This window comes from Haliotis rubra, unplaced genomic scaffold (genome assembly GCF_003918875.1).
Source record: "Haliotis rubra isolate DU_JTF1 unplaced genomic scaffold, ASM391887v1 Scf12, whole genome shotgun sequence".
In the NCBI taxonomy this organism is placed as follows: domain Eukaryota; kingdom Metazoa; phylum Mollusca; class Gastropoda; order Lepetellida; family Haliotidae; genus Haliotis; species Haliotis rubra.
In genome coordinates, this window is record NW_025765114.1 from 3,987,892 (window position 1) to 4,123,255 (window position 135,364).

General features: G+C 41.0%; 3 protein-coding genes across 4 annotated transcripts; 1 reads left to right on the plus strand and 2 right to left on the minus strand.

The window, feature by feature from the left end:
- Positions 1–33,469: 33,469 nt before the first annotated feature.
- Positions 33,470–94,489, minus strand: LOC124262887 (cleavage and polyadenylation specificity factor subunit 5-like). 2 transcript variants are annotated; one of them, XM_046697484.1, is made up of 7 exons: positions 94,358–94,489; positions 87,582–87,782; positions 85,974–86,037; positions 79,028–79,117; positions 77,802–77,877; positions 72,622–72,736; positions 33,470–35,488 (listed from the first exon to the last, which is right to left on the minus strand). In XM_046697484.1, the coding sequence occupies exons 1-7, from the start codon at positions 94,483–94,485 to the stop codon at positions 35,467–35,469; spliced, it is 696 nt and encodes a 231-aa protein (XP_046553440.1). In that variant the 5' UTR covers positions 94,486–94,489; the 3' UTR covers positions 33,470–35,466. The 2 variants fall into 2 exon arrangements, with proteins under 2 accessions (XP_046553440.1, XP_046553431.1); XM_046697475.1 differs by lacking the exon at positions 77,802–77,877 and adding an exon at positions 77,943–78,018.
- Positions 94,490–94,684: 195 nt separating this feature from the next.
- LOC124262876 (kelch-like protein 13) lies at positions 94,685–99,764 on the plus strand. Its single transcript, XM_046697463.1, has 5 exons — positions 94,685–94,745; positions 95,663–96,792; positions 97,221–97,398; positions 98,121–98,335; positions 99,426–99,764. Exons 2-5 carry the CDS (start codon positions 95,668–95,670, stop codon positions 99,747–99,749), a joined length of 1,842 nt encoding a protein of 613 aa, XP_046553419.1. The 5' UTR covers positions 94,685–94,745; positions 95,663–95,667; the 3' UTR covers positions 99,750–99,764.
- Positions 99,765–105,332: 5,568 nt separating this feature from the next.
- Positions 105,333–121,546, minus strand: LOC124262043 (acid phosphatase type 7-like). Its single transcript, XM_046696469.1, has 9 exons — positions 121,300–121,546; positions 113,841–114,056; positions 113,055–113,159; positions 112,454–112,606; positions 111,026–111,101; positions 110,465–110,588; positions 109,066–109,269; positions 106,836–107,029; positions 105,333–105,721 (listed from the first exon to the last, which is right to left on the minus strand). The coding sequence occupies exons 2-9, from the start codon at positions 114,015–114,017 to the stop codon at positions 105,333–105,335; spliced, it is 1,422 nt and encodes a 473-aa protein (XP_046552425.1). The 5' UTR covers positions 114,018–114,056; positions 121,300–121,546.
- Between the last annotated feature and the right edge of the window lie 13,818 nt (positions 121,547–135,364).

Consider the following 135,364-nt stretch of genomic DNA (forward strand, 5'->3'; position numbering starts at 1 on the left):
GTCAACAAATCAATATTTAGATCAGTTTACCATTTTCCATTTAGTTTGGATGTAGTTGTCGTTAATCCTTTTCCCAATTACAATTTCAAGGAAACGTATAGCTCGAAAGAAAATACGAAGATATCGACCATGATTGAAACCTGTAGGCTAAAACCGCCCCTTGTAACACACGGAAACCGCCTCGCTTTGATTCTAGCCTGTTGCTTTCTCCGACGTCCGCGCTCTACTTTTCATCACGAGTTCTCCCTGCATTATTCCATTCTCATTTAGGAACTGAGGTCTATTTCTGACGCGTAGAAAAACATTAATCAGTATCGATTCAAGCATTCACTGACTTTGAAACAGATTACGGAAGATGTGTCTCTTTGAGGAAACAAGTTTGAAACACGGTATTAGGTCCGGCCCTTTCTCTGCAGGCTGTGTCCCCGCCTCGGTGTTTCCCCAATGTACTTCTAAGACACTGACAGCAATAATCATTTCAAAGCCTTTAGTACACTCAAACAGCCCAAATCCCTGACAAGGTCTTAGAACTCAGATCAAAGGGTACAGAATGATTTTCTCATCACAGATGTCAAACGTGAAACGCTACGAGTCCGTTGATGACTACATGTTGATTTGAAACCTGTTAAACCTAAATGGTTGAATACTGTACCGCGCAAGGGTAATCCCCTCCAGATGATAGGAAGCTGACAGACCTACCGGAACATTGGGATGCCGAGGGGAGCGCTTTGATTCTCTGACTAGGAGATGGAAAACATGTCCATTTCAGATTGACATGTATTGAATCGTCGAGAGCGTCATTATGAGAGGAGTAGGGGAAATATTATGTCAACAGACGAGAATACAGTGCTCACAATGGTAAAAAGCATCGGCGCGAGAGCATCTGTAAAGGCGGGATCTGGATGATTGGTTCTTCAAACATTTCGACAAAGTATTGTATTCCCCCAACAAGTACTTTCAATAGTTGATTATTCTCAGGTTCTCTGTCAGCTGGGCAGAATAGCCTTACAAAATGGCCTTATATGACGGATATACAACGCTTCCACAAAATCCTAGTATAGTCTATAGTTGATTCGTAGATTGCTTGTACGCTTATTACCAAGGTATGTATGTAGTTAAGATTTTGTACGGAAGAAAATAACATGCACATGTGCATAAGAACTGCCTGCAGAGCTGCACAATGTTCAGCTGCCATGTCATCTCATGTCAGAATGTCATTTACATCTACACAACGATCTGTTAACACAATGCAATGCGACCCGTAAACATACGGGTTATGGCTGGACTTCAGCAACTAATGATGTAAGAGGCGACTATCCTTGTATCTTCCATTCTCCTAACGGGATCAGGGGCGGTTGGAAAGCCTAGTGGTTAAAGCGTTCGCTCGTCACGCCGAAGACGCGGTTCGATTGTAAAAATACTTATGTTTAACTCTGTAAACTGTGGGGTATTCCGGTTATAGAACAAAGGCCGGTCTGGGTGGGGTATTCCGTGGATAGAACAAGGGCCGGTCTGGGTGGGGTATTCCGGGGATAAAACAAGGGCGGTCTTGGTGGGGTATTCCGGTTATAGAACAAGGGCCGGTCTGGGTGGGGTATTCCGGGGATAGAACAAGGGCCGGTCTGGATGGGGTATTCCGGTTATAGAACAAGGGCCGGTCTTGGTGGGGTATTTCGGGGATAGAACAAGAGCCGGTCTGGGTGGGGTATTCCGGGGATAGAACAAGGGCCGGTCTTGGTGGGGTATTCCGGGGATAGAACAAGGGCCGATCTTGGTGGGGTATTCCGGGGATAGAACAAGGGCCGGTCTTGGTGGGGTATCCAGGGGATAGAACAGGGGCCGGTCTTGGTGGGGTATTCCGGGGATAGAACAAGGGCCGGTCTTGGTGGGGTATTCCGGGGATAGAACAAGGGCCGGTCTTGGTGGGGTATCCAGGGATAGAACAGGGCCGGTCTTCGTGGGTATTCCGGGGATAGAACAAGGGCCGGTCTTGGTGGGTATCCAGGGATAGAACAGGGGCCGGTCTTGGTGGGGTATTCCGGGGATAGAACAAGGGCCGGTCTGGGTGGGGTATCCAGGGGATAGAACAGGGGCCAGTCTTGGTGGGGTATTCCGGTTATAGAACAAGGGCCGGTCTTGGTGGGGTATTCCGGGGATAGAACAAGGGCCGGTCTGGGGTATTCCGGGGATAAAACAAGGGCCGGTCTTGGTGGGGTATTCCGGGGATAGAACAAGGGCCGGTCTTGGTGGGGTATTCCGGGGATAGAACAAGAGCCGGTCTGGGTGGGGTATTCCGGGGATAAAACAAGGGCCGGTCTTGGTGGGGTATATTCCGGGGTTATAGAACAAGGGCCGGTCTTGGTGGGGTATTCCAGGGATAGAACAAGGGCCGGTCTTGGTGGGGTATTCCGGGATAAAACAAGGGCCGGTCTTGGTGGGGTATTCCGGGGATAGAATAAGGGCCGATCTTGGTGGGGTATTCCGGGGATAGAACAAGAGCCGGTCTGGGTGGGGTATTCTGGGGATAAAACAAGGGCCGGTCTTGCTGGGGTACTCCGGTTATAGAACAAGGGCCGGTCTGGGTGGGGTATTCCGGGGATAGAACAAGGGCCGGTCTGGATGGGGTATTCAGGGGATAGAACAGGGGCCGGTCTGGATGGAATATTCAGGCGATAGAACAAGGGCCGGTCTGGATGGGATATTCAGGCGATAGAATAAGGGCCGGTCTGGGTGGGATATTCTGGGGATAGAACAAGGGCCGGTCTGGATGGAATATTCAGGCGATGGAACAAGGGCCGGTCTGGATGGGATATTCAGGCGATACAACCAGGGCCGGTCTGGATGGGATATTCAGGCGATAGAACAAGGGCCGGTCTTGGTGGGATATTCAGGCGATAGAACAAGGGCCGGTCTGGGTGGGATATTCCTGGGATAGAATAAGGGCCGGTCTGGGTGGGATATTCCTGGGATAGAATAAGGGCCGGTCTGGGTCTGTTATTCAGGGGACAGAACAAGGGCCGGTCTGGGTGTCTGGGTGGGCTTACCCTGCGACATACACTGTACACCGGCCTCACTCATGCCCGACATATTTATATAAGTGTAATAATTTATAGCAACGTTAGATTCTATTTCACCCCCCGCCTCACTACGACCTCTGAACACGATTCTCGGCTCCAATCCTGCTAACACACAATGCTCTCAAATTATTGCCACGCCCACCATTTCGTTAATGTAACGTCAAGAGTTAACGTTTGGTGCCCACAGTCGCCATGGAGATCATCGCCAGTCATCAGAAACGACATGCCAAAATAACCCCTCATATATCCCAATAAACGCGTCTCCCATTGGCACTGATATGCCACGACAGATACTGTACGTAACACAACTAATGGAATTGAGAAATGACACATGTTTATGCGCGGTGTTTGACACATGACATATGACAAACACAGGATGACGTCACGTTCATTCAGTGCGACACAATTGAGCCACGGGAGCACAAAGGTATGACGCAATGGAGCTTGAAGGTCGCATCTCCAACAATCACAGACAACAATAACCGCTGACAACCAATCACATTGAAGATCGTGTTTATTTTACAAGCCCCATAGAGTCAAAGCTAAACAACGTGAAAAATATTGAAATAATGTCAAACTAATCTTGTCCTTATTGAATGAACGATCACATCGTCATTAACGCTGAAAGGTTTGTGGACCATCGAATCAAGGTCCATTTTTTCCGCATTTTGTGAAGTATGTTCCGTGTGGCGTCTTTTACAATACGCGCTCTACTGCCAAAAGCAATTTCTCATCTGTCGCCCCGAATTTAGTAATGACCTTTAGTGCCAAAATATCCCGTATATTGGTAGTCACACCTACACCCAGTCCCCAACGATTATCTTGTATCATTAATGCCTGAAAATACTTTAGGTGCTGAAGCTTATTCTAGCTAAAGACTGAAGAAATGTCGCAATGCCAAAACAAGGCAAATATTATCTGGGGAAACTATACCAGATTATAGTTATTTTCTCTAGCCCCTAGTAGCATAGATCGTCAAAATGTCGCATACCGTGTCTTATTTCAGCCTCTGTAGATATATATAGGAGGCTGATCTTTTGCGCCATTCCTCAATGACGTCATCAAACGCACGTGCTGGGAGAGAAGGAGAGATTGGCTCGGCGCCCTATATGTGATAACAGGTGTTCGCTGCTATTTTGGTGGCTCCCAGAGTCTCCGATTGCACGGTTTTTTGGATGGCCGAGACGGGACCAGCTCTAGATGCTGTTATTGATTCCAGACCTAGCCTAGATTAGCAACGGAGGGGAGCAAGCAACAGCAGCCGTACGTAGCACTTGTGGAGTGATCGGAGTGGGATTGACGACAGGTGTATTTCAGGCCATTGGTGTTAGGTTTGGCACAGAGTGAGAGACAGGCAGACAAAGAGAGATGAGAGACACCCGGAGAAAGAGAGACGTCTCTAACGAATACCTTTTGGTATTGGGCATCTACTCTATCAAGAACATTCAGGACATTCGAATTATCGTGTTTAGGGTCATTTCAAATTCAACGGTGATAAATAAACAACCGAGCGCGTATTGGCTGATGTTGAATGAGTGAGTGAGTTGGATTAATTGCAGTTTGAACAGTGTTTCACTTTAGTCATGGCGTGATAGCTTGATGAAAGCCAGAAGTACCTGTTCTATTTAACGTTACTAGTTGAGTAGTTTTTCCAGTTGTGAACAGTACAAAAGAAACAAAGCAGGAATTCACTTCAATGTTTATTCGTCAATTTGCATGTTGTTTTGTTCGTGTTTTTCTGAAGCTGTAGCTGAATAGTGAAGAAAGAATCTCAAAGTGAAAGGTTTTACAGAAAACTCTATCGTGACACCAACTATTGTGTAATAGTTTATACAGGTTATGATAAAGAATATATGTACGTTGCTGTAACGTTGTAAAATAATGTTATAAAATGACGTAATACTAACGTTGTGTCATGACGTTACCAGTCTACAACCTTCCCACAACGTTGCGAAAACGTTGTGTGTTCGCTGGGAAGACACGACATTGTCCCTTTAAATTTCTGCCCGACAATCCAGCAAGGAGAAGTCAGCGAATGAACCTGTTGCTGTCATGTACGAATATGGGCCCACTACAGACGTATCTATCACAGCCATGGCACTGCAAGCTGTAGGTAGTATAATTACTCCCGGTCGTGGAACGGACTCCCCTGGGTCATCCAATTACAGGAACCGATATACTGCAACCGGGAAGGGGCGGCCGTCTCCAAGAGATACAGGTCATCAATGACGTCATCGACCCTCTCTTTGCCGGGGAATAAAAAGACTTACACGGACTCGGTATTGTAAAACGGAAGATGACATTATGCTGCAGACGCCGACAGCATAATGTGCGTTTTTGTTCTTTAAAAAACTATTCGGATGTGTAATTCTGGGCAGCCTCCCAGCAACATGTTTCGAATATTGAATATATTCATAACCTTCGGTTGACATCGGAAATATCACGGCTGTAGTGAGTTTGTCGGGAAGGTCATATAATACGCATTAAGGAATATGTTCTGTTTGTTAAACAATTTCCACAAAAAGTAATAAATTCATTTGAAGGTATTATCACTATTATGATTTTGTACAGATTAAGAAGCAGCAGGGACAGGTCAGCTATTCCTGGTCTTTATTACCATTATTTGTATTCTTGTTATTTTAATTGTTGATGATGATTGTTGTTGTTGTTGTTGTTGTTGATGTAATTAATATTATGATCAAGGATTCGTTTGGTTAACAAGTGGATCCAAAATGTTTGTTTTTTGTGTCCGCCATGAAATTGCAGGAATATTGCTAAAAGCGACGTAAAACTATACTCACTCACTCACTCATTTGTTTTTAGTGTAATAAGACAACAAGCGATAGTGACTGGTATACAAAATTACAGAGGGCGGTGGGGTAGCCTAGTGGTTAAAGCGTTCGCTCGTCACGCCGAGAACCCGGGTTCGATTCACCACGTGGGTACAATGTGTGAAACCCATTTCTGGTGTCCCCCGCCATGATACTGCAGCAATATTGCTAAAAGCGGCGTTAAACTAAACTCACTCACTCACAAGGTTATAGGTTGGAAGCAGTCAGAGGTTAATGGTAGTATTGGATTCAGGCCACGGCATTAGAGGCCATAATGAGTGTCGGTTCTCTAAATACCAAAGATAGTAGAATCTCAAACACGTGGCACCTATTCTACTTACGGTGATGGTGTGTTATCTTTTCTACCAGGGAACCTCTTGGAGTCGCCCGGTTTCATATTGTTCTCACCGAGTTTCACCCTAATCAACATGACTGGTATCAATACAGCTGGGGCAGTGGTTAAAGCGTTTACGGGTCACGCTGAAAACCCGGGTTCGATTCCCATCATGGTTACAATGTGCAAAGCCCATATCCAACTAAAATCACTCGTTTACCAAGAATAGAATTTGGGTACATTATGTGGAGCCTGTTTTTGATAGGCCTCCACCGTGACATTGCTGAAATATGGATAAAACAACTAACATACTGACTCATCTTTCTGTCACTTTTCCGTCATAATTTTAAAGAGTCGTTCCCTTTAACGCATAAAGACCGGAACATGCTTTGAAGCATAAATGAATTATCACACTTACCATAATCACATGGGTCTCTCGAGTAGTTTTATTTCAACTCCAGATGACAAGTTGTATGCAATATTTAAATTTTAAAAACGGGTCATAAAATTCTAATAACACCAAAGTTAATGTATGCAATGTTAAAGAAAGGCCTAAAAATCGAATATTTCAGACGTGGACTTAAAATACAAGTCAAAGCAAAATAAATGCGTGCAAAAGAAAAGAAGACCCCAAGTCGAAAATTTGCGAATAGAAATCCAAATAAAAGCACAAATTCTTCCATCACCCACTCAAAACCAGTCTTCAGCTACTGTTCAAGAAAAGGCGTCCATTCAACCATTATTTCGAACCCCTCCCAATCAGCACGCACCCACCCATCACACTACCCTCCTCGGGGAAGTCACACAACACGTCCTATAATTGGCACCGTTGGTAAGGCCTTTGAGTTAGTGGTACACTCAGAGTACATGCTCCACATCATCTCCAGGCTTTGCTGTTTAATGGACGCTATGGCGACGCAAGCATCATCATCTCCAATTCATTAAGGTTTGAATGTGATCGAGTGTTTGTCATTTCCTTGTGAATAAATGATTTATAATCTGACAAAATTGGGGTTTTAAAACAATGGTTGAGCATCCCACGGGCTCACCTAGACGACTCACTCCGATGCACAGAATCCGTCTTCTTCTTTCCTTTCGCATTTTTTATTGTAATTCTGAGGAATACGCTATTTCTACATCTTCCATGTTGGTTGTCTTCTGTTGCCCAGTAGAATGACACAAAACATTTGTAGTCCTATGAATAATTGATGGGAATTTGCAATTTCAGATATGCGGGCTGAGAAGAATTACTGGAAATCTGTTTAGATTAATTCATACGTGCGTGCATTTCGGTGTCTAAATATTACACAATTATTCAAAACAAACTCCACATTTTACTGCCGTTTAATCGCTTTTTGAAATTCTAAATGTCCAATGTTTTGTTGGAGAGTTATGTGATGAGATCACGGCTTTTCAAAACGAGCCCTTAAATTATGCTATTTAGGTGATGCTTTTGTGTAGATGTTCAGGGAATATTATCAAAATGATTTGCGCTTGGCTGATTACGGTTTAAGCTTTAAAAAGTTATGGTTTCCAAAACACTATTATATTTGTTAAAATACCCAGAATCAGGCGTTCGGTATTGTGGAAATCAACACAGGGAAACGTACCAAATGTCCACAGTGCGATGACGATAACAGGGAAATAACATGGAGGAAATACAGGCATCAACTTATTTGGCGCTGCGCTGTGCCGTATCATTATGATCATAAAATGCATCTGCAAATCACCAATACGTCCTTCGTATATATTTTTTACAAACATTTTCATTAAATAGCCAAATATAACACATCCGTACCGAGCCGCTTCATGTGAAAGTCATAGATAACTAACTGTCCTCGTGAAAGGGAGATCAAACATTATTGTCAGAGTTAGACGGAGATCAACATTACTGTCAGAGTTAGACGGAATTCAAACATTACTGTCAGAGTTAGACGGAGATCAAGCATTACTGTCCGCGTCATGGAGATATCAAACATTACTGTCAGCGTCATGGAGATATCAAACATTACTGTCAGCGTCATGGAGATATCAAACATTACTGTCAGCGTCATGGAGGCATCAAACATTACTGTCAGCGTCATGGAGGCATCAAACATTACTGTCCGTGTCATGGAGATATCAAACATTACTGGCAGAGTTGGACGAAGATGAAACATTACTGTTAGCGCCATGGAGAGATCAAACATTACTGTTAGGGTTTGGAGGTATCAAACATTACTGTCAGCGTCATGGAGGCATCAAATATTACTGTCAGCGTCATGGAGACATCAAACATTACTGTCAGAGTTAGACGAAGATGAAACATTACTGTTAGCGCCATGGAGAGATCAAACATTACTGTCAGAGTTAAACGGAGATCAAACATTACTGTCCGCGTCATGGAGAGATCAAACATTACTGTCAGAGTTAGACGGAGATCAAACATTACTGTCCACGTCATGGAGAGATCAAACATTACTGTCAGAGTTAAACGGAGATCAAACATTACTGTCAGCGTCATGGAGGCATCAAACATTACTGTTAGAGTTAGACGAAGATGAAACATTACTGTTAGCGCCATGGAGAGATCAAACATTACTGTCAGAGTTAAACGGAGATCAAACATTACTGTCAGAGTTAGACGGAGATCAAACATTACTGTCCACGTCATGGAGAGATAAAACATTGCTGTCTGCGTCATGGAGAAATCAAACATTACTGTCAGCGTCATGGAGACATCAAACATTACTTTCAGTGTCATGCAGAGATCAAACATTACTGTCCGCGTCGTGGAGAGATCAATATTACTGTTAGCGTCATGGAGACATCAAACATTACTGTTAGGGTCATGGAGAGATCAAGCATTACTGTCAGCGTCATGGAGACATCAAACATTACTGTCAGCGTCATGGAGACATCAAACATTACTGTTAACGTCATGGAGACATCAGACATTACTGTTAACGTCATGGAGACATCAAACATTACTGTCAGCGTCATGGAGACATCAAACATTACTGTTAACGTCATGGGGACATCAAACATTACTGTTAGGGTTTGGAGACATCAAACATTACTGTCTGCGTCATGGAGACATCAAACATTACTGTCAGCGTCATGGAGACATCAAACATTACTGTTAGGGTCATGGAAAGGTCAAACATTACTGTTAGCGTCATGGAGAGATCAAACATTACTGTCAGCATCATGAAGAGATCAAACATTACTGCCCGTGTCATGGAGAGATCAAACATTATTGTCAGCGTCATGGAGACATCAAACATTACTGTCAGCGTCATGGAGAGATCAAACATTACTGTCAGAGTTGGACGAAGATCAAACATTACTGTCCGCGTCATGGAGACATCAAACATTACTGTCAGCGATAGACAGAGATCAAACATTACTGTCAGCGTCATGGAGACATCAAACATTACTGTCAGTGTCATGGAGACATCAAACATTACTGTCCGTGTCATGGAGAGATCAAACATTACTGTCAGCGTCATGGAGAGATCAAACATTACTGTCAGCGTCATGGAGAGATCAAACATTACGGTCAGCGTCATGGAGTGATCAAACATTACTGTCCGCGTCATGGAGAGATCAAACATTACTGTCAGCGTCATGGAGAGATCAAACATTGCTGTTCGCGTCATGGAGAGATCAAACATTGATTCCCGACTTGGGGAGATTAAACATTACTGTCAGCGTCAAGGGGAAATAATATGTATATAGCCATTCTACATTCTGATTGGTTAGTCGAGATTTCGCACTAAACATTGATCGATAGATGAACGAGTTTTCTTGCAGGTTCCGGAATGAGGCGAGTGGTGACGAATGTTACTGAATTTGCACCAACGCTTCTAACATTCTTCGTCGTACGTTCTGTCGGACAACGCACAATTTGTACACTGGACAGAGCGGTTGGCCGCAGCGACATACACGGATCTGTCAACGAACAAGATCAATGGCGGATTTATGCTCATGCTAGGCGCTCTGCAGAGAGCTGTACTTGCACTGTCCCCTTGATGCATAACCGTGACCCAGTTAATCCATATTGAAAAGGGTCGGATCTTCCAACCTTCCAGACCGGATATCCGGTTGGAGGGACTTCCTGTCAGCGAGAGTCGTGGAAGGAAGTATACGCTTCCTTATCGTTTGAGGGCGCTGTCATTACAAGATCACCCACACGTCAACAACGTGTCCATAATGATCACAGCCTATAGTTTGGGATGTGTTCGAAGATTGTCACCTCGGCGTACATCATCAGGTGGGCTTACGCTGGTCGTTATTGTGATGACAGTGTGGTGTGTGGTGATGTAAAGGCGGAAGTCTGGTGTCTAGTGGTGTAATCATGGTACAATGCTGTCTTGCAGTGTGGATGGAGTACTGTCTGCTAGTGGTAAGCTGGTCTCCGGAGACGTGAAGATGGCAGGCTGCTGTCTAATGTTGTAAATAGGGTCGCATATTTGGTAGGTGTCTGGTAGTGTTGACATGGTGAGGTGGTGTCTTGTGGTGTGGACATGGTGAGGTAGTGTCTGGTGCTGTGGTGTCTGGTGTGTTGACATGGTGAGGTGGTGTCTGGTGGTGTTGACATGATGAGGTAGTGTTGATGTGGTGACATGGTGAGGTAGTGTCTGGTGCTGTGGACATGGTGAGGTAGTGTCTGGTGCTATGGACATGGTGAGGTGGTGTCTGGTGGTGTTGACATGGCGAGGTGGTGTCTGGTGGTGTTGACATGGTGAGGTGGTGTCTGTTGGTGTTGACATGGTGAGGTGGTGCCTGGTGGTGTTGACATGGTGAGGTGGTGCCAGGTGGTGTTGAAATGGTGAGATGGTGTCTGGTGCTGCGAACATGGTAAAGTGGTGTGTGGTGGTGTTGACATGGAAAGGTGTTGTCTGGTGGTGTTGAAATGGCGAGGTGGTGCCTGGTGGTGTGGACATGGTGAGGTGGTGTCTGGTGGTCTTGGTATTGTCAGGTTGTGGTGGGTGGTGTTAACACGGTAGGCTATTAATGACTCAAGGCGTACATTCAGTGAAGACGTGTTCTGTAGTATTGACATGGTAGGCTCCTCTATCTCTACTCTATTTTCTATTCACTGTCAAGCAGACGACCGATCGATAAGTTTCTTAAAATGGTTGTGCAGAGTTGCGTCCCTTTGTCCGTCTGAGTTGTAGGTTCGAATCCCACATTCACCCAACTTAGTATCCAAGGTTGGCTTTCACCGACGTAGTATCTCTCCTCGGCCTGAATCCGACGTGAACTCCCAAATTGGGTTCATATACATTTTACAGCGATGTTAGACACTCTCGATCAGATCAACATGGTTTTATGTACAAAATGCGATTCTGAAGGATGGAACACCAATCCATAATCAGACGAAATATTTCGCCATTCTTACGCAGACCCTATCAGCTTAAGACAGGTTATTTATATTTTGCCCCTAAGGCACCAAAGACCCCTTTACAAACTCAAAACAAACAGAAGAAGTTTTCTCTAACAAACAAAAAGTTCAGTCTTTCAGAAACTCAGCATTTTTGTCCTGTTCACACTGCTCAACGGAGCGGGACACATTCGCTCACCATCGCCACCGGATCCCAGATTAGGATGGTTATCAGGCCTCCCCTCGTCTCCGACTCCGGTGTTCACCTCAGACCAGGCGTGACAACGCTACGCAGTGAGGTCAGAGGGTCGCACAACATCGTCTGTTTTCTCCTTTCATGACATCGCCATTACCAGATTTTACCGATTATAAAACTATTCAGCAGGTCCGTTAAGCCTAGTTATATGTCGTGTGTGGGTTATCTTTGTTCATCTAAATTGCAAAGTAAATTTGTTGGTGTACTTCATATGTGCATGCCCGAGGGCTCACAGTGGGTCGTCCTGGGGGAACCTGTCTTAGGTTTAATCACGCCTCACCTGGCGCTCGTTCTCGCCGCTCGGCTGTTTCCGTTAACAATCGGTAGATGAAAGTGCACTGAAGCACAGAATGTGACAAAATGGCACATTTTAGATATATTATTTGCGTTTGATAACTATTCATAATGCCGCCTTTTACACATTAATCTGTATGTTTATCTCGTAGAAAACCTAGTTCAATTTGTTTGAAGGGCTATGCCTTACGGTCTAGTAACTCATTATTTTTCTATGCCTAAAAATTGAAATTAGTTCAATGTGTGAAAATGAGACAATGCGGCTGTATAATTAAGGTGGCAATTAACTGCTGGATGGATGTACACCATCCAATCTGAGTTGGCGGAAACAAATGGGTCGGGGCGATTTGAATCCAACTTGGTTGGACTGCCCACTGGTCCGAGTCTAGTGCCACTTTATAAGAGGGGACACGGTCTAGAGACCCCTTTCTGTCCAGGTCTAGACGTTGTAATTAGTGCCATGTGTGGAACTGAGGCACTGTCTCCGTGTCGTTCTGGTCATCCGTCATTGTCAGAGAAACATATATATCATACAGATGGAATCAGGTTTGTTCGTTAAATCTCCAAATCACCATCGGGTTTGTGCGGACTTTGAAGCCTGGGCCTTCTCTTAATAGTTTGTTTCATTTTGACTCTCTTTTCGGGCATCAGTGTGAGATTCCACCAAGTCCGTGTCGTTTTGGCTTATCCCTTCATGTCAACGTAAGATCCCTCGAAAGTCTATTGGGTTTGTGGCCATCGATGTAAGATCCCTTCAACGTCTATGTCGTTTGTGGCTATCAATGCAGGATCCCTCCAACGTCTATGTCGTTTGTGGCTATCGATGTAGGATCCCTCCAACGTCTATGTCGTTTGTGGCTATCGATGTAAGATCCCTCCAACGTCTATGTCGTTTGTGGCCATCGATGTAAGATCCCTCCAACGTCTATGTCGTTTGTGGCCATCGATGTAAGATCCCTCCAACGTCTATGTCGTTTGTGGCTATCAATGTAGGACTGCTCGAACGTCTATGTCGTTTGTGGCTATCTATGTAAGATCCCTCTAACGTCTATGTCGTTTGTGGCTATCAATGTAGGACTCCTCGAACGTCTATGTCGTTTGTGGCCTTCGATGTAAGATCACTCCAACGTCTATGTCGTTTGTGGCTATCAATGTAGGACTCCTCGAACGTGTATGTCGTTTGTGGCTATCGATGTAGGATCCCTCTAACGTCTATGTCGTTTGTGGCTATCAATGTAGGACTCCTCGAACGTCTATGTCGTTTGTAGCCATCGATGTAAGATCCCTCCAACGTCTATGTCGTTTGTGGCTATCGATGTAGGATCCCTCCAACGTCTATGTCGTTTGTGGCTATCGATGTAAGATCCCTCCAACGTATATGTCGTTTGTGGCTATCGATGTTAAGATCCCTCCAACGTCTATGTCGTTTGTGGCTATCAATGTAGGACTCCTCGAACGTCTATGTCGTTTTTGGCCATCGATGTAAGATCCCTCCAACGTCTATGTCGTTTGTGGCTATCGATGTAGGACTCCTCGAACGTCTATGTCGTTTGTGGCTATCGATGTAGGACTCCTCGAACGTCTATGTCGTTTGTGGCTATCGATGTAAGATCCCCAACGGACGATCCTCGAATGTCTATGTCGTAGGATCTTCGTGTCTATGTCGTTTGTGGCTATCGATGTAAGATCCCTCCAACATCTATGTCGTTTGTGGCTATCAATGTAGGACTCCTCGAACGTCTATGTCGTTTGTGGCTATCAATGTAGGACTCCTCGAACGTCTATGTCGTTTGTGGCCATCAATGTAGGACTCCTCGAACGTCTATGTCGTTTGTGGCTATCGATGTAGGATCCCTCAAACGTCTATGTCGTTTGTGGCTATCGATGTAAGATCCCTCAAACGTCTATGTCGTTTGTGGCTATCAATGTAGGACTCCTCGAACGTCTATGTCGTTTGTGGCCATCGATGTAAGATTCCTCCAACGTCTATGTCGTTTGTGGCCATCGATGTAAGATCCCTCGAAAGTCCGTGTCATTTGGAACTGTCGATGTAAGATCCCTTCAACGTCTATGTCGTTTGTGGCTATCAATGTAGGACTCCTCGAACGTCTATGTCGTTTGTGGCTATCGATGTAAGATTCCTCCAACGTCTATGTCGTTTGTGGCCATCAATGTAGGATTCCTCGAACGTCTATGTCGTTTGTGGCCATCGATGTAAGATCCCTCCAACGTCTATGTCGTTTGTGGCCATCGATGTAAGATCCCTCGAAAGTCCGTGTCATTTGGAACTGTCGATGTAAGATCCCTTCAACGTCTATGTCGTTTGTGACTATCCATGTAAGATCACACGAAAGTCTATGTCGTTTGTGGCTATCAATGTAGGATTCCTCGAACGTCTATGTTGTGTTGGGACTATCAATGTAAGATCACACGAACGTCTATGTCGTGTTGGGACTATCAATGTAAGATCACACGAAAGTCTATGTCGTGTTGGGACTATCAATGTAAGATCACACGAAAGTCTATGTTGTGTTGGGACTATCAATGTAAGATCACACGAAAGTCTATGTCGTGTTGGGACTATCAATGTAAGATCACACGAAAGTCTATGTCGTGTTGGGACTATCAATGTAAGATCACACGAAAGTCTATGTCGTTTGGGACTGTACGATCCTTCGATGTACGACGTTTCTAGCAAGGTAACGATATGAGATCCCTCCAAAGTTCATGTCATTGTGAACTGTGAACGTAAGATCCCAACATCCCCAATTCTTTAATGAGTATCAGTGCATGATCCTTCGAAAGTCTCTGCCGTGTTGAGGCCATCGAGATAACATATGTCGAAGTCTTTGTTATTTTGGCGTATGGATGTAAGATCCTTAAAATGTATATATTATTTGAGGCTATCAATGTAAGCTCCGTGTCGTTTTGGGTATCAGTGTAAGATCCTTCGAAAGTGTTATGTCTTGTGGAGTTTTGATGAAAGACCTTTGATCGTTTGGGGCTGTTGATGTAAAATCCCTTCGAAATTGTATGTGTTAGAGCAGTTTCAAAGTAAGATACCTCCAAAGTTCATGTCTTGTAGAGTATCACTGTAGGAGCTCTCCAAACCCTATGTACGCTAATCGTTGCCTACGACGTGCATTTGGACACCCCTGTTTGCCCGTGTTAGGCGATATAAGGAAAGAGTGGATATCTCTAATTGACACAACTATGTTTAAAGGAAAATGGAAACTAATACTGTTTTCCTTTTTCAAAACTATATTTCCAGTGACCCGTTCCCATCACGTATATAGAGAGTAAACATTGAACATGTTTATCTTCATTAAAGTAGCCTTAAACATTCATCTCGAAAAGATAGTAAATATTAATATCCTATTGCATGGAAATTGATAATTTAGTCCTTAATGAGCAAGCATCTAGAACGTATTCCCCCAATAAATACGTTTGTCATTAATGTCGATGTGAGGTAATATGTACAGATGGGATTTTTAAAACGAACCTTTTTCAACAAAATGAGTATCAACACACGGGTTTGAAACGAACATTTTCTTCACAATTAAGACAGCTGATGACAACGTCTGAGCTGAAATAATTTCGCCCCACCCCCTTCGGGGCATAAATCGTAAATGATATTTAGAATTTCGTGCTCTGTTCCTCCCAGACCGGACTAAAATGCGTTGACTCATGTCTAGAGAGAGTGTTGGCCCCCATTGTCAGGAACAAAGGGCTGCGCCGGGGATCACTGTTTCTTCCCTGCGTGTTACATTTCATCCGAAGGCATAAGAGCCGCCTCAGCCGAACCAGGCTAGCTATTTCACTCTGAACCTATGGAGGGTTGAATCATGCTAGAGAAGATTTCCCATGTCCAAGTTTAACTTGGGTTGTAATTATACAAAACGATTTCCTATTAAGAGTAATATCTCAGCAACCTAATCAAGACCTGTGAATGGACAGATCCGAATTCACAGTCAAACAGAGAAAGGTAAAAGGCCAAGATTTTGTTGTCAAATCTGGATATTATTAAAAGGGTTTCTTAACGAAGACTATTATCAGCGGTAGAAAGTTTTCACGCAGATTAAGTTTTATCAATTTTACGTGAAACACGATCCGTGCACAGTGCGCGTCACTGCACCTGACTATATCAGAGCGGCTTTATATAATATGCAGCGCCGACAAATCTAATGAAATGAATCTAATGATCTCTGCAGTAATGCTTTGGCTGTGAAATCGGGTAATGTAATACCTAGACATTTGTTTTAAGAATAATGAGTTTAGGAAATAACGTGACGCCCAGGCGTTTGTCCCGAACCTTTGAAAGATAATCCAACGCTGCTTGCGTATCCGCCATCTACAATTATGAGAGTGAAAGTCGTCCATGTTGTTGCTCTCTAACACAAGTGGTTAGATGCTTGGTTTAGTTACGCAGATGGGGGAATATGTTTAGTGCGGTAAAGAATTAAGGCTGGGCCTGTCTCACCTGATGCCTTATGGATCTAACGGTTTCATCTCGGACCTATAATGACGTGATTCATGTTGATTTAGACCAGCGGGAGGATAACTGAGGCAGGTGATCTTGTAATGTATTACAACACTCGAAGGCTGGTGGGATGAATTGCGAGTATTGTAACCGGTGTCGTTGTGTTCTTAGCTGATTCCTATACAATAGTTTCGTATTGGTGAAGACACAGGGAGGTGGTTAGTTCAAGTGTCTATGTATGCGAGCTTATCCAATTGCTGCTCCAGTTGCAATGTGCCGGGAAGGTTTGCTACGTGAGTTCTAGCATACATCACAAGCTAAATGTGGCCTTGTATATATAATATAGTGTGTTGTGGTCCTGTATACATCAGAGACTCTGTTATGGTCCTGTATACATCAGAGAGTCTGTTATGGTCCTGTATACATCAGAGAGTCTGTTATGGTCCTGTATACATTAGAGAGTCTGTTATGGTCCTGTATACATTAGAGAGTCTGTTATGGTCCTGTATACATCAGAGTGTCTGTTATGGCCCTGTATACATCAGAGAGTCTGTTATGGTCCTGTATACATTAGAGAGTCTGTTATGGTCCTGTATACATTAAAGAGACTGTTATGGTCCTGTATACATTAGAGAGTCTGTTATGGTCCTGTATACATCAGAGAGTCTTTTATGGTCCTGTATACATTAGAGAGTCTGTTATGGTCCTGTATACATCAGAGAGTATGTTATGGTCCTGTATACATTAAAGAGTCTGTTATAGTCCTGTATACATTAGAGAGTCTGTTATGGTCCTGTATACATTAGAGCGTCTGTTATAGTCCTGTATACATTAGAGAGTCTGTTATGGTCCTGTATACATTAGAGAGTCTGTTATGGTCCTGTATACATCAGAGAGTCTGTTATGGTCCTGTATACATTAAAGAGTCTGTTATGGTCCTGTATACATTAGAGAGTCTGTTATGGTCCTGTATTCATCAGAGAGTCTGTTATGGTCCTGTATACATTAAAGAGTCTGTTATAGTCCTGTATACATTAGAGAGTCTGTTATGGTCCTGTATTCATTAGAGCGTCTGTTATGGTCCTGTATACATTAGAGAGTCTGTTATGGTCCTGTATTCATCATTAGATGGTCCTGTATACATGGTCTCTGTTATGGTCCTGTATACATTAGAGAGTCTGTTATGGTCTTGTATTCATCAGAGAGCTTTTTATGACCTTGTATACATTAAAGAGTCTGTTATGGTCCTGTATACATCAGAGAGTATGTTATGGTCTTGCATACACCACAGATTCTGTTATGGTCCTGTATACATCAGAGAGTCTGTTATGGTCTTGTATACATTAGACAGTCTGTTATGGTCCTGTATACATCACAGAGTCTGTTATGGTCTTGTATTCATCAAAGAGGCTTTTATGACCTTGTATACATTAGAGATGCTGTTATGGTCCTGTATACACCAGAGAGTCTGTTATGGTTTTTTAAGCATCATAGAGTCTGTTATGGTCATGTATTCACCAGAGAGTCTGTTATGGTCCTGTATACATTAGAGAGTCTGTTATGGTCCTGTATACATTAGAGAGTCTGTTATGGTCCTGTATACATTAGAGAGTCTGTTATGGTCCTGTATACATTAGAGAGTCTGATATGGTCTTGTATTCATTAGAGAGTCTTTTATGGTCCTGTATGTTATGGTCCTGTATACATTAGAGAGTCTGATATGGTCTTGTATTCATCAGAGAGTCTTTTATGGTCCTGTATACATTAGAGAGTCTGTTATGGTCCTGTATACATTAGAGAGTCTGTTATGGTCTTGTATTCATCAGAGAGTCTTTTATGACCTTGTATACATCAGAGAGTCTGATATGATCTTGTATACATCAGAGAGCCTCTTATGGCTCTGTATACACCAGAGAATCTGCTATGATCTTGTATACATCAGAGAGTCTGTTATGGTCCCCAACTTGTGTTGTAAATGTAAATATGAGGCGCATGATTTGGATCGGATGGCCAGGCTCTGTAGCCAGCCGACTGCGTTTCATCATCTCGACTGCTCCTGATGTTGCTCGTGGTAGCAGCCCTTGGTTTGTCTGATCGAGACCCAATATTTACAGACGGCCTAACATAGAAACAATGCCTACTGCACTCAAAATCCTGTGTGTGCGTGTGCGTGGTGTACATAGAGAATCTCACCGAGTGTCTTTTGATATCAAATACACCACCACGTGTTGATGAAAGTGAGTGGTGACATATTTGATAGCAAAAGACACGAGGGTGAGATTCTATTTATCATCCAGCATCATACTTAATTTGTCGTTCAAGAGAAATTAAAAACGAAACGCCACCTGTAACAAGTTCATTTGATGACTTGCGTATGAATACACCCAGGTGAACAAGAGTGGTGGAAGGGGAAATGGGTGACACCATTACGTAATAAAAAAAACCAAGCACATAAGAAAGTGGTTCACTCCCAAAAGACAGACCTCTCATAAGACAGACTCAATGAGTACACTAATTAGCTGAGCCATGCTGTCCACCCCTATTTAATTAATGAGCTGACCCAGAGTCACTACAGGGTACGTAGACATATTACTAATCCTTTTACTGAACAGAACAGAATAGAACCGAAATTTTATTCTCAAAAATCACATATAGTGACACAGAGAACATACAGCAGATTGATACATATTATAACATTGAACAAAGTCCAGTTTTTATATATTTGATGTTCAAATATGTTGATGTAATATGTCTTAATTTAAAAATCATAATTGATTACATGAATTGATAAAACTATAGTTAATGCCTAATGTTGTTGTTTTTGTCTGGGCACATACCATTATTATCAAGGGTACAGCTTAATTAAGCCTTATGCAACCAACCATAAAATGTGTTGTTTTAAGCGGTCTGTCTTTTGGGAGGTCTGTCTTATGGGAAGATACCAAGAAAGTAGTGCTAACATTTTTTGCTTTAAATTCTGCTATGCATAAGTTTCACCATTATTTGGTGGCATTTTAAGTAAACCTTTATGCCACCTTCATAGGAAATAACAGTGGCTTGGTCGGATCCATCAATTGAAACTTTGTCACCTGTCAAAAATGACTTAATTGCTGTGGCCATCTTTGTTTACAGCTAAGGGAGATGAAAGTAGTCCGAAAATATTGACAATTAGCTCAAAACTTAACAAAACGATATCTCCATGAAGATATCGCTTCATTCTCTACGAGCGACATCTCCCCGGGAAACCAGTATTGGATGATAAATGGGTGTACATTAGTTCTATCTATTATTTTACTCTATTTCTCACCACCAGCATACAGAACACACGCACGCACGCACGCACACGCGCGCACACACACACACACACACGCACACACACACACACACACACACACACACACACACATGCGCACATACACACACACACACACTACCTCTTCGCCCGAATGTGACTGGAGACGTGAGTCGTGTCTGTGTTTTCTTTAGATATGCCTAGCGTTTATTGTCTTGTTGTCTCAGTGTTTTGTTCTTACATTTGCTCCCTTTCCATCACAAAAATACAAATTCATCCAAATGTTGACTCACAATTTCAACATGTACGCAGTTGAAACAGTGACTGATAAATGTCAAGATGGAATACAGCAATTTCTTTCACACTCAAAATGAATTCGATTTACACAGCATCTTTGAGGCTGATCTGTTTGGTTGGCATTGAGAAGTTGGTGGCTAATAAGAAAGTAAGATTGTTTATGGATAAATTGTGAAAATCAGCACTATCAGACCACATCATCAACTGTCCCAATCACAACATAATTTGGGACAATGTAGAGATAGTATCGAAAAACCACCAGGACTTCACCAAAAGAAAACTTGCAGAAGCAGTTCAAATCCGGAGACACAAGCCCTCAATCAACAGAGACCAGGGATATCTCATCCCTTCTGCATACAAATGAACTGATAAAAACAACAGATTAGAAGACTCCAGCTATCATTGCTAATTTATCTCATCAGCCATGTATATTTTGTTTCTGCCTCTAGGACCATTGGCTTCCTCCTATCGTCACTACATTATTACCACCGTGCCTTGTTGTTGTTGTTAATCCCTTTGATTCATACCTACATGTTGTTATTACTTAATCCCTGTTCATGTATATAAGTCTGTTCTGTGCTGTAGAACTTCACTCTTGCTTGAGGGCGGTGGGGTAGCCTAGTGGTTAAAGCGTTGGCTCGTCACGCCGAAGACCCGGGTTCGAATCCCCACATGGGCACAATGAGTGAAGCCCATTTCTGGTGTCCCCCGCCGTGATGTTGCTGGAATATTGCTAAAAGCGGCGTAAAACCAAACTCAGTCAGTCAGTCACTCTTGCTTGACAACGGTATAAGAATCCATACCGAAACGTCGCATCATATAGAATAAAAGTTGTTATAAACAATCTTACTTTCTTATCTTTGAGGCTGTCGACTTTCCTCACCTCGCAATCACACAACATGATGTTATTTGTACATCCAAACTATAATGTTCATCACATGAAGAATCGGGTTACAATTGATGCTCAGCAACCCATGTATTTAGCAATAGGCAACTAAGGGATGGGGTAACCACCTTCACTACATTGATAATAAAGCATACTACTTCATGAGTTAACCGACAAATGAACGAGAAAAAAACACATACATCGCATAAAGCTACAGCCCCATCGTGCAACTTTCGCCAATAGTGAAAGAGTCGTACGTAAAATCCCCGGTGTCCCAAAAGTGATTCTCTCACTGCACAGCATCATAACCGGCCTCCTGTTGCTTTGCTTTGTGTCAGCGAAGTTTGGAGTTTAGTCTCGGGATCCAGTTATTGGACAAGGGAAAGAAATGAGTTGATACTGGATCTTGTCTAGCGATGAATGTACAAATCTGTCTGAATTTACCCATTTTGGATACCTTCCCCTAATGCTTGATTATATTTATTTTTTTACTTTTGTAAAAACTATGATAACGTATTTCATTCAGAATTTAGATCGATTTGGACCGGTTATCTAAACCTTAGTATACTGTTTTAAACCTTCTCTAACTGTCGCATTAAATGGACACAGTATTAGTTTGTACAGCGGAACAAGTGAAAAGAATTTCCCTGCGCTATCTCACCTTGTTGAGCCGTAAGGATCCGGGTTATGATTGGTCTTCAGCAACCCATGCAGGTCGTAATAGGCAACATACGGGATCGGGTGGTTAGGCTAGCTGACTTGATTGATGCAAAGGCGTAGATCGATGTTCATGATATCAGTCACAGGATTGTCTGGTTCAGATTGTACTATTTACAGACCGCTGTCATATAACTAGAATATCGAGTGCGGCGCTAAACAACCAGCGAGTAAGTTCTAACTTGTGCCGCTATTATCAATTATCCCGCAATGAGTGAGTGAGTGTGGTTTTACGCCATCTATTCTTTTTTATTTATTATTTTGGTCCCCTGTAGTGATATTACAATATTACAGCAATATTACGGCAGGGGACACCAGGAATGGGCTTCATACATTTAACCATGTGGGGAATCGAAACCGGGTCTGGGACGTGACGAGCGAACGCTTTAACCACTTGGCTACCCTAATCCATCAATGTCACGGCATGGGGCACAAGGAAGCTCTTCACACATAGTACCGGTGATGAGAATCGACAACGCAGCTCTGGCGAACGCTTTAACCACTTGGCTACCCTAATCCAGCAATGTCACGGCATGCGGCACAAGGAAGCTCTTCACACATAGTACCGGTGATGAGAATCGACCGCGCAGCTCTGGCGAACGCTTTAACCACTAGGCTACCCTAATCCAGCAATGTCACGGCATGCGACACAAGGAGGCTCTTCACACGTAGTACCTGTGATGAGATTCGATCCCGGATCCCCGGCGAACGCTTTAACCACTAGGCTAGCCGTCCACCCATACAGCCGAGGTGTCATAAATCAGGCTAGGGTACACCGATACATCGACACTCTGTGGGACATTACGGTTATCGTGTACCTAGCTGTTTGCAGGAAACAAGCACTGTGTCATGAATTACATATTTGAGAACCCAGGCAGATCCGGGTTAGAATTGATCTTCAGCAACCAATGCTTGTCGTAAGAGGCGACTAACGGGATCGGATGGTCAGACTCGCTGGCTTGGTTGACATCGCATCTCAACTGCGTAGAACGATGCTCATGTTGTTGATCACTGGATTGTCTGGTCCAGACTCGATTATTTACAGACGACCGTCATATAGCTGGAATATTGCTAAGTGCGGCGTAAAACAACAACCAACCAAAACATATTTGGGCTTCATTCGGTCCACTGGAATGTAAAATTTCAAACCTGCGGAAGTCTTTGAATTATTAGCATGAGAACTGTGACATATAAGCCTTTTTTACCACTTGCATATTTTAGACTTCGGACACAATCAAATATATTAGAATACCTGAAATGAGAAGTGTCTAAGAAAATCTAAGAAAGCCACCCAATATTATGTTTATCCGTATGTCTGTACTGTTTTATCTCAGAACATCTTATTGGCCTCATCCACTGCCATAAACGTCTCGAACGTTGAGGTTTCATGTCTGGTATCGAGAAGCATCTCATATCTTTAATACCAAAAACAATATCAGTCTCCATTGTCATATGACGTCCTGTGAAGCAGTAACTGAGGAATGTGATATTCTGTAAAAAGATGGTGAAACGAGCATCGATCATAACAACATTCTCTGCACTCACATATCCATAAAAACGCGTCTGATTTGGCAGAATTTCTGCAGTTGGAATTGGAAACTGGAATTGATAAGAAGGATTGTGTTATTGATGCCATATACAATTCCGGTATACTCAGTGTGCGAAATAGATTTCGGGATAGCTCTGCCAGAAAGTTACAAGCCCACAAAATAATTCACAAGCCCGAACTTTGTGTGTAGACACGGGTTTCATCGTTAAGCTGCTAATAGGATCGACATTATTAATCGGCCATAATCGTGCATGATTTAAAAGTGTGTTATAACTTAACAAGTCGGAGAGATTGATATATTTACAAAATGACCACATGAACATTCACTAACCAGTCGGACCAGTGACTGTGGAGATTTACTGGCCCGAATAGATTTTTACTAGACACGGGCTATAGGGCCAGTGACTATTTCGCACAGTGGGTATACTTGATATACAAAATAATATCACTAATCATAAACTGTATTTGACATAGGTTCCGTGCGTTGTTATTATGTTTATCAGCTTAAAAACATATATTGCTCAAAGTTCAATAACTTGATATGTTGCGGTCTTACATTTTAGCAAACAGATTGGCACAGTCGGGGTGATTTACTAACGCACCATCCACAGACGGCTTCTCACGTTGAGGGAGGGAGGTGAAGTAGTCTAGTGGTTAAAGCGTTCGCTAGTCACACTAACGAAGGCCGGGTTCGATTCCCTCATTACCTTTCTTGTGTCTCTGCCGAAATATTGTTAGAAGTGGCCTAAACATAATCCTCACTTCAAGGAGTAAAAATGCCTCTTAAACCTAATTTATCTTACGAATGGCATAATATGCAAAAGAGATCGTTACTCGTGCATGTTTTCTGACCAGAAACACTATAAAGTATAAGTAAGAAGTATCCGCGCCAATTTACACTACGGGAAATCACTCTCAGCTTATAATGTCTATTTGCGTTGATTTCACTCATCTGACATCACAATACATGTATGCCAACCCTTGATTCAATGCTATAGCACCATCCACTACGAAACATTTTGGAAACCGTTTGCACCGAGACAACCTTTTTTGGCATGAATATAGACTATCATTCTAAACTGGGGTTCTCATGTTTAGGAATGGATTTAAAATACATATACTTCAACATATCTGTTCATTTTTCTGTTCTTTTAAAGTGATCGTGAAGAATTTGTTTTATGGCTTTCATGTGGTTTCAATTGCAACACTTCCTTTCCACAGATATTTCATTTGTAAAACAAATTTACTCTCAAATATCAATGTGGCGATATTTGTATAATATTCAATCATTTTCCATTCGCCTATATCATCAACCATCTGTGTTGAACATTGACCGCCGTTTCCCTTTGATTTAAAATGCATGTGAGGCGGTCAAGTAATAAATATTCCGTGCGTTGTCTCACTTTGAAAAATGGGGTCTTCGGGAAAAAAATATTAAAAAAGCGTCGAAAGACGTAAAACTTTTTTTATCCATTATTGTGGACTTTGTAGTGACGTAACAACAGTGGTATGTGAGCGCCCGGCATGTTGTCAAGAGCCAGAGAAAGAAGGGGGCAGCACCTCGCCCTGTCGCCGACCCCACTGGCTCCCTAAGGAACGTGATAAATTATTTTTACGCTTCACGGCTTTCAAAGACACATTTTTCAAATTTATTGTTTGTCGCGATTTTTTCTCTGCAAGAACTTAATGAAGATGTCCCCATAGTGTCACATAACCATAGCAGGAGGGCTTGTCGCTCCCACCTCTCAACTTTACCCAACACATTAACTTGACAAAATGTTTTTAACTTCAAAATCGCAATCAAATTTTTTGCTCCCTTGAGAGGAGAGGAGGGCGAGTTTGACGACCTTTGACAGCTTTTAGTGTATATTGGTTGGATGCAGTTCCGTGCCAGCTCCGCGTAAAAACCCTAACGGTGACTAGGAGTGAGAGGCCTTTATAAGAATAGGTAGGTGGCGCGATAATGTGTGTTAACGACTGGCGACCAAATAGTATTTCAACGCGCAAGGCCTCGTTTCGCAGTAGGGAGCCCATTTGTATTATCTGATTTCGAAATCACCGTCTGTTAGGCGATTACAGATGCATTTAGTAATCATATTCCCGCAATTACAGACAAATGTATGATAACTGATACTGACAAGACTTAAGCGACTGGAAATATGTATTACTAACTGCCTTGAGGTCTGTTTGTGGAACAACATAATCACCATCAGATTATACATGCTTAAAGAGCAATACTGCATGAGTTAACTCTCAAACATACAAGCTACTCACAAGAACTTATAGACCCCCAGATTCTATCATATTAATTGCGTTCATCTGTCATAGCATGGCCATCAGCCCAAACTCTTTACATCGGTATGAAGGCCCTTGGGCCTCAAAATATACAAATAAGACATAAAGGTTGGTTACAGTTCCGTAGTTATACGTACACAGTACTGTAGTCGATGAAATAGATTAATAACAAGTTTTCTCTTAGGGTTTTACATCTCTTTTTCATGAGGATGGTTAATATACAGGCAATACATTTTCAAATTACGGGTGTTATTTTTAAGACGCTTGTTAAAATAAGTATATTAACATATAGATTTTAACCATACGCTGCCCATATAAACTTGCAGTTAAAGTTTCCTTTCTTACTGATTTTACCTAAAGGACATGTTCTAAGAGGCATGTCAGTTCTTTGCCACCTACCATCATGTATATTTTGAGACGCAATAGCACTTCTCTGAATTAAACTGATCATAGGGTTCAAAGTCAACTATACCATTAAAGATTTTCTTGTGACCACCTTTAAGAACCAAGAAAGATAAATGTCCAGTTTAAGAACAGATAAATCTGAAGGTACGCTATGTTTCTCTTATGGTCTCAGAAAAAGTAATATAATAAGCGGAAAACATGGTGCGGATTTATTTAAAATGATGTGTTTAGAAAAGAGGTTTAAAGAAGGATCCACAATGCCGATGCGACAGCCGAAGCGAAATTTCATAATATATGTATGTCTGGGATTTTCCCCCCTTTTTAACATCAACTGGAAACAAATTGATGTGATAAATATTATAATTGTTAAAGACTTTTGACATGTAAAATGGCAATGTTGGTTGATTTGTTGTTTAACGCCGCACTCAGCAATATTACAGCTATATGGCGGCGGTCTGTAAAGTAAATAATCGCGTCTGGGCCAGACAATCCAGTGATCGACATCAAGAGCATCGGTTTACGCAATTGGGATGCGATGACATATATGTCAACCATGTCAGCGAGCCTGACCACCCGATCCCGTTAGTCGCTTCCAACGCCTCTTACGACAAGCATGATTTACCGAAGACCAATTCTAACCCGTATCTTCACGGTTCTAAATGCCAATGTACTTTTATCAAATCATGTGAACGAAAACAGTTTCTTGAAGATCTACATCTATTTATATCAAGAAAACGCACAGGTTTCAATTATTAATTCTAATACGTTTCTATTTTTTTCTATTTTTCTATTTTTTCTTGTGTTTTATAAAGGGGTGTCATTCAGTGTAAAAACTGCAATTAAGCATATATGTAAACCAATGAAAAATGGCATTCTAATTTGTGTCCAATCATGTCATGAGATTAAAATACGTTAAACGTAAAACTATTTTAAAATGAAAGAATCGGATGTTCTCATAGCAGTAGAGATTAAATATATAAACACATATGGCTCGGATGTTCGTCATCTTCTTCATTTAAGTAATATATCTCTCCAAAAAACAATCATTTTATGTACTGGGGTTTGTTTTGGCGTGGGATATTAATTGAAAAATATATATTGTTCGAGAAAATTATAGATAAAAATATTTGGCCTCGGGTTTTACAAAGGAAAACAAAAGAGTTATTGTTCCCTGGTCTAGCCGGATGTCCTGAGTAAAGAATTGTATGTATTGACGCAGTGACCGAAAAGTAACTCGATCACCAACAAAATGATGTGGTCGACCCCTCGAAAGACGCCCTGGGCATTCAACTCCGAAATTATTGTTTTAACAGGGAAGGAAGGGAAAAATGAATGTATACGAGAGTTTTACAACCACTCCATTGAACATTGATTGACGACTTAGACTGAATGCGAATTAAATAGAGAGTGCCATTCACCTCAGTATAAGAATTAAATAGAGAGTGCCATTCACCTCAGTATAAGAATTAAACAGAGAGTGCCATTCACCTCAGTATAAGAATTAAACAGAGAGTGCCATTCACCTCAGTATAAGAATTAAACAGAGAGTGCCATTCACCTCAGTATAAGAAAGTCAATCCGTTTACTTTTGTACAAGTGGAGCAAAACAGAAATACGAGTGGTTGGACGACCGTTTAACAGAAAAATATTTTCGGAAATGATTTCGACGATTGTCCACAAAAGGATATCAATTGTGGTTTGGCAACTGTTTACCCGAAAAATAAAATTGCCAATTGATTGGACGACGATTCACATTTTCATTTTTATGCATCAAGCTATACACGTTGCATAGCGCTCTTGAACATTATGCCCAAATATGCCCGAATGTGTCATTTATGTTACTGCAATATACGCTGTAGTTCACGGGCGAAGAATGGGAGATTTCTTTCAAAGCTGTGAATCTATGCTTTATCACACAGCTCGTGTTTGTGCTTACAATACACTGCGAGCTTGTAATTGACGTAAACATTTCAGAAAGTAAGTTTTCTTCGTGATGCGTAACAGTTAGTATACTACAATATGACGGTGTGGAGTGGGCCATTTAGTTTTAACGCCGTTTGAAAAGCATTACAGTTCTATTACTAGGTGTTATCTTATAATTGTTAGAGAAAAGCTTAAGGTGATGCAGATCTAATACGTTTACCACATATTTTTGTATGCTACTGGCAAACAAAGAATCTGGTCAAGCCCGCCAACGTTGGATTCTGAAACGACTAAGGGACGCAACTCTCCACATCAAATATCAGCGCCTCAGACGACAGTGCTAACAGTGTCTATACAACATTGGTTATGCAACGAGTGATCGATAATATGAACATCTGAGACGAGTGAGCGCGCACGCGACCGAGGATTATGTACAATATATGTATAACCAATGAAAAACCGCTTCATAGGGGTGAATGTAAAATGTCGTTACATCATTTTAGTGTAAATCTCACACGTAGATATGTATATAGTAAAGTGGACATTAGCATGTGTACAATCTCTTTATAAGAAGAGATTTATGGATAACTTTTAGATGGTTTTAGCTTGTGATAAGTATGAACATCTTTGAGAAAGTATATTCTGGGGTTTAACAGCATAATTTCAACAACTCTGATAGAATATACCGTTAAAACATATTCTCAGTAAGATGTATATAATATATATCACGTGACTAAACATAAATTGTCACACTAATTATACTATAGAAATTGTCACACTAATTATACTATAGAAATTGACACATTAATTAATTACTTCTGTCTGTGTATCCGATAATGGGACAGTCTGATTTAGCGTGAAGTTCCTCGCCAGAATATTTTCCGTGGTTTGTTTTGTCCCTTCAGTACAGTGGCATATATGATTATGTCTCTCTTTCTCTCACACACACAAAAAGTCTTAGTAGGGTGTTGCAGTCTGTCACCCACATGTATGACAGACGATCGGTGAACACTAACCAGGAGACACACCAAGTACGTGCGTCTATCTCATAACGCCTCGTCGTTTAGCGTGAGTGAGGCTAGTTCTAAGCCGTTTTTAGCAATATTCGCAGCGGGGAACACAAGTTATGGACTTTAAACATTGTATCATTTAAATTGGGGCAACGCAAAAAAAATCTTCAATGTGGTCTTAAGTCATTTTCAAGGGGTCGAACCCCTTGAAAAAAATTCTCTTCCTCCCCAAATGTCTCTCTCTCTCTCTGATCCGCCAATGTATTCCCCTACCACACCCCTTTATAAACCACAACTCATTGCACGACATTACCGAGTACAGAGATAAACATATACTGGTGTTTGTGATGTTTCATGCTCAGTTCTTGTATGTGATGGAAGCATACCAAGAAACATACTGTCTAGCATATTATAGTCCGTTTGGCTCAAAATCGGACCGATGAATTGCAATCTAACTCGAAAACTACTCAACATATACTTATACTTGGACGGTGCTCGTTGAAGAAAAATGTGCAATAGCGTAACTGACAGAGTGGATCCCTGAAAGGTATTTCAATAATTGTTAATATGAACTTCGCTCAAGATATCTAATTTGATGTCTTCACCTGTACAATTTACTGGAGAACCGGCTTTTCTTAACTAAAACAGCTAAAGTCAAAGACATTCTGCTTGCTTAGGGTTTTCTGTCATTTTAAAAATTGTATTGTAGTCGTACTTCATAAATTTAGAGTCCAAACTCTGGCAAACGGTAAACGGAAGGTAAACGGAAAACGAGCTAAAGTTTTCAAACAAATGGTTAAAAAATGAGGTGTTTAACACAATTTTTATAACTAATTGATAGCGATCCATAAACACATGTTCGGATATAGTCCGATTTGATATGGACTCTATTTTTGGCAGCTATTACGGAGGGGTTTAACTACGAGTTTCGAGTATGCTGTTCTTATACTACCCATTGTCAGTTTACAAAAAGTACATATTCCAGCAATATCACGGGAGGGGGACTAGCGTTGTTGTATACACATCGTAACCCTGTACGTCGTTACATCATCCTCAGCGATTTGGCAATGTGACGTCATATCCGTTAACCCCATCCTCCCCAAAGATCGGTACCCAACCTACTGAAAAAACAATAAATAATAATTTATACACCAGACATTTGCCCTTAGCAAAGTTACATTTGTTCCAGTTGAGCATAAAATGAGGAATTTGACAAACTAGCTTTACTGTGGTGAGAGAGATGGGTTTGAACAAAGACGTATATACGTCTTTGGTTTGAACAATATTTCAGTGATGCCACATTATGAAGACCAAATTTATGAAAATTAAGGATGTTTGACCTATGTGGTCACATGGATATGGCTTAAACTAACCAAGGATCTATGCAAATCCAAGATTCAAACACATCTAAAGAACCCAGTGTGCTGTTAAATGTAGAACATGGCCATTGTGGCTAACCCTAAGTAGTGAGTGTCATGACACTTTTAGATGCTATAAGTCCAAAACAACTACTTCTCTCACACTATACCCATTGAGGAATGGACCTGGGACTGGGGCTGGAAACTCATCACCTGTTTCTTAAAGCTGTATGTTTTCCAAGAACTGTGTAGCATCACTCTTGGTTTGTGTACAAATAACACATGTAAAAAGGTAAAACAAGTACCGGTAAACAACAATTTGTCTTGTACAACAGTACCATGTCCATCACGGGCGGGGGACTAGCGTTGTTACACATCGTAACCCTGTACTTCGTTACATCATCCTCAGCGATTTGGCGTCATATCCGTCCACTGACCAGACTTGTCTGTCTTCCTAGCCTAAAGGTGTTATATTGCAACAGAAGGAATAACGCAAGAAATATCATATGTTTCATATAATGATCAATCTGTAAACCAGTTATCGGACTAACTACAAGCTATTGGTTAAAAAACATAAGGACATCTCACATAATAGCGATCATTCATGTTCGTTTTAAAACGTTTTATCAAAGATAATATTTTATGTTCTTTAAAAACACCCGTGACTGCAACAAAGCATGCGCAATAAATACATAGTTTATGGTAATGGTAACCTCGGATCTCTTTCCCACAAAATGTTCACCTCGTGCACCAACGGCTATTGTGTGGTACGTTTGCATTACAGCATTAAATCAAGGATTTAAGATTAAAAATATGAAAAATCACAGTAAAGCAGGTCCCCTGTTTTAAAAAAACGCATCAGGAAAAAATCGCAGGCATTAAAACGTTTTATCACTTTTTTGCCAAAATCCGTTTCCACACGATTATGCTAATTCTAATTTTACAATTATCCAGTCGAGTGTGTAGACGGGGGGACCTTAGGTCGGGGGAGAATGAGTAGTGTTTTGAGAGTGCTAGTTATGCCTCCGGTTCGAAGCATTCAGTAGGCTGATTAACGTTTTATTAATGAAGCTTCGTCGGTCTCTCGACTCCAAGTAGCGTTCCCCTGGCGGGAGAGTCTATGTACTTTGTTCCTGGTAATCACAAGCTAGAACTAAGTTTGCCTTGGGCGTTGAAGCTGTACGAAATTTGGGTAATGGAAATTCTGAAAATCCAATCAAAGTCCCTTCGCGGAGGAGTTTTGTCTAATAAAATTTTCTTAAATATTTTAATTCAATATTTGCAAGGGCAATGGTTATTTAAGATAAATTATTTACAGGAAATGTTTAAAGTTTGGGCGACGTGATAAATGGTTGCGTTTATAATTCACGCCTCAAAACCTGGACGTGTTTGGAAAAGTATGACGAGATGTCCGGTCTACTCATGATGGTGACGGACCATGTAATCAAATATGGATTCTGGACATGAATAATCACTAATTACATTGCAGCCATTAAACCAAACATTCTGTTTTATCCTAATCATTGGACATGACTGTTTGCTGCAATTCTCTCACTTACCTGAGATGATATTGGCTTGCTTGTGACTGTCATTTATGAGAGGCAAAATAGGTTGTGAGTTTGTTTTTTTTATTTAACACTGCACTTAGCAATATTCCAGCTATTTGACAGCGGTCTGCACATACAGTGACCAACGTCAGGAGCATAGATCTACGCAACTGTGATACAATAACATGCATCAACTAACTCAGCAAGCCTGACCACCCGATCCCTTTAGTCGCATCTAACGACAAGCATGGCTTGCTGAAGACCAATTCCAACCGGAATCTACACAGGTGCACAGTTTGAGAACACAGGCAAACCAGGTTGGTCAGGTGAGTGAGTGAGTATGGAGTATGTTTTTAGCAATATTCCAACAACATCATGGCAGGGGACACCAGAAATGGACTTCACACAGTGTAATTTGTACCGATGTGGAGAATCGAACCCAGGCACGATGAGCGAACGCTTTAACCACTAGGCTACCCACCGCCCCTGGTTGGTTGAGTCCTCAGAAATGGAATGGCGACTTGATTTATCACAAGCCTCTCAACATTATAGATTACATGTTACAACTGAAATGTTTATGCAAGTTATAACCATGACGATCAGGGTTCAAATTGGTCTTCAGCAATCTGTGTTTGTATGATGGTATGGATGGTTACCTTTCTTCCACCTAACATCGAAATCCTCATCTAAAATATGCTACTTGCTTCTGAACATTCGGACTAAAATGAGGGTGGTATATTTGATATCAGTTGAGGTTGGCACTTGTTCAACCTGGGCTACTATGTTTACACTCAGGTCTCGACATTGACCCAGGTATATCCCACTATTGCATAAAACAGCATTCATTTACTCCAGTTGCCATAACAATGAATGGGGTTCTTAACCCCATCCACCCTACAGATCGGTGCCCAACCTACTGAAAAAACAATAAATAATAATTTATACACCAGAAATTTGCCCTTAGCAAAATTACATTTGTTCCAGTTGAGCATAAAATGAGGAATTTGACAAACTGGTATTACTGTGGTGAGTGAGATGGGTTTGAACAATATTACATTGATGCCACATTAGGAAAGACCAAGTTTATGAAAATTGAGGATGTTTGACCTATTTGGTCACATGGATATGGCTTAAACTAACCAAGGATCTATGCAAATCCAAGATTTAAACACATCTAAAGAACCCAGTGTGCTGTTAAATTTAGAACATGGCCATTGTGGCTAACCCTAAGTAGTGAGTGTCATGACACTTTTAGATGCTTTAAGTCCAAAACAACTACTTCTCTCACACTCTACCCATTGAGGAATGGACCTGGGACTGGGGCTAAAACAAACATTTTAACAAGTTGGCTAACACATTGCCTGTTTCTTAAAGCTGTATGTTTTCCAAGAACTGTGTAGCATCACTCTTGGTTTGTGTACAAATAACACATGTATAAAGGTAAAACAAGTACCGGTAAACAACAATTTGTCTTGTACAACAGTACCATATCCATCCTTCCCAAGAGATAAATGGTCCATCTCTCAACAACAATACAACAAGAGATTGAATTAGTTAATCAGTTTTTAATGTGTAAAACTCAAATGGTAGTGTACATGATCATTTAAAATGAAGAGGCATGAGAAATGCTTGGACAAAATGACATCCAGATATATACAAAGTCCACTGTGGACAGATTCCCATGGCAAACATATAAGTGTAATACAAGCGTGTGATACAGACAGGAATCGGCAAAACGTAAAGCCAACCCAGGGAGGTTCTTAATGAAATATAATAAGATGTTTTAGAATTCTGAAATCTGCTAAAAAGTTAACCATTTCACATCAATTTGTTTCCAAAGAAATGAGATATAAAAGAAGAAGAAAATCGTTCCAAAAATAGAATGGTTTTGAACTATTTCAGACAATAAGTCTATCCATAATTACAAAATATATGTTTTGATACTGGATTGCTTGAAACTTGTGAGCTTCCAGCATGAGACACACATTTCCTCCTTTACCTGACAGTATCACAGGTATTGCACCACCGGACTCAGAGAACTTCTCAGACTTAATGAAATACTAATGTGTTTCATGATTAATGTATGATGTCCTTTTTTTCACTGAAGAGAAACAAACAAAACCAATAACCACTTGTGGGTACTGCCCTACATTACGGTATGTCATCATTACAAAGAGGATAATGTAGATGCATGTCTACCCTTGGATTTCAGCCACATAGTTTCTCAGATGTGGATGGCATGAGTGAGTGAGTGGATTGTATCTGAACATTGAATGCTTCATATACATGAATAAGATGGTGTGTAATGCTTATAACATTCAAGTTTGGGTAGGCCACTCAAATTCCACAACTAGTCGCTGTGGTGTCACCCATCTAGGCAAGGCTGGTTTCATATTTATAATTCATTTAATATGACTAGTTTCCCTGGCGTGTTCAATCTAGGCACAGCTAGACTTATGTCATCCATCAAAGCTAATTTTCCAGATTTAACCCATCAGGACACAACTAGTCTCCCAGAGGAATTAACCTAGGCATGACTTGTCTCATAGGTGTCATTCATCTTAGCATAACTAATCTGCCAGGTGTCATTCATCTTAGCATAACTAATCTGCCAGGTGTCATTCATCTTAGCATAACTAATCTGCCTGGTGTCATTCATCTTAGCATAACTAATCTGCCAGGTGTCATTCATCTTAGCATAACTAATCTGCCAGGTGTCATTCATCTTAGCATGACACGTCTGCCAGGTGTTATTCATCTAGGCATGACACATCTCCCATATATCCAGACTGATCCCTTCTAATACTCTGTCCCCCATGAATACTGTATAGATGGAGCAGGACCTGTCTGGTACATGGAAGAATCTACAGTGAACACAGCTATACACGTGGGGCTGAACATCCACCCTTGCACATCATCACCCTCACATATTTCATCTTTATCAACATTTTCCCATACCACTAAACATTACACTAAGATTCTAAAATTTTTAAAAACTATACACATAGTTACCTTAAAACAACTTGTTGTTAAATGAAGATCATACTGATATTTTTCAAATACATTTTATTTGAACTTAAAGCCATCCTACTGAAGTCAATGATTCATAGGACTGTAAGCATGCATAAAAATATAGTTTGATTAATGCTCTGATCGTAAATCAAACAAAAATCAAACTAACAGTTCAGAAAACATACAGACAACATTTCAAACATACATCCATGGCTAACTTTGTTTAAAAGGACTTTTTACAAACAGAATCATCGACCATACCAGCCAAGAAGCTGGTTATGAGATACCAAAATCATTACATGAAAACTGAGTCCAAGACGAGATTGCAATGACATTCCCTTTCAGCTTCATCTTTACTTGTATCGTAAGTCAAGAAAAAGTAAAGCATGCTTGTAGCAAAAAGCCACGCTGAATGCTTTCTCCATTTACAAACACCTGAGCCTCAACAGTGGCAGTGTCGTTTTTTTGTTGCCATGGTAACCACTGATCCACAGCTGTATGTGCAAAGATGATTCTCTCAGATTATGTTCAAAGATCAGTTGTAGATGAAATTGAATCTGAAAATAAATAGAAAAAATATTTAACATGAGAGGCAGAAAATATACAAACTTGAAAAACAGTTGAAAATTAATGAAATAACACACAATATGTAACATATAATTTCAGATAAAAATATAACAAACCAAAAATATTATACAGCAAAAGATAGAAATAAATGCATGAAAATACTGATCACAAAATATACTTCTAATTTCAATATTCATCAAATGGTTCACCAGGTCAGGGGGCTTCTTTCACAATGTAAGATTGAGTGAGTGAGTTGGGTACAATACTGCATTGAAACCCAAGATTTATAACCGCATGTCTGATTAAAGAGGAAGGAGTGACTGAGTTTGGTTTTACGCTGCTTTTAGCAATATTCCACCAACATCACTGCGGGGGACACCAGAAACAGGCTTCACACAATGTACCCATGTGGGGATTCGAACCCGGGGTCTTCGGCGTGACAAGCCAACGTAAAGTGCAAGGAAAGCTCCTTTATCAGTCAGACTACTATCACTGTACTGAAACAAACAAGCATGGGTGTGGTGCTCAAAACCCTACACACACAATCACAGTGAACCAGGATCCAAAGCAATGATCAGCGGTTTATGGCATCTCAAAGGGACTCAACTCTGCACGAAAAACTGTGGGCACCGGAGAGTGAGTTTAGTTTTACGCCACACTCAGCGATTCAAGCTATATGGCGGTGATCTGTAAATAATTGAGTCTGGACCAGACAGGGCACCGGAGAGCCACTGGTGAGGTGAAATGGGATTTAACGTTGTACTTAAAAATACTTTTGCTCATATGACGATGTGCATGCGTGTGTATGTGTGGCTACTTGTACTAGTTCAGACTTAAGCTGGTTTTATAGTGCAACTCACTGAGATACCATGCCGCAGTGAAGCATGAATACCTCACTCAGACACATTATACTGACTCCGAGCCGACCAGTCCTTGTTGTACCCATTAATGCCGAGTGCCAGGCAGGGACCAACAAGTACCATATTTTAACGTGTTTTGGTATGACGGGGCTGGAGATCGGACCTGTGACTCACTACCCACTTCGCCTACCATCCACACACACATTAACCAAAGAAATAATGTACAACTTCTTTAAAATCACACTAAGCGTGTTAAGTCCAGATAAATATATGTTGATTTTTGCACAACCATACTCAAAATTTGATAAAAGTGATGGTAAACATGTATCAGAAATAAATATATTTTCTCTTTTTCCGTTTATTCAATTTGTCTGTTTTCTATCCACCAATTATCAATATTCATGTAATATCAAGGTAACCCAGAGATACAGATAAGTTGCATATCTGCGTAAATTACGCAAATATTTATGTGAAAACTCAATTCCTATTAAGTCTATTGCGTACATGTACGCTTGAATTTTTGTAAGTACTCAATGAACTTGGCAACTTGCAGTCTTTCTGATTATTTCTCATATTACAGATCAAATATAAATAACAAAGACGTAAACCAACATTATAACTTTATTATATTTTTTACAATTAATGGAAAACGGGAAAATACCCAACTGAGTTTGAGTGAGATGAGTACAATATCTGCTTACTCAAAGGAAAGCTAGCATACCCAATTGAGCTGAACACAAGTAAGGACATAACTCAATGCCCCAAAATGTTATCTGTAGCTCTGCAACCTGTAAATCACTAAGCATGGACCAGAAAAACCTGTGATGGATATAATGAGCAATTTCCCACTTGTATTATTGTTAAAACTTCAAGGTGTAGTTTCTAAATGGCCTCAAAACCTCAAGTCAAAACTTCAAAATTCATTTCAATTTGCATCCAGTCTCTTGGCATATTAGCCAAGATCGAAAAGAAGAAACAAAATTGGTCTTGTCAACCACTGTTTCATTTTCCTTGTCACTACAAAAGAACCCTGTACTACAAGATTACAAAAGCTTTCATTTGCTGAATTTGTGTCATAAATTTGTTCTCTTTAATTCAAGGCAGATAATCTTCCATTTCTGTCTAAATCTGATGCTTAAACTCTGAACAGAATATGGGGTCAAAATAATCCCCATCACGGCACTAAAAGAATCTGACCAAAAATTATGGACAATAGCTGTCAGTGGAGAAGGAAATAATTACAAGAGGGCATTTACTACGACTTTTACAACAACCAGTCATCTGAAGATCCTATACTAACACCATTTATGAAGAAAGGGCCACAACAAAGCACAGCTGGCTAAAGGTCCAGCCTTGATTAATTCCATTTAATGCATGCATGCCCACATTATTTATTTAGATCAATATACATCTGTTCCACCTTCCCCTTTGCTGTGAATCATGCCATAAGAGCAGATTTAGTAACAGTAAAGATACAATATCATAAAGAAGCTCCTGCCCGAGCATCAATCACCCATCTGCAAGATCACACAACAAAAGTCTTAATCACTGAACCCAACAATACACGCCAAATGAGCAGAAAATGGCAATCCCCCTCTGTACTATCATGAATACTGAAACAAGTGAGATCAAAGCCCACCGGAACAATCTCTCATATACCGGCAAACAATAAATATCAATACCAATATCTCTTCCTCAAACAGACAGAGATGGTTGACCAGGCAGACCTGAAACAAGTCTAGGTGCTATCAGTGAAATCAAAGCCGGGCCGTGGCGTGAAACTCCATGTGCAGGGGCTAATACCCTGCTGACAATGTGCTAGCCAATAGGGGGTGTTTAAATCTACCAGGCTGGGACTACCCGTTCAAGAATAAGCCTGCCATCTGTCTTTCCCTCTACAACTACCCTGCAACCACCTGTTCAGTTTCTCCAACCTGTTAACAGAGGTTAATGTCCTTTAACAGACAGATTTGTCCTTTAACGGATAGATTTCACCCAATGTCTTAGGGATCTTGAACAAGGTATTGTTTGGCAAATGCAGTTTGTGTTTTGAAATTTAAGGTCAAATCAAAGTTTAGCAGAGGACAGTGCACGACATGGCAGCAAAACATAGTCCTCTTTCAAAAGCCATGAGGGGTCTTTCTCCTTGTGCTCAGACCTTAACAATGGCCTGTTTAATTCCTATAATACAATGTTCCTTCCTTTTACAATGACCCATGACATTATCACAATGCATTGACAAAAAATAACCACTAACCATTAAACAAAAAAATGTCAGGTTTTAGAAAAAAAACTATTTCACTAACATCCTGGAACATTTTTTGCAATCACATACTTCTGTTCAGCCTTTTTTTCAGGTTGTTCACATGTGACTAGAAAAAAAAATGTTTTTCAAGGAAAAGATACACTGCATACAAAAATGTTTAGTAAAGCATATTTTAGAATATTTATATTTAAAATATCTAAGCATATTTTTAACATGCTTCATTATTATTTTTTTTATCAATGAATGTTAGGAACACAATTATAATTATGTCTTTGTTCTCATATCTAGTGTCAATTAAATAAACAACTTTCTTCATTGAGCATGAGTTGCAAGTGAATATTCATAACTGCCCCAAAATTACATGTAATCATTCAAAAAAAAGAAAAGACAATGCTATGAATAACTGAAAACACTTGTCATTCATTAAACTTTTTAAACGGAAAACAATTTGGATATCTACATTTTTTATTCTTTTCATACCGAAAATAGAATGTTATGTTAATTGCCTCAGACAAGAAATTTGCAGTTGTGACATTTTACACAAAAGCACTCTATCTTATGGTCCTGTAAAAAGGGCAGACATCTACATAATTCTGTAAAAGCAATGGTCCATTGTGAGTGAAATGACTAAACAGTGGCCAGACCATCCCAGTCAAAGGTTCTGTCCCACCATGATGATCAATCAACGCAATGACTAGGGAAGGCTCATCTCAATCCACTAATGGTGATTCCAGTGATCCCCTTGCCTCCTAGCAAGGCGTTCTCGATGATCTCACGATCTCCCACAATCTGTCAACACTCGAACTTCTTCAGCCACAGGTCTTGACCTTGTTAGTGCCCATCAAATGATCTAAGATCGCCTCAAATCATCAAAGTCCATCAAGCAATCTCCCTTCCCATAGACTGAGCCGAGTGTCATGCAGATGGAGATGGAAACGCCATAAATAAACCCTCTGGGGGAGGGCACCAAGCAAGACCCCCTCAGCAACAATCAAAATCCCCGAACTTGTAGCTAGCCAAAATTAGATGCTATTTGTGAAACAATAGCATAATCCAATCACAGTGACCACTGACTGACCAAAGAGGGACCAGCCACCTGTCAGGACATTTGCGGCACATTTAACAGTTAACTGAATTAGTGAAGCAATTTATTAGCAGGACTGGTCAACAAAGTCATGAGCAAGGGGAGACTGATTCAATTGAGCAACATCTGACAAGAAAAGATTAAAGGCACCGCCACCGAGCACTTTGTAATCTCTGGGAAATGGCCATGAAATTGACACTGAAAATCACCCAAATCTAGCACTACTCACGAAAGACTGGGCTTTGTCACAATTAGCCTCATTTAGTCATGAATCAAAATTAATCAAAACTATTAAGTTTTGAATAAATATTATTCAGAATATACATTAAGAATTCAACAAATCACACTTAGGTGATCCTCTACATTTTCATTGATAAAAAAACTGGCTAGTAACAGATATTACAAAGGAAAAAACACCAACATAATTTTCTTATATCCCCAGGCATGTTCAGAGTCTTAATTGCTTGACATTTTATCAGATTTCTTTAACCTTTTCTTAAAATCAAATGAAAATAGCATTTAATGAAAGTAGAACATTTTGGTGTGAAAAAGAAGTCAATGAAAATAATATTAAAAATGCAAATTTCCAACCAGAAATCAAGATAACCAAGAGTTTCCAGTACATGGCAACTGTTTCATGAAGACAGAAAAAAATATAATTGTTCTGGGTTGACTAAATCAAGGCATATCTCTCACGCTCCACAATAGAAAAAAGAGTTCTTTGTGTTAGTTAGCGCCCATGGCAATAACCTTTTAGGGTGTACATCAATATCAGCCTGTAAATTCATAAACCAGATGCCATAAACACATCCCTATTAAAACAGAATATGATTTGCATGATAAAAATCCAAAAGCATTCATGTGAAAAACACATAATTATGCGATCATCTTTCAACCAACGATTCCCTCCTCTGAGCATCCACTTGGCTGCCTCTTCTGCATCGGATTCATAAACAAACGAAAATTCAAATTCAAATTCAAATTTCAATCAGTAACAGTTTTCCAGTTCAGAACTCTAATGACCTCACGATAAGGTCTCTTCAACCCCCCTCAAGGACCAAGCTGACCTTAAAATAGCAGATTACAATAGCTTGACCCTCGCATAGCACATTACCAGACGGGGCTGCTTGTTATTTCAGCGTGTGATGTAAAGAGTAAGGGTCAATGCTAGTTTGACCACCTGTCCAATGACCTCTTATTTTCTTCAAGATAATTAAATCATAATTCTCATTCTTAACAAAATTGTTCTGGCCCTACCCCCAACCCCCAATAGTCACGTATGAAAGACCTGTCCGATCATATTAAGACTCTCTGCTGCTCTCGCCTCACGATTGATAAAGAAAGAGTAATTAACCATGTTAATACAAGTTCAAGTTACCAGTTTTCAAAAGCAAACTAACTTAATTACTTACTAACCATTCAATGCAATGACTGTGATTTTCATGGCTAGCTTGTAAATCAGATTATTCAAATTGGTGAAATTTGCATAAATGCTATTATTTAGAAATTAACTCATTGAACATCTGATAATGCCAACAGCAAACTGAAAGAATGTTTTTTCAGGTTTGTTTTTTCCCTGTTATTTCTTTGCAGTTTTGCAAATACATATCATGGCTTTATTTGTAAGGGGCAAAACATTTCCAGTTTTACTTTTTCTTTATATTTGTATTCATTTTTTGATCAATAAGGATTAATGAGAAGTTGTTTCAAATAAGTATATTTATTTTGACAGCAATATTTGCCAATAATAGAGTCCCTAATTTAACCAGGTATTTACTGATTTTAAACAAATGTGGAGCACTTTATTTTTCTTTCTGTTTTAAAAAGGACATTTTGTTTCCTGGAACATAAAATCTTATTTTTCATATGTCTCTATTGACTTAACTTTCCTGTCATATTCCTGCCGATATCAGCCAGCTTTGAAAATGGATAGCATTAGAGGGCCTGTACTGGAACCAGACCGTTTTGGCAATAACAGAACAGAAGGCTTCAGCACAAACACATATAAGCTCAATATGGCTTGCAATTTGTTTACACTAAAGATCAACTATTGTCAGACTTACAAGACCAATTACAAGCTGATGCTACAGGAACGACCTCGCTGGAATATTCATACCACAATGATAGTTGAGGATGATACATGTGTGCTCTGCCAGTTGTTTTGAACACCAATCACCCTCCGTGACAAGCTACGACTTCAAAACCACTTAAAAAACATAGGGGCGATCAGAATAAACTGATATAGACGGCCTATTCACAGGACAGCGTAACTATTCACTAGAAAATAACCAGCCCATGCTGAATTTCGAAAATCTTAGTCACTGTCAGACAAAGACACAATTTTTCAATCCATTATGCACAAAAATGTTTTTTGATCTGCAATTGCAATAACAACATGAAAATGTAAATTTGTATAATTACAAAAGGCAGCACCTAGCCACCTGATATCAGCAGTATCTGGCGACAACCTGGTAGGGTTAGCCTTAGACTTGGGAGGTTTAATAGCTGTTTTATGATATGGACCGCATGTCTGGGAGATTGTTGGGTTATTATCGCTATTTAATTACACAACTTGATGCATGTGGCCTGCACTTTCACTCTCAGATTCAAAGAGTTTTTGAACGAAAGCATCAGATAAAGAATCTATATAAATCAATCATTTCAGCTCTGATTAGATGCAATATAATCCCATGGGCTTAGCTGGCACAGTGGGTAAAAGTTGTTTTTAATAACCTCACATTTCTTTCAAAACATTGCCAAGAAATCAGGATCCATTTTATCGTGAATATACAACATGATTAACTGTGGTTCATAACAAAATATACTGATGGGAATAAAAAAGGGAACACATATAGAACGCAACCCCTGACATTACCTATATACATAAATATATCCACTGTTTGTGTATATAGCATATATGTACAAGTGTTTGTCACATGTTTTGTGTCACACCAAGGGGCGGTGGGGTAGCTCAGTGGTTAAAATGTTTGCTCGTCACACCAAGACCCAGGTTCAATTCACCACATGGGTACAATGTGTGAAGCCCATTTCTGGTATCCCTATTTGCTGAAATATTGCTAAACCTAAACTCACATGAAACACAGACACAATACATCTTATTTTTACTTATTCAAAACCAATTCATAAATAAATATCCAAAGGTGACCACACTGAATATACAAACATACTGAACAGAGCAGTACAGATTTTCCCGTCATCTTGACCAGTATATGTGTTCTTGAAGTATAAATGGCATAATGAAACATCTCCTAATACACTGAACAAAAAAGATAAAGAGAAAACAATTTCTGTCTACTTACTTATCTATATATATAAAAGTAAACCACTAAAACATTAATGGCGCTTATCTTACTTTTTCAATTTTTGCATACACACAATTATGATGTTTATCACATAAATGTTGTCAGGTTCACATCTACAATCAATAAATTTTCTGGTGTTAAAATATATAGATATATATTAGCCAGTAATATGAATATACTTCGACAATGATTATGCTTATCTCATATTCACCAAATAAATAATAAACCTTTAGCAAGGATAATTCTCATGTCATGATTTACCCTAAGCATTATATATATATATATTATACTATTATACTTATTATTACTATGATGTCTTTATATTTTGAAAAATACTTCGGAACTGTCACAGGAAGTGATCATACACCATCTAAGAAGGGATATCTATCCTCCTGTTTCACTGTTTTGTCAGAGATGTGAGCGTAATTCCTGTTACCAAAGAATGATCTCGAAGACTCATCACCTTTCGTGAGAAAACACGCCAGCGGAGACAAAGAAAAAACCTTGCATAAAAAAAAGACATTTGTTATGAAGTTTCTCATTAAGATGCATCTAGCCTCATCCCCGTCTTGATTCAATTGTTCCGTAAAGTTTGCTGAATAAATTTTTTTGGCTGGCCCCTCTCTTTGTCTGCCAAGGCTTCTCTCATTGAAATGCAAAAGGCCGGGTGACCCGGGGGAGCTTCCCATTGTGTGGTGTTGTCCTCCCAAGCCCTGCTACCACAATCAAGACAATGATTTATGCAAGGAACAATCCAGCCATCTGGCCTTGGGTTCTCGCCAGCCTTCAGCCAATACAGTGAACTCCTGGACAAACTTGTGGGACTGTCGAGCGGAGACGGGGCATCTACAAGGGCTTGTCCCATTCCTTATGGTCTAATTGCACCGACAGCCCAGAAACAGCTATCTTATTCCACCACACAGGGGCTTCTCACATTTCACACCCTTGTGAATTTTCACGCGCTTTTTTTTCCCCCTTCGATTTTTTCATTGTGGTTTGGGTCATCATATTGTCTTGGATGACTTGATATGATGAGTAAAGCCTACGAAGGGGGTTCAATTAGTCGGAGTAACCATAGTTCCAATAAAGCCTTGCCGTCCATCACGGAGACGCAGTACGTACACCCTGGTCATGCTCAGTGAGCGCCGTGTAACAATTGACAACTGATGTCAGCTTGTCAAACTGGTTTTAGGTATCAATCACTGTGAGCAGATCACACGTGAAAGCTAAAATGATAACGTTCAGTGAATGGGAACAATAGTTTCAAATTTTGTAATATCTGTAACGTAACTTAGACAGCATCCATTTCCTTTTTTCATCATGAAATTCGAGTAATTAGGTTCTGCAGTTGACCATGATTTATTGCCTTTTCAACAAAAAAAATTCAAAATTGTCTAAAATGGGTATTGTATTACAAAGTGATAATAGGTTGAAATATAGATCCCTAAACATTTCATGAGTGAGTGAGTGAGTGAATGAATGAGTGAGAAGGTCATAAAGGTGAAAGGTCACAAAAGAAAAAACCCCAATATGTATACATAAATGAAACATGTTTAGACTTATCACAAACTACGATTCTTAAAGCACACAAAATTTACATCTTGTGAATATATACAGAGTAAAGACTTCTGAGACACTTGAAACTTATCTGTTTCATTACTATAATCTTGATATCCTTTGCAAGCAATAAATAAAAAACATATTTATTTCATCTCTAGCCATTGTGACTGGGATTGTTAATACAACTGTATACATCATCTGTAAAGACATCCTCTCTCCCAACCTTGATAAAGAGAATACCCCCAAACTACTACACTCGGACCATGAAATTACACCCATTATGGCTGCTCCTGCCATCCAGTAAGACAAATAACACAGTGGCACTGAACAAAAACTCAAAACATACACGCGGCAACACCCTCATCAACAAATGGTCGGAGAGCTGATCATCTCCAATTACACCCTTGTCCCCAGGGTCACCAAGGTTCTGACATTGTTCCTGAGGTCACCAAGGTTTCGGACACAAGGCTCTTGGATCCACCTAAAGGCTATAATTGATGGCACGTGCCCGTCTGGCTTTGAATGCGAGACAGGGTGTTAGTCCAACAGGCCAGGCTGAGGACAAGGGTGATGAGGCCAGCCATCAGTCCATGCTAGGGTTGAACTAGATTGTGGAATTAATCGGAGATTTCCTATACTGTCAGTGATAGTTATCCACAAACACGCAAAGTGATTGCGATATCAGTGATGGGTGGCAGTTACTTGGTACTTATAGATGATGATTGTTATGATTTGTGATCATAAGCATCATAATAATCACCCCACCTAATCATAGGCATTGGCATAGGCTACAGCCATCAACAGTCTGTGCCAAAACATCCCAGTCAACAGCCCAGTTCTTAGCATCATATTCAGTAGATTTATATGTCATTATATTGTCTATTATTATCTGAGCTTACTAGACTAAACAGAAGTTTACTGGATTGTGAGTCCTTACCAGCAGCTAAACTAAATCTTACAATGTTACAAACAAATCATCATCATCATCATCATCATCATCATCATCACCACAAATCGTCATCTCTACCATTATCTTTACATCTACTATTCCTGGATCACTCCCAGGGATTTACAGGACGCACATTCCTGTGTCCTATATGCATACAAATTGACAATGGACGCAACGAAATTTATTAGCGCATCCACAGGGACGCAGAAAAAGTCTATATACTTTTGTAAAAATTCCAATCAAGTAACAATAACTTATCACTGAGTTTGCTACTAGCTGGGTTATGGTATCATTTGCAATTTTATTAACGTAACAATTGATGTGTTGATCATGATACACAATACAATAACAGTATGAATAATAATATTTAATGTCTGGGAACCTGATTTTGTTGTCAAGGACCCCTGAAAATTATAGGCATGAGTCCCAGGGACCCTCAAATACAGGACTCAAGGTAAATCCTTGCACTCCCATCCCCACCCAAACTTCCTGTGTTGTTCAAACAGACGAAGCACCCACCGACACTCAGGCCAGCCATCACGTGACGTGACAATCAACACGCAATCGGGGGTAAAATTGTAGCCAAACACAAATTACACTCAGCACGTGAGGCAATTGTCTTTGTGCCTTGACAATATAATCTTCGACTGCGTGTGTTCCCCTTCACCGCCCAGCTATTGTCATGTGCACAGCAATCCAGCATCCAGGTAACCTGGGCAACACACCTGGCCTCGCGGGCATTGTTCGACATTCACCTCAACAGGTGAGTTTTCACCTGGCTCAGGCTAACGAGCAACAATCCATTAGATTACAAACAAGAGCAAGAAAGTAACTGACCCAGAAACATATCAGCCACAAGCAGAATCTAGTTATACCTTTTTTTGTTACATAAAAGAACAAAGGATTTAAAAAATATGAAAGAAATCTCTGCAAAAATATAGTTTACATGAAGTCGTGTTTTGTCCTTGATATTAAGCTATTAATCATGATAATACCCACGAGGATAATAAGGAAATGCTTAACGTATTAATGAAAGAAGGGGCACATTACCATAGCTATCAATTCTCATTTACAAGTCAATATTAAGAAAATCATCTCTCAACATTGTTCAAGGTGGCTCTGAAGATAAACTGCATTCATAGTTTGGCTGACACATTTTATTATGAAGCGACAAAAGATGCATGAAAATGGCAAAGTGCTTTGCTCCTTGTTGTGGTGTGGTGTGAGTTCGCACAAGACGCGTTTCCTGCACAAAACGAATCATTTTCTCAGAAGAGAATGCAACATCGCGTTTCAGAGGAAGAGCACACCACTGTCTTGTACGGAGTCTAACGTGCCGTAAATGTCACTACCCCCCTTTTGTGTCGCAGGTCAATCAATCATGCTTTTCAAATTGATGACTGTTGCAGTCCAGAGAGAGACCATGGAGAACAGGGGGGTGAGAATCTTTGCCAGGTCTGGGGGGGGACAATTTCAGCCTCATTTGCATCCCCCTATCTAGTTTCCTGAAATTAAGACTTAAAACAAATATGCAAATACGGTATTGTGAGGAGACTGACTGTCATGGGCCGATGGTGATTAAGCCCTCGTGTTGCGAGGGATGATAGTTCTTGAGCAATTTTCCCAAACAAAAGCAAGCTAGGGGGGACAAACTCCTACAAGTCGTGGTTCAATAGTTAATAATAGCCCTCACGCTTTTGTATTAGTTCTCTATGGGATCATCGACACGAAGAGTACAAGTGGACACCCTCTAACGGTGACGTGTCTGCCCCATTTCCATATCACACTGCCAGTGACAATACAATATTTTCCCTCACCAATAAATCACTTGCAGGGACAATGGAATCAAAACAATCATTTTAATCAGCTGACTATTTCGCCATTGGGCGAAGAAGGAGACCGGTTTTAAGACGGTTCCTACGACTAGACAATAGCTCATCAAGTGAGTGGCGAACATGTCTTCATCAGGCCAGGGCCCATATTAGCCTTACTATGATCCATCCCAATCCCCAGATAAGTGTCTTTTGTCCTTTTTAATTAAACATGTGATGGATGGACTCTGACGAACACCCTAATGTCCCCAATCACAAGTTCCTGATCCTCTCGCAAAAATTAAGACAGTCACGACGCTACAATTGCCATGATTAATACCCTGAAAATCGCTTTTCTTCCAGGTCCCAAGACCTAAATATTTGCAATGACCATTAGCAAATGATTACCCAAGAAAATAAATATGCCTCGTATTGTCCTGCTCCTAATGCAGGTTCTAACAACAAAATTCTTCAATGATTAAAACTGACAGTAATCCTTCGAGTAAAAGCCAAATGTACTTCAAGTTTTTCAGCAAACATTTCCTAGTTCCATCGATATATACATAAGGGATTAGGATGCTAGTATAAATCCATGTTTCTAAAACATACTTCGACATATTTTCAAAATAATGGCAGACGAGCTATTTTGGTTTCGTTTTGTTAATAAAATCATTGAATAAACACTACTTCCTTAAAGGTTGATGTTCACTAATGCCTTCTTGCAGATTAACTAAGCTATGACTAAGAGACGCTGTTGAGAACCCACCATGAGCGTCCAAAGCCAGCGAACAGATAGGTCTAATAACTAATGGCAAACACAATGTTCCTGGTTCTCACTGCTTCCATCTGAAAGTGTTTTCTGTCTGCTGAATAAATATTAATCCAGACTAGCATTTTACAGCTGCACAAAAAGATTAGACAAATAATTGTCATACATTTTTTCTTGTTATCGAGGAAAAAGGATACATGAATAGATCCTGAGGGCTGAGGCTGACCTACTTAACATGATGATGGGGACAACAGTGGCCAACGCTGGCAGACCTATGTGGGAGGGGGGAGGGGAAGACAGGGAGCAGGTCAGCTGGTGGATGAGTCGGTCATTGTCGGATGGTGAGTGAGTCAGTCAGTCATTGCCAGATAGTGGGTCAGTCAGTCATTGTCAGATAGTGAGCGAGTGAGTTGGTCAGTATGTCAGATGGTGGATGAGTGAGTTGGTCAGTGTGTCAGGTGGTGGATGAGTGAGTTGGTCAGTGTGTCAGGTGGTGGGTGAGTGAGCGAGTTGGTCAGTATGTCAGATGGTGGATGAGTGAGTTGGTCAGTGTGTCAGGTGGTGGGTGAGTGGTGGAGCGAGTTGGTCAGTGTGTCAGATGGTGGATGAGTGAGTTGGTCAGTGTGTCAGATGGTGGATGAGTCAGTTCTCAGTATGTCAGGTGGTGGATGAGTGAGATAGTCAGTGTGTCAGATGGTGGATGAGTGAGTTGGTCAGTGTGTCAGGTGGTGGGTGAGTGAGTGAGTTGGTCAGTGTGTCAGATGGTGGATGAGTGAGTTGGTCAGTGTGTCAGGTGGTGAGTGAGTGAGCCGAGTTGGTCAGTGTGTCAGATGGTGGATGAGTCTGTCAGTATGTCAGATGGTGGATGAGTGAGATAGTCAGTGTGTCAGATGGTGGGTGAGTGAGTTGGTCAGTGTGTCAGGTGGTGGATGAGTGAGTTGGTCAGTGTGTCAGGTGGTGGGTGAGTGAGCAAGTTGGTCAGTATGTCAGATGGTGGATGAGTGAGTTGGTCAGTGTGTCAGGTGGTGGGTGAGTGAGCAAGTTGGTCAGTATGTCAGATGGTGGATGAGTGAGTTGGTCAGTGTGTCAGGTGGTGGGTGAGTGAGCCGAGATGGTTGTGTGTCAGTTGGTGGATGAGTGAGTTGGTCAGTGTGTCAGATGGTGGTGAATGAGCCTGAAGAGTCTGTCAGTATGTCAGATGGTGCATGAGTGAGATAGTCAGTGTGTCAGATGGTGGGTGAGTGAGTTGGTCAGCGTGTCAGATGGTGGGTGAGTGAGTTGGTCAGTGTGTTAGGTGATGGATGAGTGAGTGAGTTGGTCAGCATGTCAGATGGTGGGTGAGTGAGTGAGTGAGGGAGTATGCCTGTTGGTAGAAGAGTGAGTGAGCAAGGAAGAGAGCCAGTAGGTGAGTGAGTCACATCAAAATAATGGGTTCACACATTGTGCCCATTTGAGAAATTGACCTGAGGTCTTTACATTATGAACTAAATCATTATCGTGTTCAAGCATTCTGCTGTCAAAACACCTTGAAATACGATTATGTGACTTCAAAACTGACAGATGTTGGGTTAAATTAGGTTTCACTTGTTAAATCACATACTAGTGTTAAACATCTTAAAATATCCAGAACAGTCATTACATTGAGGCAAACTAGAAATACTTGACTAATGATTAATCACAGCCCATGCAACAAACCTTTGTCGTGTAATTTGGATAGTCAAACTCAGATCAATCTCAATCAATTCTAACTGATTAATCAGTCTACACACTGGACAATGATTAAGTAAATTAATGAGAACACCAATATTTTATGGATAGATAGGTCCAAGAAAATAGATTTGTGGGCAAAATGACATGAGGTATCATTGAAGGTTAGATTGGAACTGAATATAGATATTTCAAACTGACTCACAAATATTTGGTTAAGACAAGCTTCTGATACGGGATGAAACATGTCACTGACCAATCATTGATCAGTGATCCCTGGGCTTCTGCTTGTATCATCTGTGTAGATCTTGTTTACGAATAACAAATATAACAAACTGATTGTTGGGTTCCTGCCACCTGCTGCATATTCTAGTCAAAGTGCATTTAATGAACTAAAGTGATAACAAGATATAATTAGTGCTCCCTTTGAGTTTGTCATAACCACTGTTTATTGTATAAGTAAAGGTTTGCTGACAGGCAAATAATAAAGTTGAAAGAATTGGGCAAGTTTCAAGCCAACTATGAAGGATGTACAGTACACGCTTAACAGGCATCAAAATTACTAGGTATGCTATGGTGAGGAAAATGACACAAAAGTATTCTGTGCTGTCAGTGAGTATCTAGAAATAAAAGTCATCCATGCCGACATACTGTCAACAACAGCGGACAATGTTCCTTCTTTTGCCAGATCTACGTAGCATGGTTCAAGGAGGGAAGAGACGGCCTTGGAGATGATGCAAGAACACCTTTAACCATTTCCAATAAGAAATTAGTCTTAAAAATATACATGATTATGGATGTTCAACAATTCCCCACACATCACATAGCCAACACAGTAAGCATCTCAAACATAAGAACATTCTGAGGAATGACCTGTGCAGGGCAAATGTTCACACATGCTGGCTGACAGGACTTTTGATTCCTGATAGAAAGCTTCTAGGTTCATCATCTCTTGAGAGAATCCATCGTGAAAAGAAGACCCAGTAGATATTGTTGGGCAATCTGTCACCATAGATAAATCTAGGGTCCACCTCTATCCGACTGATTCGTAAATATCAGTAAAAGCAGTGTAAACATCTAACATGTCTGACTAAGGAGGCAATCAACTTGCAAGGTGACGGCTTTGTTTTGGAAGGTTCCAAAGTACCTCCCAGTATAGGTCATGCCGGATCCGCTAAGGCCAGTGTGTGTGGCAAACAAGGGCTAAATGTGCACACATGGCTATTATGAAGGCTGCAATATGTTATGGCTTCGGACTGTTGAACATCAACGGTATTCACCACATTAGACACTGTCAGATTTCCACATCCACAAAATGGTATTCCTGTTTGACTGCCATTGAGATCCCCATCTTAGTTGTACATCTATACCAAAATTATCCCAAGTCTATCTTTTGGCCTTTTAAATTCATGTCACCAAACAAAGGCTTCCAAAGTCACTTACTGCTATGTTGTATTCACAAATCTAAAAGCTAAAAACGATAAAACAATAAAGAAAAACACAACATAGGTTTCCATTACATCAAAAAAAATTAATCAATTGTGTTATTTTTTCACATTTTTTATTTTGCCAATCAGGGGTCACCAAGGTCATCGTCAGGCTTATCCCGGTTCATCGCTGCAGCCTAATATTTAATACATCTTGATTTAAGAATTAGAAGGATAAAAATCTTTAATTAAAACAATCAGGCTCTAATTTTGATTTATGCTTCTACGTCCCCTGGTCAAATAAAGATATCACATTCACAGGATTGCCATACTGCTAGAACAGGGTAAATCATTTATAATCAAATAACTTTTCAAAGGGTGAGAATGCAGAAAAATTACACCACGGCTGTGTCAGAATCAGACACTATTAATTGCCCAGGGAAAATGCTGCATTAGGTTAATTGTAGAAATTAAATTCCAGAGTCCCATAAGAAAGATCCTCCCCTTTTTTTCAGTTAGAGAAATGAATTTTCAGTGTATGGGCCAAACTTCAGACTGGCCCTTTTCCCTCATTTTCATGAAGAGACTTTTTTTTTCTCCTGAGAATTCAAGATTTTTGCCTGATTGGCTGCCTAGACAGTATTTTGGTGGGCTGTTTAATTCAGAAGAAAATCAAATCATAGCAAGGGCTAACAAAACGTTGCGAAGCAAGGACGGACAATTTACAGACGTTAACTTGATAAACACTTTGCAAGACGTATCCCCCGATTACTCATCTAGAACAAATCACTTTGTCTTCCCGGTTTCTCCAGGTCAACACCGGAGTGGAGATGTAACAATGGACATCAAACTATCATGCTGTGACCAAACACAACTACAGCGCTTCCAACCAGCCCCAGTTCCGGGGCTCACACGAACAATCTTACAGAATGTCTTCTGTGACACCATCAACATTCACTATATTAGCTGGCTTTAAATAGAAAATCTTCCTGGCCAATATTGTCTGTGCAAGTCAGTGAGTGAGTGAGTGAGTCAACAGGAAGTCAGCAATCTCCCAGCTGTATCAAGGCTGCTCGATGAGCTGGTATGTAAAATTGCAAGTAAGCAATATTCCAGCAGTATGTAGGTTGCTTGATGAGCTGGTGAGTAAAATTACAAGAAAGCAATCTCCCAGCTGTATCAAGGCTGTTTGATGAGCTGGTGAGTAAAACTGCAAGTTAGCAATATTCCAGCTGTATGTAGGTTGCTTGATGAGCTGGTAAGTAAAACTGCAAGTCAGCAATCTCCCAGCTGTATCAAGGCTGCTCAATTAGCCGGTGAGTAAAATTGAAAATAAGCAATCTCCCAGCTGTACGAAGACTGCTCGATGAGCTGATAAAAAAACTGGAAGTAAGAATTATCCCAGCTGTATCAGAGCTGTAATACCACCCACAAACCCCCCCCACAACCACTTCAACACCCCAATCCCACACTGCAGCCTAACCCAACAAGCCACCCAAATCCATGCCACCAGCACCACCCTCAGACAAATCCCCTGAATAAGTGAATTTCATGCAACCCAACATCACACATTTCAGCTATTGATTACACCACTAAATGTACTGTTGTTTTGTCTGTTGTTTAATGACACAGTCAGCAATATTCCAGTTCAATAATGGAAGTGAATGAATAATCGAGTCTGCACCAGACAATAAGTGATTGACATTATGAGCATCAAGTCTATATCACGATACAATTTCATGCACCAACCCAGTTGCCCAACCCCATTAGTCGCCCTCAAGTATAGATGGCTGAACATCAATTCTAACCCGGATCTTCATGAGTTGAAAGGATTATGATCATGAAATCCTGAGACTTTGCCACTTGGGTGATATGTCGATGCAGGTCAAGTAGAGAGTTGAACCCAAACAAGCAGTTCAATGTCAGCAGGACCACATATACTGGGCTAGCCAACCTTTGGACTGGACCTGCCTGTAGGTGTGTCTGAGATGCCCACCTCAGGTACTGTGTTAGCAAATACACAGCAATGGTGCCGCATTTGACTGGCTAAATATAAACAAAATATTCGACCACAAATGAACTACTATTTCCTGGTTAGCTGATATTAGAAAGGGTGTGGCCTGTGTTGTGTTATTGCGCTGAATGATGTCACCAATTTCGTACTGTCTACAATTTTTGTGCTATTAACAATATCCACTTTTACTATTGGTGAAATATCTATCAATAAGAATTGACAACTGTCATTTATAGATTTCAACATTTATCTGTAAACCTCGATAAGCACAAAACATACTAATCACCTTCATAAATACATATCATGGGACTTCAGTCACAATAGGTACATATTCATTCTATTTTGCATTGTTTGTGTATGAAATTTTCCATTTATTCACGTGCATTAAGCGAGATTAGATTGTGTTCTTGTATGACTACAAAATACTATAAAAATAAATTAACAAATCAAACAAAACAGTTAGTTTCCTGACAGTAAGATAAGATCGTAGCGATCAACTTTGGATTACTTCAAACTTTATTTTGAAAAAAAACCCAATAAAATAATCATACATAATAGCTATATGATTTGTATCATCATGTGATACAGAGATACACTGGTGATTTACAACCTAGCAGTGTGGGATACCATTCTAAACTAACATTGTGACGAATTACATGTTGTTTAAATACTTAATTCAGTAGAAAACTACTCATCCTTCAGACCTGTCACTTGTCCCCTACAACCAGACTGGTCACCCTTCCATTACCCCCACAACAACAGGCCGACACTGCCAGTTGCCCTATTAGCAGTGGGTCACAGCCTTGTCATACAATGGACAATCATATTTTCTGTCAACGAATGAGTTGGAAAAAAGTGCAATTATTACTGCATATGTGACAGGTCTCGTCCAGCCATCATGCAGAAAACAATACTAGCGGCCCTGACCACGTCACCCCCACAATAGGCCTGTCAGCGAACACCTCATAATGATTGCCGGTCTTTGATAACTGTTGAAATGAACACTAGTCACACTACTTGGGTAGTAGCCTAATGGCAAAGAAGGAATCCTGAGTCACGAAACTGACAAGAGGGATACCTAGCGACACACCGTCACCATTGTGTGCAGTAATCAACTGTGTCATGCTATCATCTGGGGGCTGATGTGAGTGTGAAGAACAGCTTACTAAACTGACAAGTCTGAGGACTTGTTCACAGAGACAAAGACTCTGACAACACTATTGAGCTGACACTTGTCTTAGAGGACAAAGCAAACTGTTGTAACCTTTGCCCCCAGGGTGTGGGATGGAATATGTCGATCACCCCTCCTGACCCTCGTTTAGTCTAGAGCCTTTCGCTCTCCCAGCCTGGAGGAGAGAAAATCACAATTACAACATAAAACACAGGAGTGAGTCGCAAGAAATGGATATAATTAAGTCGATTGAGCTGTCACTCTGGGCTATAATCAGGCCAAATGGCCGTCTATCTATTATATCTAATTGGCCAAGTTTCACACTTCACCATCCAGACCCCTTACTTCTTTACACTGGGACTTTCATGGCTTTATCCCATCCAGAAATATCAGCAGAGAATACAACAGGCTTCCTGGCCTTATTTCCTGAGTTTGGCATCTTGTGTCTGTGGTTCGACAGCAGCAGACGAATCAGACCTCAAAATGACACCTCCACTCTCGCAACACTAAGTTCATTAGAGAGAATTATCATAAGCAGGGGGAAGTTCCCTGGCCTTCTTTGTTAAAAATTACAGATACGACTGCAAATTTTAAACCCTAAAGTCAAGCATGATAGGTTAGGGTCTGCGAGTTTTGTCTAAACCTGCCATTTGGAACAGGGGCAATCTATTGAGCTTCAGAAACACATCTCTTGGCCCCCAGACCCACTGCCTTGGAACAATAGTGGAGCGACAACTCGGGGTGAAATTAGTTGGCAGATGTATTAGAATGAGTCACCTCGGCTCATCCCGAGTGAGCTGTCACTGTCCTCAAATTAGATTTGACTATCTTTATCATTTTCCTTCTAGTTGGAATCGTTTGAAAAAAATGGCCGTCTGAGCATGTGTTGATTATAATTACAGCACCTGTGAACCATAGTAAATGTGATTCACCCGACGGTGTCGAGGGACGGCCCAAACACGTCTCCTGTCAAATGTGAACACTCTCCACGGAGGACTGGCTTTTTTCACGATAATCGCATTATTTCCGTGGTAACTGCCCTCGTTAATCGGGCAGCGTTTACCGTTTACCATTGTGTTTGATCAGCAGCATAATCTCGCTGTAATCGGCCGCTCTGCATATTTGTACATAAATCTTGACCTGCGCATCTTCGTGGCACTTCAATCTGCTCACGCACAAAGCATCCAGTCCTGTCTGTAGTGATCTGTTTCCTGGTGAGGTTGACGGTGCTAACAACGCTCCCTGACATTGTACCATTTTTCTTCAGACTTCTCTACCATGATTGATGCTAGTCTAGCCTGGCGCTGATCCCTGGCACCACAGACTCCTTTGTGCTTGTTTAGTACTGCTTAGCCTCTCAGGACAAATAACATTAGCTCAGCAGTAAGTTATCCTAGGCAACTTAGTAGCCCTTCAGCTGATCTTATCAAACCTGACATGGAAGTATTTGTGATAGGCCCCAAGGCATAGCCAATCTTGTCCGAAAAATTTAGATTAATGTTCGAAGATAAGAATTATATTACCATAACCAATCATCAGACTGACAAATTTTGCATATTAAGATTAAGATAATGCAGATTTGTTTTAGTACAATTTGCATAAATTTTATAAAACAAAAAGAGCAAAATTACTGAGTACATTGTCACTCTACTTCCACATGATGAAATTCTGCTGCTAAGATTCGGGAGATCATCACTGACAGAGGCAGTCACGAGAAGAATCCACAACATCTGTTTATCGGGCATTAACGTGCGGAAAAATGGCTTGCTCATCATTTCATTTTTGTCATTTCAAATTGTGATACCTCCAATTCAGATTTGGTAATTTCTTTCACCGTAAGGACAGCGAGGTAGCTAAATGGTTAAAGTGTTCACTCATGATGCTGAAGACTCATTTTGATTCCCAACATGAGTACATTGTGTGAAACCTATTTCTATTGATGTAATAAGCTAAAAGCAGTGTCAAACCAAATTCACTCACATTCTCAAATTATCAAAATTGGAAAGATTTTTAAAATTCCTTAACCAAATATTTTATTTATTAAAATTAATCTTAATAATTTATTCATTTCTTTTTTATCTATTTCAGATATTTTTTAACAATGTTCAGTTGGAAGAGTTTCATAAAAGATAAAATCAACAATCTGCAAATATTCTTCCAGAAAATATACTATCAGCCTATCTGGGCACCAGAAATATTCCCTAATAACATCTGGTTTTGAACACATTATATTCAACAAAATTTGAAACAAATCTTACCCAAACGAGACACATAATACTGCAAGCATATACAGGCATACAAGCATAATAATATGTACAGTAATCATCAAAACAAGAGGATACAAAACAACAAAACAAAAAGTCCCTGAATTAATTCCTCCTCTAGGTACTAAACCTGTACACATATATTTTCAAAAACCTCCATTACATAACTTCTGAATGTAAGTGTACACCCAAAGATGAAGTTGTCAGGGCGAGAATGTTCTAACAGATGCTGGTGACAGTCTAAAGTTGGCGGGCTGACAATTACCTCCACCTCCATTGTCTGTCTGACACGGAGACTCTCACGAGGTGTGACTGTCTACCTTACATCACGCCGCTAAGAAAGACAACAGCACTCTTAAGCATGTGATTGGACACCGCATGAGGGGCTTTGTTGAGCTTGTCATAATTGCACAGCAGCCCTGTCAGATTCAGAACATCAAATTTTCTGAGAGACGAACAAGAGTGTAGCTCAGTGTCCGATAATTTGTCTGTTGATTGCCGAGAATTGCTGTCCAAGAGTGTTGATCTCGGCTCAAGCTTCTCAAACTTCTCTGGTTTGATTGTCATCGAGGAGCATACTTCATTGCTTCACACCGTGAAGGGAATTAAAGCTTTAATCATCCTAATCACTAAATAGAAGATCAATATTTTACAAATCTGAAACTGGAACCACGATGAGCGCACATTATTGAGTCCTACAGCTTTGCAGCTAACTTAAAGATAATATCTATATGAATGTTTCAAGCCAAGTTTGAACCCATCATTGGGCTAAAAATAATAACACAATTGATGATAATGGCAATAAAAACATTAATTTCAACACAAAAGTTGACATACTGCAGACATTTTGATAAGGCTGAATTTTTTAAACTGTATTCTTTTGTTGAGTGACTGACTGAAACTGACATTTCCATCATTCAGGAGAGTGGTTTGCTTCACCTCTGATTTAAATAGCATTTCAAATCACAGCATGTCTGCCTAATTTGAGAGGAAGAGTTGAAAGAAACATAGGATCCTGACAACTAAGGCAGGCAACTCTGTACAGGAAACTGCAGCATCTATCTGGAGCATAAACTGACATAACGCACTAAACTGTAAATGTCATATGCAAAATGACAAATAAGAATTATTGCACTTAATGATGTTGGTAGAAATATTTGACCTTCATTTCACAAATATATTTCTTTAGCTGGCCATGGATCAGATTTCACGTAAATGCTGCATTCATATTAACAGCAGAACCATTTTTCTTAACATTTTGTTAATTTTGACTTTTTCCATTGTGTGCTGACAATCATTGTAAATACAGGCATATAAAATTTACATAACATAAGACATTTCTTGCCAAAATTAAAATTTCATTTACAATGAATGACTACAGATCTATGCCACATTTTACAAAGCGATGTTAGAGAAAGATCTTGTCCATGTTAACATACTCGAGTTACAACAGCACATAGACTTGCCCTTAGTCTCTGAATATATATAACTTTGATGGTAACAGATATACCAAATTAAACTGAAAAGAAGCCCCAGTCAGATGTGAGATTCAGAGGGAATCTAGACTTGCTTCATTCAGGGCTTTAGCATTGCAGGGAGGGCTACGCAGTAGGGAAAGTAATGTGGTTCAGGGACTGTGAGACAGACTAAGTTGCATACAATGATCTCTGCTCTATAGCCAGTGCAAGTCTAAGATAAAGTATATGAGTTACGACAATCGCAGCATTAAAGTCAGTGTATGAATTGGGTCCCACGTCATTACGATACCTCTTTAGCCATAACTCAGATCTAAGGTCTGATACACATCTTGGCGTGGAGTGTAAATGTTTTGCATGATCTGAGACTAGAAGCCTCCCAGCAAAAATTAGGGCATTAGCATCATTCTGATTATCAGATGTCTCATTAAGCATAATAAAGTCATATTTAAACCATATTTGTTGACATCAAGATGTCCACCAAAACCATCCATTTGTCTCAAGCAGTAATTAATGCATTTCCACAACCACCATTAGAATGGCATTCATTTAACTCATATTTAAACACCACTGTGGTCCCTTGAAATTGCTTCAGCGATGACCATCGTCAAAGTCTCATGAACACTTCCTGTCCATAGAGACCCTAGATGTGATATTTCATATCATTATGTAGATACATCACGACAAACTCGATTCTGGTCCAAAAAGTGCCATCAAAAGCTTTCTCGCCTAGAAAAGCAATTAGTGAGCGCTATCTTGCCATGCTTTCTATAAACAACATGGGCCTACCCCCTCAGCAATCAATCAGGTGTTGCCTTTTTACAAAATCCATCAAAGCGGCGGATATAGGGCCGGGGAAAAAGCTTCATGATTCAACAATTTCTTGTCTAAATGAACCAAGAGAATGAGTGGAAGTCAGCAGTATTACAAAGTGGGCTAGACACACATGTGATCAATACCATCGTCAGGATCTGCATCATTGGTACAAAGTGGGCTAGACACACATGTGATCAATACCATCGTCAGGATCTGCATCACTGCATCACTGGTAGACACACATGTGGGCTAGACACATCAATACCATCATCAGGATCTGCATCATTGGTACAAAGTGGGCTAGACACACATGTGATCAATACCATCATCAGGATCTGCATCATTGGTACAAAGTGGGCTAGACACACATGTGATCAATACCATCATCAGGATCTGCATCATTGGTACAAAGTGGGCTAGACACACATGTGATCAATACACATCAGGATCTGCATCATTGGTACAAAGTGGGCTAGACACAGTGATCTGCCATCATTCTGCATCATTGGTACAAAGTGGGCTAGACACACATGTGATCAATACCATCATCAGGATCTGCATCATTGGTACAAAGTGGGCTAGACACACATGTGATCAATACCATCATCAGGATCTGCATCATTGGTACAAAGTGGGCTAGACACACGTGATCAATACCATCATCAGGATCTGCATCATTGGTACAAAGTGGGCTAGACACACATGTGATCAATACCATCATCAGGATCTGCATCATTGGTACAAAGTGGGCTAGACACACATGTGATCAATACCATCATCAGGATCTGCATCATTGGTACAAAGTGGGCTAGACACACATGTGATCAATACCATCATCAGGATCTGCATCATTGGTACAAAGTGGGCTAGACACACATGTGATCAATACCATCGCCAGGATCTGCATCATTGGTACAAAGTGGGCTAGACACACATGTGATCAATACCATCGTCAGGATCTGCATCATTGGTACAAAGTGGGCTAGACACACATGTGATCAATACCATCGTCAGGATCTGCATCATTGGTACAAAGTGGGCTAGACACACATGTGATCAATACCATCATCAGCATCTGCATCATTGGTACAAAGTGGGCTAGACACACATGTGATCAATACCATCGTCAGGATCTGCATCATTGGTACAAAGTGGGCTAGACACACATGTGATCAATACCATCGTCAGGATCTGCATCATTGGTACAAAGTGGGCTAGACACACATGTGATCAATACCATCATCAGGATCTGCATCATTGGTACAAAGTGGGCTAGACACACATGTGATCAATACCATCATCAGGATCTGCATCATTGGTACAAAGTGGGCTAAACACACATGTGATCAATACCATCATCAGGATCTGCATCATTGGTACAAAGTGGGCTAGACACACATGTGATCAATACCATCGTCAGGATCTGCATCATTGGTACAAAGTGGGCTAGACACACATGTGATCAATACCATCGTCAGGATCTGCATCATTGGTACAAAGTGGGCTAGACACACATGTGATCAATACCATCATCAGGATCTGCATCATTGGTACAAAGTGGGCTAGACACACATGTGATCAATACCATCATCAGGATCTGCATCATTGGTACAAAGTGGGCTAGACACACATGTGATCAATACCATCATCAGGATCTGCATCATTGGTACAAAGTGGGCTAGACACACATGTGATCAATACCATCATCAGGATCTGCATCATTGGTACAAAGTGGGCTAGACACACATGTGATCAATACCATCATCAGGATCTGCATCATTGGTACAAAGTGGGCTAGACACACATGTGATCAATACCATCATCAGGATCTGCATCATTGGTACAAAGTGGGCTAGACACACATGTGATCAATACCATCATCAGGATCTGCATCATTGGTACAAAGTGGGCTAGACACACATGTGATCAATACCATCATCAGGATCTGCATCATTGGTACAAAGTGGGCTAGACACACATGTGATCAATACCATCATCAGGATCTGCATCATTGGTACAAAGTGGGCTAGACACACATGTGATCAATACCATCATCAGGATCTGCATCATTGGTACAAAGTGGGCTAGACACACATGTGATCAATACCATCATCAGGATCTGCATCATTGGTACAAAGTGGGCTAGACACACATGTGATCAATACCATCATCAGGATCTGCATCATTGGTACAAAGTGGGCTAGACACACATGTGATCAATACCATCATCAGGATCTGCATCATTGGTACAAAGTGGGCTAGACACACATGTGATCAATACCATCATCAGGATCTGCATCATTGGTACAAAGTGGGCTAAACACACATGTGATCAATACCATCATCAGCATCTGCATCATTGGTACAAAGTGGGCTAGACACACATGTGATCAATACCATCGTCCAGGATCTGCATCATTGGTACAAAGTGGGCTGACACACATGTGATCAATACCATCGTCAGGATCTGCATCACTGGTACAAAGTGGGCTAGACACATGTGTGATCAATACCATCATCAGGATCTGCATCATTGGTACAAAGTGGGCTAGACACACATGTGATCAATACCATCATCAGGATCTGCATCATTGGTACAAAGTGGGCTAAACACACATGTGATCAATACCATCATCAGGATCTGCATCATTGGTACAAAGTGGGCTAGACACACGTGATCAATACCATCATCAGGATCTGCATCATTGGTACAAAGTGGGCTAGACTACATGTGATCAATACCATCATCAGGATCTGCATCATTGGTACAAAGTGGGCTAGGACACACATGTGATCAATACCATCATCAGGATCTGCATCATTGGTACAAAGTGGGCTAGACACATGTGATCAATACCATCATCAGGATCTGCATCATTGGTACAAAGTGGGCTAGACACACATGTGATCAATACCATCATCAGGATCTGCATCATTGGTACAAAGTGGGCTAAACACACACGTGATCAATACCATCATCAGGATCTGCATCATTGGTACAAAGTGGGCTGACACACATGTGATCAATACCATCATCAGGATCTGCATCATTGGTACAAAGTGGGCTAGACACACATGTGATCAATACCATCATCAGGATCTGCATCATTGGTACAAAGTGGGCTAGACACACATGTGATCAATACCATCGCCAGGATCTGCATCATTGGTACAAAGTGGGCTAGACACACATGTGATCAATACCATCGCCAGGATCTGCATCATTGGTACAAAGTGGGCTAGACACACATGTGATCAATACCATCGTCAGGATCTGCATCATTGGTACAAAGTGGGCTAGACACACATGTGATCAATACCATCATCAGGATCTGCATCATTGGTACAAAGTGGGCTAGACACACATGTGATCAATACCATCGTCAGGATCTGCATCATTGGTACAAAGTGGGCTAGACACACATGTGATCAATACCATCGTCAGGATCTGCATCACTGGTACAAAGTGGGCTAGACACACATGTGATCAATACCATCGTCAGGATCTGCATCATTGGTACAAAGTGGGCTAGACACACATGTGATCAATACCATCGTCAGGATCTGCATCATTGGTACAAAGTGGGCTAGACACACATGTGATCAATACCATCGCCAGGATCTGCATCATTGGTACAAAGTGGGCTAGACACACATGTGATCAATCCCATCATCAGGATCTGCATCATTGGTACAGTGACATGATCAAGTCCCAGCCCTGAACACCTAAATTCTCCATATCGACTCTCATGACTGCAGGATTATGGGTGAATAGTCAAGCTAAATACAGACAACTATTACAAATACATACATCCAAACCAGAAAGCTCATCTGTGCCATGTTCACAACAAACTCGCTACATCAAAGCCTGTCATAGCTGTAAAAACAATGAATTCATGTTATTACACAAGCTCATTCGTCTCTAAGTTCACAGTACTCCAAGTCCAAATCCCAATGAGAAGCCCCTTTAATTAATTTCAAGTAAAAAACAATATAAGTCAAAACTGTAAATCCCAGAGGCTCCATCTGTTGTAATTAATGTCAACTTTAACCCCGACATGCGTCCTCATTCCCAGCAGACTTTACATCAACGCCAACTAATTCTCACAACATTAAGACGACATCAGAGATGTCCACACAAATGATGAGCAAAATAAATCTGTCCGTCCATTTGTCAGGAGGAGCCAGTCCTGCCCCTCTGTCTTCATCACAAGATCCCAGACCAAACAGACTTGTGAGGCACCTCCGTGGTGACTGGCAGACCTAATCTCAGGGGGTGGCTCTCTTCCCGCTGGACATTCATCCAACCTCCAGACTGTTGATCGGCAGGATTGATGCTTGTAGAAATAAATCATGGGGTCAGAAGGATTTACTCAGTACTCTGTTCAGGCTGTGTACAGATTCCTTGGGATGACAAAATAATGAAACTGTCTGTAGACAGTTGTTTTTTTGCTAAATTCAGGCTGACAGATTATCTTCCGAAAAATTTCCTGTGAAAAAGATACTCCAACATAGCTCCACAAGACTGAAAATATTCACAATTCAAACAAGTTATTATTTGCAAATTTGTGACTTCAACTTAAACAACATTTTGTTTTGGAACGAGTGTATAATTTTATTCTGCTTTAAGCAAAATTCCAGTGATATTCATTGTGGAAACACCAGAAATAGGGTCCACACATTGTACATGTGGGGAATTGAACCAAGGTCTTTGGCAAGATAAGCGAACACTTGAACTACTATGCTCCCCATCACAGTTTTACTAAGGAAGCCATTTTACCTACCCTCAAACATAACCATTATTCATTGATAAATTCTTAAAATAAAATTAATCAATTTTACTTTTCTGATAAATATAATGCCATTTCTTTTCTTTGTCTCCTGTGTTCTTATTACAATGAGCACAAACAAGTGATCTGGTAAGAAGTCAGTAGTTACAGAAGACCATATCACTTACACGCAGTGAGGTTTGAATAGGGAAATGATGCTTCCAGGCTTCTACATGCAGCTTAACTGTAAACCTGTTAAGCCCAAGTTAACAACCTGTTTTAAAGGAAATTTGGATCCAATGCATAAAGAAATTACTGTTCTTTCAAACTTTTCTTAAGTAATTCAAGAGAGGAACCCTTTTTATTACACTTTGGAGAAGATGTTTGTAATCAAAAGTAATATTTATAGAGAAAGCTATTTTAAATTAATCATTGCATTTTCATCACCATGTGTGTCCCTTCTTTGCTTACTTGATGAAATAGAGCAATAGTTGGTCCTGCCAAACATTCACCCATCCTGTGAATCATATCTTTAAGGAAAGGAGCCCATCATATATTTAATATCAATATGGTTTAAGCAGCCTTTCATTGAATTTAATTGTTAAATATAATCCTTGATATGTCTTATGTATGTTTATATTTAATACTGAATGTTTCATGTGAAATATCAAATTAGGTGAGCGACATTCTTGAAAAGATGTCTTGCTAGGTTAGGTTTCGCTAAGGGAGCTTGATTTGAAGCGAGTTCCGACACTGTGCATAACACTGAATTTATACTGAAACTTAAGCATGTTGAGGTGTCCGGGTGAAGACTTTTTTGAAAATAAAATAAATATGCAGTTTGAAATCTTAGGGATGTAATATATGAGATGACAAACATCCTTATCAACTTCTGAAATTTTCAAAAAATTGAGAAAAAAGCTTGTTTCAAATTCATTTCATCACAAATTAGAAAAAATTTAATATTTTCACACCAAAATCTATCAGCGCATATCAAAGACATGCAAGCTCTCAAACTGTCAGAAGGCAAAATCTGTCAAACACCACTTACGACCACCCTTTGCTTCAATTAACGAAAACTCTGACACCATGTCAGGAATAGTGCTCCATCTAAATTACTGCGACGCAAACTATGACTGTCACATGATATCATCTGACCATTACGTCCATCCCGTAATGGCCATATTTGCTCACAAGGAACATCTGGGAATGAATCATGGACGAAAAAGAAAACACTCGGCAACAACATGGACAAACAGGGACGTCACTTTGATGCCAAACCAAAATATTTACTGCAGCCCTCCAAAGGAACCGAAGTGAGACAAGCTGGGCATCTTTGTCCTGTCGCACACAATAACGCTGATGACAGACACTTCAGATTGAACATTGTCAAAACTCCATCCATGTCCCCTAATGCAAACATAACTGACAGATACAATTTCCACAACAGACGATGGGGAAAGACATTCACAATATTTCACAACTTTAAAAGAAAAATCATAAAAGTGATGAACATTGATTGTTGGTAATATGTTAGTGTAAGTGTCCAGAAAACTAATAATCCTCATCTCAAAGTGTTGAATTTTTACATAATACAGTTTGAGCAGAAATGACAAATTACACAATGGCGACACTTTCAGTACCATGGTGAACTTGACACATGAAGATATGTCCATGTAGAACACATGTAATGTACTAATGCTAGCCCCTTAGTCTTGATGTTTATGTCAGGATGCACCAAAACATTCACCTTGACCTACAAACTACAGGCCCAGGGGACCCTAGTTACCAAATCTAAGGGCTTACTGGAACAATGAGGGTCTGGTAAAGTCATGAAATGCTGTTATGTACTGTACTAAAAGACTTGATAATTACTTTAATTACAAGACCTATATTTTGAGTGAGTGAGTGAGTGAGTGAGTTTAGTTTTACGCCACACTCAGCAATATTCCAGCTATATGGCGGTGGTCTGTAAATAATCGAGTCTGGACCAGACAATCCAGTGATCAACATCATGAGCATCGATCTGCGCAATGGGGAAGCCAAGTTAGCGAGCCTGGCCACCCGATCCCGTTAGTCGCCACGTACGACAAGCAAGGGTTACTGAAGGTTCATTCTAACCTTTATTTTGTCAAGTGTGGGTACAATGAACATTACTGTTCATCTTCTTTGATTGGCATTCTAGAAGTTGGGTAGATGAAGAATGAGGACTATTTTTATGGATATACAACTTCTTCATTGTGTATATTACTGTTCATCCCTTAGTTGCAATATGTTTCTTTCTTTCAAGAACTGGGTACAATGAATATCATTCAATCATCACACAAACTACTATGATACTGACTCCATGGGTCATGTTACTTTCTAAGCCCTGAATTCCTGTTTACAATGTTTACAAACATGCAAAGGGGCATTACTTTATACCCAAGATTTGTTTATCTGGAAATCTTTCAATATAAACATTTCATTTCAAAGTGTATAGCTCATGGAATAAGAGTTCCAGGATTACGAGATACCTCAATACATGGATGCTTCATTAATCAAAGTATTATAAAGCAGTAATCAATGGACAAAAATACTTTGCTCTAAGTATTCAATAGCTTTTCAAATAGTCTTTGAATGTAGTGAAACTATGAAAGTGAATTGTGACACAACTGATTGAAATCATATAAAATCAATACTTTTGTTTTGAGCACGTTTTCATCCCTTAATCTGCCATTCTATGGAATATGACTTATCACTGCCCGATTAACACATGTACTGTAGCAGCATGTCAACAAACTACTGCATTTTAAATCTGACCCACAAACAAACCCTATGAGCATAAAGAAAATGTCCTAGATACATGAAATTAATCTAAAATATCTCAGTCCTGGAAAGACGATTCCTTATTGATTAATCAGAAACTCAAAGTAATAAGTCAAATGATCTCAACAAAAAAAATACTGCCAAGCAGATGCCCCAGACAAAATAAATTCAATCTGTCTATGTAAATATCAAACATGAAAAGATTAGACAAATATCACATTAAGAAACATTACACAGCTTAATGACGCAGCCTCAGATTTGATTCCAGAAACCTGACTCTGACAATGCTGTCTCGTGCAGGAAGACTCATTGTTTTCTTTGATCCTCCCCGGCCAAGGGACACCACTCACTTACATCCTGCATGTTCGACAATCACAATGATACAGATTATCTTAGACCTGCGATGTGCCCGTTCATCGAGCCACAGGGCAATCCGAGGCAATCCTCCCCCTCCGCAACCTTACTCACAGGGACAATGGCCGACATCAAAGCAGACATCTTTACAATGAGTATTGGTTGTGCTAAGGAATCACACAACACAATGGGCAAGAATGTGAGCCTTATATTACAAGTTCTGGAGTATTTTGTGTAAGCAAACAGATGCATCTGTTAAAGCAATCATGGTCTTGTTTTGGTGCATGGAGAGCCTTGCAGTGGGCTGTTGAACAGTCTGTGAGTCACAAACTGCCAAAAGAAGAAAATGTCACAAGTTTTGTCGGAACAATGCCGGGAAAAGTAAACAGAGCCTACCAATGTTTCCATAATTACAGTCAAATTAATATCCTTTTTGGGCTGTTGACATTGGGAATTAATGAATGACGTAGCAGTATGGCATTTAAATTCAACTTCAAGGAGGTGTTTATTTTTCAAAAGATATGTTCAGCAGACAAATCAAGGTTGATTGTAATGACAAAGCATATTAAAGACCTCTGAAAACTGGAGACTTTTCTTGAAAGCAAAGAAAAAGTTTGAAAAAAGAACTCAGCAACATAATTTGATGACATTTTCAACAACAAATGACATCATTTTGTTGAATGTGCCACATCTACGATATTCTGCTCAATATTCATTAAACTTTAGGAATGTAACAAGATCTGCTAATTAATTCAGGATCTCTACCATGGTTATTTCGGCCCTGGACCAAAACAAACTTGCAGGTCATCATGGCTAGCTTAACAGTAGTAACATATACTCAGCCCTGCAGGGAAGGAAGAATTTCAATCTGCCTCATGCAACAACAATATAAAGAGACATTAGACAACCAAATACAATGACAAGAAGAAGACCCTTCACTGTAGGGTGTTAGAGGTAAAACCGTAATCTTTGTGAGCCCTGTTGACCAAGCTACTATGGTCAGGTTTAGTAATACTGATTGTGTGTCATCTTGCGCCAAAGGTATTGTTGCTCTTGCTGTCGGTCACTGACTTGTCAAGTGCTGATGATATGATATTATTACATCTTGAATGTTGCTGAACACTGTTTTGTTTGCTTGTTGTTTAACGCTGAACTCAGCAATATTCCAGGTATATGGCGAAGGTCAGTAAATTATCGTGGCTTGAATCTCTGGACCAGACAATCCAGTGATCTACAGCAAGCATCGATCTAGGCAATCAGGTTACGATGACTTCACATGTGTCAACCAAGTCAGCTAGTCTGACCACTGATCCTGTTAGTCGCCTCTTAACGACAAGCCTGGGTTGCTGGAGACCATTTCTAACCCGTATCTTCACGTCAAAAGAGATTGATAATAGGAACTATTACCAATGGGAAGGAGTATTAACAATCATCGACATGAAAATTGTGTCATCAATAAAATCTCACGTAAAATATTATTGTTAAATAATATATTAATTTACACACACTTCCAGTACAACAGCATAAGGTGCCCCCACCCCCACCACCCACCCAGCAAAAGGCGTCCCACACACCCAGTATAAGGTACCCAACAAACCCAGCACAAGGTGCCCCATACAACAAGCATTAACTAACCCACACACCCAACATAAGGTGCCACACACACCCAGTATAAAATACCCAACAAACCCAGCACAAGGTGCCCCATACAACAAGCATTAACTAACCCACACACCCAACATAAGGTGCCCCACACACCCAGTATAAGGTGCCCAACAAACCCAGCACAAGGTGCCCCATACACCAAGCATTAACTAATCCACACACCCAACATAAGGTGCCCAACAAACCCAGCACAAGGTGCCCCATACACCAAGCATTAACTAACCCACACATCCAACATCAGGTGCCCCACACAGCCAGCACAAGGTGCCCCATACACCAAGCATTAACTAACCCACACATCCAGTACAAGGTGCCCCAAACATGCAGCATATGGTGCCCAATACGACCAGCACAAGGTGCCCTACAGGAGGCCAAATAGGAGGCTTCTGCAGAGCTACTGGTTAAAGCTTGCACTTGTTGCCAATGATATTCCTACTGAAATACTGACACCATCTTAAGCCATTCACCAATAACCCTACCTCAGCCAATCCGTTACTCCAATGTGAATATCTCTCGTTGTCGAGATCTGCATCATCATGATGCTCAGGAATGATAGGGTGTGTAACATATCCCTAACAACATAAAGATGCAGGTTTATTGTTTAACAGTGAGAAGTTCCCAATTAACTTTTTGGAGATGAGAAATCAGAAATGCACTGTTCTTGATATCAATCACAGACATGATAATTCACAGGCTGACACCATACAGCTAGACTACTGCAGAGTGGTGTGGTAAACCAAGGTGTATCAGGACATGTATGTCTGTCACACTCCCCACAGAATCACCATAAAGTAACTGCACTGCTACTCATGCTGAGTTTGACACTAATCCTGGTGATGCGCAGTCATTTGATGGCGGGGAACAACAGACTCGGAAATCACCTGATACAGGCAATAAAACACAGACAGCTTAATGTGGCGTAACAGTGACTCATTAGACTCAAACTGAAAAAAAGAACTGCTTCTCGTGTCAATGTAAATCCTGCACATTCATCTCTTCATTGCTAATAATATAGTATTTTTTCCAATTTCCCACCTTTCATGACGCTTACCTTGTTATCCATAAAATGACATGCTTGACAACTAATATTGCATTTATGGAACCAAGGTCTGTGTGCTTAGACGTCTTTAGTATTCTTTGAAAACTTTTGTTTTCAATGAGAAACATGGGGGCGGTGGGGTAGCGTAGTGGTTAAAGCGTTCGCTCATCATGCCGAAGACGCGGGTTTGATTCCCCACATGGGTACAATGTGTGAAGCCCATTTCTGGTGTCCCCCGCTATGATATTGCTGGAATATTGCTAAAAGCAGCATAAAACCCAACTCACTCAATCAATCAAAAATACAAAATCGCCAAAATTCCCTCCTAACTTCTTAAAAAAATGAAAGAATAACTAATCAATTTCAAGTAGCCTAATGAACATTTCTTTATGAGGCAGGCCCAAAATTTACTTTAATATTTATTAGCTTACAAATTTATATAAGTAAACTTAATTCCAGTGTACCACTTGACATTTCTTGGCTCTGTAGCTCCAGTTAGGCAGATACACTCTGGTACGTTTCCCAGCAAAACTAGAAATGGCACGGTGGTTGCCATTTGGTCCCAAAGAAATTGACATGAAAAAGGGTTATAGTAACAGTGCGTAAAATATCAAAGGAAGAAGCAATCTTAGGGCTGACCAGTCCAAAAGAAAAAAGAAATCCATTTTAACTAGCCTCACTTAAATCAGCCAATGTTATGTTCCTTGAACAATACATGTCTTCAAAATATATCTGCATTCATTTTACATAGGTGAGAATCTTTATTAAAAAAATATCAATATCATTATGTGGGATTAACTCAACATGTCAAATTCCAAGAGCTAAGCCAATTTTTGAGCAATTTTTCATTTATTTGAATGGCAAACTTCACTCTATGTAGTGATTTACATATTTAATTTAATATTTCAATAGTGAAAATGGCGGAACAATGATCAATTAAGAATTTCTTTTGCAAAGCTGAGTTGTCTTGAGTGTTGTCTACCTTATTAGATATGACATGGGGTGTATCAATCTGCCAGCAAATCAACATATTCAACAGTCATTTGTATAAATGCTCGGATATTTAAGCAACTAAGGTTGCTGGATAAATCCCGACCTAAAATATGGATTATTAGACATTATCTTTCCATCAGTAAAATCAATGGATAAACTATCAAAATAAACTATGAACATATACATACTACGATATACTCAAGAGTGTGCTGGCAGACTGCCCAAGAAAATAACCCCTTCAAGAAACATGAATTCATGTTGATCTTGGTATAAGGGAGGTAATCCCAGAAAAGCCTGTAACAACTTTCCCAAGCAATGCAGCTAGAGTTATGTCCCTTTCAACTTGTCATGTTTTCCAGAAACCCCAAAACATATATAAGAATTTTTGTTCAAATTAATATCATTGTAAATGGAGTTACTTTTTGCATGAGATATCTGGAAAATACCAAAATACTACAATCTACAGTAATTATAGCTAACTCTCAAAGAAATGGAACACTGTCGAGCACTATTCTGGGCCAGTAAATGAAGACTTTCATCATAGGCTGTTGGATCCTTGTGAAGTTTAAGTCCAGATCTATCTCAACAGGCCCTGTGAATAACAATCACCTAAACCACTATGTCCACAACATAACACCCGAATATGTGATACTTACATACTCCTAACAAAAGTTTACCAATACATTTTGTGAAGCCCTCTACATTGTTCGACTTTGACCAAACGTTTTTAGTGGTCCAAAGGACTAACAAATGCAAAAAATCTACTTGTCCTTTTGGAAAAATACTTCATTCCAAAATAACAAAAGACCACTGGAGCACCATTTATTGAATTTCTGCCCTTTAGAAAATATACTAGACTTAGGTCAGTAGACCAGTGTAAATGTCCAACAATGCACCCGATATATGCACACTCCAAATCACTCGAGGCTTGTCATTCTATTTGTATTGTACAACATATGAATATGTCGGTAGTAATTGTAAGACATGGAGCAGTGACTGCTCAGTATATGGGGTTTCCACCTGTGCAGGTAGTACACTATTCACAGAGGTGTACAGTCGAGCACTGTTGTCTCGATATTTATCGGACCAAGAAACATTATTGAGTTATCCGAACTGCACTTCATTGTGGACATATGTCAATGTACTTCATTCATGTAATTCACCAAAACAATAGATGACAGAAATCAAACTTAGCATTATATACATTTCATGCAGAACGTATAAATAGCATCTTAGTCAACAAATTAGAGATGTATAACCACATTTGTAAAGGAGAATGAGGGCAATTATTATTGATATACAACTTCTTTATTCTGTATAGGCGACATTTCAACATAGATTCTAATGTCGTTAACATAGAATCTACGTCGAAACGTCGCCTATACAGAATAAAGAAGTTGTATATCAATAAAAATTGTCCTCATTCTTCATATCCTCAACTTCTAGAATGCCAATCAAAGAACGCATTTGGTAAGCTACAAACATAATGCCAACAGTTCGGCAGTTCGGACCACAGAAACCATACATGTTTGCACGGTACACTGAAACTAGTAGAACTGATCTCAGCCAATCAGATTCTGACATTCATGTGGTTAGCGAGATCACGAAAATTGTTCATCTTGTTTGGTCAACAAAAGATTTAAAAGGTTCCCAGCAGTTTTAATTTCAAATTATTATCATCAACATCTTGAAACTTGTGGTGGTCTTGCCCATTCATTCCTCAAACATTCCAGCTCAATATAAATGTCAGTCCAACCTGATCCCCAAACAACAAAAATAGTGCAAGTCTGTTTCACAACAGGAAAAGAAAAAGGTGGAAGGATTCCGACCAAACAACTGACCTAAATTAGGCTAATACTTCATTTCCAAAATCGTAATCTTTTCATCTTTATGGCATTTCATTTCAAAAGATTGTAACAAACAGAAGTGAGCTGAAAATGAAAGGTAATTTGGCAAGTTCTGAAGTTGGAGCCACATGCACTCAAAGATAAACACTGACCTGCCAAGAGCTTGTGGTAAACTTGAGATGATGGGACCATAGCCTGCTGCGTTGTCATACAACTCAAACAATGGTGCTGCGACGAGCTTGTAGTTCCTAGGTACTGCGAATAAAGCTGACAACAAAACAACACATCAGATAACAGATACTGAACACGGAAGCCAATAGCTATTTAAGTGTCCGTAGCGGACATGAACAAAAATGTTTGTTGTTTGGTTGAAATTTGACCCTGCCATTAGCAATATTCCAGCTAAATCACAGTGTCACAAACTGTAGAGTCAAGACAGACGAACATGTGGTTGATAGCAAGAGCAACTATCCACACCATCAGTAGCGGCGAAAATATTTCTTTTAAAATGCACATGGAACCTGACACTTCATAATAGTCAACAGTCTGCCAGGGAAGTGTAATCTCCTGAAAATACCAACAGACTACTGCCTAACAGATGCAGATCAGCTAAGAACAGCTTCTTCATCAGTGGAGGAGTGAGTGTGTGAGTGTGTGAGTGAGTGAGCACAGTTTAACACTGCTGACAGCAACATAACAGCAATATTACAACATAATTAGAGTATCCTGCAATAGTCTATCAAATCCGTGTTACGTTGTATTAGCATGTGTGGCAATTTAAGATGACTAGAGTAATAGAGATCAGGGAAGTACTAAGGTGTGACCAGATACAAATGTGTAATGCATGACATCCGTGACATTTTGAGAATGTCCATTGTATAATAATGCAAGATAACATAAAGGTCAGTCTGTTACAGGAGAGCACTTCCTGCTGTGTTTAAGCCCTGTAGGTAGCCATACAACATAAGGGCTTCCTCCTGTGTTAAGCCCTGTAGGTAGCCATACAACACAAGGGTTTCCTGCTGTGTTTAGGCACTGTAGGTAGCCATACAACACAAGGGCTTCCTGCCGTGTTTAGGCACTGTAAGGAGCCATACAACACAAGAACTTCCTGCTGTGTTTAGGCCCTGTTGGTAGCTACACAAACCAAGAGCTTCCTGCTGTGTTTAAGCCCTGTAGGTAGCCATACAACACAAGAGCTTCCTGCCGTGTTTAGGCCCTGTAAGCCAATACACAACACAAGAGCTTCCTGCTCTGTTTAGGCCCTGTTGGTAGCCATACAACACAAGAGCTTCCTGCCGTGTTTAGACCCTGTAGGCCAATACACAACACAAGAGCTTCCTGCTGTGTTTAAGCCCTGTAGGTAGCCATACAACACAAGAACTTCCTGCTGTGTTTAGGCCCTGTTGGTAGCTACACAACACAAGAGCTTCCTGCTGTGTTTAAGCCCTGTTGGTAGCCATACAACACAAGGGCTTCCTGCTGTGTTTAAGCCCTGTAGGTAGCCATACAACACAAGAGGTTTCTGCTGTGTTTAAGCCCTGTAGGTAGCCATACAACACAAGGGCTTCCTGCTGTGTTTAAGCCCTGTAGGTAGCCATACAACACAAGAGGTTTCTGCTGTGTTTAAGCCCTGTAGGCCAACATATAACACAAGAACTTCCTGCTGTGTTTAGGCCCTGTTGGTAGCTACACAACACAAGAGCTTCCTGCTGTGTTTAAGCCCTGTTGGTAGCCATACAACACAAGGGCTTCCTGCTGTGTTTAAGCCCTGTAGGTAGCCATACAACACAAGAGGTTTCTGCTGTGTTTAAGCCCTGTAGGTAGCCATACAACACAAGGGCTTCCTGCTGTGTTTAAGCCCTGTAGGTAGCCATACAACACAAGAGGTTTCTGCTGTGTTTAAGCCCTGTAGGCCAACATATAACACAAGAGCTTCCTGCTGTGTTTAAGCCCTGTAGGTAGCCATACAACACAAGAGGTTTCTGCTGTGTTTAAGCCCTGTAGGCCAACATACAACACAAGGGCTTCCTGCTGTGTTTAAGCCCTGTAGGTAGCCATACAACACAAGAGGTTTCTGCTGTGTTTAAGCCCTGTAGGCCAACATATAACACAAGAGCTTCCTGCTGTGTTTAAGCCCTGTAGGTAGCCATACAACACAAGAGGTTTCTGCTGTGTTTAAGCCCTGTAGGCCAACATATAACACAAGAGCTTCCTGCTGTGTTTAAGCCCTGTAGGTAGCCATACAACACAAGAGCTTCCTGCTGTGTTTAAGCCCTGTAGGTAGCCATACAACACAAGAGGTTTCTGCTGTGTTTAAGCCCTGTAGGCCAACATATAACACAAGAGCTTCCTGCTGTGTTTAAGCCCTGTAGGTAGCCATACAACACAAGAGGTTTCTGCTGTGTTTAGGCCCTGTTGGTAGCCATACAACACAAGAGCTTCCTGCTGTGTTAAGCCATGTAGGCCAACATATAACACAAGAGCTTCCTGCTGTGTTTAAGCCCTGTAGGTAGCCATACAACACAAGAGCTTCCTGCTGTGTTAAGCCATGTAGGTAGCCATACAACACAAGAGCTTCTTGCTGTGTTTAAGCCCTGTAGGTAGCCATACAACACAAGAGCTTCCTGCTGTGTTAAGCCCTGTAGGCCAAAATACAACACAAGAACTTCCTGCTGTGTTAAGCCCTGTAGGCCAACATACAACACAAGCACTTCCTGCTGTGTTTAAGCCCTGTAGGCCAACATACAACACAAGAGCTTCCTGCTGTGTTTAAGCCATGTTGGCAGCCATGTAACACAAGAGCTTCCTGCTGTGTTTAAGCCATGTTGGCAGCCATGTAACACAAGAGCTTCCTGCTGTGTTTTAAGCCCCACAGACAACCATGCAAACATGCAAACTTGTGCGTGACTGCAGAAAATATAAATAAAATAAAACTAGCAAAATGAAAGTTAATGTAAACGGAACATTCAAGAACACTAAACAAAAACAGAACTGAAACTAATGAGGGGCCAGAAATGCGAAACGTGAAAAGATTTCTTTCATGCTATTCCTGTTTGGGGAAAGTTATATGTGTTGCACAGGCATATAGTTTTCAGAAAATAGTTCTACTTTATTATGTCATTTTCTGCTTAGCTCCAAATTACATCACATATTCCTGTTTTCTGTTCTGCATATTAATTCTCCTTTCAACTTTCTCTTTTTCCTTCTGTTTCCATGGTAGCAGGCCATGAATTAAAAAAAAAGCTGCTGTAAATCCACAATAGTGAGTGACCATATATTGCAGTTTTAACTTCTACTTTAGGTATTCATGGTAACATATCCATCAAGTTTCTTTTTTCCTTTTTTCAAGTAACCATAGTAATGTCTCTGTGTAATTATCACCTATCTTCATGTAGCCATGATAACTATCAAATATTACATGCTGCATTTTCAATCATCTTGACAGTATAATAAAAGGTTGTTATGTGTCCTCTGTCTGTCCAATTTTAATTTGACCTAACAAAATAGGAGTCTGTCAATAATACATTTTAAGGGGTTTTATCGGGTCTTGTTCTGTATTGTAAGATTTGGTTATTATTTCAATTATAGGACCTTCAATTTCTCATCAACAATGGATACAATGAACATCATTGTGTGCCCATGGGAATGCTGCATAATATTTTTTCTGCATCCATTCTATACAGAAAGTGCCTTCCTGTGCCACAAAAAGACCTGTCCATGATCATAGGCCACGAATCATAGGCCACGAATCACATGCTATGTTTTAAAGCATCTTGCCTACGAAGGAAAGGGTGCTGCAGTTGTGTATTTATCAGCTGGTACAGTACAACCAAAAATGTTTGAGAATTTCAAGATTGTAATTTTTATTTTATTTTTCACTCATCACTCACTTATTAAATGTGAATATTAGCAGAACATAACTCCAGATTCAAAGACAGGTGAACAGTTAGTATTTTGTCAAGTCACCATGGGCAGCAATCCAGGCTTCAATGCGGCGGGGCATACTACTGACTGACTGAGTTTAGTTTTACGCCGCTTTTAGCAATATTCCAGCAATATCACGGCGGGGGACACCAGAAATGGGCGGGGCATACTACTGATCAAAGAAGATAGAAAGTCGTGGTCCATGCTGTCCCAATATCAGACCATCTCTTCTTTCATTTCAGCAATATTTATCAGATATTTCTTATTGACACTTTCCTTCATAAGTCCCCAAACATTTTCTATTGGATTTAGGTCAGGGCTATAGCTTGGCCAATCTAATAATGTCATATTTGGTCCGAAACCAGGCCTGTGAATGCTTTGAACGATCTTATGGGTCATTGTCCTGCTGGAAAATCCAAACATTTCCATAGAACATGTGAGCAGATGGAAGTAAATGTCCCTCGAGAATATCTCACTGTTCATATTCCCTTCAATACACAGAGGAGCGATGCCCTAACACAGATATGCCACCCCACACGTTAAATTTCGGACTGTACTTTGGGCGCTGATACAAAGGTTTTTCAGTTTGTTTGGTCCAGAATTTCAGTGTATTAGGAAACAGCCACACAGAACTTTCATTTGAGAAAATCACATTGTCCCAGTTAAAATTTCTATGCTGTAAGCACCAGTTCAACCTTCACCCCTTTTGTTCAGGTAACATGATCGGTGATGGAATTTCTCGACTTTTCTGCCAACCCATTGCATGCAGCTCAGTTCTAATTGTCTCCTTACAGACAGCCACAGTTCCTCTATCAATCATATCCAGCCTTAAGTTTTCTAAACTCCTTCGTTTGTTTTAGAAACAAGAATACCAAGCTGCCTCCTGTCACCGACAGTCAACTTTCTGGGCCTACCTGCGCCTCCCTGGTGCTCAATGCCATATCCATTTGCAATATTTTTCAAAACACGATAAACAGTGGACAAAGGGATGCCTGTTCTACTTGAAATCACTTTAGCTGATCTGAGGTCCTTGTTATAATACTCTAAAATCAACTTCCTCTTCTCTAAATCATCCATACTGAAATCACTGAAAATGTCGTCTGCTAGCAAGTAAACAAAGGGGGATAACTCTTCACAAATTAATGAAAAAGGATTAATGGAGTTGTCTCTCTTGAATGAAACAAAGCACTTGATAGCTGGTCAAGGTTGTTTATACTAGAAATCCAATTAAACATATTCCTAAAATTCTCAATAATTTCTGGTCATACTATATATATCCCTCGTTAACTGCTAAGAACTACATGCTGAGTTTCAAGCACCTCACCAATAGAAGAAGAGGCTGCTGCCATGGTGAGGTCAGTGTCAGGTACCTGTGTAAGGAGGATGTGAAACCTAATGTACATACCTTGGGCCGGCAGTTGCACCAAGCATAAGCTTTTGTGTTCTTTGGGTCTGGTTATATGAGGTGGCACAAAGGGGTACTGCGAGACAAGAAAGCAAACTAAAGTCAAGCGCCATGTGAAAGAAGAAATGCCACCTGTCTTACCTTTCTCTGGTAATTGTACCAAGAATAACCATTTGCGTTCTTTTGGCTTAGTAACATGTGCGGGCACATACGGGTACTGTTAATGAACAAAGGGGTCAAGGCATTGGAAACAAGAAACAATCAATTACTTCTATTACTCAAAAATGCATCAGCATGGACAATTACTACTCTAACTGGTTCATGATATCCAACAATCATAAGTGTATGAAACAAGAACTGTAAGTCAGAATTCAGCTTCATAAATGCAGTGTGAAAAATGGCTGTTTTCTCCTTGTGTAATGCTCTGGCCTGTACATACGTTGATTACACAATGCCAATACATACTTGTTTTCTGAGATACTGGTACAGTGAAACCTGTCTAAACCGGTACCCCACGGGACCGAAATAAAATGCCGGTTTTTCCCCGCGCAATCACTACTTCCTGATTATCTGGCGTGCCATTATTTATCTCAATTTTGAGGTATTTTAAGGTACAATTCAATGTAATAAGCCTCTGTATTGGAAATATATCTGTGAAATGCATTCACCTCTACTAAGCCACAACATCATTTATAATTATAACTGTGACAAATCATTAAGGAGAGATGTTTAAGTCAGGATTTTTTACTGAAATTTGTGGATTTCAGGATAAGTATTGACCTCTGACTAGGTCTAGATAAATCCCTGACAACATATCTGTAAGAATATTCCACAAAATACCCCACATGAAACATTACACCTGTACAGTTACGTTGAAACTATTTCACACACTGCACAAATGACTCCTTTATCTGACTTAAGATTCTACACTCCAAAAATATTGCAAACATTCTAACATAAAAAGATTCTTCAGTTTCAAGGTAATAAACTCAGTAAAGTAATGTCTGATGTATTCAACAAGTTCAAAGAATAGACTTGAATGTTGTTATAAAATTTCTGTGATAAGAATCAGGTTGCCTTCACAACATTTACCCTGTTTACAGGACCCTACAATTTGAGCTACATGGTAATACTACACTTTTACATAGCTATACAACAAACACAGTTGTTTTGTTTAAAACTAACAATTACACAACTACTTCAGCTGATTATTCAACATGCTTCACCTGTGGGGGTTCGAAGTTTGGTCTCCACCAGTTGCCAATTGTGTCTTCAATCAACCAGTCCATAGGGGCTCCATCCTGCCTCCCAAGCGTCTGCAACAGACATGAAGGAGTGAGTGAGTGAGTGAGTTTAGTTTGACACCGCACTCAGCAATATTTCAGCTATATGGCGGCAGTCTGTAAATAATCGAGTCTGGACCAGACAATCCAGTGATCAACAGAATGAGCATCGATCTGCGCAGTCGGGAACCGATGACATGTGTCAACCAAGTCAACGAGCCTGACCACCCGATCCCGTTAGTCGCCTCTTACGACAAGCATAGTCACCTTTTGAAATTTAAAAATTAAGCCTTGGATCAGTCCCTTATCTTGTACCCCCATTGTGTATACTACTACTGAGGTGCATGCAAAATTTGATGAAAATCGGTCAAATAGTTTCTGAAATATGGACTTTTAAGTGAGCATGGGGTCGTTCGGGAAAAAGGCTCGGGTCGCCTCGGGGGTGGTTGCTCCTCCTAGCGCTGTGGGTGGACGAGTCTCGGCTTGGTGTACGGATGGCTGGCTGGCTGGCTACATTAAGCAGAAAAATAGGCATGCAAAACTGATAAAAAATCATGACGAGAAACTATCATCACACGGTGGGTGATGTGTAAGGGACTGTGTCGTGAGGTACGATCATCAACTCCTCTCTGACGAATGCTCGCGGCGGTCCGTCTTTCTAGTAGTACAAGTTCGGTTCCTCGTCTACGTTGTACGTTTTCAGGGACCATATCGGATCGGTGGCGAGTTTTCTGCTGTCTCCCTCGTATTCTCCCGGCTGGTACAAGTACCTAACGCTGACCCGGTCAGGTAATGTTTTCACTGTTTTATAGCAACGTGCCGCTGCCGACAACGATTCGACAGATTTCATTTTGATGGCTTTGACGGGTCTCTTGACCACGAGTCTGGTGACTTCGTTGTTGATGACATCCACCACTCGCGGTAAGCGTACGACCCATTCCATGTTTCTGTTTTTGGGATCCATTAAATCCTGCAAGTACTGATGAGGGAACAGACGTTTGGCTAAGGTGTGATTGAATCTCTCGACTATGGCTTGGCTACAGTGAGCTCCTGCCACACCTCGTTTCACCTGGACTTTGTGCTTGGCCAGCAGTTGTGACACGGGTCCCATGAACTCGCGTCTGGGATCGATTTGCAGGCAGGCCAAGCGACTGCGTTTGTATATGCGTTCTAAGCTTTGGCGACTTCGTTCGAATCTTTGGTCATCAACGGTTTGGCTTCCTTGTAGCGACTGGCTGACGTCAGCGACTGTCAGGGCCTACTTGTAGGTTTTACGCCTCACCCTGTCGTGAGGTAGAAATAGGAGGTCGGCTTGGTGAACGCGATTCGGCATTGAAATGTCAAATTTTCTTCTCGGGATGTACCGAGGCACCGGCAGGTAAACTTGCCAGATGGCTTGTTTTTAAGCCAAGCTTTGGCAACGTCTTCCGAGACTAGCGGCTTTGGCGTCCTCGCCTTTCCAGTACCCGTGTGGGCTGTAATAAATTTTCTCCATGATGTATGTATTACGTGCGTTTTAATTATTTAATATGTGCATGTGACCTACGCCGTAAGTGGTGACTCCATCGATGGCGATCCGTCGTTTCATGTCCATGGGTGACAGCGAGGTCTTGTTGATTCTCAGTCCGTCGCTTCTCAGCATGTTCATTTGGTGTTTGAACGTTTTATTCTTGAACAGGGCTTCCTTGAATCTGGCGTGCTTGATGTGTTTTTTCACCACATGTTTTTTCACGCCTTTCGTCTTTCAGATTTCGGCGGCGGCGGCTTTCTTGATGGAATACATCTTGGGTCTCAAGCCGACGTATTCCGCAAAGTGTGTGCCTCCGCATTCATCCTTTATCTTGCCGAGCACTCTTTTTTGACTTGGCTGTGCATAGGGTGATCTTTAGGGTAGTCGCTGGTGTCATATAGGTGCATGTGTTTCTTCATGTCCTCGTACACGTCCTTGGTGCGAATTTCCATTAGCAGGGAATCCGTGTCCGTGTACAGCACTTCGCACCTGTCGCCCTACTGCTTTTTCAGCTTGTTGTTAGTAGAAATCGTAAATCAAGTGTTTGGATAATTCGAGGATTCTCATCCTCACGTAAACAGGCCGGTTGAATTTGATGTGGCTTTTGTTCATGTGCAGCGCTGCCAAAGCGTCGTCGAATATCTCGCTTCGGTTGAACGCCGGGCTGGCAATAAGTTTCCTGAGTTTTTCTTCCTCGCTGGATCTGACTAATTTCACGTTAACGCGTTTTCTCAAATTCTCCATCGTCTTGCCGAACACCAAGTTGTTCATGAGCTTGTACAAGTTTTTTCGAGTCGCTCGTGGCTTGTTTTTGCAAGTCCATGTTCAACCGAATGTAAGGCTCCATCCATTGACTTTGAACGAACTGGAGCGCCCTGTGTATTTTCGTGAGTTTCATTCCAAGTGATAAGTACAGATGCAGATTACGATAGTGAACGATGTATTTCGTTTTGTTCATCAAGTTCAGCACAAGTTTTTCGACGTTGACCGTCGGCTTTTTGTTTCCCAGCAAGTTTTGTTGATATTCGGACATCCAATCCGGGTTCACCGTCAATCGTTCGGGTGCTAGGTAAGAAAGAGGATGTGTTTGATCGGTTTGCCGGGGGTCGTGACCGGGAACATTCTTGTTGTTGCCTTTCGCATATCGCTTGGATGCCATGGAAATCCCGCCTCGTAGGCCTTGCCTCCATGAACAGGTGCATGTCGTAATCCGTCAGTAGTTTCAGTTTCACACCGGTCTTTTTCAACAAGGCGTCCAAAGAGAGACCGGGGAAGGAGACGCCACGCTGGGCCCAGGCCGTACTGTTTCGAGCACGTTTTTCTGAATATCTCAAACACGTCGGCCAGCAGCAGCACGTCCGTTTTCAAGGACAGGTCATGGTAGTCGCCCAAATTCTTGCAGCCCAGTTTGTCCCATACACTAATCACGTGTGCGTGATGATCCTGAGAGATATTGGAATCGGTCAAGTTGCTGTAAAAGCGGTATATGGGAGGCAATCGCGTCATCGAACCTGGACCAGCCGTCCATGTATTCGTAGGGGTAGACTCCCTTCCTCAGCAGCAGAGGTCGAGTCTCGGCATTGGTGTATCGATTGGTGATGTTGAAGTCGTTCAGGTCGTTGGCGTTCACCAGACTGTCTAGAGACAGGAGGAACTGAACGCTGTCGATAAATCTCAGACTGTCTAAGGAGAAGGAGATGTATTTTTCCATGTTGTTGGGGATGCACGTTATTTTGCTGTCGACTTTCGAGATGCCCTGCATAATCAAGTGGGAATGGTACCCGTGAAGGTTGTGAAACACGACGGGGATTTTGATGGTGTTGGGATCGATTCTGAGCTTCAGGTTGCATGAGTTGTGAGTGGTGCTTCTGTACCTGCCGGTGACGTGACAGTGATCTCTCACGACATCCCCGTTCAGGGGTTCGATGCACACGTTGCAATTCTTAGCCTTCTTATGAGTGAGTTTATCTTTCGGATCTAGTTCGAATTCACTGCAAACGTGTTTGTACGCACGTCTACCGTATGGATTGTTTACGACATTCCACGCCTTGTCCTGCGGAATCGGGGTGCTGATTTCTTTCAGGATACGTCTGATCTGGTAGTACACGTGAAACCAGAACACAGACCGAAACCCGGTCGTCACGCACCACACGGCGAAATTGAATTGATTCTGCCAGAACTGCATTGGGTTGTGGAACCAAGCGTGTACCGTTTTCACATTTGTGATCGAAAACCCGTAATTTTTAAACACGATGATGAACCCAACTATGAAATGTAAACCATCCTTTGCATCGACCACAATACTCGGTTGCGTGAGATCGGTAGCACTTATATTATCACTCTTATAAAACACTCCCGGTTTGTACTTTTTCAATATGTATGTGACGCCCGGGAATCAATATGTATGTGGGAATCGCAGCGTCTGTTCAACTGCTGCACGCGTTCGATAACACGTCTGGTCAGCTCGAAAGTCGCGCTCTGCAAGTTATCACCTACTACCCGCGATGGACCAACATCAACGGCAAAAACAACAGGCTATTCGTCAATAACACCCGCAACCAAATAACGGACGGCTATTACAGCGTGCACTCGCTCAACGAAGAAATCTTCAAACCCGTGTGGGAGCCGAACTCAAAATGAACGAGTCGAACGGCACGGTCATGTTAGCCAGGGCACTTGGGGACACGCGGGGATTGATCTGCCCGGTGAGGAAAACACCTTGTACGCCATGAGCGCCCGAGACACACACACTGAGACTCACCCACAGCGCTCGCTCAATGCTACCGAGATGGCAGCAATCGACCCGGGGAACGGCACGGTCATGTTAGCCAACAACGAAAAAAACGACTTGAGACTCAGTCGGCCGTTGGCTAAAACACGAGAAAGACATACCACCGGAAACCACCGTAAAGGCACGAAATTACCTGATCTCATTCCGTATCGCAAAAGGTGCATTCATCTCGATCAGCTGAGCACGACCGACAACGTTCAAGGCGAACGACCTTCCACACTGCCGAGAGCCGTGCCAGTGAAAACGGAAAAGTACAACGACAGCAGAACGGAATCGTTTTCGTTGCGGCATTACAAGATATTAATCCGAGGCAACATCACGGAATTGAATATACCGGTTTTAGACGTTAAACACGATACCGTTAGTATAGGATATCTTAGCGCGACTCTGCACATACGACAATGACGGAGTCTCATGGTCCAGGAACACGCGTTATAAAATGCGCCAACATAGCGATCTCCGACCTCGGGGACACGCGCGGATTCGACGGCAAACTGTATGACTTGCAACTGAAAAACGCGTCGAACTGCCACCCGCTGGTGGTGGTGGTGGTGGCAACGACCTAGGCGATTTCGTTGATACCGAAGGAGCGGTCAACAACACTCGTACGACCTGATCCGCTACGACAAGGACGAATGGACGATAACCCCAGCGCTTCGCGGCAGGCTGTGCCACCTGGACGACGTCGAGACCACGGACGTCTCCAGAAACATGCAGTACACTCCCATCTTCAACGACGACAACAAATGGGTATTAGCGCATCCCAAATCGACTGGAATTTCAACATCACGCTCGTTTTCACGGACAACAACGCAAAACGCAGTGTGATCGTCAGCACGTCGAGGCAAAGAGTAGCCCACATGCTGTCGAGCAAACCCAGGACGCAAAACGTGGGATTGCTGATGGTGTCTGAATTCGACAGTGTGGTAGATGTCCTGGAAAATCTGCCAGCAAAATCCACGCTGTACATCAAAGTCTACCTCGGCGAACCGCCATCGGTGCATAAAGTCGTTGAAATCGTGAAAGAGATCAAACTCTGCTGGGCCAAACAACAACAATACCAAGTTTGCTCCGTTTACGTGCGGGTGAACGTTAACGCCTACACCAGTTTGCAGGGAGTCACCGTGACCGTGGAAGACACGTTATCGCTCACAAAAAATTTCATACTCAATATACATCTCATGGGTTTAAAGTGCACGTCTGAGGAATTATCCGATAACCAATTGAAAACCATTTCGTAATTTTGTATAAAACAACCGATGAACAACCATCATCCCAACGTAACACTAGCCGATCTCGGGGACACGCGGGGATTCAATCTGCCCGGCGAGGAAAACACCTTGTACTTCATGCACTTAAAAGACAACGTATACAAGCGGGTGTCACTAGCAGACTTCAAACAGCCTGACTGGTTGATCGACATGACCCTCACCTCACCCCACATATCTTTTAAAAACAATGGTTACGTCTCCAAAATTACAAACAACCACGCTCACTGACTCTAAAATCTCTGAGGAAGAGTTTTGTTTGGTGCTATCAGAAATTGCAAAAATATCATAGAATGAAACAAAAGATTCGGACCAAATCTCATAAAAACGCCATCATTTGCGAAGACGAGAAAAATAAATTCATAGAACAAGGGAAGAAACAGGCCCGACAAGCTTTCATTACAACCAAACAAATCATAGGAGATTCACAATAAACTGTTTCGCGGACATCAACATAACGTAGCCAGCCACATCAGCAAGCTGTAGGTCAATAGCCGAGCCGAGACACACACACTGCAACTCGCCCACAGCGCTCGCTCAATGCTACCGAGACGGCAGCGAGTCGACCCGGGGGAACTGCCGAGATATGCGGTATGATTTAGTGGAAATCAACATAACGTTGCCAGCCAGCCAGCCAGTTGTACAAGCCGAGCCGAGCCACACACACTGCAACTCGCCCACAGCGCTCACTCGGTGATACCCAGACGACGACCCCGGGAGGAAACTGCCGAGAGATGTGTTTCATTCACTTTCAGACATCTGCCTCGCTAGTCAGACGGCCGTGCATCATCATCACAGCCGAGAGCCACACACATTTATACTCGTCCACGCCACTCGCTCAAAGCAACCCCCGAGACGGTAGAGAGGTGATGACTTCCGAGACCTGCGTTTCATTCAGCTAAAAACACCTCTCGCCTCGATAATATATAGCTAGTACGGCAATATGTTGGATCGTTAGCCTTTCGCCAGACCGACCCCATGCTAAAAAAAAGTGATTATTGCCTAAACTATTTGACCGATTTTCGTGAAATTTTGCATGCATCTCGGCAGATGGTTATGCTATAGCAAAACAGCATTGGGAACACTCTCAATGACTTCATTAGATTAATTAAGACTTAATTACGACAAAAAGTTGGACATTTTTGCCTTTTCCCAACCGACCCCATGCTCACATAAAAGTCAATATTTCAGAAACTATTCGACCGATTTTCATCAAAGTTTGCATGCCCCTAAGTTGTATAAGGACCTGGTCCTGTACCACCATTGTGTATACTACTTCACGGGTCCCTAAGAACTGAGACAGCATATGGTAGTCCTCACCTCTGTCAGTAACCGCTTGAGACCATCGACCTGATCCTCCCCTGGGTTCAGTTCTCCTCCAGGTCTGTTAAAGCACGAAGATTAACACTTAAACAGGTCTTAAAAAGTACATACAAACCTGACAATATACAACCAACCCAATACATGATATGACAACCTTTGTGATGATTCATTTTTTAGTTGCCACCATTTTGTAGTCATGAATACAGGGGAGATAACAATGTAAAGAACATTCACTTCCACATTTTCATGGTTTAGTCAATCAACCTAAGGGAAACATCATGAGTTACCGTGGATAATGCATTGATTTTAGGTTAAATGATACCAAAAAAAATTAAACTTGTTATATTGTTTTTCCCAATGCAGTCAGACCTCGTTAATACGAACACTTTGGTTTTTTAAAAAAAACGTTCGGATAGTGAAACGTTCGTACTGCTGAAACCACAGTATATGCACCGAGTTACTTCCCCTTGATATCTTTCCTTACTATCGAGACTCTGAGGTCAGAGATGAAGCCTATATGTTTATGAAGGAAATTATAAGCTTGTAAAACGTTATTGCTACTACATCCCATACACCATTTAAAAGATCTAATCCTACTGTTGATAAATATGAAGTTTATTTTTATAATGTTATTAAAAAACTATGGCGATTTTTTTCCATTTGAGACAAGAAATCGCTACCTATACGTAAATTATGGATTTTATTCATTAGTTTATTCAATTTACATCGTTACTTTGCTCTTTGACAATGCTATTGTGGACCCGCTGCCGAAGTATGTGTCCGAGAATCGTTTTCAATAACATTGCGAAAAATAGTTTATAATTTTAATTCGGACCGAAGCATATATTTCTGGATTGAAGTCTTTCCCAAACAGCGTGTTCGTCGAAATTTCCCTATCACTTATGATAAAGGGATCAAAGGGATGAGTCGCTAAGTCGCTAAACAAACAACGTGTCACTTTGGGTGGACCAGTCAGCAGCGCGGTCAACTTCAATCGTTCGGATTAACGCAGCTGTTAACAACTTAATTAGTCCAATCCGTTCCGACTGACCAGCGTTCGGAGGCGGAAGCTGAATCATCGGACTAACGAGGTGTCAATTATATACAATATATAGGGAGATGATTTGGTGCCCGGTGAGTAGCGTTCGGAAGTCGGGGGATTCGGATTAACGAGGACCGGATTACCGCGGCCTGACTGTATACCAGAACAGTGAAAAACATTGCACTATTGTTCACAGATTGCAGATTACAAATCGTTGTGTCCATCATACACATGTTGTTAAGCAGATTCTGGATATTAGCTGCGTGATGTAAAACACACAGAATACAGATTCTCTCATGTTAGAGTGAAAGAAGATTAATTTGTAGTGACATGAATCAGTTATTATCATTATAACATTTTACAGTCAATTTCCCAAGAAACTACAAATCACAATATCAACAGCTTGTAAAGATCTGTATTAAATGAACATCACACGGTGTAAGAAAAGCTGACTTGGCAAGAAACCAACAGGTAACAATTTGTCTAAATGTAGCTGTTTGGAATCTTCTACTATCGAACTACACAAAAAAGCAATGCTTTTGTCTAATTTGTCTGACACTTACAGTTTGAAGAAAGTAGTTCCAAGCTGCAGGAGTAGAACATGAGGTAGGCCATGTTCGTGTACAATGAGCACCCCCTCCACAGAGCGACGCATGCCGATCTTTTCAAACTCCTCCCTCATCCGCTGGAAGCGCGCTGGCACCGAGCTGTCCTTCTCATACAGAGGCTCCTTCGTTCCAAATGTGTAATTGTTGAGTGGATACCTGAAACAGAAGTCCATTAAGTTGAACGAGACTATGACTGAAGACGTATAACAGACTTAAAAGACCAAATGACATGAAATAATACATGACATGGTGTATATTGTATCAGTAAAAAAAATGTCACCCCAATATGATGACAAATCATGTGCACAGTGGTCAAAACAGTTGTCTGCCTGCTGACCAGAGGCTAGTGACCTGGATTACAAACTATTCCATAAAGATGGACTGACTGAACAGAAGATTCACATCAAAACATATCTATTCCTATGAATCATGTACTAGTTGTGTGGATTTGTTCGCTATACAAATATCCTATAATAATAATCATCATCATCATCATCATCATCTGGTCATTAAGTTATCATTACATGTCATTTTGTTTTAATTCTATAATTTATCAGTGACCCACTCAAATACAAAGTAGTAAACTTGATTTTTTTATGTACACTGATTATTAGGGCTGTTACGATTCACGTGTAAACAATATCTCCTTATTATTGCTTATGATTTCAATTCATAACTGGCAATCATTAGAGGCAAACATCATGAATGTTTTTAAAGTGAAGTGTTTTAACTTGAGCTTTAGGCTATTTATCAAAGCAAGAAATGCAAAAGGGACTATATCCAAGTGAGGCAGGATAATAGTTAAGAGTCTCATATATGTGACAGTAACATGGTCACTGGTCATTGTGTCAAGATAAATAAACATTGTTGACACCATCAAAACTTGTGAAAAAATTATTTTGTTTTTGATTCTCTGAATATAATGAAAAATACATTAACTGCTGACATGTTATTGTATTCCTTATCCAATATTTGTATTCTTCACACAATATTTGGGATTGTATCATTATTCGACTCATAGCGGATTGGATGGAATTATGCCTGGCATACACGTACATATATGCATTATTAACCATGCATAAATGTTTAAGAACCACCACAAACTTCAGACAAACATCATCCCGCACCATGTTCACACCCAATCGAGTTGGTTCCATGGTGATTGAATTAATTAGGGTGAAGCTCTTCGGTTAGTAACGCAGAGCGTACCAGTCTCGCGTACAAGAGACAATAGGCCGTCTTGCGTACACATTATGTCCCTGACTGGACATAGGGTACCAAGCACCTTCGTCATTGTTTAGCATGATGTCAAAACACAAAACACAAAAGTTCTTTACACAAGAACAAGTAATCTTGGCTTGTGAACTTGGCAAATAATTCACACTCACACCATATACACAACAAACTAAAACTTCTGGCTCCATCTCACGTTTATCAGAAACCTTTTTATCATGATTACGTATAGTAGTCATAAAAAAACAAGAACATTTTGTGCTTATTGTAAAGAATTGAGTTACCCACCCATCCATGTCTTGATATTTGAATCAAACAATAAGAAGGCATAAAGAAAGAAGTGTGCAACATGATTCAAAACATCTGAAGTCTACACGATGAAGCCAATGAATTTTCAGTTACAGACACACACAGAGTTTTAGTTTGGTTTAACAGTGTTGAAAACTACTACGAACAGAATTTCCATTATAGCTGTTGAAAGAGTGTCAAGTACTAACCGACAAACCAAGACCTTTCATATAAATAATAGGAAATTTGGCAAGACATATTCTAATCAATATACCCATGTTGTCCTTCTCCGATTTTGCAAAAGACATACCGTAAATCAAGACATGACATCAATCAAAATGGTGTATTTTTTCTGTAATTCCTTTACATTTGAAGATATGGCTGGTACTATGTTAATAATGGTACAACATAGGTCAAAATACTGCCACACAAACAGAACAATATGGGAATCTAAGAACAAATTATTATCAGATTATATTAGATAGGGCCATCCATTTCTCTATTACGTTCAGTATAATCATGTTGCATGATTCCATCATTTCTTGTAATATGTGATACTACCAAAACATATCAAGATACAACGTGTATTTTTGTACTGGAATTGACCACCTCGGAAACTGTTAGACATCATCAATTCTTGCCATTTCAGGGGTTCAAAAATCCCCTCGCCCGACGCCCAGGACAAGTCAGTTTTCATTTCGGGCAATCAAATAATGGTATCTTACCTGTCCGTGGGCTACTAGATAATTTCCACTGATGGTTTTAAACTGCAAATAGACTAGGATTTAATTTCATATCAAAATGTAGCTATTAAATTTTGCAATGATCATAAAGTAGAGTTATCTTTCTTTGCTATTCATCACTTTTCAATAAATAGTCCAGTAAACATTAACACCAAATACCATGTTGATTTATTCTTTCATAATTACATCATCATGATTATGTCATAAAATCAGGGCAAGTGGAAAATTAGTCAGGACAAGTTACTTTCTTAAAGTCACTTGCCCTGTGGCAAGCGGCTTTTTAAACAAATTTTGAACCCCTGCATTTATGTCAACCAAATTTTAATACTGAATACATAACGTTACTGAATATATGACGTTACACATAAGCATACAAATCCATTTGGTATATATTTATGCAGAAGGGGTCATTGTCAGCACGGGTACTACAACTGTGTGCCCAAGGTACATTTCTGTATTCAGTAACGAATACCCTAGAGTGCTAGACAAAATAAGAATACAGAAACTTAACCCTACGACAAGTCCATTCCGTTTTCTTGTTCTGAACTGTCATAATGTGGTATTAGATGCATTTTATTGCGTTATGTAAGAAATGAGCATACACAGTAATCATGGTAATGATTATTTCACGATGCACGATAACACTCGCAATCACTTGAACGGGAACAACTTTTGGTTTGTGGAATATGGATTTGTCCTCCATTTATGGTACTGGGTATGTTTGTTTTTTCACTCTGTATACAAAAACGTACCTGGGGGTACATATCTCTAGTACCTGTGCCGACAACGACCCCTTCAGCTATACTTATGTCATCCTGATACATTGTATCAGGCGGTATTTTGTTCGCTTAAGATGGGGAAAAACATTACAGTGCACCATCACACAGGGCTTATATTGATGCATGATAAAGAGGGGAAATTTACGGTTTTGTATTGTATAACTATAACAACATTTCGGACAACATTTAACAGTATCTACTTTTTTAAAAATCTAAACTATAAGCATTTGATTTTGAATATATCCTCGAGTCATCTGTTTTCGTTCAACATCTGTTTTCGGTCGGCCGTTTGCATGTTCATTTCTTGCGGTTATTAGCGAGATATTACGTCACCAGACAGGTTACTTTTAGCAGGAGGTCAGCTGCTTCAGCTCTGACTAACAAAATGCTTCGTGTGAAATTTAGTAAGGTACATGATTGCAAACACATGTAAATGTTACGTTTTAGAACCGAGTTTACTAATGCATAAATTTTCATGTAATCAAAATGCTATATCTAAAATATCGTCAGCTCCACTTTTTCAGTATAGCGTTGTCTGCTTGTTTATGGCATGACGTATCATTATCACATGACATATCACGTGGCGTTGCCGTCGTAAAAAAATATATATGGAAACTTGATAGGGTCATCTCTTATTACGATTTTCCAAAATACTCATTTAATTTTCGAAACTGCAATGAATATTTCTGTGTCATGGGCCCAGTGTACTCATCCTGCATGCTGCCATTGGGTCCACCTCAAGCTGTGCACCCCCTTATGTGTAGTGAGATCTTCTGATGAGTTTTGGTGCCCTTGTCAGCTCGAACCGGAGGATTGAAACATGCCTGGACATGTGATGTAACTAGCAAAGTCTTATAATGATTAACTTTGACATGAAATTATTACGACCATAGTTTCTAATAATTATTACTGGAACTATTACAAATATTCTTTTTGGACTGGATGTTTATCAACTTTATATTATAAAAATATCAGCATAGCACGAATACTTAGTGTTCCCCCTAGGCACATTTAGGAGGGCGCTGCGCCCTGCCCTTTGATTTTTGCGCCCTGCCCTTTTTGTTTTGCGCCCTGCCCTTTTCGCCTCAATCCCAGTTTTTTTTCCCAGCTGTGCTTGATTTTACAACAATCCGTGTGTATTTTCCGGATTTTATTAAGGACGGAGTTCTCTCCCTTTCAAGGGGAGACACCATATTGTTTTGATAATGATTAGGAAATTGGCATTTAAACCGGCTAAGTCAAATGTGTTTAATTAAACTTTGCAAATCACAATGCCTACCAAGGAAAGAATCAAATGGAAAAGAGAAGAAGCGGTGAAGGTTGAAGCAAGGAAGTGTCGCCGACTAATAGATTTCTTCAGCTCCTAACAGGTATGTGCCTCTAAGTTCGTGATTTTTAGGCCGTTGATTTCCTTTCAATTTCACATGCCTTTCAAATAAGACCTTCATTTATTAAAGACAACGATGTGTGAACTACATGGGATGTATTTTGGTGCGCTTGGGGGACCGATATTCATGTGACTGTGCTGTTTAGGTGAAAATCTGAAACTTCGAAAATGTCCGCCATTTTGAATCCATCGGCAATTTGAAATTGATCTTGAATTATTTTGTTGTTTGTCCTGGGAAATGAAATAGTTAATACAGCTTGCAAAACAGCTTCACTTGGTAGCCTTGTTTTAGTGTTTACTGTCGATTTCATAAAATGTAAGTCTTGAAGGCGTAAAACTATTTTACGATTTCAAACAATGGGAAGCCACACCCTTGTCGAGGCTCTCGACAGTAGATACTTATGTTCAGGTGTACTATTGTGTGATATTTTTGTTTTAATAATTATGATTGCAAATTTAATATCTAAGAATATTTTGAATATGGTATATGAACTTTGTATTAATTTTTTTTCAGACCGGACGAGTCAGAGGTAGTTTCCTATGAAAATTCAAGGGCACACGAGACAGAGTCAGTTAATCCAACACAGAAGAAAGATGGTGGTCACAAGACTGCATTTGGCACAAAGTGGCAACAAAACCGTCCCTGGTCGAGGTACTCAGAAGATGACAAAAAGAAGGGAATGATGTTTTGTTCATTATGTTCTAAGTGGAACACCAAGGGCAGAAATGGACTTAATGTCGACCAAACACAGATTGAGTGGAGTCTAGTAAAGGAGCTTGACACCAGTTCACCCTCCACCATTTTGAAGACTCAAGCCTCAACTTGGAAACTTGAATCCAAACATTGTTCAATTACTGTCCATTCATGCAACTGTGATTATCCACTTCTGAAGTTGAGAGAGTGTTCTCAAAAGTGAAACTGATTGTGACAGATCATAGAAACAGACTCAGTGTTCAAAATTGCAACGGACTTCTCATGATTAGCCTGAATGCATCGTCAGTTTCAGACATTGACTTGAAAAAAGTTGGAAACAGATGCTTGGCAAGAAAGAAAAGAAGACTGTAAATTGTTGTTTGCGTGTTTTGTGAAATTGTAAACAAATGTGACAACAGGTTACTGTCTTGAAATGCTTTTTTTCCAAATTTTGATCTTAAAATACAAAATGAGAAGAGTAATAAATGAACTTTAGAAATAAAATTATAAGAGCATTTGACTTCGTATACATTTTGTTATTGTTATTTTTTCAATAATCCTCACCAAAGTGCCCTTTTAGATTATGAAGTGCCCTTTTTGTTTAATTTACCCTGCCCTTTCTGAATCCTAGGGGGAACACTAATACTGCTATTCGATTTCTGTTTTACGGAGAACCAATGAAGTGAACGAAAACAGATGACGTCACTTCCGCATTCACGATCTTTGCGTAGTGAACTATGAGGCCTGCTGTGCGGGTGAAACACGAGGTTAATCCGTCAGATATTTGAATATCATAAATAAATAACAAACAAACGAGGTAGGTTTGTTTATTATCGATTTATTCATGCACTTTATGTTACGTTGGTCGACAATCCTTACATGACCGAAAACCGAATACACAAGGATACATCAGATAGGAAATTTAACATTCTGCATTCCTCTGTAATGATATAGCCGAAAGTACATTCAGTGCCGTGTGAACGCAATTCTGGGAGTACTGCACTTTACCGGGCGCACTCTTTCAGACTAATTAGCGCTGCTGGGGTTCCCTAACCCTAACCCTTACCCCTAACCCTAAGGATCGTAAAGGGTGCCTAACCCTAAGGATCGTAAAGGGTGCCTAACCCCAAGGATAGTAAAGGGTGCCTAACCCCAAACCCTAACCCTAAGGATCGTAAAGGGAGCAGCGAGGGCTGCGCCCGGTAAAGTGCATTCTAGCCCTATAGATCTACCCTGATAGCAATGTTCGTTGGGCCAACATTGGCCAACGTAGGCCCAATGATGGCCAATGTTGGTCCAACATTGGCCCAACGGACATTGCTATCTGGGTAGGTGTCGTTCGCGCCGTTTAGTTTTCGGAGACCCTTCGAGTCATAGATTATGAACAAGGTGAAAGATGTAAATAGGGGCAAAAAAAAAACACTAAGAACACAGTACAACTGCACAAACATCCGTTGTGCCTATGTTCTGGTGGCCAGCGTTGATCGTATTTACAAACACTCGTGGCTTCTCTTTGTCGGTAGGTTGCCGGTTACATGGTCTTGTTTTCGTGTTACAAATAGGAGCGTTTTCACACATGCACGTGCATTGTCAGTGACACAACTTACAGATTAATTGTTCTTTCAAGCGTCATTGCTACTGATCCTGAATACTTTGCTCCGAAAGAAGCGCCAGTGCTGCCCGCAGGCTGTCCACTTTTCCTCGGCCAACCCGAAACTCTGCCATGTGTCGCCATTTTGTCTTCGATTGATAGTTTCGTATTCGGAAAATGTCTAACGTATGCTAAAACTGTTTCAGTATTTTTACATATTTGTATATAAAACTAATGCATTACATTTACTATTACAATTTATGAAAATGCAACGGAAAAAACGTAAATACTTTGAAATAAATGTTAACTTTGTAGGATCTGGTTTACAAAGGGAGGTAATCTCGGCAGGTGCCCGTGGGAAGTTCAAACTTCTGTGAAGTTATTTCACTGTTGTGTTCGATCAGGTGAGATTTTCTTCATTTTCCTTGCTATGGGTTTTAATTCTTATTGTTTGCGATAAAGATCGACGCCATTAGGGCACTAGGCTGGGATCAGGTGAAAATTGCCACAGTCTAGCCTTGCTCCAAGTCAAAATCCAAACTGACCAAAGTCTTAAATTTTGGATGTGCTGTATCCTTATAAAAGGCAAGTCTAGATAAGCGGGTCTAAGGACGCCCGTTTTCTATAGACACAACTTGTACGGAAGAGGCGACTAACGTGATCAGGCCACAAGTGCGCAGATCGATGCTCATGCTATTGATCACTGGATTGCCTTGTCCAGAATCGAGTCTAGATTAGTCGCCTCTTACGACAAGCATGGGTTACTGAAGGATCATTCTAACCCGGACCTTCACTGGTGATTATTTACAGACCACCGCAATATAGCTCCATGGAATATTGCTGAGTGTGATGTAACTGTAAAACTAAACTCACTCACTTTGGATACCTGCACAAAACACCCCATGCTAACATAATATTACAAAAAATCATCTTTGCTGTTTTTGTAAAACTTTAAATATTTCCTTCATACCATCTTTAACCAGTGTGGTCGCTAGTTACAACAATCACACTGGCTGTATTTGATAATGTGTAGTGTGCCTTGGTTAGTTGAAAGATTTTATGATGTATGATGTGTTGACTGATCATACTGTTGGACCAGCCACATCAACAGCAACTTGGATTGTGCAAGCTTGTGTCACATCTGTTCAAGGAAGCCTCCAAAGTTAATACTGCAAGTAAGACAACTCTTTGAGGGTAAGTTGTAAGATGTATTTTTACTTGTGGCCATTTTCTATAGCATGAAGTTAAGCTTCCACTAGTTTCTTCAGAAGTGTTGTGATTTTTGTACAGTATTGCTAACTTCTATTTATTATGTTTATAGACCACATGGAAGGAGGAGAATCAGTTAATGTTGGAACAGATGAGCGATGGACGTGTATATGTATGGATGGGACAAAGATCGAGATCAGTCTGGAACAATTTGTGCAACATTCAGGCTACTTTGTAGCGATGATAAGAAGTGATGTACAAGAACACTTGACAAAAGAAATTAACCTAGAATTGCTTTCAGTGCAAACATTGTCTCAGATCCAGAAGCTGTTAGACATATTGTCATGTCAACAGTTTGAAATGGAGGCAGAACTGCAGGTGTTTGAAATATTCTCACACCTGACTGACCTGTCAGAAATGGACATGTTGTTGACAGCTATTGACTACCTGGACATGCACAAGCTGAGGAAGCTGTGCGACAAGTTCTTTTGTTCACTACACGAGTCCAGTATGGACAATCTGTCCTATCTCCTACATCTATGCACTAACTTCACTCTTAAACAGTTAGAGAAGAAAATCCTTTCGTATGTGCTTGAAAATGTTTGTAGTATGCTTAATTCAGAAACATTCAACATGTTCACGTTGTTGCCATTTCCTCTCCTGAAACGCATTTTAGAAAGCAACAAGGCTAATGTTTCTTCAGAGTGGGACTTAGTAAGGGTTTTGGATGAATGGGCTACGAGTCATTGTAAAAATGACTCAGATGAAAAAAATATAATAGAATTGGGGAAATGCATCCGGATTTTATCTTTAACAGAGAGTGAAAATTATGAGAAGAAGCTCACAGAAATAAGAAATACATGCTTAAGAAATCAAATTAAAACAGCTATATGTGAAATGGAAGATGATGAAGAGAAGTATCTTATAAATCACCCATTGCACTGCCAGAAGAGGAGAGGTCAAAGTATACTCCTGGCCATGAGAGTCCCTTTTGGTAATAAACTGGACAGAGCATGTTCATTTTCTAAAGACTTCAGTGTTGAGAATAACGAGGATATTGTTTTCAATGAGAGTCAGCAGTTGTCAAGGTCCATCCCGTGTGAAGCTCTGCGAGAGTTTTGTGTGTGTACACTTGGACAGTACGTGTACATAGCTGGTGGACAAAGAAAATATTCCCTGGCTGGTCAGTTTGCAGTCAGTGATGTGTACCGACTGGACTTGGATAACCTGCAGTGGACGACGGTAACTTCCACTTGTATATCTATGTGGGTACAAGGGACTTGTGGGTTGGAATGCATGGGGGATTCAGCTGCAGATAAGGTCCACAGGAGTTCACACAATCAGTCATGTAAAACATCACCTGCCAGTTGTCATATCAGTTGTCTACTCTGACCAGTTTGGGGTAGTAGTATATATACTGGGGGTACATGGAACCTCATCTTTACCAGAATCACTTTGATACCCTCCCATGTACAAACAATGTGTCTCATGAAATGATTGAAATATAGAGACATTATCATGATAAAACTCACTAACTGTTTGACTTTATCAAGTAAATGCTTGTAAATAATGAGCTGACTCTGTGTTCAGTATTTAACATGTTCAGTGACCTCAGTAAATGTGGTAACATGGAACAAAAATACTAAAACCGATTTGTTTTTCACACTCAGGTGAAGCCGATGTCAGTAGAGAGGTGTTTATTTCACATGGAAACTATCTCGAAGCAGCTGTATGCAGTTGGGGGCATCAACATTGACGGTGAACTGTCCTCCGTGGAGAAATACGACCCTGTGACCGATCTGTGGACCCCTGTACAGAGTCTAGATTATAAGATCCATGAACATGCAGGTACAGTGAAGGACGTCTCTCTCCAAACATACTCACAGGTCTACTGTGACCTCATGAAGTTACTTACAGGACACTAGCAATTAACTAAAATGATTTGTATATTTTCAAAAAGATGAGATTTGAGAGGCTGAAGACATTCTATTGTTATGTATGGATTTAGTAATGGTTCAGTCATCTGTGTACACTACCAGTCATCAGATGTGATTTATCATGTTTATAGGAAGCACACAGTTTTGTAGGGCTTTTTTTGTAGTGAATTTCATCAAGTCTTTTTAAACTATAGTACAACCCATTGGGGTGTACTGAAATATATCTCTCTCTGTAACCTGTACAGACAACAATCCCATGGGCAACATCAATATGTCATTCAACATTGTTATAAAAGTGAGTGAGTGAGTTTAGTTTTACGCTGCACTCAGCAATATTCCAGCTATATGGCAGCATTCTGTAAATAATCGAGCCTGGACCAGACAATCCAGTGATCAACAGCATGATCATCGATCTATGTAATTGGGATACGATGACATGTGTCAACCAAGTCAGCAAGTCTGACCACCCAATCCCGTTTGTCACCCCAGTAAGCATGGGTTACTGAAGATCAATTCTAACTCGGATCTTCATGGGTCTGTAACAAAAGAATAGTGTATGGAGCCCAGTGATAATGACCATTGCATACCTGGAACATTTATTGAATTGTTGTGAAACCTCTGATCATGTTCCAGGTTGTGGCCATGGCAAGGTGATGTACATCTGTGGCGGCCATGATGGAACCAGTCACGTGGACACACTGTGTCGGTATGATGGATCAAGTGATACATGGTCTCGGTGTGCACCTATGCTGACAACCAGATCATGCCACTCGGTGATCCGTCTCAATGATAGACTGTACGTGATTGGAGGCAGTAAGATAAAGAGGTTCAAGGTCTATGGAATGCAGGTAGGCTGGATAAGAACATGTTTGTTTTTTAGTGTCCCACACTGAATCCAATATGTATTGTTTAAGCGAAGATTTTAGTTGTGTTAAATCATGATATTGTGTGAACACGGCATGATGTACCCTGATTTTGTCGAATAGATGTGACAGTAAGCCATGGTTAGACCTACATCAGCCACTCAGAAGATCAGTGTTGCATTGCCAAGCATGGGGATTCTGGTCTATAATAGGTCCCCCTCATCCTATGCTGTTGTAAAAGGCAATCTTTGCAGGTTGTCAGAGCAATAGATTAGGGGTGTCACGATACGCGAATGTATCGATGCATCGATACACTTTTACTGACGATATGATACGCGATACATGCTGGCGTGTATCGATTCCTATTTTAAAACTTTATCGATTCAAATTTTTATGCTATATCCATCTCCTTCAAAGTCTTGATAGTAAAATTATAGGAGACCGCTCCGATAAATAGATGTAGCTAGCTTTACTTAAAAAATAGTTTGGAAACTAACAGCTTTTGTGATTGGCTAGACTATTTTGATGGACCAATCAGCGTGCGCGTACGTTGCCAGTAAGGTAATGCTATGAAAAGGCGCGAAAATTATGTATCGCGATACGTATCGTATCGTGACCTTAAAATCGTGATACGTATCATATCGTGAGATTGGTGTATCGTGACACCCCTACAATAGATGTAATGTCAAGGTGTTGTGATTGTCACACATTATGTCTGTCCCAAACTATTTGTTACATCATCATGTAGCACACACACTTTTTCACTCAGTTTAGATGCAATGATTCAAGTGTGGAGCTCAATTAAGACTACATCCAGAACCCAGGTGATCCTGTATGATGGTATTGAGGATTTTGCTTATGCTGGAACTTGCTGTGTTTTACAACAAAGTTGGGAGATTTAAATTGTATGGTTACAAAGAAGAATGAATAATTTAAATGAACCAGCCATCATTCCAGCCTGGGTCGTGATTGCTAAGAGCTGGTGTTCAACAGTCATAATACTGAAATATCTACTGTGATCATTGTACATGTTAACAAATATGTTTCCTGATGTGGCCATTTCTAATCCTCGCAGACCATTGAGTGTTACAGCACCACAACAGACCAATGGTGTGAAGTCCGGGCTGAGTTTCCCAGTGTGTACACAGCATGTCTCAGTATATACTCCCGCCCCAAGTCCAGTCGACTCTTGGTGCTTGGGGGGTACAGCTACAAGCGCCACGCCTACACCCTCGAGATGCACAGCTTCTGTGAACGAACATGCTCATGGGTGAAGGTGCCCATCTCATTCAACAGCAGACGAAAAGATCAGAGACAGGCTATCATTCTGGAGGTCAAGGTCAACAAGCATTTGGCGGACCAGCTTGTGAAGAACAAAAGATCATGTACATTGAAATAAAATAAGAAAAATTAAGATTTTTGTATTAGTTTATTGAATACAATCATTCCAAATTTGTTGAAAATGAAGATAGCTTCCAAAATATAGTTCAGAATGTTCTTATCGCAAGGTTCGATGCATTTAGAATTTAATGTTTATTATGTGTTTGTATTGGATAACTTATCTCTTGGAGTTAAACATGAGGAACAGATTTGTGACTAGATGCAGTCTAATGTATTTTCAGGGAGGTACAACCAATACTTTGGGTTTTTCCTAAACTTGTGGTGGTGTGATGTGGTAAGATTCACTGTGTTGAGTTGCCTTCCTTGGATGTGCCAGAAACTTAAGATTGTGAGTTTGAACTGGAACCACGAACTGAAGATCGAGTCGACTGGACTGAGGATGAAATTAACTCAAGTACTCTTTGGTGAAGAATCAAGCTATTGCTGGACTTGGTAGATCATTGTTCCTAAGTGGCATAGACAAGGAGAAAGATTTCATGATTTCAGTGTAGTCAAACATGGCTGCTGTTAAGGGGGCTCAATCATGAGTTTGACTGGGACCAGTACAGCTCATAGAACTGATCTACGTGTCCTATAGATGGGGCTTGGCTTGGTTGTTTGGTTGTTTAACGCCACACTCAGCAACAATCCAGCTATATGGCGGCGGTCTGTAAACAATCAAGTTTGGACCAGACAATCCAGTAATCAACATCATGATCATCCATCTTCGCAATTGGGATTCATCATACGATGAAATGTGTCAACCAAGTCAGCATGCCTGACCACCTGATCCGGTTACTTGTCTCTTACAACAAGCATGGGTTGCTGAAGACCAATTCTATGTGTCAACATGACAGGTGTGAGTGCAGGGATGACATTCTGGCTGTGTAGGCATGACCTCATGCCCCCACAATCCAACTGGAATTGAACATAAATGCACAGCCTCATTGAAATGGTCCTCACACATTGTACCTATATGGGGACCCCACAAATCTGGGTCTTCAGCGACCAACAACCGCTTTAACCATTAATCTACCCCAATGCAATCTACCTCCGTGGGAGAAAGGTATTCAACAGGGTCTCTTTTTGCAATACTGGCATCCAGCATTCTGTGTCACCAGGAACTGATTGACTAAATGGCAAAGTAGATATGATTCACTGGTGCAAACTAAAATGCTGATAGGTAATTCTGGATACAATTTATTCTAGTGTTCTTCAAATAATTTTGTTAGAATTTTTAAAAACAGTCATGATTAAAAACAAGTGGGGAGCTGCTGCTTTGGTCCCTTTTCTATATTGTAGATCATGGTTCGATTCTCCTGGTCTTTGTTGCAACACTGGAGCAACTTGAACGTGTAACTGTAGCTAGAGAAGCGCCCATAAAATTCTATTGTCATCATCTTTCATGGTGTGACAATCATGTATGTTCGAGGCGAATTTAAAGCTGTAACATATTCACACTTCCATTCAGTCAATCTTATCAAATTTACTATATTTCATTTTTACGATCTGAGAAGGTACTTAACAAAGCACTTGCACAACAGTTTGTGAGATAGTGTGCATCAGGTATATGCCGTGTAAAGTAGGATAAGTGCCCGTGTCAGATTAACAGCTGACATCAATCACCCGACATACCTCCAGTTTTAGCCTCTGTGTCAGCAGCCTGATACAGTTGCTGTCCGTATGGCTCCTGGCTGACGTAATCTGGCATCTCGGTTTCCGATGACAGCGTTCCTTGGTTGTAATTGAACATGTGTTTTAAGTAACCTGGCAGCTGATCGTTAATATATCGGGGCACACGCTTTCCGTCGTACGAAAAAAACAGAGATAATCGTGCAAAGACATACAGATTATGGGTACAATATTACGTTTGTTTGTTGTTTAACGTCGATCTCAGCTACATGTATATAACGGCGGTTTGCAAATAATTTAGTATGGACGAGACAGTCTAGTGATCAAAATCAGGAGCATCGATCTACGCAACTGGGATACGAATGCATGTGTCAACCACCCGCGTTCCCTCTTACGACAAGCATGGATTGCTGAAGACCACGATTCCCCCCGATAAGTGTCCCTGTACATTGGCCGTCCTCGGTGGTTTCTTTAGTCTTACCGTCTGCGACCTGCTTGTCCGTCTGCGTTGAAACATTGTAGTTAAGATTCTGGAGACGGGGCCTCGTAGTGCCCCTCTCATTCCTCTATTAGCAACACACACTGGTTTCCTTACCTAGACATGGAAGAATGAGTGAATGACTTGGATTTAACACCGCTTTTAGCAATATTCCAGTAATATCACGACGGGGGACACCAGAAATCGGCTTCACACATTGTGTCCATGTGGGGAATCGAACCCGGGTCTTCAGCATGACGAACTAACGCTTTAACCACTGGGTTACCCCACCGCCCCTGACATGGATATCCACGATGACCACATGGGTACAAAGTGTGAAGCCCATTTCTGGTGACGCCCCCGTGATATTGTTGATGTTGCTGAACATGGCGTAAAACCATGACCTTGAACATGGCGTAATACCCATGACCTTGACATGACATAACCAACATGCTCACCACCAGGCTCTGCAAACTAACGAAAAATAAAAACACGAAAGTCGCAATACAAGAAAATAATTTAATGCAGATTTATGCATCTGCGCAGGATAAATACCCGTAATCCTGAAGTGAGATCGGTGCATTCAAACAATAACAACTATGTGCATTTTGACAGATAAATAAATAAATAATAACGTTATCAACACTCGTGAGGTGCCCTTCAGGATATATATACATTTGTATAACTCGTTAACAAGCAAATAACTGATTGGTAGACGCGGAAGATGATTGGACATGGATGAATATAGCATAAACTCAACATACAACTTTGCATAAAATTTACTGATTTCATTCACACAACGACCCTTGTTAAAGCTTTGATGAACTGTTTATTTGGGTCTTGACCAGACACCATTGAATAAATAAAGGCCCATGTAGTATCTGGACATGAACTGGCTGGAAAAGCATTCGTTTAATGCAAGATATCCAATAGCAGGTTAAAAGGACCAGGGGCCCCTTCCACACACCGATCGTAGCGCTACACTGTCATACGTCTATGTTAAAGTATGGGAGTTATGATCACCTTAGCGTTACGATCGCTTTGTGAAACGGGCTCCCTGGTTTTCAGAGTTTTACCATGCGATTGTTAACATCCAAAAGTATGTTTAATATATACAGTGGTATCATTGCATTTGCTAAGAACATGATATTACATAAATAATTTACATGATATTACATCAATTATAAGAGCCTTATACACACGGTATATCATGCATTTTTAAACGATGCTCTCCTCTGGTATGCATGATAGTTTGGTATACAGTTGATCATGCGTTCCTGAGATCAATGATACCCTGTAGATCCGCCCATAAAGCGTATATCATGTGTCATATAGAAGCATAATACTCTTTGTTGGTATAAACCCAGCCATATTTAGGGTATATTCAATTGCAGGTGCGCATTGTATGAATATTTTATAAATATTGTAAATATGTCAGGATTTGTATAATACGTGCATTAGTCTGAAATGGTGAGCCAAGGACTTTCGATGAAAACTGATGACAATGATATTGGCATGTTTACAGTGAACAGGATTACTGTTCACATAATACTTTCATAGTTCACACTCGGCGCATAAAATAACCAAAAAATTACTTTTCAGGTACGTAAGGTGACTTGAGCAACACATTCAGATTTATATACATCACTTTGCATAAACAAAACGGAGTCATAATCAACCTATTTGAAAGGCTGGCTGAATTTTGACAAGATGTACATTTAAGATCCTCTTAACATTAACCTTTGTGGCTGGTAACGAATAACCTATGAAGTGGAAGTCGGTTATTTTTAAAATGAAATATCAAAATTTAACAACACACGTCACCCCTTAAATACTCAATATTTCCTAATTAACCCAGTCTTCCTGTTACTTTGGGGCATTACATGTGTAGCTCTTCCCGTAGCTAAGGGACGTTAATCTTGTAGCTTTTCCTATTTCTACGTTTGTAGCTCTTCCTGTAGCTAAGGGACGTTACTCTTGTAGCTCTTCCTATTTCTACGTTTGTAGCTCTTCCTGTAGCTAAGGTACGTTAGTCTTGTAGCTCTTCCTGTTACTTAGGGCGTTACGTCTGTAGCTCTTGCTGTAGCTAAGGGACGTTATTCTTGAATCTCTTCCTGTAGCTAAGGGATGTTACTCTTGTAGCTCTTCCTGTAGCTAAGGGATGTTACGTTTGTAGCTCTTCCTGTTGCTACGGGACTTTACTCGTGAAGCCCTGTTACTTAGGGCCTTACGTTACGAGCTCTTCTTGTAGCTAAGGTAAGTAAGTCTTGTAGCTCTTCCTGTTACTTAGGGCGTTACGTCTGTAGCTCTTCCTGTAGCTAAGGGACGTTACTCGTGAATCTCTTCCTGTAGCTAAGGGATGTTACTCTTGTAGCTCTTCCTGTAGCTAAGGGATGTTACTCTTGTAGCTCTTCCTGTAGCTAAAGGATGTTACTCTTCTCACTCATCCTATTACTAAGGAGAATTACGTTTGTAGCTCTTCCTGTTGCTAAGCTACGTTACTCTTGTAGCTCACCCTATTACTAAGGGGAATTACGTCTGTAGCTCTTCCTGTTGCTAAGCTATGTTAGTCTTGTAGCTCACCCTATTACTAAGGAGAATTTCGTTTGTAGCCCTTCCTGTTGCTAAGCTACGTTACTCTTGTAAGTCATCCTATTACTAAGGAGAATTACGTTTGTAGCCCTTCCTGTTGCTAAGCTACGTTACTCTTGTAGCTCACCCTATTACTAAGGGGAATTACGTTTGTAGTTCTTCCTGTAACTCGGGGACATCACTCTTGAAGTTCTTCCTGTTAAAGCGGGCTGCTGGCACATTTCTTCCCGTTATTAAGGGGCGTTACTCTATTATATCTCTTCCTGTTACTAAGTGCATGACGTTACTCCGTGGTAGTTCATCTTCTTACTGAAGGACGTTACTCCTTAACTGGCACAACTTCAACAACTTGGCATCTTTGAGTTTTCTGGTAAAGTAGGTATCACAGCAGTAACGTTGAGGCTCGGCAGCAGTATTTGGCTGGGAGACAATGCGTGTAAACAAGGTGATTCATGTCATATAATACATATCCGATGAAGTTCTTTCATCTGACAGTGGCTGAAAAGCCGTATCACAGACTGACATCGTTCAGTGATCACTGTGAGTCCCGTCTTGTGTATCACAACCACACAATATCCTCATCATGGGATTGCGTCCTCCGATGGTCCCCGCCATTGGATCACAACCACAGAAGATCCTCATTACGCGATCTTAATCACTGAGAAACCTCATCGTGTGATCATAATGACAAGAGACCCTCCGTGTGACCATAATGACAGGAGACCCTCCGTGTCACCATAATGACTGGAGACGTTCCGTGTGACCATAATGACTGGAGACCCTCCGTGTGACCATAATGGCAGGAGACCCTCCGTGTCACCATAATGGCAGGAGACCCTCCGTGTGATCACGACAAGAGACCCTCCGTGTGACCATAATGACAGGAGACCATCCGTGTGATCACAACGACAGGAGACCCTCGTTGTCTTCGTCGGAAACAACACTCATCAGCTGGTAGTTCTTATTTCTCTGCCTTCGTCGTCGTCTCCATGTCACGACGCCAGCAACTATCCCGACTACCACCACCACTAGTACCACAACAATACATATAGAGGCCGTGAGGTAGTGGAAGGGTGTGGGGCAGTGACACGAAGAGTGGTCTCCCCTTCCTTCACAGCTCACGTTACTGACAAAAGGGCCATGGTTGTACTGCACCAGCCACATGGAGTCGATGACGTCCCCGTTGACGGACCGAACCTGGTCCCAGTACAGGTGTGTGGAGTTGTGGACAACCAGACGACCGTAGGTGTTGTCGCCAACTTTGTCGTGTCGGTAGGCTGACCAGGGTTCTGGAAACAAGGCGATGACCGTTTTAATCAGTAAAATAGATCAATAATGTAACGGGAAGCGAATTTGACAACTTCTAGTCTGAATACGATGGTTATTTGTCAGGGGGAAAGTACTACTGTATTGCTCGAATACATCAAGAATCGCCTCAAACCTCAACAAATATACAACCATACTCATCCCATTTTAGCTATCGAAAAATATCAACCTTGAAGGCCCCTTCAATATTTCTGGATATATTATAGAATGCTTTTCTTAAATAATAAATTATAATAGCCCCGAGAGCAGTTTTTAGTCTATGTTCCTAGACTATGTAGAGTCGAAAAAAAGGACGACTATTAGCTGCTGGCGCTGCAACAAGTCGTATACTGGATGGAAGGGAGTAATGACAACCCCATTTTACGGGTGCCGAAGGAATTGACATAAACAGTCATTACTCTTGTCACAAGTGTGCCTGCGGTACTGTTGACAACAACTGGTATGTAAGTGAGAGGATGAGGTGAGTAGTGTTCATATATTTCTGTAGTTACTTGTTGATTCTCAAATTAAGAGAACTCGGTGTGAAACTAACAAACAACAAGGAAATGTGATATGGTTAAAACCTAATTCTAAAATTACCTTCATTTACAAAAAGATGAAATAACTAATAAGGAATAACAATGGCAGTACATAGTTTCGTAAATATCGTACTTTTATCGGTGTATGATAAAACGTGGAGAAATTGGCTAATCTTCAACACATAAAACATTAAGGACAAAGAGCATTGTTTATTTTTCCAAACCGCTGTAGTATTTCCACTTGCACTTACGTGCCCTAATTTAAACCGAGGACCCGGAATAACCTCGAAATGGAATATTATCACACCATTCTGTCCCCAGATCTCTAAACTTGAAGGAAAGTGCCTCAGCACACATGGTAATGCGTGAGTGAGTGAGTGAGTATGGTTTTACGCCTCTTTTAGCAATATTCCAGCAATATCACGGCGGGGGACACCAGAAATGGGCTTCACACATTGTGCCCATGTGGGGAATCGAACCCGGGTGTTCGGCGTGACGAACGAACGCACATGGTAATGGCAGATGAGATCTGTCGGGTTAGCAATACTACACAACTCACTGAAACTGCCCGACATGCCGTCTCTCCCTTCTTTGTTTCCGGCCGCCCCCGAGATGACGTGGACAGAGTTGGTGAGGTTGTTGTAGTCCGTTCTGACAAGGTTGCCCTTGTAAAGAGGGAAGAGACGCTCGTAGGAGTGCTCGTGTGCTTCAATCACCAGGTCGACACCCTGGACGTGGAACAAATCCTCCAAGCTGGAAGAGAAGGAGGCGTTGGAAAACAGCATTTCCATGCAAGGTGTAAGTAAAGATGCAAATTGCAATATTTTATTTTTCAATAAATATGACAGTTCATGATGGACTCTCAAAATTGATATAGAGGTATTTAAAAAGAATTTTATTGTCAACACTTCACTAATATGTTGACCAAATCTACTGACCAAAGAAGTTGGTTGATACAGGGTTTTGCCTTGGCTTACAAAAGAGGGTTTCCACGGGACCCACATCCATAAAAGAGAGCCCTGTAAAGTACTGGAATGGTGTAGGTGTACGTTCAGATAAATACTGAATTGGATTGAATCAGTGGTCATGTAGACAGTGATCTTAACTGATGAGGTGAGGTGAAATTTGGTTTTACGTCGTGCTTGAGAATATTTCGCTCATATGACGACATGCGTGCGTGTGTATGTGTATGTGCGGCTGCTTGTACTAGCCCAGACTGAAGCTGGTTTTATAGTGCTAGCCCACTGAGATACCATGCCGCAGTGAAGCATGAATATCCCACTCAGACACATTACACTGACTCCGACCCGACCAGTCCTTGATGTACCCAATAATGCCGAGCGCCAGACAGGGACCAACAAGTACCATATTTTATCGTATTTTGGTATGACGCGGCCGGGGATCGAACCCGCGACCTTCCGCTCTCCGACCACTACACCACGGAGGTGGTCTTGACTGATGAGTGAAATAACAGACCCATATGACTTCTCTTCATGCACTGTACTTAGGTAAGCTCGTGGTTTATTCTTGTGCGTCGCGTAAAACCCTGTTTTGATATGTACGTATATGTATTCCCGTGTTCCAAATCTACGGACTTAAAAATTGAAATTGATAAACGCCACACTGTACGGCACTAGTGCTTTTCAAATATTATCTATACTGAGTAATGATGTTGCACGGATGCTATAAATCCGGACGCAGCAAGATTTGTCTATACCCCAGGCCTGGTAAAATCATACTCCGATGAAAGTTACGTATCCTGACGCAAAAATACAAGCAACGGCTTTGGATTTATATCTCCGCGCGCAGGAGTACACCGTCGCTGGGAGCGTGGCACTGGCCAGTGGAACAAACAACTGGCGATAGAACACAAGTTATTAGAGTGGAATAGCCGTCAGTTAACTGTGTAGCTAAACGTAAATAAAGAATTGAATTGATACCTTAGTCTGTCTCACACTCCCTGTACAGCATTGTCTTCCCTCCCTCCCAGCCCGTTCTGCGATGCTAATCCCATAAATAAAGCAAAACTAGATTTCCTTAAGTTCACGTTCTGAATCTCCCTGGGGCTCTGTTTCAGTCTAAATGGAATTATTTGTTTCGATCAAAAGTATACATATTCAGAGATTAATCGGTAGTCTACCTTATACCTATGAAAGGTCCTCATGAAACCGAACACGAGATCAATGGCCATAGAAAGTCCATGGCTGATAAATGTTTGATGCGGGACGATCGTATTGTTAAGATACTGGTTAACTTGTGTATCTGAGCAGTGACCCACAAAGGTATTCTGATCTCAGTCACGCTATCCGGTCTTTATGGACGACGGAACCCATGGAATAGATAAATTACCCTTTATTCTTTCCCTCTACATGCTATTCAGAAATGAGGTGTAAACTCAAAGAAAATGCAATTGTAACATGTCCCCATTAATCATATATTGATTTATTCAAATATTGATTTTGTTTTTCTTGAAATCTTTTAAGTGCATTACGTAATTCAAGAGTTATATAAATATTTTTTCATGCAGGGGTGGTGGGGTAGCCCAGTGGTTAAAGCGTTAGCTGGTCACGCCGAAGACCCGGGTTCGATTCCCCACATGGGTACAATGTGTTAAGCTCATTTCTGGTGTCCACCGCCGTGATACTGCTGGAATATTGCAAAAAGCGGCATAAAACCATAGTGACTGACTGACTCACACGCATATGATTGTTTGGGACACTTCTCCATTGCTGCTTTGAAAGTGAAGAAAATATGAGCAGTTATACCACACATATATGATGAAGCCGTACCTTCTTCGCACCCAGCCACTGAAAATTCTTCCTGTGCAGTCATCAATGTCGCTGTTGGAGCAGTACATTGGCCGATGACCCATAGCAACAATCCAGGGCTGGGACTGTCGGTTTTGATTGGCGTGAAGAAGATCCTTCAGTAACCAATCATATTGTTCACATACGTAATTCTGGTCATGCGTGAAATATACCTCCGTGGAATAACTGAAACGAAAGCAAAAATGTAAAGACTAAATCATTAAACTCCGAACTGTCGGTTACTGGTTGTGTAATTAAACTGACGGTATTAATGTTTTTTCAATTAGTTGTTTTCGTCAAATGATACTCAGTGTGTCTCGAAGTGCGCTCCCAAATGCAACGACAGGTGTAGTCAATATCCCTTTGATGTCCCATTAACAGCTCGTGATTGCTTCTCACGCCGAAGGCCCGGGTTCGATTCCCCACATGGGCACAATGTGTTAAGCCCATTTCTGGTGTCACCCGCCGTGATATTGCTGGAATATTGCTAAAAGCGGCGTAAAACTAAACTCAGTCAGTCAGTCGTGATTGCTTCTCCATATACAAAGGACAGTTGATATCCTTTCAATGATTCATGCGGCATTAACAACAAATAAATGAAGCATTAAGCCTCAAAGAAAGCCATCGGGCGAAAGGCTGGAAGCTCTGAAGTAACATGGGACCAAAATGGTACACAATGGAATTCCGTTTCTGCATACAACCACCAGTTCCTGCGTAGTAATGCAAACCCAAAAATAACACTATTGAAAGCCTCGTTCTGGGACCCGCTTTAACTGAGTGCTTGATGACAACCTATGCCATAGCACCGATATGTCAGCTAACACACAAAGCTTTCACAACGTTGCGGGAAGGTTGAAGGTTGTGTCATGGTAACGTCTTGACACAACGTTAGTAAACGTTAGTTTATAACGTTATTTCACAACATTACATGTATGCGTTGTCAAAACGTTGTGCATCGACTATTACACACTAACTTGGTGTCACGATAGAGTTTTCTGTAAAACATTTCACTTTGAGGTTCTTTCTTCACTATTCAGGTACAGCTTCAGAAAACACACGGCCAAAACTACATGCAAATTGACGTATAAACATGGAAGTGAATTTCTGCTTTGTTTTTTATGTACTGATCACTGCAGGGAAACTATTCAACTATTAACGTTAGATAGAACGTTAAAACAACGTAGATTACGTTAGCATCAAATAACTTAACCATGTGGCGACGTAAAAATGACGTATCACAACGTCAGGCCACAACGTTGTGACAACGTAAAAGGGAGTCCACAGAATAACGTTGTCACAACGAAACTTAACGTTGTGACAACGTGAAACTGTAAACTGGGATATGTATATAACGACCGCTTGTGTCGCTGTAAGGAGTTACCTGATGAAATGTACTGGGCCCACGTTGTAGCTGTACCACATGGAGTTGAGGGGGATAGGCCAGGCTGTTCCCGGGGTGCTGAACCTAGTCCGGTAGTGGAGGAACTCCTCGGCTCCTGCGATCTCTGTTGATTGAAGTCACATGTTTGTTTGGTGTAAAGTTAATAAGTCCCCTTTATTTATTTACACGATCTCGCCGTAAATAGCTGGATAATTGCTTGTTGTGGCATAATGCAATATTCATTCATTCTATTTACAAGCTCAGCTCAGTTTAGACATGTGATTTGTCTACACCATTAGATACATATAAACGTATATAAACAAAGAAGAGTGCCGTAACGCACTGACTTCCTGGAGTGAAAATTGCTGCTACGCTCCATATATAAGCAATGGATTTACTGCCAAATAGTAAAGTAAACTTGTGGATCACAAAAACATGGATATCAAACTTGAAATAAATACTGAGTGTAAATATAAATCAATATCAACAATTACAAATGTTGCCAAATATATCATCATCATCATCATCATCACAACCACGTTGATCGCCATTGTCACTCACCATGGTTGCCTGGTGATGTCATGTAGGGAATGTTGGCTGCAATGTTTTCGACGGCCCTCATAAACTGGTCTCCCACCTGAAACGACGTTCAAGTGTTTATCTCACGCATTTAGGTGATAATATTCATATAGCGGTAAATATTAAGTGAGTAAGAGTCGTTTTAGTCCTTTTTAGCAATATCACATCAATATCACGTCGGGGTACACACGTTGTACTCGTGTGGGGATTCGAACCCGGGGCTTCGGTGTGCCGCTTTAACCATTAGGATACCCAACCGCCTCAACTAAATATTGAAGACAGTCATGAATATGTGAACGTTATTTCATACTCGTTGAGCAAAGAAAATGTATATGTTTATCAACAATGGCATAGTTCAACGTGCCAACAAAATGCCAAAATATTCAGTTACCGTACGGCCCTTTACAGTAACATCTCTAACATCAAATACGGTATCGTGTAAACTTTTTTCGGACAACTAATCAGCGTCGAGACTCGCTCGCCATGGTGGAAAGTTGACGTCATAATGAGCGGTTACTGTTTGTCGCGGGTCATTTGACTCGTGACATTTTGTGGTCAGAACTTCCTGCAGATCGGTATCACAACGGCGTAAAAAAATTAATATCTGATCACAGTGAGTTGGCGCATGGTCGGCCGAATATTACATTGCGCACGGCGTCAAGAAAGTCATATCAGGTCATTGTCGGAGTGCGTGCCTTGACTGAACGTCATGCCAGGTCATTGTCGGAGTGCTTGCCTTGACTGAACGTCATGTCAGGTCATTGTCGGAGAGTGTGCCTTGACTGAACGTCATATCATGTCAATGTCGGAGAGGGTGCCTTGATTGAACGTCATATCAGATCATTGTCGGAGTGCGGCCTTGACTGAACGTCATATCATGTCATTGTCGGAGAGTGTGCCTTGACTGAACGTCACATGAGGTCCATGTCGGAGTGCTTGCCTTGCCTGAACGTCATGTCAGGTCATTGCCGGAGTGCGTGCCTTGACTGAACGTCATGCCAGGTCATTGTCGGAGTGCGTGCCTTGACTGAACGTCACATCAGGTCCATGTCGGAGTGCTTGCCTTGACTGAACGTCATATCAGGTCATTGTCGGAGAGTGTGCCTTGACTGAACGTCATGGCAGGTCATTGTCGGAGAGTGTGCCTTGACTGAACGTCATATCAGGTCATTGTCGGAGAGTGTGCCTTGACTGAACGTCATGGCAGGTCATGTTGAGTCATGACAGTACAACGTATCGGTTCATCGTGGGTGGATGGGTCATGACAGTACAACGTATCGGTTCATCGTGGGTGGATGGGTCATGACAGTACAACGTATCGGTTCATCGTAGGTGGATGGGTCATGACAGGACGACGTACCAGTTCGTTGTCGGAGAATTCATGTCACAACTGAACCATAAGTGACCTACCAGTCCTCCATTAGAATGCATGTCGTAGGCGAAGTCGCCAATATGCCAGATTGAGTCGTAGTCCCCGCTGTCCACCTCTTGTTGAATTCTAGAAAACGTGTCCTTGCCCTCAACGCCAAGGTCGCCGTACACCAGAAACGCCGCTCTCCGTGTCTATGACATTCAAAAATGAAACCATATTTGGATATGGTGATGAAATATATACATGTGCATGTATTTCCGGAAAATGCTTTAACCAAAGCAGACTCAATATAACTCTTTCTGGGGCCCGTTTCACAAAGCGATCGTAGCGCTACGACTGCCGTAAGTCTATGTTGAAGTATGGAAGTTAGCGCTACTATCGCTTTCTGAAAGGGGCCCAGAACTTGACGTCAACCGAGCTAACATAATGCATTCAACTGTTTATATTTAAATACGAAAGTAATTTTGGAAGTGTGAAAATACTATCAGAAAATATGAACACTTAGATCAGTGCTTTGCTACTAGAAGCCACCATTCGAATTTCAATGGTTTGGACAAAATCGATATTTACGCATGGGTTACTTGTTCAAGCGTTTTTGTACAGGAAAATAAAGAAATCACACAAAATTATAACACTCACAGTCGTCACATCCATCGTCGTGAAGCTGAAGATACGAGATGACGTCGTCGTCGCGCCGTATACACTGGTCACCTTGTAGAAATATTTCGTCTTGGCTTTCAATTTCTGGATAAACAGATCAATATTACAGGGTCAGGTTTAGTCTGTCTCACAGTCCCTGAACCACATTATTTTCCCTAATGCCTAGCCCTCTCTGCAGTGCTAAAGTCCTAAATAAAGCAAGTCTAGATTTCCTCAGGTTCCACTTCTAATTGGTAATGACCCCAGCACGTGTAGCCCCAATGCAGATGTTCTTAGTCTCTGAATCTCTGGTCTCCCTTGGGCTCCTTTTCAATTTACATGGGCTTGTTTGTTACTATCAAAATTATATATATTCAGAGACTAAGCATTAGTCTAGGTCAGTTTAAAAACGAGTATTCAAGAAAGGAAAACAGCGTCCATTCTGACGAATATCCAACACCATACGCCCCCACAGTTTCGTCCTGAGAAGGGGCGGCGGGGTAGCTCAGTGGTTAAAAAGTTCGCTCGTCACGCCGAAGGCCCGGGTACGATTCCCACCCATCATGGGTACAATGTGTGAAGCCCATCTCAGGTGTTCCCCACCTTGATATTGCTGGAATATTGCTAAAAGCGGTGAAAAACCCAACTCAGTCGCTCGCTCACTCACTCACTCACTCACTCACTCATCTCATTCATTCATTAATATTTAGAATATCACTTGACGAGGTTACAAAGGACGTGATATCGTGGTGAGGAGGGCATTTTCAACCTTTCACAAAGTCATACCTTTAACTGTGCTCTGTGCATAAACTGTCGGGCGTTCCAGCTCTCAAATGTTAGACGGGTCCTAGTGCCGTTCGCCTGTCCCTTCAGTTGAACCTGATCCTCGCCGTATTGGACAACGCCCTTGACGTCCTCCAACGTTGACCACAACACCACCATCTGGTAGGGGGGTGTCGCCATAGCTGATGTGCACTTGTTCTGGCGGTTCCAGACACGACACTGTAAGGAGTTCAATGATATTACTGATCCATGTGTGGAAAGATCTTCTTAACCTATATTTTTTTATCAATTGTGTGGATTTTTTTGTTGTTGTATTTTTTATGTGTTTGTGCGTGATAGCGAGCGAGCGAGCGTGTGTGTTTATTTTAATTCTAATGGAGATGGGGTGCGAAAGGGTATATGCCTTTTATCATATTGAATTAAAGAAATTATATCCTTGGGAAACAAGGATATCTTGAAATATACACTTTTGTGGGCCTCTCAGGATGGCATCATACAAACACTGTAATAATGTATCATTGTATCATTGTATCATTATAGTTTATTATATTTAAAAGGGAGACCAGTATCGAGTATATTAACAGTCCTGGCAAATATAATTCAAGACATTAAAATCCAACTTATTTCGTCTGATTACCCGAAAGAAACAATTGAGCGTTGCTCAAAGACTCGCAGACCTAACCAACTCGTGACTTATACTTCACCGTGATATTCCCTTCAGTACATTTTCCACCATTAAGGACTTTTGAAACGCCTTGTAATAGAGCATGATAACGCAAGCCTCGTTTTGGGGATTCAACAGCGCTTAGAATGAGAGTTTGATTGCTGTCTTTACTGGGTGAGACGGATAGCAACTTCAGTCCCGAAACTAACACAATGTCGGCATTGTGTGCATTAATCACACTGTCCAGGCAAAACATGAAGTCATCACAAAATCACGACTGTATCTAAACAAGGTTATTTTACTTTTCTCTTTCTTTTTTCTTGTTTTTTTTTCTTTTATATGTTCTTTTGTTTTTGTAATAAACTTAGTATTTTAGTCTTACCTGTGTATGAACTAGTCTTACTGCGTTGATATAATACATGGATATTGGTAAAAGTGGGGAAAGACCTAACTCACTCATTCAGTATTAATACGCACTTTGGATATCATAAACGAATTTCGGCAATCATCCGAAGTTCGTTGTAAACATGTTTTACGGTAACAGCATATCTTTGGTTTTGTTATTTTGTCCTGAAAAATGCACACACACAAATCCTCACCCCAGCACCGTCCAAGTTATGAACACCATTTCATATGAATCTGATAAAGATCTTTTTAGTTTCGTTATTGGTATTTCTTTTACACGTCATATTTGCAAATACCTATTACATTACTTTATAAGCTGATATCAAGTTGCTTTGAATGATTTGGATCAGTTTGTTCAAGTACACGGAACAACATGTTAAAATTATACTCTTAAAAAAAGTAACGGAATCTGAACTTCAATCTGGCTAGGAAGTGTAAGCGTTAAGAAACTTTTCAAAGACAGACATCTTATGAACGCACCACCATTGCTCTTTATCGCCACCCCTAAACACAACGTATGATTTTGACGCAGGTCGTTAAATCACTGTAGACCATTAATTTGGACAATCATCTTGTATTACAGAGTTGTTACTGTTTGTTTGTTGGAAGTGCAAGTGGTAAAGCACTCTCAAAACATTCATTATTGTCATATCAACATTGTCTGACTCAGATATATATCCCATTTTTTTTCAAAAATAAAGTTCCCAACTTTTTTAAGAGTACATATAACGTACTTAAAGGTACTTGTATATATAGCGTACTTAGGTAAAGGGGTCTCTGTGTGAGAAATTCACCTATTAATAATATAAACATCGACGAGTTAGCTAAACGACTTATAAGTAGGTCCTCTAGCAATATGCAGCGGTTGCTATGGACGCGTCTGCGCCAATGTTCACGCTTCTGCATGGTTACCAAGGTGAGTCATGCATTAGACAGTATTCCCCTCGCCGCCTTTATATACGAACAATAGGGTAGTCAGCATCTATAGAGGACTGTGTTTACCAGTTAGTGCTGAGAGACAGATTTACTAAATGAGTTAGTATTTGCACCAAAACCTGTCAATAAAAGGTGTTTTTGATCCATACAATTTCCCCCATAGTGTTGGTATTGACGAATGCTGTGGTGGGGGGTTGTGTTTTGTGTGATTGTTTGTATTGGTAGGGGTAATGAAATTATTATTGTATTATTATGTTGGAGTCAAGGGTTGGCGGTAGCCTTGAACGTCAGAACACGCGGATATTAAGTCCGTTATTGTCCACGTCAGCGTTCCTAACCTTGAACCTGTGCCAAGTCTGTATGTCATAGAAATGCAGTCACGATCATCTCAGAGTTAAGGTTGTGACCGTCGAACTAGTCCTGGAAAGGATTATAAGTACACAGAGAACTCTTAATGCAACTGTAGACTTGCTCCAAGGCTGTACTGAATGATTGGTTGGTTGTTTTACACCGCACTCAGTAATATTCCAGCTATATGGCGACGGTCTGTAAATAATTGAGTCTGGACCAGATAATCCAGTGATCAACAGCATGAGCATCGATCCTCGCAATTGGGATACGATGACATGTGTCAACCAAGTCAGCGAGCCTGACCACCCGATCCCGTTAGTCGCCTCTTACGACAAGCATGGGTTACTGAAGATCAATTCTAACCCATATCTTCACTGGTCGAACAATATGTGAAGAATACACAGCTACAGTCGTCACTTGGTTTAGTTTTTACAGAGGGAAAAGAATAATAATCTATACGTCGTTATAAATATAATATTAAGACATTAATGAATATAGTGTTAACATGGCGGATGGGCGCTTCCAGTGCAAATGATTTTCCCGTATTCTTCCTGGTTCTACCTGACTGATATTCTTAATGCCAGAGGTCAAATGTACTACACGTCCCACCCACTCAGCGACCACTGGGGCTGAGACGTGACGTGGAGACGGAGTCAAGCGCCGGGTAACGCACCCATCAATTATGCGTAAGTAATCAGGGTGACGGAAGTCCATTAATCGATTAAGGCGGAATATATTGAATGGAATAGCAGAGTCAAAATTGATAATGCTTTCACGTTAGTTTCTAGCCAACATGCACACAGTGGTAACGGTATGAAATACCAAAGCATTATCAGAATTGTCAAAAGATGTATGTAAAAGGTGGAAACATGGTGATACGATTTTGCATTTGAATAATCGATCTTGTAGATCGGGTGTATCGCGTGCATATTGATGTTGTGTAGTGGTTTCCATACAACTCATATTCAATGACGGATTATCCAGGATCGGATCTCTAGTTGTTAGGATGCTGTTAAGACTGCCGCCGACGGGAATAGATGTGATAGAACAATCAACCAAACAAAAAAACCGTTATTTCAAAAAGAATATATTTATGCTACAGACGAATTCTATTCTTCTGCAGCAAAACATATTTTGTGACAAGATTATTTCTTTTAATATTTAGTCTCATACATACAATTTTAAAATATCTAGTTCTGCGAATGTATCTGAAAAATATATAGCCTCTATACAGAAAGCAGTCGTGTGGTAAATCGTATGCTGAAATATTAAACAGAAGAGAAATGTTGATAACGAAGTGAAATGCAATAAAAATAAACGTATTCCACCCCATGTCCAGTTGTTGCTGAGGAAGACGTGCGGTTCACAGTTTGACCTGGTTACCAAGGTGAGTGATGCATTAGACTGTATGGCTATCATCATGCATATTAATGATACAGAAAGGCTTCATATAAGTATATGTAAACTGGTTAGAAATCATGCACAGTGTTGCTAAATGAGTTGCCCTACACACAGAAATGCTTCAACATAACAATTTGCAATGGCAAACACGTAGAAAGCCCCTAGTTTAGCCGAGACCTGCATTTGCAGGACCAGCCTGCGCGAAACACAGATTCAGTAACTTTTGTATACGAGGCCAAACGTTTTACCCTCAATACAAAGCATTGTATTAGTTATTTCTTGTACCCTTTTAACCTTTGGTGTGAAAAAGAATTTTTATTCCAGTATTCCGCATGGATTGGGTTTCGAATTAAACGCCTACAACGATCCGGGTTAGAACTGGTCTTCAGTAGCCCATGCTTCCCTAAGAGCCGACTAACGGGATCGGGTGGTCAGGCTCATGTCACATGTCATCGTTTCCCACCCAGTTGCGTAGATCGATGCCCATGATGTCGATCACTGGATTGTCTAGTCCAGACTGGATTATTTACCGACCTCCGCTATATAGCTGGAAAATTGCTGCGTGCGGCGTAAAATTAAACTCACTCACTCGAATCCCCAGAACATCTTCACCAATGCCCGTTACTAATCAAGCGCTCAATTGGGGTAACAGCGAATCGGGGGTTACAGAGTGCAATTGCTGAAGCTGTCAGTATATAATGGAGGGTAGTTCAGTGACATTCGGAAAAAACTGTATTTACCAAGTTCGATGTGACCTAAATACGATACAAATGAAATGTGCATGTCTGAGGGAGTATTCAGGGTTGTGTTTTAATTATCATATATTCCAATAAACATTTCTATGCTATATGTGTTGATTTATTCGTCACTTTTCATTTAAGCATTGAAAGAAGCGGAACGAAAATAGTGTTTTAACTTGATATCAGAACATATTATATATTAATAATATTTAATAAGAAATTGAAGCATACGTTTGCAACATGCCTTCTATAAACACACATGAAAACATATCTACATCCATGTAACCATATCATTTTTACAAAGATTAATAAATTGATTACAAAAAAAAATTGCAATCATATTTTGTATAGTTTTGTAACTGGTACAAATATATTCTGTTTTACCATCGTCAAAGGAGATTTGAGAAAAAAATAAAATTAAAAATGGTAATTATATTATAATTTGTCTGTAACAGTTTTGCCCGGGACATTTGATTAGACTAACACATTCCGATATGAATAGAAACAGGTAAGTCCAATCAATCACCTGTGGGGTGACTGATTGATGTGAAATGGGCCAGATTGCGGGTGTGACCTGGGCACGGTCCTGCTGAATGGCACACTAATGAAGGTCACGCAATATGAAAGTAATTAGGGTCTCTTCAATAGTTAACAGTCTGCGGGTGCGATGATCGAAAGTCGGTGCGTTATCGACCGGTATCGACTAACAGGAAGAAAAACCATGCTAATTAGTGGCGTAATGACATGCCTCAGTTGACAAGGAAGGGAAGGGGGTTGGGGGTGTATCTGTTCTTTTGGGAAAATTGTCAGTTTACCTATTCAGCACAATATCACTAGACCCCACAGAATAATTATAAAGATTAAATTAATTCTCTTCATTATGAATATAATCAAGGACAATCTTATTCGTCATTGTGATGAGTGAATTGGGTTTTGCGCCGCTTTTAGCAATATCCCAGCAATATCACGGCGGGGGACACCAGAAATAGGCTTCACACATTGTACCCATGTGGAGAATCCAACCCGGTCCTTCGGCGTGACGAGCGAACGATTTAACCACTAGGCTACCCCACCGCCAGCTATTATGATAGGGGCGCCATAGATTGTTCAAGTTGAAAATGGGGGGTGTATAGGTTCTTTCATTTGAGAATAGGGCGCGTGTTTGTTACGTTTGGGTTGCTTAAGTTGACAATGGGCGTATATGCTTGAGGTTGGGATATGTATTATTTGATAAAGGTGAGGATGGGGTGGGTATTGAGTGATAAAGGTGAGGATGGGGTGGGTATTGAGTGATAAAGGTGAGGATGGGGTGGGTATTGAGTGATAAAGGTGAGGATGGGGTGGGTATTGTTTGATAAAGGTGAGGATGGGGTGGGTATTGAGTGATAAAGGTGAGGATGGGGTGGGTATTGAGTGATAAAGGTGAGGATGGGGTGGGTATTGGGTGATAAAGGTGAGGATGGGGTGGGTATTGAGTGATAAAGGTGAGGATGGGGTGGGTATTGGATGATAAAGGTGAGGATGGGGTGGGTATTGAGTGATAAAGGTGAGGATGGGGTGGGTATTGGGTGATAAAGGTGAGGATGGGGTGGGTATTGGGTGATAAAGGTGAGGATGGGGTGGGTATTGGGTGATAAAGGTGAGGATGGGGTGGGTATTGGGTGATAAAGGTGAGGATGGGGTGGGTATTGGGTGATAAAGGTGAGGATGGGGTGGGTATTGGGTGATAAAGGTGAGGATGGGGTGGGTATTGGGTGATAAAGTTGAGGATGGGGTGGGTATTGGATGATAAAGGTGAGGATCGGGTGGGTATTGGGTGAGAAAGGTGAGAAGTTTCAAAGGGTCGCAATGGAAATCAAATGACGGCATTATTAAATAAATTCTGTACGAAAGCTTAATGCTACAATTATAGTTTTTTAATGACGGTCATATATTACAGGGATGCTAATGGTATCATCACCGTCATCAATATTGTTCTGGGTACTGTGGAGACCACAACGGTGGACTGACAGTATGACAGGGATACGCTTGACTGAATGCATCAAGGGAAATTGGCAGTTGACTCTGTAACCGGCAACAAGGGCCATCTGAGTTCACATGACATGTCCATATATGCATTCAGTCATTTTCGTTGTTCAAACACCTGACCGTGTACTTCAAAGTGACATTTATAGGTTTAAGATATCTGCACGTATTAGCGTGCTCTCGGAGTTCAGAGCACAGCTTAGAGTTTCCAACGTGCTGTAAATAGCTCACAACAGATACATACGTTTCCGCCATGAATTACATAATCCCTGTGGCGTTGTCCGTTGTGTGACTAGTATAGGACTATGGGAATTACGCTTTATTCATGCGGAAACGACACCTGCCCCACCATGTCCGTAACACTGTCGATATGTAAAACAATGGAACATCGTTGTGAAATATATATAGGTAGCAATCCGATGAACAATACTTTCGGTTTTATGCTATGTTCGTGGCAGGCTTTGTCAAATGTTTTATTAACGAGTCCTAATGTATATATAGTTTTACATACTAGAGAAAACACTTTACACTTGTATGTGGACCAAAGACCTTGGAACGGATCAATGTTCTTTGATTCTGAGGATCAATACTTGGTGCATGCCTCTCTGCGCGTACTTTACAGACGAGCGAGTCCAGTTCGTTATGCTCTGATAAATGTCCATTTGTTATTCTCATTTTTAGATAACAATAACGAACAATAACTCATCTTCCTATTTTCAGTGATACACTCAGTGTATGTGCAATATAATTATCGACAATATATTTACTTTTACGCCCAATAGAATCTGAATGAAGTAACTAACTGGGTACTGACTGAATATTCACTGATATTAATATTATTAATTTGTCTGTGAGTGAGGATTTTTTCCTAAGAGCGTCATCATTATACAATGCATTAGACACGAATTACAAAGTGAATATATTCATGCTTCCGCCTCACCTGTGGCCAAAACAAGGATAGCGCCCAATGTGTACATCTTCAGCGGATTCACGCCAGTAGTCCAGTATACGTCCAGCACAGTTGACAAGCAATATGTACACTACGCCAGTACGCGATTGCAAATGGTCATTTCAATTCATCTCAACCTTCCGTGTCCAGACGTGCATCTTATCCTAATATCCGCTCCTGGAAAACACTCCCGAGTTACGGTCCTAAACAATGTCTATTCACTAGTCACACGTGGGGCTGGCAGTCTTCTCTTTTTTCTCTCACTTCCGATTGGTCACACAGTGACTTCGACGCAAGCTATTGGTCAAAATCAATCGTCCTACCACGCATGAGCGACCGCGTGCCTTAGCAACAACACGTGTAAGCAAAGGTCTACCACTGACTGGCATAATGCACCATATGTACATTAATGATATCCCAGGGGTCGTGCAGTGAGCTTGTGTGTAACGCCCCACAGGGATGGGCCTAAATCGTGCTGTTATAACTTGCAGTGCGGTGGGTAAACTTATATTTATAGTTATCTCGTCAGTTTTCCCTCATTCCTTTAAAAAAAAATAATTCGTAAGCTGCATAACAACCTTACCACAATATCAGTTGTGAGATATGGAAAGGTTTGAAAAACACCATATTATGTCGTCCACACAACTTTCAGATCTCTTTGACTGATGTCCTCATTAGTCAAATTTTAAAGGTATTGAATGTGGCCCATTATAGGAATTAGTTCAGCATCTACGGTTACAAATATATTCCAATATTTTCCTGTCTAAATATATCCCATGATATAGGCCTACTGTATTCTCCTGGTGGTGTATTTGGTATTTCACTTGATCAAAACAACAACATGTCAGAGAAATGGATTGAAATGAGATGCTTCTTTGAACTTGATGTTTAAATGTCCTGAGACTATTGGCTATTCGCCTTCTGTATATAACATTGTACAACGACTATACCTCCTAATAGTCGAGGCCAAACTGACGCATTCTACAGATGTGCTTACTTAAGCCGTGTGGTTTGGTTTTGTTTTGTTGTTGTTTTACGCCGCACTCAGCAATATTCCAGCTATATGGCAGCGGTCTGTAAATAATCGAGTCTGGACCAGACAATCCAGTGATCAACAGCATGAGCATCGATCTGCACAATTGGGATACAGACAGATAGACAGCTATTTTATTTCAGTAACGAAGGCCATTGGCCCATAATACAACATAGTAAAAATATAGATAATACAGTCATGCTGGATGTAGGATATCGATTGAAATACAAGGTCAGTTGATTGTAAAGGCGGGTTTAATACAGTTGGGATACGATGACATGTGTCAACCAAGTCAGCGAGCCTGACCATCCGATCCCGTTAATCGCCTCTTACGACAAGCATGGGTTGCTGAAGATCAGTTCTAACCCGCATTTTCATGGGTCTAAGCAGTGGGGTAAAAGAAAGAAAGTATATAATCATTCCTGCAACAAAAAGTCATTTATGTCTGGGTAAGTTTGTGTGAAAAATCAGAGACCATATACCGGTATATGGTCTCTGGAAAAATGAAGCGGTTCCATTACGATTTGAGAAAGAACTGAATGTTCAACCAAATGGTCCTCACTAGTATGTCATACGCTTTATGGCTTTGTTTATGGCTTAAGTATACCGAGTCAACTGCTTAAGAAATGTTAGAGCAGAAACATTCAAACCGCCCAAACTGTGTTCCTTACTTATAACAAGCAACAATTTTACACAGCAGACGTAATTCAAAACTGACATGTCTTTTTCACTTACAGCAAAATCACTACAATGTTTTTTCGTATCACTGGCTTTTCTGGCCGCCACCAAATCTTATGTTTTATTTACACGCTCGTCGCCTGGCAAGGGTACAGCGGCATGGCGTCAGGCAAAGATCGAACACTTAATGTATATGAGTATATGCTTAAACACTTGATGTATTTACATAAAAATGCAAATTGTGCCAGTGCCTGGTAGAGCAAGACATGTTTGACCTTTGCACATATATCCGATGTCGTCCCTGATTTTCAGTGATCTATTCATGTCATTTTCACTCTTGAAGATCCGGGTTAGAATTGATCTTCGGCAACCACTGCTTGTCGTAAGAGGCGACTATAACGGGATCGGGTGGTCAGGCTCGCTGACTTGGCTGACACATGTCATCGCATCCCACTTGGGTAGATCGATGCTCATGCTGTTGATCACTGGATTGTCTGGTCCAGACTTTATTTATTTACCAACCGCCGCCATACATCTGGAATATTGCTTAGTGTGGCGTAAAACTAAACTCACTCACTGTTTCGGTGAATAATAGAGACTGGTTATTCTCTGGCGTTGCTTTTTTACATTTATGATCTGAGTACAATCTCTATAGGCTTAGTCATGTTGTCAAATAAGAAAACATTACTTTGTTCAAGGGTCTCCAGGCTCTGGAAAGCTGGCTGTGGTCCATGTGTTTGAATATATCCATCAAGTAACTCAAAGCCAAGTACCGTATTTCCTCTAATAAGCGCCGGAGTATCTGATAAGCGCCGGGGGTAAAGCAATGGATTAAGAAATAAGCGCTGGGTCTCTAATAAGCGCAGGGTACTTTGTTATATATGTATTCTCCCTTGACCCTAAAACAGATTTATCAAGTTATGGCCCCTTAGGGACGTAACGCTCTCTAACAATTAATTACGGTACAACCAGTAAGCGCAATAAGCGCCGGGTCTGGACGTCCGTTGAAAAGAAAAGCGCACGGGCACTTATTCTAGGAAATACCCTGCGGTGTTTCAGTTGAAATTCGAAGTTACAGCTCATAGGAACTCCCAAGGGGAATCTGGAAATTGTAACTTTTATGCATGGTTCACTGCATCTAGAACATGTGCTGAACTTGTAAATTAGTGAAAGTATGTCTGTTGAGCTGTTGAATCTGGGATATTCTTTCAAAAGCAACATGTGAAAAAGTTTGCAATAATGCGATGATACTGATTCACACTACAAACTACAAAATACTTGCTTGTGTGAGAACAGACAGTCAAAAGTGAAAACAAACCCGATTCCTCTTTGGGTCTTAAGGATGCCAGACCAGTGAACACGCGGCTTGGAACTGGTCTTCAGTAACCCATGCTTGTCGTAAGAGATGACTGACGGGATCGGGTGGTCAGGCTCGCTGACTTGGTTGACACATGTTATTGTATCCCAGTTGTGTAGATCGATGCTCATGCTGTTGATCACTGGATTGTCTGATCCAGACTCGATTATTTACAGACCGCCGCCATATAGCTGGAATATTGCTGAGGTCGGCGTTAAACAACAAACAATCAAAGAAAGAATGCTATGGGTGCGCAGTCAAATGAGAACAATTCCATGCTGGAATGCGTCACGGAATCAATAGCGCGGGACCACATGCATGGCACGGTGTTCATTTATGCAACAAGTAAGGTTCTGTGCCCACTGACACTAGATTATGGATTTCAGAGTCTTCCGTGACTGACGGGGATTGATTGTATACATTGTTAGGTGTTGATTCCCAAGGTGAAACTTAAAGGTAGTAGTAAAAGAACTGTAAAAGTCTGTACAAGAACAAAGGTGCAACTAAAGCTGCACTACTACCGGGAATTCCCATATTTATTTCCCCATGAGAAGCATTCACTGTACATCATAACGCAGCAATTATAGATAAACAAAAACAAACCTTATGCAAACTCAGACATAATGACAACCCGTTTAGGATATCCCCGACGGAGTAGTAATCAATGAAAAGTGTTCAGTCGATTTCTATGAGCTTTGATTCTAATCCAGTATTCGCTTCAGGCTTCTTTGAGTTGCATTATAGAAGTGTGGAAGTTCACTAGTGACAATATTTTGGATAACAACTTCTTTTATTTTGTGAGTGCGAAATTCGGAACAGATAGTTGTTCTCCATAAATATACTACCCATCAAAAGTTTAGACTCACCTCAAGCACTCACTATATGTTATGTATATATATATGGTTACATCGAAGATGAATTTCTCCACTAACTTGGGGGAACCAACTGCAAACCTTATGCAGATGAATTGCACGAGGATCATGCATCAAATTGCTGAAAAGCATGTGCAAATATCGTTCATGTGGACAGCTGCGTTGTGGTGTAAAGTTTTGTGAAGAATTCGCCAATTTTCACTGATTTTCAGCATTTACTGAACTCATGACAATAATCTTTTCAACGTTACGAATTTGTTTTACAATACATCAGCTCGTGTGTAAACAGTACCTTTAAACTGAATGGAATATTTTGCAAAATTTTGTTTAGAACAGTTGCCTGAAGTAAGTGGCTATATTTACACTAGTGTGTCTAAACTTTTGATAGGTAGTATATGTCATCGTGCTTGAAGCGTTCACAGGGGAACACGTCCACGGCCTGTATCGGACTTTATTCCCACACTACTGAAAAGTATGGAATCCTAGAAGGGACAGTTTCGCGTTGTTAGGTTGTCGTCCTTACAAAAACAAGGCAAAAGTGTCAAAATTAACCAAAGTGCGACACATGTTCCAAATGTCGCGCGCGTTGTCGCATGGTCGTTCTTTGGTTAATTTTGACACATTATGCTTGTTTTTGTAAGGGCGACAACACGACATGTCCCTTCTAGGATTCCATAGAAAAGGGACAAATTGATGGTTTTCGTTCCTACTTTTTCCGGTAGACATGACTGTTATGATTTGCGCACGATTTCTGACAGGGAGCTAGGCTGTGCGTTAATTGTCAATTAGTAACGGTAAAACGTCAAAAGAAGACTCGATTATCCACCGACAGAGACGCCATTGGGCGTGTAAGGCGAAATAGCGCACAATGGAATCTATTCGGCGGATATTCCTTTTTGCTGCTCAGGACCAGTCACTTCCCACTCGCAATCGCCAAAATGGGATCCTTAAAGAAAATATTTGCATGAAATGTCGATTATGCAATGAATTTACAGAGACTGTCCAACACCTTGGATGCCCTTCCTTGGCACAAACAGCATAATTATCTTAAAGACATGATGGCATGGCTCACTGCTTTTACTACCGTCTCCGTCATGCCTGTGGCTTTGACTCCGAGGTCCATCCATGGTACGACCTTGAACATGTCCAGGGCGTCATGGAAAATGCTGCTTTCAAACTTCTGTGGAATAGGCCCATGTACAGCCTTAGAAGAATTCCAGCCGACACACCTGATCTTGTCCTTTTTGATAAAGTCAATGAATACATTTTTATCATTGAATTTTCTGTCCCTTTTGAGAGTAATGGGATTGGCAAGATTCAGGAAAAGCATGCTAAATATGCGGACCTCGCCTTTGAAATGTCTCGCTTGCATCCCAAGTACACTGTCGTCAGGCTCCCCATTGTTCTCGGTACCCTTGGTTTGGTACCTCCTGATCTCTTGGCGCAGATCAGGAGAGTGCCCTGGTTCTCCACCGGGAGCACAGCCCTTCTGACACTCTGGGTAATGCAGAAGGCTGCAGTGTTGGGGAGTCTACATATTCTCCGGAAAGGTTTTGGTGGGTTCGACTAGGCAGCGTTTCCTGGGAGAAGTGCAGGTGCAGGTGTGTAGAGACTGATCAAGTTCCTAAGGTACACAGGGGGGTCACTCACTGCTCCGTATGTGAGAGCCAACGTCTTGAACTTTATCCTTTGCTTAACAGGTAGCCAGTGTAGATGTCTAAGTACTAGTGTGACGTGGTCCTTTAGCTTGGTCCTGGTCATCATTGGTTACAAGCGAGAATGGTTACACACTGGCGTTGATTATTCTCTGTTTAGGGCTTATGTTATCTGTGTACAGTTGCACAGTTCTACGGACTCCCCATGTTGAGTGACCTGGTGATGCCAACAAGTATCCTTTATGCACGTGCTGCTTTGTTGTCATTGTTATCGGAACGATACGAATTGTGTGATAAAGTTAAGCATGGGGCGCGTATTGGTTGATTGAGATGGGAATGGGGCGCTTATTGGTTGATGGAGTTGGAAATGAGGCGCTTATTGGTTGATGGAGATGGGAATGGGGCGTTTTTTGGTTCATGGACTTGAGAACGGGGCGCTTATTGGTTGATAGAGTTGGGAAAGGGGCTCATTGGTTGAGAATGTGATGCATATGTTTTTATAAGGTTGGAAATGGGGCGCGAATAGGCTGCCACAGTCGAGAAGTTTCGAGGGGTCCCAATGGAAATCAAATGACGGCATTATTACATTATTACATTCTGTACGAAAGCTTAATGATACAATTATAGTTTTTTAATGACGGTCATATATTACAGGGATGCTAATGGTATCATCACCGTCATCAATATTGTTCTGAGCACTGTGGAGACTACAACGGTGGACTGACAGTATGACAGGGATACGCTTGACTGAATGCATCAAGGGAAATTGGCAGTTGGCTCTGTAACCGGCACAAGGGCCATCTGAGTTCACATGACATGTCCATATATGCATTCAGTCATTTTCGTTGTTCAACACCTGACCGTGTACTTCAAAGTGACATTTATAGGTTTAAAATGTCTGCACGTATTAGCGTGCTCTCGGAGTTCAGAGCACAGCTTAGAGTTTCCAACGTGCTGTAAATAGCTCACAACAGATACATACGTTTCCGCCATGAATTACATAATCCCCGTGACCATGCCCGTTGTGTGACTAGTACAGAACTATGGGAATTACGCTTTATTCATGCAGAAACGGCACCTGCCCCACCATGTCCGTAACACTGTCGATATGTAAAACAATGGGAGATCGTTGTCAAATCGAAATAGCTATCCGATGAACAATACTTTCGGTTTTATGCTAGGTTCATGACAGGCTTTGTCAAATGTTTTATTAATCAGTCCTAATGTATTTATAGTTTTACATACTAGCGAAAACACTTTACACTTATATGTGGACCAAAGATCTTGGAACGAATCAATGTTCTTTGATTCTGAGGATATATACTTGGTGCGTGCCTCTCTGCGCGTACTTTACAGACGAGCGAGTCCAGTTCGTTATGCTCTGATAAATGTCCATTTGTTATTTACATTTTTAAATAACAATAACGAACAATAACCGATCTTCGGATTTTCTGTGATACACTCAGTGTATGTGCACAGTGTACTTATCGACAATATATTTACTTTTACGCCCAATAGAATCTGAATGAAGTAACTAACTGGGTACTGACTGAATATTCACTGATATTAATATTATTAATTTGTCTATGAATGAGATGTTTTCCTAAGAGCGTCATAATTATACAATGCATTAGACACGAATTACAAAGTGAATATATTCATGCTTCCGCCTCACCTGTGGCCAAAACAAGGATAGCGCCCAATGTGTACATCTTCAGCGGATTCACGCCAGTAGTCCAGTATACGTCCAGCACAGTTGACAAGCAATATGTACACTACGCCAGTACGCGATTGCAAATGGTCATTTCAATTCATCTCAACCTTCCGTGTCCAGACGTGCATCTTATCCTAATATCCGTTCATGGAACACACTCCCGAGTTACTGCCCTAAACAAGGCTGGCAGTCTTCTTTTTTCTCTTACTTCCGATTGGTCACACAGTGATCTCGACGCAAGCTATTGGTCGAAATCCTTCGTCCTACCACGCATGAGCGACCAATGGTCTTAGCAAAAAAATCGAGTAAGCAAAGGTCTACCATTTGACTAGCATAATGTGCCACATTAGTGACATCCCAGGGATCGTGCAGTGAGCATGTGTGCAACACCCCATAGACATAGGCCTGAATCGTGCTCTTATATACTGCAGTATTGTAGGTCAACTTATATTTGTAGTTATCTCGTCAGTTTTTCTCCTTCCTTTAAAATATCGTAAGCTATTTTACCGTACCACAATATCAGTTGTGAGATATGGAAAGGTTTGAAAAACACCATATTATATCGTCCACACAACTTTCATACATCTTTGACTGATGTCTTCAATAGTCAAAATTTAAAGGTATTGAATGTGGTTCATTATAGGAATTAGTTCAGCATCTACGCTTACGTACATATAGCAATTTCTACCTATTTAGTATATACCCATGTAAACTTATGATAGTAATACACGGGTTCAATACGGATCACGCGGTCAAATACCGTATTGCACCCCAGATTCCGTATTGAACCCCTATGATTTGTTTTATTAAGTAACAGAATAATGCAAGATAAGAGGGTATATAATAAATATAGAACGTCATACCAGTGCATTTTATGACGTTCTATATGTATCACCATGATATACTGAATTATCCTGGTGATGTATTTTGTATTTCATTTGATCAACACAACAACATGTCAGAGAAATGGATTGAAATGAGATGTTTCTTTGAACTTGATGTTTAAATGTCCTGAGACTATTGGCTATTTGACTTCTGTAACATTGTACAACGACTATACCTGATAATATTCGAAGCCAAACTGACGCATTCTACATACGTGCTTACTTAAGCCGTGTGGTTTGGTTTGGTTTGGTTATTGTCTAACGCCGCACTCAGCAATATTCCAGCTATATGACGGTGGTCTATAAATAATCGAGTGTGGGGCAGACAATCCAGTGATCAACAGCATGAAAATCAATCTACGCAATTGGGATACGGTGATATGTGTCAGCGAGCCTGACCACCCAATCCGATAGTCGCCTCTTACGACAAGCATGGGTTACTGAAGATCAATTCTAACCCGGATCTTCATGGGTCTAAGCTGTGGGGTAAAAGAAGTATGTAATTGAAGCTTGAAAGAATAATTGTTAATTAGTTATGTCTGGTTAACCATCACTCATTCCTGCAACAAAAAGTAATTTATGTCTGGTTAATTTTGTGAGAAAAATGAATCTGTTCAATTACGATTTGGGTAAGAAATGAATGTTCAACCAAATGGTCCTCACTAGTATATCATACGCTTTGTGGCTTTGTTAAATATACTGAGTCAAATATTTGAGCCGAAACATTCAAACTGTGTTGCAAAACTAACATATTCCTTACTTACAAGAATATTCAAAACTGACATGTCTTTTTCACTTACAACAAATTACTACATCTGTTTTCGTATCGCTGGCTTTTCTGGCCCGCCACCCATTTGTCTGTATTATTTACACGTTCGTCGCTCGGCAAAGGCACGGCGTCAGGCAAGGATCAAACACTTGGTGTATATGTGTATACTTAAACACTAAAAAATTACATAAAAATGCAAATTGTGCCAGTGTCTGGTAGAGCAGGACATGTTTTTACCTTTTCGCATATATCCGGTGTCATCCCTGATTTTAAGTGATCCATTCATGTGATTTTCACCCATGAAGAGATCCGGGTTAGAAGTAATCTTCAGTATAGTGATCAGACTCGCTGACTTGGTTGACACATATCACTGTATCCCAAGTCCATTTCTGGTCCCCTTCCCCTTCACACACACAACCCACCCCCTACAGATTTTCATGCTATTGATCACTGGATTGTCTGGTCCACACTCGATTGATTACAGACCGCCGCCATATATGTGGAATATTGCTGAGTGCGGCGTAAAGCTAAACTCACTCACTCACAGTTTCGGTGAAAAACCGAGACTGGTGATTCTCTGGCATTGCGTTTTTACATTTATGATCTGAGCACAATCTCTACATGTTTTCATATAAGAAACCATTACTTCGTTCAAGGATCTCCAGGCTCGGGAAAATTGGTAGTGGTCCCTGTGATTGATTATATCCAACTACCAACTCAGCTGGTATTTCACACCAACCCCGCTGCCTTTCAGTTGGAATTCGAACTTGCAGTTCATAGCTCAGTGGGTAACGTGTTTCCGAAGACCCCTCCAATGTATTGCCGCCGCTACACATCTTATATCTGATACAGGACATCCTGTACGAGGTGATACGAGAAGTCCCGGGCCCAAGTGAAGGATGCTGATACAACAAAAGGATCCTTCACAGCTCCTCCCAGGACGTGGCGATTCGTCAACATCAAGGCCAGAACCCCTGTCTGGAAGCAACATCTTATGATTCATCCCACGTCGGTGATTGAGTACACAGACCACGTATCTGAGCTGGTAAATGTCGCGACAATGTATAGAAAAATGTTGACTTGAGTTGAGTTTTACGTCGCATCGACAGTATTTCAGCCATAGAGCGAGGAGACCGAATACAGAAACATTTTAAGTACAAAGCTTAAATTGGGCTTTTTACAAACATTTCTTCATTACATTATTATTTACAAACAGAGAAAGTCAGAGCACCAAATGTACAAACAAGCAATCCGTAATTCACACAGCTATGGACAAAATGATATCAAAATGAGATAAAAAGGTGTATTTTTGTACGTTATATGTTATGACACTATACTGGATATAAGTAAATATAATATAACACATTAAATAAACTAAAGCGGCTTTGATAACATATGCTGATATTTGAATGTGAGTGAGTGAGTATGGTTTTACGCCTCTTTTTGCAAGTTTCCAGCAATATCACGACGAGGAACACCATCAGCTTCACATACATTTATACGTGACGTACGCCAGCATGCGTATTCGTAGATGAACGCTTACACACTGACTGCAATGAAGAGTGTCTGAACTATAGAGGTTCAGTTTTGCTTTTACGATATCTCGGTACCTAGACATGGTATTATCAGACTCACTCAACCACAGCAGGTACCTCGACGTGGTATCAGACTATCAGACTCCTCATCAGAACTCACACAGCAGGTACCTCAACCACAGACATGGTATTATCAGACTCACTCAACCAGGACAGCAGGTACCAGGACATGGTATTATCAGACTCACTCAACCATCAGACAACCACAGCAGGTACCTCAGGCAGGTACCTCGACATGGTATTATCAGACTCACTCAGCCACAGCAGGTACCAGGACATGGTATTATCAGAACTCACTCAACCACAGCAGGGTATGGTATTATCAGAATCACTCAACCACAGCAGGTACCAGGGCATGGAAGTATCAGAATCACTAAACCACAGCAGGGTATGGTAATATCAGAATCACTCAACCACAGCAGGTACCTGGACATGATATTATCAGACTCACTCAACCACAGCAGGTACCTGGACATGGAAGTATCAGAATCACTCAACCACAGCAGGGTATGGTAATATCAGAATCACTCAACCACAGCAGGTACCTGGACATGGTATTATCAGAATCACTCAACCACAGCAGGTACCAGGGTATGGTATTATCAGACTCACTCAACCACAGCAGGTACCAGGACATGGTATTATCAGACTCACTCAACCACAGCAGGTACCTGGACATGGTATTATCAGACTCACTCAACCACAGCAGGTACCTGGACATGGTATTATCAGATTCACTCAACAACAGCAGGTACCTGGACATGGTATTATCAGACTCACTCAACCACAGCAGGTACCTGGACATGGAAGTATCAGAATCACTCAACCACAGCAGGGTATGGTAATATCAGAATCACTCAACCACAGCAGGTACCTGGACATGGTATTATCAGAATCACTCAACCACAGCAGGTACCAGGACATGGTATTATCAGACTCACTCAACCACAGCAGGTACCAGGACATGGTATTATCAGACTCACCCAACCACAGCAGGTACCAGGACATGGTATTATCAGATTCACTCAACCACAGCAGGTACCTGGACATGGTATTATCAGACTCACTCAACAACAGCAGGTACCTGGACATGGTATTATCAGACTCACTCAACAACAGCAGGTACCAGGGCATGGTATTATCAGAATCACTCAACCACAGCAGGTACCAGGACATGGTATTATCAGATTCACTCAACCACAGCAGGTACCAGGGCATGGAAGTATCAGAATCACTAAACCACAGCAGGGTATGGTAATATCAGAATCACTCAACCACAGCAGGTACCTGGACATGATATTATCAGACTCACTCAACCACAGCAGGTACCTGGACATGGTATTATTAGATTCACTCAACCACAGCAGGTACCTGGACATGGTATTATCAGAATCACTCAACCACAGCAGGTACCTGGACATGGTATTATCAGATTCACTCAACCACAGCAGGTACCTGGACATGGTATTATCAGACTCACTCAACCACAGCAGGTACCTGGACATGGAAGTATCAGAATCACTCAACCACAGCAGGGTATGGTAATATCAGAATCACTCAACCACAGCAGGTACCTGGACATGGTATTATCAGAATCACTCAACCACAGCAGGTACCAGGACATGGTATTATCAGACTCACTCAACCACAGCAGGTTCCTCGACATGGTATTATCAGACTCACTCAGCCACAGCAGGTACCAGGACATGGTATTATCAGAATCACTCAACCACAGCAGGTACCTGGACATGGTATTATCAGAATCACTCAACCACAGCAGGTACCAGGACATGGTATTATCAGAATCACTCAGCCACAGCAGGTACCTCGACATGGTATTATCAGAATCACTCAACCACAGCAGGTACCTGGACATGGTATTATCAGACTCACTCAACCACAGCAGGTACCAGGGTATGGTATTATCAGACTCACTCAACCACAGCAGGTACCAGGACATGGTATTATCAGACTCACTCAACCACAGCAGGTACCAGGACATGGTATTATCAGACTCACTCAACCACAGCAGGTACCTGGACATGGTATTATCAGAATCACTCAACCACAGCAGGTACCTCGACATGGTATTATCAGACTCACTCAACCACAGCAGGTACCTGGACATGGAAGTATCAGAATCACTCAACCACAGCAGGGTATGGTATTATCAGAATCACTCAACCACAGCAGGTACCTGGACATGGTATTATCAGAATCACTCAACCACAGCAGGTACCAGGACATGGTATTATCAGACTCACTCAACAACAGCAGGTACCAGGACATGGTATTATCAGACTCACTCAACCACAGCAGGTACCAGGACATGGTATTATCAGACTCACCCAACCACAGCAGGTACCAGGACATGGTATTATCAGATTCACTCAACCACAGCAGGTACCTGGACATGGTATTATCAGACTCACTCAACAACAGCAGGTACCTGGACATGGTATTATCAGAATCACTCAACAACAGCAGGTACCAGGGCATGGTATTATCAGAATCACTCAACCACAGCAGGTACCAGGACATGGTATTATCAGATTCACTCAACCACAGCAGGTACCAGGGCATGGAAGTATCAGAATCACTAAACCACAGCAGGGTATGGTAATATCAGAATCACTCAACCACAGCAGGTACTAGGGCATGGTATTATCAGAATCACTCAACCACAGCAGGTACCTGGACATGGTATTATTAGATTCACTCAACCACAGCAGGTACCAGGGCATGGAAGTATCAGAATCACTAAACCACAGCAGGGTATGGTAATATCAGAATCACTCAACCACAGCAGGTACCTGGACATGGTATTATCAGACTCACTCAACCACAGCAGGTACCTGGACATGGTATTATCAGAATCACTCAACCACAGCAGGTACCTGGACATGGTATTATCAGAATCACTCAACCACAGCAGGTACCTGGACATTGAGGTATCATATTCACTCAACCACCTGGAAATAGCATTATCGATCAAAGTATTCGATTACCCAGTAAATGGCACATTTTAATGCCTTTGATAATCTTATGCATGGCAAAATTGTGGAACTCAAAACATCAGTCTTTGCCCATGCCACTTCTCTTGCAAGGCTGCACTTACTGTTGATTGGCGGTTTTATGTTCACATTTAAATATCTAAATCACCAGTAAATCTACAGGTAATATATCTGAAACCAGAATGTTTATATCAGTATTAGGCCAATGTAATTGTAGAATTTCCATTTTGGACCACAGTTACATTTAACCTTAAAGGGTGGGGTTTTTCAGTGCTGCACCCAACAATAGCTGAAAGGCGTCAGCATGTAAACAACTGAACCACGGGACACTGCGGCGATCGCCATGTAAGCAGCGATCTTCGCCAGTGATGACACCCGTTCAACCATACTGGTATAGATGCCAGACCCCCCAAAATGGTGAAAATGTGGTGCAGTACGGGCGACCGAATGTGATGTGATGTTTCACAATCAGGATTGGATTAGCT

Excerpts from the sequence above, each read along its gene's own strand:
- LOC124262887 (XM_046697484.1), bottom strand. The coding sequence starts at position 94,485 with ATGGCGACACATGGCAGAGTTTCGGGTTGGCCGAGGAAAAGTGGACAG. Across the intron at positions 72,737-77,801 it reads GGTGCAACTGCCGGCCCAAG|CTTTATTCGCAGTACCTAGG; the intron begins GTATGTACATTA and ends TTTTGTTGTCAG. Across the intron at positions 35,489-72,621 it reads TTACCACAAGCTCTTGGCAG|ATTCAATTTCATCTACAACT; the intron begins GTCAGTGTTTAT and ends ATTTATTTTCAG.
- LOC124262876 (XM_046697463.1), top strand. The coding sequence starts at position 95,668 with ATGGAAGGAGGAGAATCAGTTAATGTTGGAACAGATGAGCGATGGACG. Across the intron at positions 97,399-98,120 it reads TAAGATCCATGAACATGCAG|GTTGTGGCCATGGCAAGGTG; the intron begins GTACAGTGAAGG and ends ATCATGTTCCAG. Across the intron at positions 98,336-99,425 it reads TCAAGGTCTATGGAATGCAG|ACCATTGAGTGTTACAGCAC; the intron begins GTAGGCTGGATA and ends TAATCCTCGCAG.
- LOC124262043 (XM_046696469.1), bottom strand. The coding sequence starts at position 114,017 with ATGGCGACACCCCCCTACCAGATGGTGGTGTTGTGGTCAACGTTGGAG. Across the intron at positions 107,030-109,065 it reads AGTGGCTGGGTGCGAAGAAG|CTTGGAGGATTTGTTCCACG; the intron begins GTACGGCTTCAT and ends CTTCTCTTCCAG. Across the intron at positions 105,722-106,835 it reads CGGCATGTCGGGCAGTTTCA|AACCCTGGTCAGCCTACCGA; the intron begins GTGAGTTGTGTA and ends CCTTGTTTCCAG.